This window comes from Trichosurus vulpecula, chromosome 8 (genome assembly GCF_011100635.1).
Source record: "Trichosurus vulpecula isolate mTriVul1 chromosome 8, mTriVul1.pri, whole genome shotgun sequence".
Lineage (NCBI taxonomy): Eukaryota > Metazoa > Chordata > Mammalia > Diprotodontia > Phalangeridae > Trichosurus > Trichosurus vulpecula.
Window position 1 is genome coordinate 229293754 of NC_050580.1, and position 128397 is coordinate 229422150.

At 37.4% G+C, this 128397-nt stretch overlaps 3 protein-coding genes across 6 annotated transcripts; 1 reads left to right on the top strand and 2 right to left on the bottom strand.

Annotated features, from left to right (window-relative positions):
• The first annotated feature begins 12908 nt into the window (after nucleotides 1–12908).
• LOC118828376 (cyclin-dependent kinase inhibitor 3-like) lies at nucleotides 12909–25100 on the top strand. The gene is given in 9 exon segments (XM_036734959.1): nucleotides 12909–12986; nucleotides 16551–16606; nucleotides 19340–19384; nucleotides 20291–20338; nucleotides 20341–20512; nucleotide 22050; nucleotides 23155–23185; nucleotides 23890–23990; nucleotides 24931–25100. Coding segments are annotated over 9 exon segments (615 nt in total). The 5' UTR covers nucleotides 12909–12912; the 3' UTR covers nucleotides 25018–25100.
• A 5954-nt stretch (nucleotides 25101–31054) lies between these two features.
• On the bottom strand, nucleotides 31055–74314 carry LOC118829872 (protein cornichon homolog 1). The gene is made up of 6 exons (XM_036736716.1): nucleotides 74128–74314; nucleotides 49903–49971; nucleotides 44796–44908; nucleotides 44090–44233; nucleotides 31224–31275; nucleotides 31055–31111 (listed from the first exon to the last, which is right to left on the bottom strand). Exons 1-6 carry the CDS (start codon nucleotides 74206–74208, stop codon nucleotides 31055–31057), a joined length of 516 nt encoding a protein of 171 aa, XP_036592611.1. The 5' UTR covers nucleotides 74209–74314.
• Nucleotides 74315–78747: 4433 nt separating this feature from the next.
• GMFB (glia maturation factor beta) lies at nucleotides 78748–111809 on the bottom strand. 4 transcript variants are annotated; one of them, XM_036735119.1, is made up of 9 exons: nucleotides 111722–111787; nucleotides 111300–111518; nucleotides 95903–95997; nucleotides 94800–94896; nucleotides 93141–93190; nucleotides 92124–92173; nucleotides 91728–91810; nucleotides 83982–84055; nucleotides 78748–82865 (listed from the first exon to the last, which is right to left on the bottom strand). In XM_036735119.1, exons 3-9 carry the CDS (start codon nucleotides 95945–95947, stop codon nucleotides 82794–82796), a joined length of 471 nt encoding a protein of 156 aa, XP_036591014.1. In that variant the 5' UTR covers nucleotides 95948–95997; nucleotides 111300–111518; nucleotides 111722–111787; the 3' UTR covers nucleotides 78748–82793. The 4 variants fall into 4 exon arrangements, with proteins under 4 accessions (XP_036591014.1, XP_036591017.1, XP_036591016.1 ...); XM_036735122.1 differs by lacking the exon at nucleotides 95903–95997; XM_036735120.1 differs by lacking the exon at nucleotides 111300–111518 and having other exon boundaries at nucleotides 82649–82865; nucleotides 111722–111757.
• Between the last annotated feature and the right edge of the window lie 16588 nt (nucleotides 111810–128397).

A 128397-nucleotide genomic window follows, 5' to 3' on the forward strand; every position in this document is an offset into this window, starting at 1 on the left:
TTTCTTGAACAAGATAATCCATCTCCTGATTATGCATTTTCACTGGCATGAATGAAATGAAAATTCTAGTCCATGCCTAGAATGCTTCCTTCAAATCCCAGCTAAAAATCTCACTTTCTATAAAAAACCTTTCCTGACCCCCCATTAATCTAGGTCCTTTCTTCTGATGATTATTTCAAATTTATCCTGCATATATCTTGTTTATATATACTGTTTGCATGCTATCTCCCCTATTAGATTGTAAGCTTCTTGAGAGCTGGGGTTGTCTTTTGCCTCTCTTTTCATCCTTAGTGCTGATTGCAGTGTCTGATATAGTAGGTAAGTAATAAATGCTTCCTCATTGACTGTTTATTGATTGAACATTTAGCTAGTCCTTCTCTGCTCCAAAACTATCCTCTTAAATTGCAAATAAATTAAAACTCTCATAACAAGCAAAGTGAAGCAAATGCCTATTTTGCATGAGGACAACATATAGATTTTTTTGCATTGTCACGATTTGTCATGACTATGCAAAACTAATCCACACATTGGTTATATCTGAAAATATATGTCTCATTCTGTACCTTTAGACTATCACCTCTGTCAGGAGGTGGGTAGTGTAGCCTGGGCATGGAATAGAACCCCATTCTTGCTCTCTGGGATGATTTATTCACTTCATCTTGAACTCATGCTGGCAAGCCTGAGGTTAATAGAAGGGAAGCACTATGTGGTTATGATTTACAACCCTCTCAGGGTCTTAGGGTTACGCTAGAGTAGGGGAGATACCCTCCTACTACTTGCCTCTATAGCTCCTAAGCCCCTAACAGCATGGCTCCCATTTACACAAATCAATTGCATGACACCATTAACATTTAAACATAAGACATTTACTAAGTAAGAAAGCAAAAACTATAACTATAGCACTTATTCAATAGAAAACAAAAACAGTAATAATATTCAGATTTATTTAATAGAAGACAAAACCAGGAATAATTAAAACATCATGGTTCACCCATATATCTAAGTCACACTTTCCCACCAATGTATTCAGTGTCAATGTGGAAGGATGAGCACTCTTATGGAAACATAGAAGGGAGGCACATACACCCAGGGCAACTCTGGATTGTGGTTCTTAATGTCATTGATTTTTATCAGGAACATTCTGCACCACGCAAAGGTACTTCTTTGCTAGTTGTTCCTCTTTTAGTGAAAGGTGATAGCTCTCCTAGTGAACAAAGCCATTTACTCTTCTTTCAAGCTGAAGAGTCAGTAACAAGCTTTCTTCGTTCATATCTACCCTTAATGATATAATGAGAAAAAATGTTATTCTCTTTCAGTGACAAGCAATTCCTAGAGAACTTAAGCCAGAAAACTGCCAAGCTCCTTAAATATGCAAATGGTAGTGGTTTCTGTTCTGTCCAATCAGTTCCAATCTTCTCCTTTCCATTAGCTATAATGCCAACTCTTGGTTTTAAATATATGCTATTTACCATGTTAAGGAAGGTCTATTTATTCCCATGAGGGTTTTTTTTGTATTTTTAAAAGAAATCAGTGTTCTACTTCATCAGACATTTTTCTACATCTAACAACATAATCATGCACTGTTTTAAGAAATATGATCTATTATCTTTATAGTTTTCCTAATATTGAATCAAACTTGCTCTCCTGGTATAAATCTAACCTGATCATGGTGCACAATCTTTTTGATATGTTGCTGTTGTCTTTTTTGCTAAAAATTTCTTTAACATTTTGTGTTAATGTTCATTAGAGATATTGCTCTATAGCTTTCTTTATTTTTTCCTCCCTAGTTTAGATTTTAAGACCATATTTATATCATAGATTAAATTTAAATCATACTAGCTAATGGTTTATCTGTTCTTCCTTCCCACCTAAAAAAAATAGCTCTTTGTTTTTTTGATCAATTCAATTTTTTTTGCTTTCAGTTTTGTTAATCTATGATTTCCAGAATCTCTATTTTATCATTTGTTTGAGGGGGATGTGTTAATTTTCTAGTTTTTCCCAATTCATAAATATTTCTTTTTCTTCCTTTGGATGAAACTCTTTGGAGATATAAATTTTCTTCTAGGAATTAAGTTGACATCATCCCAAAAGTTTTGATATCTTGTCTCATCATAATTTTCTTTAGTGAAATCTATATCATTTATACAATTTTTTTCTTTGACCTACTAATTCTTTAGGATTAAGTTAGTCTGTAATTAATTTTTAAAATAATTTATTACGAACTCATCTCCAATTAAATTTAATTCTTTTTTAAAAATGTCATTTATTGAATATAAATTTTATTGCATGGTAGTCAGCAGAGTTTGTTTAATAGGTCTTGTTTTCTGTATTTATTTTTGAAGTTTTTATGCCCCAATATGATCAGTGTTTGTAAAGTTGCCAAGTACCACTAAAAAATAAGTATACTTCTTATTGACATTCAATAATTACCAGATAGTCTAAATCGAATAATTGATAATCAAGACCTTAATGTTTTTCTTCTTTTTATCTTTTTGTTAGATTTGTCTACTTATGTGGATGTCTCTAATTGTTATAGTTTTGCTGTCTATTTCTCTGTGTAAATCACTTTGACTTTTCCTTTAATTTTTTAGATGCTATGCCATTTGGTGCATATAGTTAAAATACTAATATTAGTTTATTTTCTGTGATGCCCTTCTGAATAGTATAATTTTTCTATTTATCTTTTAATTATGTCTGTTTTTACCATTGCCTTATCTGAGACCATGTTAGCTACCCCTGCCATTTTGAGTTAACTAGAAGGATAACAGATTTTTTTCCAGCCCCTTATTTTAGCTTTTCATGAATCTTTATGTATCAAGTGTGTTTCTTGTAAACAACAATTAATCCAGTCTGCAACCATCTTCCATTTTATGAGTGAGTTTATCCCATTCACATTCATGGTTATAAATGATTGTGTATCCCACCATCTTACACATTTTCCTCTCTTTGTCATTCTTCCCCATTTCATTCTTTACAAATAAGATGGTGGCAAGTAAGGAGTTTGCTAAACCCTTTTGCTCAGTTGTTTTTCAGTTGTATCATGATCTATAATTGATACAATCTATATCTGCTTCCTTGTTCAGCTTTTCTACCACTCACTTAGTTCCCAGGCACATCATATTTTTTCTTTTGTTCTTTTTAATCTCTCCATTCACCTTACAAAGTTGGAGTTTGTTTTCCTTAACTACTACCTCCCTGAATCTACTCTCCTTTTTAATCATCTTTAATCCCCCCATTCCTATGTTGAGTTTAACGTATTTCTATACCAAACTCTTTGTGTATGTGTTCAATCATTTTTGTTCAGTTCAGATGAAAGTGAGGTTCATGAGACCTGCTGTCCAACTCCTTCCTTCTTGTTCATAGTCTTCTTGTATACCCCCATTGTGTAAGATAGTAAATTCCATTTCCTTCCTTTTTCTTTCCTTCCTATATAATTTAAAATGGAAAAAAATCACCCCTATGTTCTTTATTTTATTCAATTACCTCTATGATTCTTGATAAGAACATTAGGGTTGGAGGGCAGAGGAATGATTTTTTTCCCCTAACCCTATTATATATAAACACTTCATCATCCTATGGCACCTTCTCTAATTGTTCAAATGTATTTACCTTTCTATGTAAAGTCCCTTCTGGTTCTTTTCTAAATCTATGATTTAATCTGTGTTGGTACTCTCTTCAAAGAAGATATTAACCTCTTATCATCCTTTGTGATTCTTGTCCACCTTAAAATGCTTAAGGCTTCCTTTGAATTCTTTTAATATTTTAACGGTACTAATGTGGCACTTTAGCCTGTCCTGCTTATTCCCATTCTTAGTAAATGAACTACTCACTTCCTTTTTTTGGTCATACACATATCATATCACAGTGGTATGGTACAATGGAAAGAGCACTAAATTTGGAGTCAGAAAAGAAGGGTTTGACTCTGTCCCAAAGCTGCCACTTAATAGCAAGACCCTGACCTTCCCCCACCTCAGTTTTCTCATTGGTAAATTGAAGGGGTTCTTGGAATACAGAAACTTTAAGGTCCCTTTGAGATTTAAATTCTCTGATCTTATGTCTTTTATGCCATATCTCACAGGAAAGTCATTGTGTTTAATAGGTCTTGTTTTCTGTATTTATTTGTGAAGTTTTTTGCCCCAATACATGATCAGTGCTTGTAAAGTTGCCAAGTACCAAGATGACTGTCTTAATGTCATCCATTGCCCAGCCTCCCCCACCAAAAAAAAAAAAAGAAAAGAAATTTGACTCTGGACTCATATAGAACCTGGACTCATCTTAGGATAGCCTGACCTTTTAGTGGAGTCAAGATTTTCAAACATTTTATGGGTTATTATACCCCCATACTGGAGTACTAGGGAAAAATTTTAAAGTTTAAGTATGACTCATGTCTCGGGTATCCCCAAAAGAGACTAACAGGGTCCCTTTCTAAAAAGGTACTCAATGTACAAAGTCAATATCTGGTATAAAACAGCTATTTGATTTTTCCACCACAAAACAAATGATTAAAACAGAAAAAGCTCATAAATACTTTAACAAATACTTAAAATATAAAACATTAACCTGTCATACCTATTATATTTTACCAGGAGGCAAGGTGGACTTTGTGAGACTGCTGAACTGGTGTTTTGGCTTTATTCTATTAATGTTTAGTACAACACAAAACAGTTTAAAAACATCATAACAAATCAGACACATAATTAACTCATGATAATATGCACAAGGCACAATTCAAGTAATTGTTAAAATAATGAAGTGCAATAGATTATTGTTGGTTTTGAAATGCATAAATATACAATAATGATGCAAAAATACAGACAAAAACAGGTTTTAAAATTATCTGATAGAAAGGGCAAACAATTGCTTCTCATGACCTGTTATCATATGTGTTACATATGTGTATATTGTTTAATCCTTGTATTATCTCACCCTGTGATATGCTCTATATATCTTTGTTCACCTAATAATGTCCTGCACCATAAGTTTATGAGTTTTCTCATAAGCTGGCAGTACCTTGACAGAGTGGCCTAACCTTTAACTTAGAAATACAGATTCACTACCAGGTTCTTAACCATATAAGCCTTCAGAATTAATGTATCTTTGCATACTCCATACCCCTCTTATTCTAGATGCTTGGACACTTTGATATTTTGAACTTTTGCCAGCTCTGACAGTTTCAAACACTAAATATCGTTTCTCAAAAGTCAAGTCAATGACTGACTGTCCTGTTCTAGCAATTTAAAATCACACAAAATGGCTAGAGTTCCTTCTTCAATCCTGGAACTGTTAGGTTCACCTGAACCTCAGTGGTCTTTGACCTCCTAAGAGTTTTCACCAGTCTAGTTAAAATGTCATCAAACTGTTGGGTGATGACACTGCTTAGGTGATAGTTACAGTAGCCTAAGATACAAAGAGACATTTCATTCATTGCCCTGCTCTGATGAAAGTTCTTGACAATTAAGCCAAATTTTCTCATGCTATTTAGAGGGAAGCAGTCCAATATGACTCTGTGAATAAAATACTAACCAGCAAAACAGGTAAAGTATTCCTCCCTCGTTAAAAAAAGGCTTGAGGCTGAAGCCATAAAGATTGCTCTGGTCTGATTTGTCACCCAGCTGTTGCTTCTAATACAGAAGGTTAAGTAGTTGTTCTGCCCCTCAAGAGCCAATAGGCATTCCTTTAGCATAGGACTAAAACCTAGCTGATTGGACACTCAAATTAAAATTGTTTGGAGGGCCATGCCTATGTGTTCAACTTAGATTCATACTGTCTGCTCACCTCACAAAGTCCAGATCTTCTGGCCAATGAGGCTTGCTCCTTTATTCCCTTCACTTTCAGGATGATCCTGTCAGTGGTCATCTTCTTCTCCAAGAAAGTGAAATTACAAGAAACAACTCCTCTAGGGCAGCTGGAACTCTCACAGGAACTCTGGTTCTGATTTCTCTTGGTTATCCTCCTACCTGTGAGATATCTTCTTTTCAGTCTCATTTGCTGATTTAAGTTCTACTTCATGGTCCTCAAATGTAGGCATATCCGCAAGGCTCTATACTAGGTCCTCTATTCATTTCTACTCTCTGCCACTTTCTTAGTGACTTCTTCAGCTTCCATAGATTTAATTATCTCTCTTTGCAGATAATTCCCAAATTTATCTATACAGCCCTACTTTATCTCCTATGTTCCAGTCATTCATTTCCTGCTGCCCAGTGGCCATTGTAAACCGAATGGCCTGTAGGCATCTCAATAGCAACATGTCCAAAATGGAACTTACTATTTTTCCTCCTGATCCACCCCTACTTCTGAAATTCCTAATTTATATTGAGGACACTGCCATTCTTCCAATCAACCAGGTCTGCAATCTGAGTGTTATCTTTGACACCTCACTTTCCTCACACTAACTCAGGGCCTTACCAACTATTACCTAAGCAATTGCAATATCCTATAGGGGAAAGAGTATTCAGGAGAAGAGGGCGATTAATAACACCATCAAATACTGCAGAAAGATCAAGAAGAATGAGGATTGAAAAAAGGACATCAGATTTGGCAATTATGATATCATTGGTAAATGACTATCAAATAAACAGCTGAACAAACTGTGGCACACCACTGTCATGGAATATTATAATGACTACAGAAGAACATTGAAAGACATAATTAAGTAAAATAAAGCAAAATTAAGTAAATAGAGCCATGAAAACAATACAGGATGACTGCAACAATGTAAATGGAAAGAACAACTATTGAAAATGAATGTTGTAATATTATAAAAAAACAAGCTGGGCTCCAAAGAAGAGATGAGAGAAGACATTTCCCCTCACTCTTTTACAGAGGTGGGAAGGGGTCTGTGGTTATGGAATATTACATATGTAGTCATATTTTTCCTAATATATTGATTAGTTTTGCTGGTTTTTCTTTTCTCTTTCCTTCCTTCCTCCCTCCCTCCCTTGCTCTTCTTTCTTTCTTTCTTTCTTTTTTGTTTTTTGGCAGGGCAATTGGGGTTAAGTGACTTGCCCAATGTCACACAGCTAGTATCTGTGTCAAGTGTCTGAGGCCAAATTTGAACTCAGGTCCTCCTGACTCCAAGGCCAGTGCTCTACTCACTGCGTCACCTAGCTGCCCCACTTTCTTTCTTTCTTTTCTTTTTTCTTTTCTTTTCTTTTTTCTTTCTTTCTTTTCTTTTTTTTTTTCTTTTTTTTTTTTTTTTTTTTTTTTTTTCTTTTTTTCTTTTCTTTTCTTTCCTCCAGGAAGGGGGAAGATGAGACATACAAGGGAATGTTGAGGCAATGCAAAAATAAAATATCAATAAACACTTATTTTAATAAACAAGCAAAAAGACATCCTTGGTAACTTTGGAAACAACTGTTTCAGTTAAGTGATGAGGTTGGAACACAGTTAGCAAAAGGTTGAGGGTTGAGGAGTGAGTAATAGATAAAATGGTGGCAGTGGGTATAGAAACCTTTTATTTTAAAGAAATTTGACTAATATAGGGAGGAAAGGTATAAGATGGGACATCAAGGAAGGAGCCTGTTGATAAGGATACATTGAAGAATAGAGAGGAGGGAAATCTTTTTTTAAATTTATTTTTTATTTTAGTTTACAACACTCAGTTCTACAAGTTTCTGAGTTCCAAATTTTCTCCCCTCTCTCTCCTTCCCCCTCCCCCCAAGACAGCATGTAATCAATATAGGTTCTACATATACCTTCACATTAAACTTATTTCCACAATAGTCAAGTTGTAAAGAGGAATTATAACCAATAGAATGAATCATGAGAAAGAAGAGACAAAACCAAAAAAGAAGGAAAAAAAAGAGCAAGTGGTTTGTCTCAATCTGCATTCAGACTCCATAATTCTGTCTCTGGATGTGGATAGCTTTTTCCATCATGAGTCTTTTGGAAATGTCTTAGAACCTTGTGTGTGGGATGAAAAACCCTCACAATTAAAAGTTAATAAGGAGCCATCTCAGGATGGGAACAGAAATAAATTTTATTCAATTCTCGAGAACTGGGCATCCTCTGCTAGCACAGAGCAGAACCAGCAAAGGAGGCACTTTACAAAAGGCAAAGCACCAATAATTATACCTAACACAAGAGAATTCCCGCCCACCTGTGACCCTTCTCACCATTGGCTGGGAGGCGGGTGTACAATCTGAGCACGAAAGTTAGACAAAGAACTGGGAAATTGAGGCATAGAAACTCCAATTCCCATTCCCTTAGTTAATGATTACATCTGAGGTGACATCTATAAATCTAAAGAAGGATAGGATAAGGAGGGGAGACCCTCTCCATTCTTATAGTACTTTTACAGTAAAGAAAAACAGGTCACAGTGACCCTATTCTTTTTTTTTTTCTCGGTGTGAGGAAAGCTTTTTTTTATTTAATATTTAGTTTTCAGCATTGATTTTCACAAGAGTTTGAATTAAAAATTTTCTCCCCATTTCTACCTCCCCTCACTCCAAGATGGCATATATTCTGGTTGCCCTGTTCCCCAGTCAGCCCTCCCCTCTATTATCCCACTTCCCTCCCATCCCCTTTTCCCTTCCTTTCTTGTAGGGCAAGATAAATTTCTATGCCCCATTGCCTGTGTATCTTATTTTCTAGTTGCATGCAAAAACTTTTTTTTTTTTTTTGAACATCTATTTTTAAAACTTTGAGTTCCAAATTCTCTCCCCTCTTCCCTTCCCACCCACCCTCGATAAGAAGTCAAGCAATTCAACATAGGCCACATGCGTATCATTATGTATAACCCTTCCACAATACTCATGTTGTGAAAGACTCACTATATTTTGCTCCTTCCTAACCTATCCCCCTTTATCAAATTTTCTCCCTTGACCCTGTCCCCTTTCAAAAGTGTTTGTTTTTGATTACCTCCACCCCCATCTGCCCTCCCTTCTATCATCCCCCCCTTTTTTTAATCTTCTTCTTCCTCCTTTTTTCCTGTGGGGTAAGTTACTCAATTGGTTATGTATGGTATTCCCTCCTCAGGTCAAATCTGATGAGAGCAAGATTCACTCATTCCCCCTCACCTGACTTCTCTTCCCTTCCTACAGAACTGCTTTTTTGCCACTTTTATGTGAGATAATTGACCCCATTCTATCTCTTCCTATCTCCCTCTCTCAATATATTCCTCTCTCATCCCTTAATTTTATTTTATTTCTTTTAGATATCTTCCCTTCATCTTCAGCTTACCCTGTGCCCGCTCTCTCTCTCTCTCTCTCTCTCTCTCTCCACATACATATATACATACATACACACTCACATATACATATATATACATAAACATATATATATATTATGAATATTCCCTTCAGCTACCCTAATACTGAGGTCTCATGAATCATACACATCATCTTTCCATGTAGGAATGTAAACAAAACAGTTCAACTTTAGTAAGAATGACCCTGTTCTTACTGAGCAAATCTTTAAACCAGAACCAGAAGAAAGAACAAAAAGTTTCAGGGTAAACTTTCCCAGAGGCTGAGCCATCAGACCCTCACAGCCTCAGAATTTTTTTTTCACTTCCCTATTTCCCTATTTCTTGATTTTTAAACATTTCTTAGTGTGTGTGTGTGTGTGTGTGTGTATACACACATATCTTCTCTGTGAAGTCTTCATATTTTATTACCTCACACACTTGTATTGCTGAGAAGAGCCAAATCTATCAAAGTTAGTGATCACTGTGTTTGTAATCGTGTATAATGTTCTCCTGGTTCTGCTCCCCTCACTCAGCATCAGATCATGTAAGTTCTTCCAGGTTACTATGAAGTCTGTCTGCTCCTCATTTTTATAGCACAGTAGTATCCCATTACATTCATATACCACAACTTGTTTGGCCATTCCCCAACTGATGGGCATCCCTTGGTTTCCAATTTTTTTGCCACCACAAAAAGAGCTGCTATAAATATTTTTGTACATACAGGTCCCTTTCCCACTTGTATGATCTCTTTGGGATACGGCCCTAGAAGTGATATTGCTGGGTCAAAGGGTATGAACATCTTTATAGCCCTTTGGGCATAGTTCCAAATTGCTCTCCAGAATGGTTGGATCACAACTCCACCAACAATGCATAAGTGTTCCAATTTTCCCACATCCTCTCCAGTATTTATGATTTTCCTGTTTTGTCATGTTGGCCAGTCTGACAGGAGAGATATGGTACCTAAGGGCTGTTTTGATTTGCATTTCTCTAATCAATAGTGATTTAGAGAATTTTTTCATATGCCTATAGATATCTTTAATTTCTTCCTCTGAAAACTGCCTGTTCATATCCTTTGACCATTTCTCAATTGGGGAATGACTTGTATTCCTACAAATTTGGCTCAGTTCCCTGTATATTTTAGATATGAAGCCTTTATCAGAGACATTGGTTGTAAAAATTCTTTCCCAAGAGGGCAATCTTTGGAAAACACAATAGAAGATTGGATGAAGGTATAAGTAGAATGGCTGGCCATGGTGAGAAAGTGAGGGGATGGTGTCAAGGGTTTTTTAGGTTGGAGAGAAGGAAATAATGATGGCTATTTTCTCATTTAAATATGAATCAAAGTCCTTGACCATGAGGAGAGGGAGTGAGGCTTGAGGAGAGAAGGTTTGGTACACCCTTTGTAAAGAATGACGTAGAAAATCAATTAGGAAGAAGTAACCATGTCTTGCTGAGTAGAAGATTCAGTGGACATTAGATTTCATACATTCATAGTGAACCCAATCGGCTTGCCTGAATGAATTCCTCCAGTTTCATTCAGCAGCATGTGATTAGACACAGAAGCAGCAGATACTGCCTCACTAGGTTTTGGGTTTGGCAAGAGGTGAGTGGTGGTAATAGGACAAGGCAGCAGAAGATTAGAAAGCAGAGGATAGTGTGGAGTTGGATTGGTTGAGATTGAAAATGGAGTGTATGTAGCTAGTGTAGGGATAAATACAGTATAGGGGAAAAGTACAGAGAGGTGGGTAGATTGAAGGTCACCCTGAGAAGTATGAAATAGGTTTGGGAGGAGTAAGGAATAGGGAACAGATGGAAAAAATAGGAGAATGTGATTGCAGAAAGAAATGTCAGATTCTTTAATCATGGAAACAGAGCACTTGTGGATCATGGCAAAATCAAGGGTGTGACCACCCTTGTGTACAGCCGAGGTCGAGTGGAAGGCAGGAGAGTTGAGGAGACAGAGGAATTAGAAGATTAGTTAGAGTGACTGAAGGGCTTCAACATGTATAATAAACTCCTCAAGTATTAAGGCAGAAATTGATCTGTAGAAGAAGACTGGGAGGCAGGTATTAAAATTTCTGGGCAAAGGAGACTCTCTGTGTGGGGGGTGGGTGTGGGTAGAGGGAGGTTGATAGATAATTGCTAATACGAACTTGATTGGGTAATTAATTTAAATGCAGGGAATCTCAAAGGAATAGCGTTTGCTAAGTGGTTGGTGGTGGAAGTCTGGAAGTGGCAGTGAGGCACAAGCATTGTATCTATGTGTTGGTTGAGGTTGAGGGCGGAAACAGTAATGAAATTACTGGGGAGAGTGGCAAGGGATGCAATGTTACAGAGAACAGATTTCTGTGAATGAGGATAGATAGAAGGGAAATTTGGTAACCATGCAATGTAAGTAGCACAGTGGAAGGAGCAGGCTGGACTGGAGTGGGACTTGGCGGAACGAGATACGATGTGAATAGCTTTGAGGAAAAGGTAGGGGGTTAGGTTGGCTCCCAGTCTGCCAGCTATTTGCAAAACAGAGATTGAAGAAGGGTTATACTGTTGGATTTAGAGCGTGAGGGTAAACGAAATTGCTTTCGATCTATCGCGTGGGGCACAAGAAAAGACCCCAAACTCCAATAGGGACTTTGGCCCTCCACCAGCATTTCATGCCTAGCCAATTGGCACTCAGGGAGCAGCTACTCCCGCGCGTCTTTCAAAGGCCGAGGGGGAACCAATGAGCAGTTGGAGGCAGAGCCTGATGTGAGAGCGGGGAGGTAAAATAAAGCAGGGGCGTCTGATTGGCTACCGGGACGTGCCCTTTCCCCGCCTCACAGAAGGACGCTACCAATGAGCTCTTGGAAAGCGGGAGGAGGACCCTCCAAGGGTAAGGGGCTGAAGCTAAGTGCCTGAGGTCGGGCTCCCGGCAGCCTCGCTGCGAAGGTGATGAAGGTGGTGAGTCTGGCCGCTGCGGGGCGGGATGCGGAGACGAAGCTGCACGGCTTGGTTGATTGGCCGTCCGTGGACCTAATTGTAGCGGCTCCACTCTTTCCCTCACCCCCGAGGACTCGGGTTAGGCAGGGGAGGGCCCTTGGCCCGCCGCTCTCCCTACGGTTTCACATTGGTTAACTTTCAGCTCCTCCCGCAGGCAACTGGGCAGAGCATACCCCGGGCCCTCGGGGAGACTAGTCCCTGGAGTAGAGAGCCAGGGCTAGGAGTGGGGCGGGGCTCCCGAGGTGGGTAGGGAGTGAGGCAACCGCAGCACGAGGGGCGGGGCCCAGGGAGAGGGGGAAACAGCTCCTTCAGCTTGGACCATCGAAGCTTTGCCTTATTGCGCTCGAGTTATCTGTCTCACTAAAGCCTTTAAGTTACCTTTGAGAAATCCTACCCCGGAGACCATTTGCATAGCTGAACTTGTTCAGCGGCTAATGACAAGGTGCAGAGGTCCAAGCAGCTGTTGTCTCTGTGTGAATCTTGAGGGCTCAGTTAACAGCCATTTGTGATACCTGGGGTGTGATGATGCCCTATCAGCATCCCTGGAGACGTCCAGCTAGTTTCCTAAGTCCGTGCTCAGAGTACAGTTGCCTTCTTTTCAGCTTGTTACTTTTAAGGACATCTGAACAATAACATCTAAGCAATAATTTTTAGGTCGGAAGCAAGCTTTTGCTACAGTGTGGTCCTTTTTGTAAGCGTTATACACTTACCACTTTTGGCATGACTGTGTTTTTTTGAAGCCCAGTACAATGCAGGCCAGTGAGTTTGACTCATCAGATGAAGAGCCAGTTGAAAACGAACAGACTCCATTTCAGGTATCATGGTAAGTTGTTATACTTGATTAAAGATTTTTTGTATTCTGTTGAGAACGTGCTGTTAAAGATTTTGGTATGTGACTAAGCATGTAGTAGAAAGAATGGGGGACTTGGAGTCAGGAGAGACCTGGTTTAAATCCTGCGCCTGACCATGGGCAAAAATCATTTAATCTCTTTTAGCTTCATTTCTTTATCCAAAAATTTCACAATACATGTGATACTTAACTCTCAGGATACTTCTGAGGGCCAAATGAGAATGTGTAAAATACTTTGTAATCCTTAAAAATGCTAGCTAAATTATTATTATTAACAACACTTTAGAAGTGTAAGGTAATTTGCAACCACTGATTATACGCACTGCTCATGAGAAAAAAACCTTTCATTTCCCTTCTATTTTATAATTTAGAAAAAACAAAGTAGAAGCACATAGCAGCAAATAAGCATAGGTGAAACTCTAATTATCCTTATCTAGTATATGTTTTGATTAGTCAGCCATGAAAGATTTTGGCTGAAATAGAGGAACTGGAAATTTACCAATTTATCATTACAATCCACCCTATTCTGACGCTTTATTCTGGGATAGAAGCCTGGGTTTTTCCAGAGTTTTCCCAGTTGAAATAAATTCTAGCAGGTCCCAAACCATGCTGGAAAATTCAAGCATAAGCCCAACAAAAGACTGAGCTATTACTGTTTTCTGAAATGTCCCACAGCACCCTAAGACCAGCTACATGGACAGAGCTTGTTCTCTGCTGGGAGAAAAGTATATATTTGACATCTCCTATGTATTACTCATAACCATAGTCAGGACTAGTGCTTGGCAAGGGTAAGAGCCATCAGAAAATTCTGCTTTCTATGGCATATAGGTATTTATTTTTGTGATAGGTCCATTATGTAAAGTCTCTAGTGATAGCATCACGTAAGGAGGCTGCCGAATGGAACTGGAGGAAAACTCATAGTTGTACTAATTGTGTATGATGTATTACAAATTTATGTTATCCAATTTTAACTGAGCCCTCAATATAGTAAGGGTGATCTTTTATTTCATCCTGATTCCTCATTTTCTCCACATAGTACCTTCTCTTCCCTCTTCAAACCTTTTATATCTTCCTGTCTCCCCACTCTTTGCTTTGAAGAACTCTATTTTTTGAAACAATTGAGGCTATTCTCTTCATTTCAAAACCACTTGACACCAACCCCCACTTTCTCCTTTTTTCTAATATCTCACAAAAAAGTACCCTTCTTGCCAAGGCTCACACATGTATTTGAATCCATTACCTTCTGTAGCATTTTCCAGCCTCTTTCAGCCCTTTTCTTTCTCTAAACTTCAACCTTTCCCTTTCTATTGGTTCCTTCCCTGATACATTCAGACATACTCTAAGGCTCCCCAATCCTTAAAAACCTTCACTAGGCCCTCATGCTATCATCCTATATCTCTTTTCTCTTTATCAGCTAAACTTTTTGAAAAGGCTGTCAGTACTTACTGCTTTCATTTCCTCTTCTCTCCTCTGCCCTCAACATTTTGCAGCCCAGCTTCTAATCTCATCATTCCACTGAAACTTCTCACCAAAGTTCCCAGTAATCTCTCAATTGCCAAGGCTAATGGTCTTTTCTTCAGTCCTGATTCTTCTTGACTTTTCTGTTGCATTGGACACTGTTGACCATCCTTTGTTTTAACCTGGATATCCTCTTTTCCCTGGGGTTTCATACTACCATACTACTCTACAGTTTCTCCTGTTTGTTTGAAAGTTCCTTCTTAGTCTCCTTTGCTGACTCATTGGTATCATCACATCTCCTTACTGTTTACATATCACCCTGTTTGCTCTCTACATCCTCTCATGAGCTCCCCTTTTCTATATCTCTGTAGATGAGTCATTATTCTTCCTCCCATATCCACCCCTCTTATAACTTTCTATTTCTGCTGAAGGCACAAACATTCTTCTAGTCTCCCAGGCTCTTGTCCATGGTATTATCCTAGACTCTCATTCTCCCTCATATCACATATCCAATCAGTTGCCAAATCTTGCTATTTTCTCCACAACATTTCTTGGAATCAACGCTTTGTCTGTATCTTTGTCTCTATTTATTAAGCTTTCACTTTATTTCAGGCCCTCTCACTGACTCCTAATTGGACTCCCTGTCTAAATTATCTTCTCCACTGCTGCCAAAATAATTTTTCTTAAGGTTCCCTGTTGTCTGTACGGTAAAATATAAACTACGCTGTTTAGCTTTTAAAGACCTTCATAATCCATCCCTAATTTGTCTTTTTCAGCCTCATTGGACATTTCTCCTGACCAAACCGGATGCCTTTCTGGTTTCTTAGACATAACACTTCATCTTCTATGTATCTCTGTACTTTTTCACTGACTGCCCCTATGCCTGGGATTTACTCTCTCTTCAGCTCCCCAGAGCCTAACAAAATGCTAACATATAACAAGTGCTTAATAAATGTTTTTTGATTGAACATAATTTTCAAACTATGCCTAAGGAGCATAAATGCCTTGTATTGGTTCTCCTTAGGATCTGTTAGAAATAAGCTAACATAGATTTTTATGGTATATGTAAAGCCTTTGTAGGACAGCTAGTTGGCACAGTGAATAAAGTGCTGAGCCTGGAGTCTGGAAGACCCAAGGCTCTTAGTAGCTTAGTAGCTGTGCAAGTCACTTAACCCTTTTACCTCAGTTTCCTCATCTGTTAAATGAGCTGGAGAAGGAAATGGCAAACCACTCTATCATCTTTGCCAAGAGAACCCCAAAAAATGGTCACAAAGAGTTGGATAGAATTGAAACCAACAACAAAGCCTTTGTAGACCATGTTACAGGTAAAAACCCATTTACAGCAAATACAGCAAAGAAAGGATCCTATATTAAAACCTACATATATGCAAATTTTACTAATAGTGCTTTGATACTGTTACAGCTGGTTCTCTACAACCATCAGTCCTGTCAAACAAATGTTTTCTTTAGTCCCTTTCCACAGTCCCCACTTTACTTGTGAAAGCACCATGGCAGTGTGGTATGCTTTTGACTTTGTAGATAAAGTTAAAAAAGTTGATCTTCTTTTGACTTACTCTCAAGTAGCAATTAACTTTCAGTTCAAATGGCATCTTCAAATGTTCTAACCATCTAAAAGAAACTACTCCCAATTCCTAATATAGCCACAAAACCCAGGAGCTAAGAAGAGATAGGTACGTTACATTTCCCATTTTCCCCCTTGGTCTTTAGGTTTTTTTGCTAGTTTGCTCTGGACAGGCTGTATATTAGTTGCTAATGATAATTATATGCTTAGGCCCTACACACTAAGGAGAGCAGAATTTTCAGGTATTAAAAATAAATAAATTGATATGTACTTGCTGTACGTTTAAATGTTTTATGCTGGTTGTAAATGGTATAAGTTATTAAAGTCATAAGACTAATTTTTTAAAAAATGCTTTAAAAAGTATAAAGTGCTTAATCACTCTAGACTTTGGAGATGATTAACACATGGATTATTTTACCATCTGGATGTGCTGACATATAAGTTTAAATTTTTAATATTTCTAACAATAACAGCCAACACTTTTTATTTCTTTTTAGGCTACCCTTATCTCTTGTGAATTGTTCTCAGTTTCTAGGTTTATGTTCTCTTCCAGGTGGGTAACACTGCAGCTAGAGTTTTACTGATACCATTAAAGCAGTTTTCCATTATTAGTTAATCTCTATTGGTTATTCACCATATCAAACGCTAGAGGAATTCTTTTTATTACAACTTTGCTGTTATGTAGAGAGCCATATAAGTATGTTTACTTTGGGGAATCATAGTGATGGAGGATGATGAGGGACTATATACATACATCTATTCCTCAGACCCTTCCAGTTCCAGAGTTACAGCTCTATAAAGCCCTGCAGATGTTGATTAAAAAAAAAACAAAACTAAAAGGCAGGAAGATGTGGTCTTGACTGAGTCAGAACCACATTGTACCCCAAAGGACACAGGAATAGGAAGCTGATATTTTTTCCAGGCTGGGATGAGGGCCCTGAGCAGCCATTTGTGGTGCTTAGAATTTGGAGCTATATTTGTCTTGTCCTCAAGGAATTTATGGAATAGTAGAGAACTCAGACAAAGCTTATGGAAATTGCCATTTGTAAGGATTATTAGAAAATTCTTGGAACTTTACAGGTTACAATAGATCATTTCAACCCTGAAAAATATGTTGAAAAAATATGATATAAGCTGGGTTTTAAAAAGATGCTCTTGGATTTTTTTTTTAACTCAAGCTACATGGAATTAAAAGAACTGTAATTTTTAGAAAGCCTATGACCAATGTGTAGGGTAAATCACTTCGATAGAGCTGTATCATATGAAATGATAGTTCAACTGTAAACCAAAATATGAGTCTTTCCCTTCTACTGGTTTCCTCTAAGCTATCTTCACCCCTTCTAGCACAGCCTCCTCTGGTATAACACACAGAAGAACTCTGGATTTGGAGTTAGAGGAGATTTGGATTAGAATTAGAATCCTAGATCAGCTACTTCCTGCTTATGTAACCATGGGCAAATCACAGCCTCTTACAGCTTTAGTTTCTTTTTCTGTTAAGTGTTGGACTAGATGATTTTTAAGGTTCCTCTGAGCTCTGAAACCTATGATCATTACTTTCCATGCCTCTTACTACCTCAGTTGTGCCTCTTCCTTACTTGTTTTGATTCCCTTTGGGCTTAAATCACTCAATCCACTTTCCCTTTCATCTAAACCAGTGATCTCTAAACTTTGGGGCACATAATCCTATTAAAAAAATTTTTAAGCATGAATACTAAATGTATATGCAATTCCACACATGTTACAATAATATACGTAATTGTGTACTTTAGAAAATATAAAATATCTACTTTAATAGGATGATATAAAGATGAAATAATGTTTTGAAAATATTGGTCCAAAAATGTTTTGCTTTCCCTAAAATATTATTAAATGGTATTTTTGATGAAAGCAATTGTGATTGAATAGGCTTTCTTATTTTTGAAAATTCTGGTTTAAAAGAACAAGAAGTGCTTATTATTGCCAGACACTGTGCTAAGCCCAGGAGATGAAAGATAAGGTGTCTTGGATCTCCTTAGGATCTGTTGGCAATAATGTGACATAGATCTTTATGGTAAATGTAAAGCCTTTGTAGGGCAGCTAGGTTCTAGGAGCTCACATTCTAATGGTAGGACAATATGCAAATAACTATGTACATTTGATATACACAGGGAAAACTGGAAGTAATCTCAGAGGGAAGGCATTATTAGCATTGAAGGGAACCATGAAAAGCCTCTTTCAGAAGGTGGGATTTAAGACTTGAAGAGAGCAATTAAGGAGGACAACTAGTGAAAAGGTTGGGATATGGAATATCATGTTTGAGGAACAGCAGCAATCTACTGGATTGTAGAGTATTAAGGAAGGGAGAGTGTGGTGTAAAAGACTGGAAAGGTAGGAAGGGGCCTGGTAAGACAAACAAGATTTTATATTTGATCCTGGAAGTAATAGCCACTGGAGTTTATTGAGTTGGAGTGGGGGAGTAAAGAATGACATGGTCAGTCTTATGCTTTAAAAAATAATTTTATGAGCTGAGAGGAAGATGGAATGAGAAGCATGTGAAGATGCTAGAGTGAAAGGAGATTTTTCTAGTGCTTCAGGTACCCAGGTCAAAGTCTATCACATATAGAAGGGGAAGCATTAGGAGTGAAGTTAGGTGATTTGCATAACAGGTAAAGGGGGAGGCAGTATCTTTGTGCTTTAGGTAAACCCTGAGATTAGATATTATAAGGAGCATGTAATATATCTCAGTTTTGCCATGCTCAATTGGTTAGCCCTTGGATTATACCATTGCTGTTGTGGAGTAATCAGTTTCTGGCTCAGATTCATTACCCAATACTCACAGATCCAAGGTCAATACCCTCACCACTATCCTAGACTTCCTACTATATCTATATCTATATATCTATATCAGTCGATCTAGTAGTATCATATTGTCTTGCCCCAAATTCTCCCATGTCTTTTCTTTGGCCCATCATAATCTGATCCCACCTTATCTGCCTATTTTGAACCATCCACATAAGCCAGTCTCATTCCATTCCCAAATGCCTTAAATTATTTTTGAAAAAGTGCTATTTAAAGCCCAAAGCTATGCAGTTATTTAGAGGGATGTGACATGGGTCAGACCTGTTGAAAGTAATTCTTTAGGTGTTATTCCCCATCATTAACTTTTCATATATATATAACCTTTTAAAATGAGCAATGCTAAATAGTTAATATTTTACTTGTCAATTTAAGTCTTGTTTTTTAAACCAAGACTGTCTATTATCACTGTAACTCACTTTTCTCCATTTGCCTTCTTAACCTACTGTAGGTTGCAAATTTAAAGATGTTAGGAGAAATCTCCAAAAGGACATGGGTAAGTGTTATCTGACATATTGTTCCATTCCACATGCAGAATATTTATAAGTGAAGAGGAAAAATATATTGTTGTAGTGTTTCTCTTATCTTTACATAAAAAAATACCTCATAGCATTTTCTTTAACGGCAGCTGTTAAGATTTTTATGAGGAATCAAACAATTGACTTTTAGGGAAGGAGGTATCAAAGCCGCAGAAATTAAAAATACATCAAAGATTTAACATTGTGCACACACCCAGGCATAGTTTCTTTTCTTTGATGTGGCACTTATTTTATTAAATTATAAAACTACTTTTCATGGTAAAATGTACTAAAACGGAATAATGAAAAACTGTACTCTCCATTATTTTGAACATGAACACTTTTTTTATAGACATTGTAGAAGCAGAAATGAAGCAGTAAAAGTGAAACACAGACTATCTGTCTAAAGTCAGAAGTGTAGTCGGAAGTGTTCAGAGGTGGCCAGCTGGGAAGCCAGTCAGCAAACATTATGAAGCACTTACTATATGCGAAGCATAGTACTGGGAGTACAAACACCTGTTACCCTCCACTTAAATCTGGTCTATTTGCTGTTCTTTGTAAACAGCACTCCATCTCCTTTCTTTGTACTTTTTCATTGGCTATCTCATATCTCTAATGCTCTCCTTTCTTATATTCACCTCTTTGCTTTTCAAGATGAAATTCAAAACCTAACTTCTGCAGAAGGCCTTTCCTGAGATTATCTTCCATGTCTTCCCTATATATCTTGCATATGCCTAGTTACTTACATATTATTTTTGCCATTAGAATGTGAATTGAGAAGAATTGTGTTTGCCTTTCCTGCTTTTAATTATTTGGAATTTGTCTTGCCCATCTTCCCTATGTTACATTTAATATAGTCTTCTGTGTTTCTGGTCTACTGGCAGAAGAACTAAAGAACTATGGTATACAAGATATATTTGTGTTCTGTACCAGAGAGAGCTGTCAAAATACCGAGTACCAAACCTTTTAGATTTCTATCAGCAGCATGGAATCATCATTCACCACCATCCTATCCCAGATGGGGATACCCCTGACATAGACCGATGTTGTGGAATCCTACAGGAGCTTGCAGTATGTCTTGAAAATAACCGGAAAACCTTAATACAGTATGTTCTACTTTTTTTTTAGCATTTATTTTGTAAATGGTTCTGATCAAAATATATTTCCTGTAGGTCAGTCAGTAAGCATTTATTAAGTGCCTACTATGTGCCAGGCACTGTGTTAAGTGCTAGGGATACAAAGAAAGGCAAAAGACAGTCCCTGAGAGAGACAACATTCAACAACTGTGTTCAGACAAGCTGTATACAGGATTAATTGGAAAAAAAAATCAACAGAAGAAGGTACTAGAATTAAGAGGGTTAGGAAAGGCTTCCTGTAGGTGTTTTTAGCTAGAACTGAGACATGAAGGAAACCAGGGAAGTTAGTAGGTGGAGTTGAAGAGGGAGAGGATTCTAAGCATGGGGGACAAAGAAAATGTCCATGCCCAGAGCTGAGAAGTGGAGTATCATGTTCAAGGTAGAGCAAAGAGTCCCATGTCATTGGATTGAGGAACACATGGAGTGAGAAGGGTAATGTAAGGTATGAGAGACTGGAAAGGAGATAGAGAGGAGGTTTTGAAGGATTTTGAAAGTATTTCATATTGGAGGAGATAGGGAGCCACTAGAGTTTATTAAGTTGGAGGGGTGATATGCTTAGACCTATGCTAGGTTACAACTCAACCATTCCTAGTTTCCAAATGGTTAGATTGGGAAAGTTATAGAATTTGTTTGCTCTTTCTTTAGTCCTTCCCTCGCTTTTGAGCTTTAGTGAAACTTAAGAATGTGACAAAGGATAGGGTATCCCTTATCTTTTATTCAGTAAAAGCTCACTTGTCCAGCTGGACTCTTTCCATCGTCATGTATTTGCATTTGTAAATGTCAAACTTGTAAGTTAAAAACAAAACAAGCATCTCTGGCATCAAGAGAATAACACCCAGGTAATCAGTGATGACAGTAGAGGAAACGAAGCTGCACACATCATGATGACTGGTTGTAATGCTCTCATTGTTTGGCAATGGCTTATTCAGGTGAAACTGCTATTGTAAGAGCCAAGAAGGCTGGGAGCTAGAACAGGGAAAGAAATAAAGGAAAAAAGGAAGGGGGTATATGTGGGGGGAAATCAGCAAAGATAATGGGCAGCAGAAGCTGTGGTGCTTAAGCAATAGAAGTGGCAACAGAACAGAAATTGAGTGCCCCCATCTCAGAATAGCATTACTGTGTCACACGAAATAAACTGCAGTCATCGTGCAGTTCTTGACAGCATAGTGGCAAGCTACATGTTAATCCTATTTTTGGCCCAATGCTACTTGAAAAGGCCGCAGTACTGCATTGAGAGTCAGAACTAGGTTCTGGTCTAGTCCATACCAACTAGCTGTGCATCCTTGGGCATGCTTGTTAACTAAGTCTGTATCTGTTTGTTAATCTGCAAAATGAGAAGATGGGGACTCCTCTCTAAAATCTTTTCCATTGCTGACATTTCTGTTATTCCGTAAGTAAGTCACCAACATTTATTAAACATGTACCATGTGCTAGGCACTCAGGATACAAAATCATTTAGCTGGGCCGCCTTATACATCACCAAGTCAATGCAGTTGACCTGCCCAAGTGTTATAATGTGGTGATGGAGTATTGGATTCCTCACAAACTGTAAAACAAAAAATTTGTAAAATAATTGTACTTTCTTCATTCCACCTTCATGAGGAACGGGCAGATACAAAACAAATTAAGAGATTTATTCAAGAAATCAAGTTCTAGGTATCTTTTCCTCTGCTCCACGCCATCAGTCATCTACTGCTACAACTAGAGTATAAGTAATTTGTGTTCATAATGATATGTAGTGTTCTGCATACATCTCATTTGATTCTCACAACCCTGTGATACTAGAGGTATTATCCTTATTTTGCAGAGGAACTGAGACTTAAAACTGTTCAATGTTTTGCCTACAATTTGGAGCTAGTAAGCATCAGGCCAGAATTGATCCTAGGTTCCTTCCTAACACCAGGTCTACTGTTAATTTTACTCCATACTGCTTCTTTTAACCCATGCCATGAAAGTCTGAAGAAGGCAGGAAAATATTATATTTAGAAAGATTTCTACCAAAAAGTTAAACATTCTGGTGTGCTTTTAAAGTATTAAATGAATTTTTCCTAGAATGTTCATACTTGGAATAGCTTATTTTCTTACAATATTACCTAAGTCCATTATTGCTGTGTATTAATAAGTTTGCATTTATTCCACATCTACTAAAGTAGGTTTAGATAGTTTTATGTTATCAAAGAAAATACTGAAATGTAGTCTGTGTCTACCTGTCCTACAGAATTTCAAAATGTTTCATTCCTAGGAAGTAGACCTTTAGAAGGCTAATAAATAAAACTCCTTTGTCCTACAACCTCTAGAGATACTTAGGACTTCTACAGTTTTTCCATCTTGGACGTAATTTATTGTGGAAAGGGCTAGTTTAGAAATTAAAAGATCTGGATCTGTTACTAGTGATGTAACTTTGGGCAAGATACATCATCTTTGGGATTTCTAAAAGAAGGGTTTACGCTAAGTTCCTTTTCTGAAATTGTGTAAGCTGATAATTAAGTGTTTGCTGTTATAAAAAAATGCTAAAAAGACAAAAAAAAAACCCAACCTCCTCAATGTCTTACTTCTGGTACAACTAAAGATCACTCACAACTGGTACAACCCAAATTCTATTTCCTTTTCAGTTGTTAGGAGGACTTGGGAGATCTTGTCTTGGTAAGGAAAAATTTTTTCTATCCACATTAAATAAATGTTTACATTAAGTAGTCAAATTACTGTTTCTAAGCTGTTTGATACTACACCAACAATAAAACCAAAATTTAGTGTAAGTCTGAAAAAACATACTTAAGTCTTGAATTTTTAACACCATGCTTTTAAGCTGGGAGAGTCCATGTTTATACTACATGCTTACTATTATCCTTACATATATATTTAAATCTATGTACACAGGGGTTGGCTGCTGAATTGCGTGATAGACTTCAAGTCAGGATGAATAGATGAAAATTCTACCTTTAGCAGTATGGCCCTTAGCAAGACTTGGCACTTCACTACTAAGTCATAGGTGGGTGGTGAGCTACCAGTAGAATCCCACATTGGGAAATAAGGAATTCATGTATCTTTCAGGTATTCTTAAATATATAATACACTACTCCCATCCTCCTATATATCAGTATGTAGGCTTATTATATAAAAGATATACTAAGCCGTAAGAATTCATTTGTCAAAATGGCTGTCTAGGTGTTTTAAAAATAATTTCGTATTTTCTAAATGGCTTCAGTATTGGTAAATAGTAGAAACAAAATAGCAAATAAACTTATCCCTATTTTAACAAGATGGTGTTATGTAAAATAATCTAAATGCTTCTTCTGTACATCCAGTAACACTATTGTTCAAATTTTTGTACTATTTTAAAATAGTAGCAGCTTGCCTCCTACTGTACTTATCTGATACAGTATCACCACAGCAGGCAATTGACAGCCTTCGAGATTTAAGAGGATCTGGGGCTATACAGACCATAAAGGTAATTATAATTTGCTTTTTGAATAGTTAGGAAGGGCAAGATGAGAGTATTAAATATATAATGAAGGCCTAATAAGAACAGTACTTTCAAAACAACATATTTAAAGTTAAATTTATATTTAAACATAGCATTGTTACACGCAATCATAAAATTTTCCATAAAAAGCTAAAAGTATCAACTTTTTGGTTCTTATGCTCTTCCTCAACTCCTCCCATTCTAGGAATGGATCGTCTCACCTTTTAGACTGTTGTAAACTACTATAAGGCCTTTAAAAACTTGGAGCAGAGAAATATTTTGTTTTGGTTAAAATGTCTTTTCTAGCTCCTGATGAACTAAAGATCCTGTTTATGTCACCAAGTTTGGTATATAGAGACTTTATCAATATTTAGAAGTAATAATGATAATCAGTTACTCTGGGTCTTCTACTCTCTACATTTTTTCTCATCATGCAATATAATAGCCTGTACTAGGCATTATTCATTTTGAAGAGGAACATGTCACATTTTATTGGTGATGAGAGTTGCTTATACTCTTTTCTTTAGCCAGTTTGCTTGAGGTGGTTGGTAAGGGGCAATATTTTTATTTTTGTTTTTTGAGGGCAGTTGGGGGTTAAGTGACTTGCCCAAGGTCACACAGCTAGTAAATGTGTCAGGTGTCTGGGGCCAAATTTGAACTCAGGTCCTCCTGACTCCAGGGCCAGTGCTCACTGTGCCACCTAGCTACACTGTGAGGGGCAATATTTGATCCCAAAAGAGCTACTAGGCTGGGATTTTTTAAAAGTATTATTTAGTCTTCTGCCACCCTTGCCTCAGGGATCGGGGCGGGGGAGATTGAAGCTGCCTTTTACACAAAGTTATCTTGATTCTTTCTAGCAGTGTAAATATTTTATTTAACTGGCTTTATGCAAGGTATTTCAAAATAGTAATTCTAATTTTTCCAGCAATATAATTATCTCCATGATTTTCGAGACAAACTGGCTGCACATCTGTCAACAAGAGACTCAGTATCAAGATCAGTATCTAGATAAAGAACAACTATCAATTTAGTATACATCTTTTCTGTAATTTTATAGTTACCAGAAACTGTTACTACTGTAACCAATTCAAATGAAAATATGCCTATACAGATATATCTCTAAGTTTTTTTTCTTCTTAGTTTTCATTTTGTGTTCTTATTTGGGGATATTAGATGCATAAAAATATCCTTTCTGTAAATGGCCCCCTTTTCTGTTTTATATGGGTACTGATTTATATGGGTATGATTGCATTCAACATAATTTAGATATTTGTCATGATCCCTGTGTCATGCTAATTAGTAATCAGTAAGTATATAGTAAGTAATTAGTAAGAATAGAAACCACCCTGGGTCCTTGACATCACTATGTACTGCTTGACTATGAGAAGACTGGACATTCCTTGGGTACCTTGTTCTTGATTTTCATTGATCCTGGTTGACTTGTTTCTAATGGTCTGCATGCTGTTACATAATTGTCTGTTTTTTTCTATGTAGTACCCAGCTGAATCTTTTCACTTACTTTTCTATTTTTAACCTTTAAAATTACGTGGATATCAATTTTCTTTAATGGTCTTAATTCTAATTGCTCATTGTTGATTTTAACCACCCTAGATTGAATCACAGCACTAAGACTCAACTAAATTAAGGAAATCTAACCTAATTTAACATCCCTTCTCAAACCAATTTAATAAAGAGGTATCCTGTTTTAAATTGTGCTCCTGAAAATACCCAAGACTCTCACGTGAACTTTTGCCAGGGAAGACAATATTCAAGATCACTTATTTAGCTATAGGCAGTGATACCATACTCTATAGGGTGCTGATGTGTTTCCAAAGTATAATTAGTTTCCACTGTTCTTTAACACCTACAAACTCCAAAGGAAATCTTTTTCTATCAAATAGTCCAGCAACTAAAGCACATTTTGCTATTGGAATATTGCAGTATTTCAAAGAAGTGCCTTCAAATGATTATCAGTGTTTTCAAGAACTATAAATCACAGAACCTGTACTGACACAAAACTCATTATGTTAATTTCTATTTTAGTTAATTAGAAAGTAACTATAGTAGTACTAAGAAATATATAAAAAATTACGTATCCCATTAATATCCAAGTGAAAGTCCTAAGAACTTAAATTACTATCTCAAACCACACATACTAAAAGCACGGGCATTTTTGATCATTAAAAGTTCAGGAGTAATGAAATAGCAGAGATTTCATGAGAAATCGCATTCTGTAATTTTAATAAAGTACAACCTAAACAAACTTTCTAACATCAAACAGTTCTGAATCTTGATTTTGCTTTCACGTATTAGAAATTATACTGCCAACTCAGGATAATTGAGGAAGGTAATGCAATTGGTTAACTAAGCTCAGCTAAATACTCATGTTATATCTAAGTTTCCATTTTTAAATGCCATTTTAATACTAACATATAGAATCCATTTCACCACTAAATTATTTTAAACAGCTACTATAATTTTCTGTCTAACAGAAAGACAAAAGAAACTCCCTGCTCGAAGACTGCAAGGAATATAGTTAGTGTATGGCATGATAGTTGGAGGAAATATTTTCTGTGCCCTGATCTTGGGTGAAGGAGCTCATTATGAAAGACACAGCCAAAACGAGGGTGGAGAGAAAATAGAAAATAATTCTAGAAGAGTTTAATACCCACAAATCAAATAAGAAGTAATTGCATTGAAAAATTAGTAGCTTAATGTGCCACAAAGGATGCCATTAACATAAATAACACAAACCACAAATACTTTGTGACAGTTTTTATTAAATATACAAATGCAGAATAAATCCACTGAGCTAGAAGGACCAATTTTAAGTGCATTTTCTTTGGTCACATATAAAACCTTGTAAGGTTCAAACTTGATAATTTGAAGAAAACAAGCAAAATGCTAAAATAAACTATATTTTGTTTGTCTTGTCGCCTTAATGTCCACAGTTATCTCTTGTTCCAGTATACTAGTGAATTGCACCATTACTTCCAGAACAATTAGACAAGAAATTGTAACCCAGGAAAAGTAGATTTTTACACACACACACACACACCCACACACCACACAACACAAAAACGTGCGCGCACACATGTGACATTTTAAGCTTAAAATCTGAAATGCCAATTCTGAAACAAATCAAGATGCTCTCTTTATGTAGTTACACAATGAGCACTACTAAAACACTAGTGCTTCTGAAGTGACACTATTACTACATTGTAGCAGCACGACATAGTTAATAGTGTTTTCCAAATCCCAGAGCTAAAATCTGGTGATTAAAGCTATATCCTTAGTCTAATTAAAACAGTGTCTTTTATGAGTAGTCACCTGAAACAGTAATAGCTATAAAAGTAGAACCCTGCTTTTTCCTCAATACAAGCTATTATGTACTGATTCGTTGAGATTTATTAATACGAAAATATTCTTTGCACGTTAGTAAACAAGTATAATATTAAAGAGCTTGTTTCTAGTAAAATAACTTATAGCTTGTTTCACTTTTTACAACTGGTGTAAAAAGTTGCAAAAAATTTAAGAATGAATCTACTTACATGGTGGTACAATTATCAAGATTTTCTTTCCACATAAAATGATTATTGCTATGTCAAAATATAGTTGTTGTTCATCAATGCTTCTGAATGACTTGCAGTTTTACTGTACAATTTCTTGTCAGATGCACAATGTTTATAAGATCAGAGATGCCAAATAAATGGATTTGCAATTTTGTTAAATTTCTTGGTACAATATCCAAACCAACTGAAAATCTGCTGTTGTGTATAGGATTTTTTAGGTACACTCTAATGTTAATTTACATAAAAACTGATGCTCAACAATATTGCATTCGCAGACAAGCCAAGGTAAAGGGATGCTATTTTGTTTATACCAAACCAGTAGCACGTCACAAGAGGATATATTTCTGTATCTGTATTTCAACTTAATTGTATTTTATTGAAACATTAAAAATTTTACGTTTTACAAAATGTTGTTGATTTTGGGATGGTTGGGGTGGGGAAGCCAATAGTAAAGAAATTTTTTCTATAGGAACTGCAAAACCATTAAAAAGTTCCAAACTGAGGGCAGCTAGGTGGTGCAGTGGATTGGCACAGAGCGCTGGCCCTGGAGACAGAACCTGAGTTCAAATCTGATCTCAGATACCTGACTCTGTGTGACTGGACAAGTCACTTAACCCCAATTGCCTTGCCAACCCCGCCCCCCCCCAAAAAAAAACCCCTGCCCTAAACTGTAGACAAATGGCTAACACAATGAAAGGACTCTGCATGTAAGTTTCAGATAAACCATGCCACTGCTGGGTTATGGCTTCTTTATGAATCTGCGACTTAAAATGAAGGCCATGTTCTCTGCACCACAGTTTAGAAAATGTTTAACAAATAGCCCTTTACGCACAAATCTAACCACCTAGATCTAACTCAAGATTTCCTGGACACCTGATACATGACACATGTTAAAAGCTGTATTGTATGGAAGTCTTCACATTTCCTTCTCCTTCAAAGTGTTCACACTATTTGACAGGAACTTTGGTGCTTTAACTATAGCCACAAAGAATCCTTTATCCATCTCACCTCTCACTCCATCTGCCCACATAAAAACAGAATACTCCCCAAGTCATAAACATGGGAGAGTGGGAGGAAATCCTATTTGGTGTGTAAATTTCTTAGCATTTGTACAGATACACTTCCCAAAAGGACACTTTCAACAATGGACATGATGGCTAAACAGTCAAGGACTTGACTGGCCAAACGTGTTATTACAAGACTATCTAGTTCAACATAATTTGTTATATCTGCATCGAAAAAAGTATTATTATTGCCTATTGGACAGAGATTGAAAATAACATCAATATAAGATGTCCCAAAATTCTTAGTGCAGGTTCAAGCTATTTAAGTTACTAAAGCTTAAAATTGCACTACAGCCAAGACTTTTGGGGCATAGTATTTGTATACCAAAGTATGATGATATTCTTATTTAAGAAAAGGATCTACCTATATTAGGAAAAACCCTTCAAATTTTTTTAGGTTAAGTAATATTCAAATATAAAAACACTTTATGAAACAGTTTAGATGGCGCAGTGGATAAAGCACCAGCCCTAGAGTCAGGAAGACCTGAGTTTAAATCGGGCCTCAAACACTTTACACTTTTACTGGCTGTGTGACCTTAGGCAGTCACTTAACCCCAACTGTCTCACCAGAAAAAAAAGTTTTTAAGTATCTTATAAAATTTCAATCTGTTAAATAAGGTAACACATTTGAATATTGGAGATGAACCAAACAATAATAGAAAAGCTCCTGAAGTACTTTAAACTCCAGGAAGCAGCAACAAGAAAATTCTTTACATTGTAGAATCCAACATATCTTCCTGTAGCTTGGAAAATTATTATTTATTTTTTATTGGAAGAGATGGGAGTTGGCAGGGGCGGGTGGGGGAGAGAAAGACATACCAAAACTATGGAAGATACGAAAGAAAGAGTAGGGTCACATATTTTATATCTCAAAATGTTATTTCTGCACATAGACAACGCCCAGTATTGTAACCACTCTATCCAACTGGGGATGGTGGAGGGTTTAAAACATTTCACTTTTAACTATATAGGGAAACAGCATCTGCTTTAAGAAACTTTATACAAAATTTTTTACCAATTGACACAAAAAATCCACTTCCTTTATGCAAAAGTAAAGTTGCATTTATTTAATGTATTCAAATAACTTAGGTTATTTAAAACTCTAAGAAGTCATTCTATATACACCTGCCTCAATTTTCTGATGCCAGTTAAATCACATGGATATTTATTAAACTTGAAATGACTATGACTTGTAAAAACCACTACAGATGAGAAGGCAGCAGTCTAGATAAAAGAATTTTTTTTTACCAGAAATCAGTTTATTAAAAAAATCATTAAAAAATTTTAAAAAGTGCCATTTTAACCCTCAAACATGGGAAAAAACATCAATTTCATGAATCTGTCATATAAAACATAAACCACTACAATATCAAAGGAAAATCAAGAATTGGTGTGCCTAGAAATTTAAATGTCCCTTCAGAGTCAAGAATGAAATTTAAAAACAAAAACAAACATAATGCTAGTTAAAAATATAACTAATATGCATTATTGTAGTAGTAGATTAAGCAATTTTAAGTGGCTACCTGTAATCTTTAAAACATGCAATGAAAAGAAGTCTTAAATTTCAGACTTTTATTGTATTGCACTAAGGAATAGCAGGGTAGTTACACAATGTTCTCTCTCATTTTCTGTTCTGAACATCTAAGGTATAACTTGCAAGTCCTTAAGAATATCTTTTACCACTAGATTGTAACAATAATTAGAATACCGAATTCCTTACTAAGTGACTGATAATGAAAACATTTAAAATAACTTTAAATGCATTCCAAGATAATTTAGTATATATTCTCAATAGATTCACTTATGCTTAAGAATTAAAGTATATGAATTTTATGGAACTATTATGGGAAATCCCTAGGTCATGCAATATATAGGGCTGATATTTAAATGTTAAGGGAAAAAAAATCCCACCATCTTATATCTGCAAATATATCCCATGTAATCTTCTACGTGATATATGAGGAAACCTATGAGGCTTCCCACAAGGTCACATATACAAAGTTTTTCAGTCCTTCAAAAGCACTTGATCCCTACAGCTAGTTTATAATCAGTCAGTATTTCAATAAAACCAAAATAAGCTTACTACAAGCTCCTGTAAACAAAAACTTTTAACTGACTAAAGGACAGTCAGTAATTAATACAATTATTCAGAAATTATGGCTGTTCCTAGGGAATACAAGTTCAAACCTGTCAATACCACAGGTAATCATTTTATACTCATTTACACGTAATTCCATTTAATTTCTTTGTGTAAGCATAACATATGAAAACAGTCTTTCCACAAATCAAAACGTGGAAACATTTTAAAAATAAGTAGTCTTTTTTTAAAGTAACTGATCATATTCCATAAGCTAATCCTGAAAAGAGGTTCTTGTTGGATAGAATCCTTTCACTTTGTGGCTTTTGCATGCACTTAACTGGACTGAGTCTGTTGTATATCCTCTAAGAGCTCACCAAAACATACATCATGCTGAAAAGAAGAAGAAAAACAGTGTAACTTAAAGCAATTTATTCCCAATCATGAACATTAATGGCAACAAACAGTATTCCTCATTGTACAGCAAACCAAGCAGGGTAAGTACCTCTACTGTAGTGGTCTCTATTTCTTTCAAATGTTCAACCATTGTAACAGCACTTAAGGAAAACACATGGGCTTAAATACCAGTCTGAAAACTCAAGAACTCTCATATGTAATCTAAAAAGGGAATTCTTCATGACAGAACATATAGTACTCCTGAAAAGCTACTAGGCAACAGCTAGGCTAAAGGGACCAAAGAGAAAAGGGAATTTTCTGCCCAGGTAAAGTCACTGGAGGCATTCAAGCAGAGGTTAGATATCAGGGAAGTTGTGAAATGATTTCTGACCTCTAATTCCTTTCTAGTTCTAAGATTCTCTAAGTCTCATGTGTGAATTTACCTTAAGTATGATGTAAAAGGGGGGACTCAAACTGTTCCAAATTTACAATGAAATTCAAATGCAATTCACAAAATCTTTGCAGGAAACATATCTATACAGTGAAGAACCCCTTGTTATTTACTGAAAACTATATTCACTTTTATAATGCTAAAAACTGGCACTTTTCTTTCAGATGTTAGTCTGCTATGTTCTTCATGCATACAATTATGGGGTGCTATATTTTGTGAAGAGAAGCATGATCTAGCCTCAAGGTATACCTTTTTTTTTAAAGGAATAAAGAGAAATGGCACTGGAAGAGCATATTGCAAGAATAAATAGTTATGTGAAATCTATTAAGCTGAGAAGCAAAACATAGTGTAAAACATTTGGGCAAGTATAATTAAAGGGATTAAACACATAGCTGAATGGAAAAAAGAGATGAGTTAATAGCCATAAAGCTGGAATGAGGGAGAGAGAGAGCTTTGTTAGGACAATTCAGTATCCAGATATCTACTTTAGGTCTTATTCTGATAAAAGCAGTGAATGATTAATTGACCTTGCTGGTAATTTCAACTTTTACAAAGGTGGTAGAAGTGCTATTACTGATCAAATTCTAACCAATAAGGAAGAACTCATAGCTCAAGTTGAAATGACAGATGATATACTGTTTACTAACATTTAAATGTATATGCTGTGTATATTATGTGTGCGTGTACAGAGAGAAAGAAGCCGGGGGGGGGGGGGGGTGAGGGACAGTGGGGGAGGGAGAGAGTGCAAGCGCCCAAGAGCATAGTTACTATAGCCAAGTACTGTGCTAAGTACCAAGGAGACAGATTTTTAAAAGAGATAGATCCTGCCCTCAAAAAATTTATACATTCTAATGGAGATAACAGATATGGAAGTGGTAGCCAGTGAAGGGTGTTTTGATCTGGTAAAATCAAAGGACTATCAGGCAAAATGTATACTTGAGACTTCTTGGGAGTGTATTTCAAAAGAATGCAAAGAAACGCTCCCATTGGCTTAAGACTAAAAGGGAAGTTGGCTCAAGAAGGATGGAAGACTTGCAAGAATGAAAAAATCTTGTCATGACAGACTGGGTATTAAGTTAAGTACATAATAATTTTTTTTTTGGTTTTGTATCTCAAGGGCCTAGCTTGGTGCTTTGCACATAAAAAGTACTTTATAAATGATGAGTTTATGGCTTTATGTATGATCCTTTATTCAAATGTCTATTTTGTTAATGAATATTAAAAGTTCAGGAAAATTTCTACACCCAACTCCCAAATAAGTTTGAAATGAAGGAAATAAAAAAGATTACCGTGGCTGTATGAGAAATTCATTAATAACCATAGAGTTTTGAAAGCCATGTATAAGAGACAGAAGAGTCACAGAGGATGGGCAGGCCTGGATAGTTGTGATTTGCATCAATGAAAGAAACATCAATACAGACTAGATCATATATCCCAAGTACCTGATGATTTAGATGACTGTGCTTTTCTTTTATTTGTACTTTTTGTATTCACTTCCATCTTTCACACATGGCTTTTAAAAATCTGAACTTGTCAGAGACACTAGTTGTAAAGATTTTCTCCCAGTTTTCTGCTTCCCTCCAAATCTTTGTTGCATTGGCTTTTTTATACAAACACTTTTCAATTTAACATAATTAAAATTATCCATTTTGCATTTTGTAATGCTATCTCTTTCATGAATTCTTTCCTTCCCATAAATCTGATAGGTAAACCATTCCTTGTTTTCCACAAACTGCTTATAGTATCAGCCTGTATTCCTAAATCATGAACCCATTTTGACTTATTTGGTATATGGTGTAAGATAATGGTCTAGGCCCAGTTTCTGCCCTACCATTTTCTAATTTTCCCAGCAGTTTTGTGCAATAGTGAATTTGTAGCCCAGAAGCTGATTCTTTGCGTTTGTCAAAGAGTAGATTGCTGTAGTTGTTGACTACTGCATCTTGTGTATCTAACCTATTCATTGATCCATGACTCTGTTTCTTAGCCAATACCAGGTAGTTTTGATGACTGCTTCTTACAGTACAGTTAAATATCTGGTATGGCTGGGCCACCTTCCCTAGCATTTCTTTTCATTAATTCCCTAGATATCCTAGACCTTCTTCCAGATGAATTTTGTTATTATTTTATCCAGCTCTGTAAAATAATTTTTTGGTAGTTCGATTGGTATGGCACTGAATAAATAAATAAATTTAGGTAAGACTGTCATTTTACTATATCAGCTTGGCCTAACCATGAGCAATTGATATTTTTCCATTTATTTAGATCTGACTTTATTTCTGTTTTGAAAAGTGTTTCATAATTATGTTCGTATAGGCCCTGGGTCTGTCTTGGCAGACAGACTCACCGATATTTTATAGTGTCTACAGTAACTTTAAATGGAATTTCTCTTTCTATCTCTTGCTGTTGGGCTTTGTTAGTAACGTATAGGAATGCTAAGGATTTATGTGGGTTTATTTTATATCCTGCAACTTTGCTAAAGTTGTTTATTACTTCAAGTAGTTTTTTACTTGATTCTCTAGGATTCTCTAAGTAAATCATCATATCATCTGCAAAAAGTGATAATTTAGTTTCTTCTTTGCCTATTCTAATTCCTTCAATTTCTTTTTCTTCTCTTATTGCTACAGTTAATATTTCTAGTACCAAACTGATAATAAGGGTGATGATGGACATCCTTGTTTCACCCTGGATCTTACTGGGAATGCATCTAGCTTATCCCATTACAAATAATGCTTATTGATGGTTTTAGGTAGATGTTATTTATAATTTTAAGGAAAGCTCATTTATTTCTACGTTTTCTAGTGTTTTTAATAGGAATGGGTGTTGTATTTTGTCAAAGGCTTTTTCTGCATCTATTGAGATGATCATATGGTTTCTGCTAGTTTTGTTGTTGATATGATCAATTATGGAGACAGTTTTCCTAGTATTTATAGCGGCTATTTTTGTAGTAGCAAAGAATTGGAAATCAAGGGGATGCCCATCAATTCGGGAATGGCTGAACAAGTTGTGGTACATGAATGTAATGGAATACTATTGTGCTATAAGAACTGGGGAAGATATGGACTTCATAATAACCTGGAAAAACCTACATGACATAATGCTGACTGAATGGAGCATAACTAGGAGAACATTATACACAACCACAGATATATGGATCCTGTGGATGACTAACTTTGATAGAGTTGGCTCTTCTCAGCAATACAAGGTTCAAAGACAATTCCAAAAGATGCATGATGAAGAGAGCTATCTACATGCCGAGAAAGAACTACAGAGTCTGAATGCAGACTGAGGCAAACTATTTGCTCTCCTTTTTTTGGTTGTTTTTTTCTCGTTTTTGTTTTTATGGTTTTGTTTCTTCTTCCTCATGATTCACTCCATTAGTCATAATTCTTCTTTACAATTTAACTATTCTGTAACTATTGTGTATTGTATATGTAGAAGATGGAGGGGGAGGGAAGAAAACCTGGAACTCAAAATCATGCAGAACTGAGTGTTGTAAACTAAAATAAAAAATCTTAATTAAAAAAAAATCTGAACTTGTAAACGCCTAAGAAAGTGACTAAAAGCATATCTTTGGATCTAGAGATTCCAGTGCTAGGCAAAGGAGGCCAATGACAAAAAGTTTCATAAATCAAAATATTGATAGCAACATTTTTTTGTAGTAGCAAAAAACTGGAAACAATGATGTGAATGGCTCTCTGGGGAAAGGAGATAGTAGATATATTCTGAAATGTAGGTGATGTAAAAACATAAGATAACAAAATAATTTAAAAATCAAATCAAATCTGAGCTTCTTAATATGCTTCCTGTGCAGCCATTCTATTTTTTCTTCGTCTCTCAAGAAGACTAAATAAAACCCAGTGTGAATTGAGGCTTTAAATAAATACTACAGACAAAAAATACCCGTTAAACTTAGAATTGCAAAGGATCTCAGACGTCATTTAGTCCAACATCCTTATTTTATAAATAAGGAAACTAAGGCCCAGCAAGGTTAACTGATTTGCTCATTGTACAAGTAGTATGGCTAGGATTTTGAACCCAGGGCCTTCTAACTCCAAATTTAGTGGACTTTCTGTTATTCATCATGTTGCATCAATACCTTAGATCAGAACAGAAAGATGGTGAGAAAGGTCTTGCCAAGCCACGGAGGCTTCCTGACAAATGGTAACTTTTAGATGTATGGCTCAGAGGTTCTGGGTGATCCTATTCTCTGGAAGGAGGGACATCTGTCATGGCCTTAAAGGATACAGACAAACTAGGAATCTTGGCTTTGATATGGCAGTAGTTTTTTCTTTCTCAGCCCAGGAATTTTTCATGTTTGACTGAGGGAGCAGAGGACAGGGATTATCAAGGACCAAGAGGGGTACAACCTCCAAAGTTTAATACACTGTTCTTGTATGGAAAGGAGGTAGGGCGGAGCCAAGATGACAACTAGAAAACAGGGACTTGCTTAAGCTCTTTCCCAAATCCCTCCAAACACCTGTAAAAAAGGACTCTAAACAAACTCTAGAGCTACAGAACTCACAAAACAACAGAGGGAAGCAAGTCTCCTGCCCAAGACAGCCTGGATGGATGCTTGCTGGGAAGAGACTATTGCACCATGCTGGGAGTAGAGCACAGCCCAACATGGGCCGTGCCAGGACAGACCACGCCAGGATTAGATCGGGTGGAGCAGGCCTCAGGGCCCTGAATCAATGAGCTGTGGTATTACTAGACTTCTCAACCCAGAAACGCCAAAGACAATGGAGCAGGTCAGTGGGAAAATTTCTGGATCTGGGTGACAGAAGTACACGGTCTGGCACCAGGCCCGGGGGCAGTTGGCGGTAGCACCAGGAAGCTCCAGCAGCTGCTTCCAGAGCCCCTGGCCAACACGGTGGGAGCACTCAAGCGGTGGACCAGAGTGGGAGTGCAGGGACTGCTTTGCTGGCAGAGGCAGGGTTCTCTTGCTTTGCCTTGCTTGGATCTGGGTTGTGGTACTGGTTGGCGGTTCTTGGGGGAAGAGGAGTGCTGGTATGGCAGAGCTTGCAGTGACTGTGGAATAGAAGTACCTCTGAAAATAGCAGTGCAAAACCCCTGAAGCATGGGACAAAGCACTCTTCGCTCTGAAAGCAATCAAACCCTGACAAAAAGCTCAAGTAATTGGCTGGGAAGATAAGCAAGCAGCATAAAAGGACTCAGACTCCAGAATCTTTTCTTGGTGACAAAGAAGATCAAAACATACCGCCAGAAGAAATCAACAAAGTCAAAGAGCCTACATCAAAAGCCTCCAAGAAAAATATGAATTGGCCTCAGGCCACAGAAGACCAGAAAAAGGATTTGGAAAAGCAAGTAAGAGAAGTAGAGGAAAAATTGGAAGAGAAATGAGAGTGATGCAAGAAAATCATGAAAAACAAGTCAATTACTTGCTAAAGGAGACCCAAAAAAATACTGAAGAAAATATCAACTTAAAAAATAGACTAATTCAAATTGCAAAAGAGCTCCAAAAAGCCAATGAGAAGAATGCCTTGAAAGGCAGAATTACCCAAATGGAAAAGGAGGTCCAAAAGACCACTGAAGAAAATATTACCTTAAAAATTAGATTGGAGCAAGTGGAAGCCAGCGACTTTATGAGAAATCAAGATATTATAAAACACAACCAAAGGAATGAAAAAGTGGAAGAAAATGTGAATATCTCACTGGAAAAACCACTGACCTGAAAAAAAGATGCAGGAGAGATAATTTAAAAAGTTATTGGACTACCTGAAAGCCATGATCAAAAAAAGGGTCTAGACATCTTCTTTCAAAAAATTATTAAGGAAAATTGCCCTGATATTCTAGAGTCAGAGGGTAAAATAGAAATGGAAAGAATCCACCAATCGCCTCCTGAGAAAGATCCCAAAAAGGAAACTCCTAGGAATATTGTCGCCAAATTCCAGAGTTTCCAGGTCAAGGAGAAAATACTACAAGCAGCCAGAAAGAAACAATTTGAGTATTGTGGAAACACAATCAGAATAACACAAGATCTAGCAGGCTCTACATTAAGGGATCAAAGGGTTTGGAATATGATATTCCAGAGGTCAAAGGAGTTAGGATTAAACCAAGAACCACCTACCCAGCAAAACTGAGTACAATGCTCCAAGTAAAATATGGATTTTCAATAAAATGGAGGACTTTCAAGCTTTCTCAGTGAAAAGACCAGAGCTGAATAGAAAATTTGACTTTCAAACACAAGAATCAAGAGAAGCACGAAAAGTTAAACAAGAAAGAGAAATGATAAGGAACTTACTAAAGTGGAACTGTTTTGTTTACATTCCTACATGGAAAGATGATGTGTGTAATTCATGAGACCTTTCTTAGTATTAGGGTAGCTGAAGGGAATATACATATATATAGTCAGCAGACACAGGGTGAGTTGAATATGAAGGGATGGTATCTAAAAAAATAAATAAAATAAAGGGATGAGAGAGGAATATATTGAGAGAGGGAGAAAGGAGAGATAGAATGGGGTAAATTATCTCACATAAAAGTGGCAAGAAAAAGCAATTCTGTTGGAAGGGAAGAGGGGACAAGTGAGGTGAATGAGTGAATCTTGCTCTCATGGGATCTGACTTGAGGAGGGAATAACATACAAAGTCAATTGGGTATCTTACCCCACAGGAAAGTGGGGGAAGGGGATAAGAAAGGGGGGATGATAGAAGGGAGGGAAGATGGGAAAGAAGTAATCAAAAGCAAACACTTTTGAAAAGGGACAGGGTCAAGGAGAAAACTGAATAAAATGGGACAGGATAGGATGGAGGGAAATGTAGCTAGTCTTTCACAATGTGAGTATTGTGGAAGTGTTTTACATAATGATACATATGTGACCTATGTTGAATTGCTTGCTTTCTTTGGGAGGGTGGGTGGGAAAGGAAGAGGGAAGAGAATTTGGACCTCAAAGTTTTAAAGTCAGATGCTCAAAAGAAAAAGTTGTTTTTGCATGCAACTGAGAAATAAGATATATAAGGAATGGGGCAGAGAATCTATCCTGCCCTACAAGAAAGTAAGGAGAAAGGGGATAGTAGGGTGACAGAAGGGAGGGCTGACTGGGGAATGGGGCAATCAGAATATATGCCATCTTGGAGTGGGGGGGGGAGGGTAGAAATGGGGAGAAAATTTGTAACTCAAAATCTTCTGGAAATCAATGTTGAAAACCAAAATATTAAGCAAACAAAAAAACATTAATAAAAACCCAAATAGTTCAAAGTCAAGAAACAGGCTAGAAAAATGAGCAAACACTAAAAACTGAACTTGACCTTAAAAAGCTACTATATTGGCAGAGAAGAAATAAAATCAGAAGACGACAACAACATAAGGACAGCTACAAGGAAAGCCTCAAAGGAAAATGCTAATTGAACATTAAGCCCAATAAGAATTCCTGAAGGAATTAAAGAAATAGGTAAGAATGGTAGAGGGAAAATTAGGGGAAAAAATGAGAGTGATGAAAGAAAGTTATGAAAAGATTATTAACAGCTTGGTAGAAGAGGCGCCCCCCCCCCCAAAAAAAACCTGAAGAAAATAACGCCTTAAAAACTAGAAGTGGCCCAATGGTAAAAGAGGCACAAAAATTTTTCGGAGAAAAGAACTCTTTTTTAAAAAACAGAATTGGCCAAATGGAAAAAGAGATACAAAAACACAATAAAGAAAATAATTCCTTAAAAATCAGAACTAGGCAACTGGAAGCTAATGACTCCAGAAGACATCAAAAAATAATAGAACAAAGTCGAAAGAATGAAAAAATAGAAGAAAATGTGAAACATTTCATTGGAAAAACAATTAACCTAGAAAATAGACCAGGAGAGATTGTTTAAGAATTACTGGACTAAAGCAAGGAATAGTTTACTTATCAGATTTATAGAAAAGTAAAGAATTCTTGACCCAACAAGAAACAGAGAGCATTACAAAATGCAAAATGGATAATTTTGATTATGTTAAATTGAAAGGTTTTTGTACAAAAAAAGCCAATGCAACAAGAATTAGGAGGGAAGCAGAAAATTGGGAGAAAATCTTTGCAACTAGTCTCTCTGGTAAAGGCCTCATTTCTAAAATATACAGGGAACTGAGCCAAATATATAGGAATACAAGCCACTCCCCAATTGAGAAATGGTCAAAGGATATGAACAGGCAGTTTTCAGAGGAAGAAATTAAAGCTATCTATAGGCATATGAAAAAATGCTCTGGATCACTACTGATTAGAGAAATGCAAATCAAAACAACTCTCAGATACCACATCTCTCCTGTCAGATTGGCTAAAATAACAAAACAGGAGGATGACAAATGCTGGAGAGGATGTGGGAAAATTGGAACACTGTTACATTGCTGGTGGAGTTGTGAGCTGATCCAGCCATTTTGGAGAGCAATTTGGAACTATGCCCAAAGGGCTATAAAAATGTTCATACCCTTTGACCCAGCAATACCACTTCTAGGGTTGTATCCCAAAGAAATCACACAAGCGGGAAAGGACCCATATGTACAAGGATATTTATAGCGGCTCTTTTTGTGGTAGCCAAGAAATGGAAATCAAAGGGATGCCCATCAATCGGGGAATGGCTGAACAAGCTGTGGTATATGAAGGTAATGGAATACTATTGTGCCATAAGAAATGGGGAAGATATGGACTTCGTAACAATCTGGAAAAACCTCCACGATATAATGCTGGGTGAGCGGAGCAGAGCCAGGAGAACATTGTACACAACCACAGATATATGGATTCTGTGAGGACCAACCCTGACATACTTCGCTCTTCTCAGAAACGTAAGGTGCAAGGACAACTCCAGGGGACTCACGATGGAGAATGCTATCTCCATCCAGAGAAAGAACTGTGAAGTTTGAATGCAGATTGAGGCACACTTCATGCTCGCCTTTTTTCTTCTATTTTGTTTTTGGGTTTTTTTTTTTTTGGTTCTGTCTCTTCTTTCTCATGATTCACCCCATTGGTCATAATTCTTCTCCACAACTTGACTAGTGTATAAATTAATTCAATGCGAAGTTATACATGGTAGTTATATGACATTCCATGCCGTCTTGGGGAGAGAGGGGGAGGGAGGGGAGAAAATCTGGATCTCAAAATTATGTAGAACCGTGTGTTGTAAACTAAAAATAAAAAAAAAATTAAAAAAAAAAAGAATTACTGGACTACCAGATGATTAAAAAAAGAGCTTAGACATCATAGTTCAAGAGACTGTAATGGAAAATTGCCCTGATATCTTATATCCAGAGGGTAAAATGGAAATTGAAAGACTCCACTGATCACCTCCTGAAAGAGGGTACCAAAGTGAAAACTTCCAGGAATATTATAGCTAAACTGCAGAGTTCCCAAGTCAAGGAGAAAATATTGCAAGCAGCCAGAAAGAAACAATTCAAATATCATGGAGGGTCATAGAAGATTTAGTGGCTTCTACATTAAAGGAGCAGAGGGCTTAGAATATGATATTCCAGGAAGGCAAAGGAGCTAACCTACTCAGCAAAACTGAGTGTAATCCTACAGGGAGAAAAATGGATATTTAATAAAAATAGAGGACTTTCAAGCATTCCTGATGAAAAGACCAGAGATGAATAGAAAATATGACATTCAAACACAAGACTTAAAAGAAGCACAAAAAAGTGAACATGACAGAGAAATTATAAGGGACTCAATAAAGTTAAATTGTTTTTATTCCCATATGGGAAGATGGCTCATGTAACTCCTTAGAACTTTATCATTATTAAGGTAGTTAAAAGTAGTTTATATAGATACAGTCTATTATGTTGGGGATGATTTTAAACGAACTAGAAAGGGGAAAATTTTCTCACATTTTAAAAGAGGTACACAAGGAAGAGCTTTTACGATGGAGGAAAAAGATGGGTGGTAGGCAACCCTTGAACCTCATTCTCATTAGAACTGGTTCAAAGAGAGAAAGATACATACATGCACACACAGGCACTCTCTCTCTATCAATTGGGTACAGAAACCTATTTTATGCAATAGGGAAACAGGAGTAGAAAGAGATGAAGGAGGAAGGGATTGATAAAAGAGAGGGCTGATTGATGGCTGATTAAGGGAGGCACTGGTTAGAAGCAAGACTTTTGAGAAGGAACAAGATAAAAAAAAAGAGAAAAGAAATGGAAGAAAATGGGATAGAGGAAAATACAAAATAATCATAACTGTGAATGGGATTGGGATGACCTCATAAAAAGGAAGCAGACAGAACAGATAAGAAACCAGGATCCTGCAATATATTATTTATAAGAGACACACTTGAAACAAAGAGACACACAGAGAGTTAAAATTAAGACTTAAAGCAGAATCTAATAGCTCAAGTAAAAAAGGCAGGGGTAGCAATCATGATCTCAGAACAAAGCAAAAACACAAACAGACCTAATTAAAAGAAATAATCAGGAAACCTGCATTTTGATTAAAAGGTACCTTAGACAATGAAGTTATATAAAAATATTTTTGTTGTAAGTTTCTCTGATAAAGGCCTCCTTTCTGAAATACATAGAGAACTGAGTCAAAATCATAAAAATCAAAGCCATTTCCCAACTGATAGGTGGTCATAGCATATGAACAGGCAGTTTTCAGAAGAAATCAAAGCTACCTATAATCATATAAAAATGTTCTAAATCATTTAGAGAAACAAATTAAAACAACTCTGAGGTACTTCTTTACATCTATCAGAAATGTCAAATGCTGAAGGAGATAAACTTCATAACTTTTGACCCAGCAATACTATTACTAGTTATATATCCCAAAGAGATCCAAGAAAAAGTACCTATAGATACAAAAATATTCATATCAGCTCTTTTCGCGGTGGCAAAGAATTGGAAATCGAGTTGATACTTATCAAGTGGGGAAACAGCTCAATAAGTTACGGCATATGATTGTGACAGAGCACTACTGAGGCTTTCATGAACTGATGCAAAGTGAAGTAACAGCAACGCTGTATTGATGATCAACTGTGAGGACTTTTTTTTCCCTTGATCCAAAGTACTCATGATGAAAAAAGTACTTATCCACTAACAGAGAGAGAAATGATGAACGGAGTGTAAACTGAAGTATAATTTTCTCTTTTTTGGGGGGAGGTAGGAAGGCCGTATGACTAACAGGGAAGTATGCTTTGCATGATTTCACACATATAATTGATAGCATATTGCCTGCCTTCTTAGTGGGTGGGGGAGGCATAGGAGGGAAGGAGAGAATTTGGAACTCAAAATTTTAAAAGGTTAAAGATAAACAAATAAAAAGAAGAAGAGGGAAGAGTTTGGGGGGAAAGTAATGAGCTTGGTTTTGGACATGTTGAATTTAAGATGTCTACAGGACATCCAGTTCTAGTTGCCCAAGAGGCAGTTCTAGATGTGAGGCTGGAGGACAGAAGAGAGTTTAGGGTTCAACAAATAGATCTAAGAATCATCTGCACAAAAATGGTAGTTGAATTGATGGGAACTGATGTAATCACTAAGTGAAGGAGCACAGATGAAGAAGGAAAGATGGCCCAGGATAGACATGGACAGTAGGCATCACAGATAGTGGGCATGAAATGGATAAAGATCCAGCAAAAGGGACAGGGAAAGAGCAGTCAGAAGAAAAACCAGAAGAGTGCAATATTATGAAAAGTGGGAAGCACATCATGAAAAAAAAGAAATAAGCATTTAAGTGTCTATTATGTCAAGTTCCTTGACCCCACCATAGTAAAGTCATTTTGGTCCTCTTTAGAGAAGGACAACAACCAACCAAGTATGTACCAAGCACTGTACAAAGTATTTTACAACTATCTCAAGAAGGGAAGGGTAGCAAGGAGAGGAAGGTGATTTACAGTGTCAAAGAGATCATAAATACATTTGGAGAGTTGCTTAAAAAAAGAGAAATGTATGTATTTTTATTTTATTCATTTAAAAACATATTTGAGGAATCCACAGGCTGTATCAGACTTGCAAAGGGGTCCCCAATACAAAAAAGGTTAAGAATCCTTGCTCTAATGGAAAGAAAATATAAATCTATATGTCTAATGTAAATAAGGGTGAAAAAGGCAGGAGAAGCCAACAACTTCTCAAACTTGCAAAACGTGACAATTTTTTCTTTCACAGTATAAATCAGTATGAAGAAAACAGCACACAAACCTTATAGATAATGATCGTTAGGGACGTAAGACTACTCTCAGTCTCTGCAGGGTTATACAGGAGTCAAACATTTTTTTCCCTCTAACACCCAACAACACCCTTTCATTACCATCAATTAGCCGTGGAAAGCAAGGGTCATCCTCCATGGACTAAACTAATACATGTGAAAAATCAAGGTATCTTTCAGAGTTACCCAATATCTTTTCTAATTTCAAGCTAGTTCACCTCCCAGGTATTATATGTGTGTATATATTTATGTACATACACATACACACATGTACACATACATGGTTTTTATGTTCATGCCCATTACACATTGTGATTCAGGCACTCTTGGTTATATTTATGTGCTAAAAGTTAAAGTGGTAAGCTTAATGACTTGGCTACTCATTTCCCATTCTATTTTTCCAACTTACCCATACAAGTAGTAAAAAAATGATAGGAGGTAAAAGGCTAATTTGCACCATCCTTCTTTCTGACAGTACGCTAGAATATCTGCATTCATGATGGTTGTGGGATCATAGAGTCCTGGTCCACTCATCACTGGTCTACTCATATACCTGGAATGAATATATTATTAGCCACTCAGAAAAGAAGGTAAACCTTTATATGGGGGTTTTCTTCCTCTCAAAATCAAGAAAGATGAGGCAGGAAATCACATGCTTCTAATTCCACATCACAATTAAATAATGAAAAATCCATAACAATTTCAGTAACAAAACTGAACCCTAAAACATAGTCAATGTAAACCACGTAAAGGGTTGAGCAAATCATCTTTAGTGCCAAATGCTTTCAGAAATCCAATAAAAAGGTGAATAATTAACTGGAGACAGCAATATCATTTTAATGTGTCCAGATAAAGCTATGAAAAATTATACTAATTAGAACTGCTCTTGCATATCTCAGTTCTGATTATCGCAATAAAATATTGAGTGGCCAGGTAGCTATCCTTTTGTCATCAGTTTCTAAAAAAACCATTTTCAGTTTTAAATGCTACAAAGTATGCGTAAAGTTATATGCCCACCTGCTTAATTATTAAAATGAGCATTAATTTATGTTTTAAATTTGGGCTCATGTAATTATAAATGAAAAAGGAATATTAGAAGTTTATCTAAATATTACCTCCAAATATGATATGCCAAGAGTGGCATATTGAGACCCAGTGTAAGCCACTCTGCTGCACAGAGAAACATGACACAGAAGAAAGCGTGGATGAGATATTCTGGAAGTACAAGCTGGAGGAAAAATAATAATCTGTTATCAAAGCAGCCTAGCTGGAAGGTTAATGTTAACATTAAACAAAATTAATTATGAATAAGGTGAGAAACAAAGTTCATTCAATTAAGAGCTATTTTTCAGAATCAAGAATGAAGGGGGCTAATTCAGGATTTTATATCTATAGACCTTTCCACCAACAGCAGGCTTTCTATGTACACAGACTGAAGACAGCCTGCACTACTCTGAGGAAGACACCTAGACATTTCACAACTCACAAGGCACTCAGATTTCAGCTGTTACAAGTTGTTTGGCATGTGACTTCATTTGCTCAGGGAGCACCTGGAGAGGAACTTCCTCTCCCAATGCTGATCAGCCCCTTCTCTGCCACTTACAATCCTAGAAAAGTACAAAGACTTGGATGGACCCAGGCCTTCCTGACTAGGACAGTTCTCTATCCATTACATTATGCTGCCTCTCCTCACACACAATGTATATAATTATTCAGTACGGAGAGGACAAGTTCATTGGTACATGGAACTCTTGGGTTTGAGGAAACCCTTTCTACCAATGTTGATTGGAGAACTGTCTAGAGCACTGAGACGTTAAGGGACTTGTCCAGGATCACAGGGCCAGCATGTGTCAGAGACCAGAGCTGACCCCAGAGTTTCTTGGCTTCAAGGCTAGCCTTCTGTCCACAACTCTACATTGTACCTCTATTACAATATAATGATGTTCAGGGGTGGGGGAAGGGACTCATAATTCTAATGAGATGGTAGTAAAAGTGACCACCCAAAATTTTTAGATTTTTACATTACTTAAAAACCAATTAATATATACTTTATTTTCCATAACTATACATGACATAAAATAGAAAAATGAGATATTTGACCACATGCAACATGAAAGAAGATATTTCACAAAACCAAAGCTTCCCTGAATAGTTTGCATGTTAGAATTTTTAAGCTTTTAATTAAAATTTTAAAATGCTAAGTTTACAAACCACAAAACCACCACAAAATTGTATTTTCTATGCAATGATCAGCCAACAATTTCTGCACAATGTTAAAGATGTCAATATGAACAAATGCAAACAAGCTTTCTGCAATGTAGGAGGGAAATTATATCAACACAGTGAAATTAATTACATTTTTTGGTCTTGCTAACAAGCTAATTTTTTAGGTACCACCTGCGAAGTTGCAGATAATTTCAGATTAATGAAAGTGAAGCACACAAGGACAAAGTTCATCAATAAAATTTCATTAGAATAATTAATACAAATTAATATAAAATTTTACTTGGCACATCAGGAAAATGTGAATGATGTAAATCTTAAAAGTAGTACAGAAAATATAAGCATGTATAAGTGACCTATGTAAATACTAGAATGAGCTCAAAACATGATGGTACTTTTATTCATTAAATTTTTTAGTCATACAAATGATTTTAAATTAAAATATTTTAAAAATGGATCAAGACACATTAATTTTTAGGGGTTTAACTAGGCTACTTCTCTACTCTAAACTTGAGTGTTCTCTAACACCTTTAGTATAAAATATAAATTCCTTTCTTTGGTGTTCAAAGCTTGACCTAGCTTTTATACACACACAGACAATTAGACAATTAACCTTCTGACGGTCCAGCCAAATTAGTCTTCACAGTTCACACAAACTGTTCTTCAAGCAGACCACCCCCCCTCTGTCTTTTTTTTTTTTTAAACTGGATGCCCCCTATGCCTGGAAGGTAATCCTTTCTAATTTCTGTCTTATAAAATTCCTCACTTCTTTAAGACTTAGTTCAAGGACTACCTTCTATAGGAAGCCTTTCTTAGTTCCAACTGTCAGTGCCCTCCCTCCCTATGCAGCCTTTATTCTGAATATACTTATATATGAATATATTATCTTCCATGATAAATGGTAAACTTCTGGAGCCCAGAGATTATTTTATTTTTTGTCTTTACAGCCTCATCCCCTAGTATATAGTAGGCAATTAATATGCTTAATGATGACTGAGTATATTAAAACTCTCCTTATAAAAGTTCTTAGCTATAAAAATATTTTAAGATTGTACTACATCTAAGACAGTGTTATAAGACCTCAAAACGTTTACCTTTATTCCTCTAACTCAAAACAGAAAGTATTTTATTAACAATAAAAACCAGCTAATAGGTTGTTATCCTGCTACACACACACACACATGTGTATATATATATATATATATATATATATATATATATATATATATATATATATATATATATATATATATATATATATATATATAAAAATATATTCTTTCCTTGATTCAATTAAGGTTACTCTGCAGATAACAGCACACTCCTTAAATAAACGTAAACTAATTAAACAGATATCTTCAAGTTAACACCTGTGGACGATACACAAATAATATTTTTAAACCTGACATCTAAAAATATGAATAGCCAAACATTTTCATAGAACTGCTCCTTTAATAAAACAAGTGTTTCTACACAATAATTTTATTTCAAATTCAAAATATATACCTATATATCTCATAAAGCCATATTAGTGATACTAGTTAAAACTGAATTATAACAAGCCCATTTAAAGATTCAGTTAGAAAAAAAGATCAAGAATTCTTACCCTAGAGGGTTAGAACACTATAAAAATACTGTCCCAAATGTTTTAAGACTTATATTTAGTTAAAAGTATAATACATATAAACTGGGAATTGTGATTCTAGCATGAAACCCAATTCTCCCCCATAAAAGTCTAAAATGTATTTTTATAGATCTGTCTTGGAAAACTGTACTTTTGAATCAGTCTTTGTGATATTCCTTTAGGAACTACAGTTAACAGAAAGTTAGTACTCTTCAAAATTATTTCATGCAAACATGATTTAAAATGATAGATCTAATTTAAACATGCATATTAAATTGTCCTTTGTTAAAGATTACACAAAGGCAAAAAAAAGGTATCATTTCCTTCCCCCATACTTTGCCATAAGTAACTCTCAAAACAAATTTTAAATAGGGAAAACTGTCAGATGCATAGCTATTATGTCAAGAATCACTATAATCTCCCATCCAAAATAAAGTGCGTGCATCAAAATAATGCTTCTTCCACTTCCGCACTGCAACATTAGTATGTCCCAAGCATCCTTTTTTTAAACCTGAAAATTTTTCTTCCTATTAAAAAAATGGAAAAAAATAAGACATTCTATCTAAACAGAATGTTACTATTTGAATATCAAGCAAGAAGGTGTCATGTAAATATTTTTTTTAAAAGATGACATATGTAAGAAAGGACAGACTCTACAGAATTAAATTGCTATTGTCAAAACATTGAAATTTCTTATTTTTCTGATAGGAGGTACTTTAACAATTTCATAGTCTAGACTCTAAGCGTTTTCTAGTGAGCAGGCCAAACCTCTTGTTTTAAATTCTATTTGTTGGATCCAGTCAAAAGATTGATCATTTAAATAATGCCTACTGTAAGATAAGAGTGTCTAGGGGCAGCTAGGTGGCGAAGTGAGTAGAGCACCAACCCTGGAGTCAGGAGGACCTGAGTTCAAATCTGGCTTCAGACACTTGACACACTAGCTGTGTGACCTTAGGCAAGTCACTTAACCCCAATTGCCCTGCCTTCCTCCTCCCCCCCCAAAATATGTATGTATGTATGTATGTATGTATACACACACACACACACACACACACAAAATACAAATTATTACCAGAAGAGAAATAATAAAGTAAAACTGAAAAAAAAAAAAAAAAGAGCACCAGCCCTGGAGTCAGGAGGACCTGAGTACCAGCTGTGTGACCTTGGGCAAGTCACTTAACCCCAACTGCCCTGCCTCCCCCCAAAATAAATAAATAAATGGACAAATAAATAAATAGATGAATAAATAAATAAATAAGGTGCAGGTGGCTAAAAATTAAATGGAACTTCATAACAAAGTACTTACCTTAAATTACTTGGTAATAAGTACTTTTTAGAGTACTCCTCCCTGGAAAGCCTATGCACTGTGTTTTTTTGCATGGCTCTGAGATATCATTTCTATTAAATATCTTCTTAGTTCTTAATCAAATAAATGTAATCAAGCCTGCTACAGACTAACACATCTAAAGGAGTAATAAATCCAGTACTCCTAAGCACTGACAAACTTCCATTTAAGGTACATCTGTTTAGGAAGCACAACAGAGGATTTATGTATCAGGAATAACAAAAGAAATTCCCATTACATTTATGATGTTTGTGGTGTTACAAGCATAGGCCCTGAGAACGGTGTAAGATTCCAGGATATTCATAAGTGGAGGAAGGTGACGTTCAAAGGTATAATAGGTTAATTTTACATTGCAGATTCTGTTGTATATGATAGCACACTTACAAGAGGCCATGATCTCAGACTATTATGACAGACTATTACTAGTGAGGTTACTTTATTTTAATCAAAATCTCTAGAATTCCCCAAATCAAAAACTAAAGAAATTTGTTGTAAAATAACCTAAATATTGTTGCAGTCACAGTACAGAAAAATTATGTGCATAAGCATGTAACAGTTTTCCCCACTTGATCAGCAAGCAAACATTTGCACAAAATATGAAAAATTTTGAAATTACAAACCTGAACAGGCATGAGAGAACACATGAAACAAAACATTTACATAAATACAATGTTCCTAACCCTTCCCCCAAAATGAAGGTGGCATTAAAACATTAAACTAAAAAGCAGTACACACCTTTAATGCAATTTTGACTCTTTTAATCTTTTTGACCTTTTCAACTGTCTTTGTGCCGACAATGTAAAAAGCAGATTGGGAGAACGTTAGTATGACAGCTGACAAGATCACCAGCAGATTAATGTCAGAATATTCAAGCATAAAAGGAAAAAAAATAATTTTCAAAAGTCTACCTGTTTTAAAAAAAACACACAGGTACTACTTAGATTAATAATGGCCATTTATAATTATATCAACATAAAAGCAAAAGACTTCAAAAGAATAATTTGAAATACTTTGTTATATTGTAACTTACAGGATTGAGTGTATTACACTGGTCTATAGGATTCTTGTAATCAGTCTTCAGTTCATCAAATGCTATAATCTAAAATAAAATTAAAGCAATTAGGAATTTTTTTCAGTGAAAACCTACTTACAACTACAAATAATAAGGCAGTAACTAAAATACATCAACTTTATACCAATAAGTACTTGGTAAACAACTTAATTGTACAATTTTTGAATTATACTGAGATCAGAGATTTAAAGATGAAAAGGAACCTCAGAGGCCCTCTACTCTTGGTTTTATAGATGAGGAAACTGAACTGGGAGATTAAGTGACTTATCCAAGTTCATATAGCTAGTAAATGTCAGAAACAGAATTTAAACACAGGTCTTCCTGACTCCAAGTCCAGCACTCTATCCTCTTCACCATAATGCCTCTAAAAATAACTTAGACAAGGTTTACCAGATTATAAAGACTTCTTTTAAGTTATCATTACCAGTGTTTCAGCATTATACTGACATTTATTATTATTGTTATTGACATTGCTTCATGATCTCAATTTGTTCCTTATTTCAATCAAGCAAGCATTTATTATGTGCCACATATTGTATTAAGAACTAGAAATACAAAGAAAGGAAAAAATACAAAAACTGTCCCTGCTCTCAGGTAATTTATCTATTAATGTGGAAGACTACATGTTAACCAATAAGCATATATAAGACATATAGAGTAGAAGGAAGGCAACTTTAGACAGGGAGGTTCAATTGCATAAGGTGAAATGGAAAGGTCTCCTGCAAAAAGTGACATTTGATTTAAGCCTTGAAGGATACAATGGATGTCAGAAAGTAGAGGAAAGGAAGAGCATTTTTGGTAGGGAGGACATACAAGAAATATTATGAAGGAAAGAACAACAAGCCTTAGCAATGGACTGGACACGTTGCATTTGTTACCTGTGTAACTGGGAGAATGGTGATGCCCTCTATGATAACAGAGAAGTACAGAATCAGGGAGCAGGGGTGAGGGGGAAAGAGAGAATAATGAATTGTTCTGCATGTTGAATTTTGAGATGTCTGTGTACCATCCAGTTCAAAACGTCCAACAGGCAGTTGGAGCTCAGAAGGCAAGCTAGGGTTGGGATCTGAGAATAACACGTATAGAAATGACAGTAAACTCACGGGAGTTGATATGATCACTAAATACGAATGTAGAAGGAAAAAAGAAGAGGGTTCAGAACAGATCCCTGTTGGACAGCCACAGTTAGGAGGTATGACATTGATGAAGATCCAACAAAGGCAACTAATGGTCAAACAAGGTATGGGGAAAACCAAGAAAGAGCAGCTACATGAAAACCCAAGAGAAGAGGGTAACTAAGAGGAGAAAGTAATTAATCCGCAGAGTCAAATGCTGCAGAAACATCAATGAGGATAAGGACTGAGGAAGAAAATGTTAGATTTGTCAATTAACAGATCACTGGTAACTTTGGAGAGAATCGTTTCAGTTGAATGATGTCTGAAACCAAAATGTAGAAGTTTAGAAAAGAATGAGAAAAGAGGTAAGTCGAGGCATCAAGTATAGGTGTCTTTATCAAGGAACATGGCAGACAAAGGAAGGACAGATATAGGACAATCACTTGGGGGATATAAGATCAAGTGGAGGTTTATTTACATTTTTGGTTACATATACTAATTATGTTTCATTGCAAGTTACATCTGTTTCAAAATAGGACAGAAATGAAGATGAAATCATAGTAGGGGCTAAATGTTTACTGACTAACATTAATTAGCTCAACATCAAACGATCTGTACCTTTACCTGGTCCCACTCGTAACCAAAAACATACATTATTAGACAGACAAACGTAGTTTTATTGTTCAGATTCTGGCCATGGAACATAGTGAAGTAAACTGATCCATATAGGACTACAGTAACTAGCTTCATGAACAATATGATTACCGTTAACAACTATATGTATTGACACAACAAACAAACCAATTAAAGAACAAATAAATTAACTCAGATGTCACCTTTTTATAACTTGAATGCTGTAATTTCAATGTCGTAATACTCCCTCCAACCTAGATCACAACTCCATCCACAGGTCTCCTCATCCCAAGTATTTCTTGTTTATTTATATCCTCCCATTACTTCCTTCACAGGGTTCCCACCTAACACTCTGGGGGTTTTCCTCTATGTTTCTAATTATTACCTACCCTCTTCTCCTCCATATGGCAAGACACCACTTATCATAGCTGCATCATCTTCGTGGCAATGGAACTGGACCTATGAATTCACTGGTACAAGTCCAAAAAAGAAACTGGAACCTCCTCTACAATGTAAATTTTTTTTTAAAAATCTTTTTTAATATTTTATTTTTTCCAATTACATGTAATAACAATTTTAACATTCTTTTTTTTTCTAATTCTGAGTTTCAAATTTTCTTCCTCCCCCCTCTCCCCCATTGAGAAGGCAAGCATTTTGACATAGGTTATACATGTGTAAGTCATGCAAAACACATCTCCACGTAAGTAATTCTGTGAATAAAAGCACACCATACACACACACACCCCCCCCAAGAAAAATAAAAAAAGTGTCTTTGTTCTACATTAAAGTTCTACAAGTTCAGTCCTAAAGAACTGTCTTAGATCACTGTGTTCCTGAAAATAGCTAAGTTATTCATAGTAGATCATCATACAATACTGCTGTTAGGGAGTACAGCGTTCTCCTGGTTCTGCTCATTTAACTTCATATCAGTTCATGTAAATCTTTCCATGTTTCTCTGAGAGCATCCAAATCATCATACAACGTAAAATCTAAGAGGTGCTTGGGACACTGAGAGGTTAAGTGATTTGCCTTTAGTCACAAAGCTAGAATTTGTTGGAACAAGGGCTTGAAACTAGGTCTTCTTGATGCCAAGGCAGGCTTTCTAGAGACTTACCACAACTTCCTGGTTTAAATCCTGACCATGCCACATGTTACATGTTTGACTTTAAGCAAATCACAACTCTTTCCCTGGTAAGCCTCATATGTAAAATGAGAACACTGGTCTATAATCTCTACAATCACTTTTAGCTCTAAATTTATGATCCTATGTTTATCTGATGTGATCAGGATTGTTATCAACCTCCTTTTTCATGGAGCTGACAATAGAATAGAGTTGTAAATGGAATAACAAAATTAACTCATTACTTGTGAACATTAGCCAGCTGGCCACTCTGCATTCTAGAAATACAATACTTGAAAACAAAGTTGTTAAGTTCTACACTCATGTTGGCCTAGAGGAGATAATAGGTTATCAAACGCTATGTGGGTGGACAGCAAGTTCTGGACAATTCTGGCGGGCTAGACCTAACTCTGGCTGGTTTGGTGATTCGGGCTCAGGAATGGAATGAAGTAAGCCATTAGTAGATCATCTAGGAGTTAACAAAGTTACATGAAAAGGACAGTTGGCAAAAAGAAACAGTGCTGGATGAGGTAGAAGCAAACTTCCCTCATTCCCCGCCTTTCTCTGGATGAAAACAAGTCTTATCAGAAGGCTGAGCTGATTCATATAACAGAGGAACACCACTCAAATCTGAAAGGCACTGACTTCTCAAGGTCTGGCTTTTTTAAAATAACCTAGGTGACAGTGAAGGCATGTCAACAGCATAAACCTTAGCCCACTGGCCAAATCAAACCCCAAAGGGCAGCTTTCCTACCTTTTAGGGAAAAACTAGCCCCAACTATGTAGAGAACTCTTTAGAGAAATAAGCTGAAACCACAGGGCTTTAAGAATACTGTTCCTACCATACTTCCCCCCCCTTGGTGGCAATATACTAAAGGATGACTTCAAGGATTCAATAAGCCTAGGAGAAGCAGCAATTGTAAGAGAAATTTAGTACAGATAAAAGCAAAAAAAAAAAAAAAAACCACACCAGAAAAACAGGAGGAGAAAAGAGCAATTAGCATAATGGTCCCCAGGAGATGTAAAGTAGCAAGGTGACAATATAAAAAGTAACAAAGAATCAAATCTGTCATGTGAGAGGTGATGTTTTGGACAGTCTCCAATTAATGTCCTGATATAAATCTGTGACAAGTAGAAGGACTATACAGCGTCACAGTACAGATGACACTTCTGGTACAATCAATGCTCTACATTACAGGTGGGGGATAATCTGTAATAAAGCAGCCCAGAGGACATTACCCTCTTACATGAAGCCTGTCCCAGAATGAAGATTCATACTTTGACTTGAGGTATAATCTCAATGCTTTCCATCCTACCATCCAGGACATTTTTCCCTATGGTAGTTGCCCAAGCTCTTTCTGGGAAAGAGATGTCTTAGTTATTTAAGGAGAAATAAGACATGCCAATTGCACAGGACCCAATCCATTTCCTGACCCCTCTTTAGGGCACAGCCTAGGTGATTCTGTGCCAGAGACTGAATAAGGGCCAGAGAGTCAACCAGAACTATGTCAAGAAGCTGCCAGTCCTTATAGATTAATTAAGTCTTCCTGGATGCTGGATCTAAGAAACCTTGCACAAGACAGGCCTTCTGCTTCCTCCTTCCTAAGGTGGCACTGATCTGTCACAGACAAGACTTCTGAACATCTGACTCCAATAGTCAGGGGCAAGCTATTACCTAGAAAAGGCAAACCTCACTCTGAGATGGGGAAAAAGAAAATTTACCAGTTAAGGAACATGGGCACTCTAAAAGGGATTTGGAACTTAATAGGCAAAAATAGCAACTTTGTCCTTTCTTAAGGAGCTCTTATGTTCCTGTGCCCAAAACAACATAGCACCATGGTACTCCTGTCTAGATTGGCAATGGTACTACTTTCCCAGCCTCTGCCATGCTAATAATGGCATCTGTGGAGAGCATGTGACTCCTGATGGGTACTGACAGACTCCACAAACAACTTAATGTGGTGGGAAGAACAAAATTCCTTCATTGGCTCTGATTACAAAAATGAGATCTTTCACCTTTAATCATTCAGCTCCTGTCCCGGCTCTATACCATTTGGCCTGATCATGACTAACACCAAGTAATCACTGTAGAATTAGATCTTACAATTTATCCCTCAAGACTCACAGGCCCTTTACAGAAAAAGCATGGGTCCCACAGAGTCATAAATTCCAGGGAGGAGGGACTACTATACAGCCTACTTTATATCTTTTGGGGCTGTAACCTATTCTTGGTTCCACTTGAAAGAGACAAATTTGTGGGCGACTTGGTAAAATGAGGGGCATCAGAATACTCAGGTGGGGAATATGGGTTCTTCAAAACCTAGAGTCTGAATTTCCTTTTTTTAGAAATAAGTTTTTATTGATGCCTTTTTTTTTTATATCACCTCATTTTGTCCAGTACCTTTCCCCCTCCCTCTCCCAAAGACCCAGTTTATAAAAACAAAAAAGAGAAAAAAAAGTCAACGTAAGTCATCGATACAGTAAGTCTGAAAAAATGTGCGATGTACACTTGTGAACCTCCTGTTTCTTCAAAGAGATATGGCAGGAATATCTTTTCTTATCTCTTCTTTCAAGCCTTTGAGTGTTATTTATAATTTTGCAAAATTCACTGGACATTTTTTGGGGGATTCTTTCTGCTTATATTGTTGTAGTCTTTGTGCATATGGTATTGTTTTCTTGGCTCTGCTTGCTTAATGCAGATCTTTCCATGTTTCTATGTATTCATCACTTAAAGCAGTGATGTGTGTACTACAATTTATTTATATCCATTCCCCAATATACTGTTTCCATTTTTTTGCTATCACAAAAAGTGCTTGCTATGAATACTCTGGTGCATATGGTAACTTTCTTCTTATATTAAGTTTTTAAAAAAATTTTAAATTTTTTAAAATTAAAAAAAAATTTATACTCCTTTGGGGTATAAACTCAATAGGTATTCTGGGTCAAGGACATTTTTATTCACTTTGTTTCCAAACTGCTTTCCAAAAGGGTTGTACTGATTCACAGCTCCACCAACAATGCACTAGTGTGCTGATCTTTTCACAAACCCTCAAACATTAACTATTCCCATCTTTCTTCATCTTTGTCAACTTAAAAAATATGAGGTAAAACCCCAGGGATGTTTTGATTGGCACTTCTCTTATTATGGGTGATCTGGAGCATTCTTTCTTGTGACTGTTAGTAGTGTGCAATTTTTTGAGAACTGTTTAATCATATCTTTTGCCCACTTTATCTACTGGGGAATGGCTTTTGATCTTAAAGAATCAGTTAAATATTGATACACCTTGGATACTAAACCATTGCCAGAGAAATTTGATACAAAGATTTTTTTTCCCCATTTGACAACATCCTTTCTAATCCTAGCTGTATTAATTTTGTCTGTGCAGAAGTTTTTCATTTTCACATAATCAAAGTTATCTACAGGCCTACCTCTGAGATATTGTGGATTTGGTTCCAGAACACTGCAAGAAAGCAAATATTGCAATAAAATGAGTCACATGAACTTTTTTGGTTTCCCAGTGCATATAAAAGTTTGTTATTCAGTTGTTTTCAGTCATATTCAACTCTTCATGACCCCATTTCAGGTTTTCTTGGCGAGGACACTGGAGTGGTTTCCATTTCCTTCTCTGGCTCATTTTACAAGGGAGGAAGCTGAGGCAAAGAGGGTTAAAAAGTGACTTGCCTAGGATCCTTGTCTAAGGCTACATCTGAATTCAGGAAGGCGAATCTTCCTGATTTCAGGCCCAGCACGCTATCCACTGCACCACCTAGCTACCCTGGATAAAAGTTATGATTATACCACACTGTTATGTTTTAAAAAAATCTATGCGCCTTAATTAAAATACTTTATTGCTTAAAAATGCTAACCATCATCTAAGAGCTTTCAGCAAGTTGTAATCTTTTGGCTGGTGAAGGGTCTTGTCTCAATACTGATGGATGCTGACTGATCAGGGTGGTAGCTGCTGAAGGATGGGGTGGCTGTAGCAATTTCCTTTTTTTGTTTCCAAAAAGACATGATTACAATTCATATGCACTGATTCAGAGTGAAGTGAGCAGAACCAGAACAATATGTGCTAGAATATCAGCATAAAAAATGAACAATTCTGAGGATTTTTGTAAACTGATGAAGAATGAAATTGTGCAGAACCAGGAGAACAATTCACACAATAACAACAACATTGTAGAGACAAACCACCTTGAAATATATAAGAACTCTATGACCATCCATGACTAGGCAGAGATACTTGAGTGGTTTACCATCTCTTTCTTTTTATACTCCCCATCTTGTTATTTTTATAGGTGAGGAAACAAATACAAACTGGGTTAAGTGTTTTGCCCCAGGTCACACAGCTGCTAGATATCTGAGGCCAGACTTAAAATCAGGAAAATAAGTCTTCCTGACTCCAGGCAGGGCACTTTTATCCAGTGTCACCTAGCTGCCCTATAGCAGCCTGGCACATAGTAGGTACTTGACAAATGTTTATTATATTTTTTGAAAAAATACAGGTATAAAATATTACAACAGTGTAATTATTCACTTCAGAACTTTCTGATTAAATAAATAGCAATAATAAAACATGGCAGGTAACACAAATTTAAAGTCAATATAAGTATATATGGTCAATATATAGCTCTACATAACAGGAGCAACAAACAATACAAATATTTACAATAACCCTACATAAGGGAATCTATTACTCATTTCTCAGATTAAGAAAAACTAAAAATAATATGCCTTGCTAAAATAAAAGACTCCTCAGCTTTAATATATATTCATTTTGCATACTATCATGCCAGTAATACGCTTGATGTGTATATCTTTGCTCCACCTGACTGAGCCTCCCACTATTGGTTTTCCCATAAGATTTGAATAAGTCTGATACTACAACTACTTAACTACATACCATGCTAAGGAAAGTCTCCCATATCTCTCTTTCACTCTCATTTTTAGAAAAAATATATATTTATTTTTAATTTACAACATTCAGTTCCACAAGCTTTTGTATTTAAAATTTTCTCCCCCTTCTTCTCTTCCACCCTCCCCAAGATGGTATGAAACCTGGTATAGGCTCTACATATACATTCATATTAAGCATGTTTTCCCATTAGTCATGTTGTAAAGAATTATAACCAATAGAAAGAAATATGAGAAAGAAAAAACAAAACAAAAAAGAGAGTAAATAGTATGCTTCGATCTGCATTCAGACTCCATAGTTCTTTTTCTGGGTGTGGATAGCATTTTCCATCATGAGCTTTTTGGAGTTGTCTTAGAACCTTGCATTGCTGATTAGAGCCAAGTCTATCAAAGTCAGTCATTGCACAATGTGGCTGTAACTGTGAACAATGTTCTCCTGGTTCTGCTCCCCTCACTCAGCATCAGTCCATATTAAGTCTTTCCAGTTTTTCTGAAGTCTGCCTGCTCATTATTTCTTATAGCACAATAGTATTCCATTATATTTATATACCACAACCTGTTCAGCCACTCCCCAATTGATGAGCATCCCTTCAATTTCTAATTCTTTGCCACCACAAAAAAATCCAAAAAACAAAAACTACTATAAATATTTTCGTACATGTCGGTCCTTTTCCCATTTGTATGATCTCTTTGGGATACTGGTATTGCCGGGTCAAAGGGTATGCACATTTTTGTAGCCCTGTGTGAATAGTTCTAAATTTCTCTCCAAAATGGTTGCATCAGTTCACAACTGGCGATTTCTTAAAATAAGACAATAATGAAGTTTTCCACATCAACCGACACTTCCTTTCATTAAAGATTTCTCTGTAGCATTCGATACCATTTGATAGAATTTTACCCACAGCAGAACTTTCAAAATTGGAGTCAATCCTCTCAAACCCAGACATTCCTTTATAAACTAAGTTTATATAATATTCTCCAATATTGTTGTGTCTCAGGGAATAGGGAGGCCTGAGGAGCGGGAGGGAGAGAAATGGGGGACTGGCTTGGTTGGTGGAACAGTCAGAATACATACAACATTTACCAATTAATTTCACTGTCTCATATGGACATAGCTCATGGTGCCCCAAAACAATTACAACAGTAACATGTGATCACTGATCACAGATATAATAATAATGGAAAAGTTTGAAATACTGCAAACTTTACCAAAATGTGATAGAGACACAATGTGAGCACATACTGTTGGAAAAATGGTGCCAATAGACTTGCTTGATGTGGGTTGCCACAAACCTTCAATTTACAAAAAAACAAACAAAAAACCATAATATCTGTGAAGTGCAATAAAGTAAAGTACAATAAAATGAAGTAGGCCTGTATTTTGTCTTTTGTAATTGACTCTATCCTTGTTTGGTTAAGAATATATCTCTTACCCATCCCTACGTGTGAGAGATATAAGAGCTCTTCTAATTTTTTTTGTGGCATGATCTTTAATATTAAGGCCACATCAATTTTGAATTTACTATGAAGTGGGGTGTTAGGTGTTGATCTAACTTCTGCCAGCCTGCTTTCCACTTTTGTCAGCACTTTTCATCAAACAGGAATTTCTTTAGTAAGTAGTTTACTCACATTTATTGACTACCAGGTCATTGAGTTTGATTGTTTCTGAGTCTCCTTTTTCCCAAACTGTTCCACTGATCTACTTCTCTATTTTTTGACCAATATCAGATGGTTTTGATGACTGTTACTTTATAATACAGTTTGAGATCTTGAAGTGTTATTCCTTACTTGTTCCTACCTCTTTTCATTATTTTGCTTGATATTCTAGATCCTTTTTAAAAAAATTATTTTAAAAATAAATTTACTTATTTTTAATATTCTTATTCTTTAATATTATTTTCTTTTCTATTACTTAAATATATTATATTCTTTTAATATTCTTTTCTTTTTATATTTTGAATTCCATATTCTCCCACCCCTCCCCATCTGAGAAATTATATCAATTATACATGTGAAATCATACAAAGCATATTTCCATTATGTGCCATATTAAAGAAAAAAAGGCCAAAAAAGTAAAGAAAATTATACTACAGAGTTCATCAGTTCTCCTCTCTGGAAGGGGACAGCATTTTTTCATCATTAGTCCTTTTGAATTCTCTTAGACCATTGTATTGATCAGAGTAGCCAAGTCTTTCAGAGTTAATCATCATTAAAACATTGGGGTTACTATGTTCAATGATTTCCTGGTTCTTTTCAAGTCACTTTGAATCAGTTCATAGAGGTCTTACCATATTTTTTCCCCTGAAACCACCACCTTCATCATTTCCCATTGCACACTAATACTCTATCACAACTATAAATGACAACTTGTTCACCCATTCCCCAGTTGATGAATATCTCTTCAATTTCCAATTCTTTGCCATCACAGAAAGAGATGTTATAGATATTCCTGTACAAGTCCTTTTTCTTTGATCTCTCTGGGGTACAGACCAAGTAGTAGTATTGCTGGGTCAAAGGGTATACACAGTTTTATAGTCCTTTGGGCATAGTTCCAAATTGTTTTCCAGAATAATTAGACCAACAATTTATCGGTCTACCTCTTTTCCCTCATCTTCTCCAGCATTTGTCTTTTCTGCCAGATGTGAGGTGGTACCTGAGAGTTGCTTAAATTTGCACTTCTCTAATCAATAGTAATTTAGAACATTGTCATATGACTATAAATAGCTTTGACTTCTTCTTCTGAAAGCTGCCTGTTCATATCCTATGAAAATTTGTCAACTGGGGAATGGCTCTTATTTTTTGACTAAGTTCCCTAGATGTTCGAGAACTGCAGCCTTTATCATAGAAACTTGCTGTAATATAATATATATATATAATATATATATATAATATAATATAATATATAATATAATATATATATTATATATATATATAATATAAAACTTGTTTTATATCACTACATTGTCTATAGCATATTTGTTTTACAGTAAAATGGAGTTTGCCTAAATTATCTCTTTTAATTAGGTCTATTTTTGTTTTTGCTTTGTCTGAGATCATGATTGCTACACCTGCCTTTATTTCAGCTGATGGATAATAGATTGTAGCCCTTTAAGATGTTGTAAACATACTTGTTTGATTGCACAATCAAATGTTGTAAACAACATATTGTTGGATCCTGGTTTCTAATCCATTCTGCTAATCTACTTCTGTTTTATGGGTGAGCTTTCCCATTCACATTCATGATTATTGTGTATTTCCTTCCAACCTATTTTCTTCTGTTTATCCTTCTCTTCATTCTTTTTTTCTTGTCCTTCTTCCAAAGTCTACTTTGCCTCCTATTATCTCCTCTCCTCTCTCCACAGGGGTATTATGCCCTTACCTTTCCATGCTCTGCCCAAAGGAAGGTAAATTTTGATGGCTACACATAGCTAGGTATTTTGGGGTTTACAGGCTAGATTTCTTTCTTAAAGACCATACATTAAACCCAACTCACTCTGGCTTTCATTGATTTGCCAACAATAGGTCTCTGCCCAAGCACCACTTAGTGGTTATTGTTTGGGCCCCAGATTGGCTTGGTGTGAATATAAATAGCAATTGTTTCTCTTCTGGCCAGGAACCCTGAGGGTTTTCCTTTTGGATTCCTTGGCTCACTTCTTAAACAGCCTTAATCATTGAATGGGTGTTGCCTCAGTCAATTTGAGAACTCAAAAAGGTATAGCTTAAAAAGGCCAAGGTCTCCCACTGCATCGAGGCCATATCCAGTTGTCCTGATCTTGCCACTGGACCCAGATGGCTCTGGAGGAGAAAGTGAGGCTGGTGACTTTGTATAGCCCTTGCTCACTTAAATCCAATTCATTTGCAAGTCATGGCATCATCTTCCTGATGTCATGGTCCTTTTCAAGAATGTAGTGTTGTGTCCTGCTCCCCACCCCAGTTTCTCCATCTTGCCCCAGCTCACCCCACTGTTTGTGTTTCCCTTCTCCACGGAAATAATCCTGCCCCAGTTTATCCCACTGTTTGTGTTCCCATCTCCACTTAAATCAGTTTGTGTTCTTTCCCTTTAAGTACCCTAACCCTACCTCTGCTTGGGGCTGTTTGATTTGAGTCTTTACTCCGAACAGTCTCCAGCTTGAGTAAATTCACATCAAAATTTACATATGGGTCTTGCTCGCTTTTTTCAGCACAACATTTCGACAAACAACAACTGCCTCCCTTAATCCACCCTCCCTTTTATCATCTTCCCTTTCTCTCATCCCTTCTTCCCCTATTTCCTTATTAGGGAAGACAGATTTCTATACCCAACTGAATGTGTATGTATAGTCTTTCCTCTTAGAATCAATTCTGATGAGTGAGGTTCGAGCATTGCCTACTTCCCTCCTGTGTAAATCTCTTTTTTGCCTGTCTCTTTTATGTGTCAAAAATTTCGCCACTCCACCTCTCCCTTTCCCAATGTATCCCTCTTTCTCCATTTTTTTGGGGGAGATCATCCCTACATAATCTCCTCACACCCATGTCTACATAAACTCCTTTTAACTCCCCTAATAATGCTAAAGTTCTTAGGAATTACATGTATCATCTTCCCACATAGGAACACAAACCGTTTAAGTCCCTTACGATTACTATTTCATGTTTAGCTTTTTATGCTTCTCTTGAGTCTTGTGTTGGAATGTCAAATTTTCTCTGTCTCTGGTCTTTTAATTAGGAATACTGAAAAGTCCTCTATTTCATTAAATATCCATTTTTGCCCCTGAAATATTATTGTCAGTTTTACTGCATAGTTTATTCTTGGTTGTAATCCAGAGCTTGTTGTGAGGAAGCGCTTGGACCCCAGTTTTAAGATCCCAGCCCAAAGACCTTATCTGTGGCAATAGCTCATGAGTGGGCCCCAGTAGTATGCTCTCCCTCCCTGGTATAGTAACAAGCTGATCCTATAAGAATTTCCCTTGTACAAGAAGGATGATCTTGTACTGTCTCTTGAGAGATCTTGTACCAATGGGACTATCTTGTCCTGACTCCCTCAGTTACCATATATGTTCCAGATGTTAAGATATATATCCATTCCCCAATCTATCTTGCCAAACAGGACACTGACTGGTAACAGACAGTATGGTCCTGACAGTTAGTTGATTTAGTGACCTTGCAGACCTAAAACCACACCCCTCAGCAGCAGCTGTGTCCCTATCCTGCTTCTCATAGTGTATTCTGGGTAAAATGCCTGCACAGTAGATATGAGAAGTTGCATGTTTCTTTAAGAACTGACCACTCCCTAATCCTTCCCCAAACCACCTAATTAGCATACTTGGCACACAATTCACTGAATTTTTCCTATATAAACTTTAGCAGCACCCCTGTTAGGTTGCAGGTTCCCTAAGAACTTTGCCCACTCTTACAGTGTTACAGTAAAAACTTTGCTGCTTGACTTAAAGACTTTGAGTCTGCAAGTTCTTTCCAGACAACTCTGCCCTGTTACCTTGATATTTTGGGGTTCCTGCACCCCTAAACCACATCAGTTTCTTTCTGCAACATCATGTTCCAAGCCCTGTTCCTTTAATGTGGAAGCCACTAAATCTTCTGTGATCCTAACTGTGGCTCCATGATACTTGAATTGTTTCTTTCTGGCTGCTTGCAATATTTTCTCCTTGACTTGGGAGCTCTGGAATTTGGCTGTAATATTTCCGAAATTTTCACTTTGGGATCTCTTTCAGGAGTGGATTTTTTCCATTTCTATTTTACCCCCTGGTTCTAGAATATCGGGGCAGTTTGCCTTTATAATCTCTTGAACTATGTCTAAGCTCTTTTTGGGGTCATAGCTTTCTGGTAGGCCCATAATTCTTAAATGATCCCTCTGTGATCTACTTTCCAGGTTAATTGTTCTTCCAATGAGATGTTTCACATTTTCTTCTACTTTTTCATTCTTTTGACTTTGTTCTATTGTTTCTTGGTGTCTCATGGAGTCATTAGCCTTTAGTTGCCCAATTCTAATTTTAAAGGAATTATTTCTTCATTGAGTTTTTGTATCTCTTTTTCCATTTAGCCAATTCTGCTTTTTTAAAAAGAAGTTTTTTCCTTTGGTGAATTTTTGTGCCTCTTTTACCATTAGGCCAGTTCTAGTTTTTTTAACGTGTTATTTTCTTTGAGTTTTTTTTTTTTGGTGCCTCTTTTACCAAGCTGTTAATTCTCTTTTCATATTTTTCTTGCACCACTCTCATTTCTCTTCCCAAGTTTCCCTCTACCACTCGTATCTCTTTCTTTAACTATTTCAGGAATTCTTGTTGGGCTTAATATCCAATTAGCATTTTTTTTTTGAGGCTTTGCTTACAGTTTTCACTTTGTTGCCTTCTTCTGAGTTTATGTCTTGGTCTTCTCAGCCAACATAGTAGCTTTTTATGGTCAAGTTCATTTTTTGTTGTTTGCTCATTTTTCCAGCCTATTTCTTGAGTTTAAACTTTATGTTAAAATTGGCTCTGCTCACATGGGTATGGGGAAGCACTACCCCAAGTTTCAGGCTTTTCTGTGCTATTTTCAGAGATACAGGGTGGGAGTAGGGGTGTCTACAAGTTTTTCAGTGTTTCCAAGGTGATGTAATCCGAAGAGAGATGTCTGGTCTGGTCTTTTCCCAGGAACTATTCCCCTGAAGCTTCTAGTAGTCCTCTTCACCCTGGAACTGTAACCAAATCCCCTGCTCTTCTGTAGCCACAAGTGCTAGTGCTCCTCTCAGCCTTGAAATTGAAACCTGGGCCCCTCCTGCCTTGCAACAGACTTCAAGCTTGCCTCTTCAAACTGGAACTATGACCCAGAACTGATTATGGGTAATAATGCCCATAAAGCCAATCAGCTCTAGCAACACTCGTTGCTAGCAAAGGGTCCCTTTATGATCTCTTTCTGATCAGCTATCTGACCCTATCCCATCTCTGGTCTGAGAGCTCCTCAAGCTGCTGTTCTACTACTGCTAGAACCTTTGTTTTTACAAATAGAATCTGTTATTATTTTATCGAGCTCCATAAAGTGTCCTTTTTATAATTTGCTAGGTAGAGAATTAAAAGCATATGTAAATTAACTTTGGTAGTATTGTCACTTATTACTATATTGGCATTGTCTAGTTATGACCTATATTCCTCCAGCTATTAAGCTGTCCTTTATCTCTTTTAAGAATTACTGTGTAATTGAATCTATACAAGTTTTTTGTTTGTGTTGATACATTAATCCCCATACTTTGTGCATTTTGTAATTATTTGGAATGGGATTTAGCATTCTACTACTGCCTCTTAAATTTTGTAATTATTCTATATAAATATGCTGTAGATTTGGAAGGCTTATTTTATAGCCTGCAACTTTGTTGAAGCTATTGTCTCAATTAGTACCTTTACTGATTCTCCAGGATTTTCTATTTCTTTATCTTTTTGCTTTTAATTTTTTCTATCGTCTTATTGCTATTTCTACCATTTTCAGAACTATATCAAATTATAGTGGGAAGAGTTTTTTGCTTCACTACTGTATTTAATGGGTATCTCCATTGCATATGATCCTTGCTTTTGGTTTCAGACAGTTTTTGTGTGTGTGTGATATTACAGAAAGTTCCTCTATGTTTATCCTCTGTAGACTTTTTGGCATGAAGAAATGTATTTTGTCAAAGCCTTTTTCTCTATTGAGATAATTATGTGATTAAAAAAAACCCCTTTTTTTACTTTTAATGCCTCATTATTTAATTTTTTTTATTGAATTGTTCTTGCATCTTGACCAACTTGGTCATAGTCACAATGAATGACTTCTTGAATAGCTGTACTCTGACATGGTATTATTTACAATTTTTAAATTGATATTCATTAATAATATTGGTATACCTTCTTTTCTGCTTTCTCCTTCCTTGGTTTAGTCATTAGCATTATATCTGTCTTATCAAGGAATGTGATAAAATGATTTCTTTACCAATTTTTGAGAAAAATTTGTGTAGTATCTTTACTAATCATTGTTTAAAAGTCTGAGAAACTTCTCCCATGACTCCATCAGGGCCAAGCCTTCCCCAGCACCCCGCGCCCTACCCCCTCCATTTCTGTAGTACCATACAGCTAGTTAGTTCTACCTAATTTTTGAGCATGCATTACAATTATTAATATAATGGTGGGTATCTGGTGATATGAGGCTGAGTTTAGGAACTAAACGGTTCCTGACTAGACAGCCATAGGAATAGAAAGGCAATGGACTAACAACCTATACTCTCACGAGGGGCCTAGACTGTCTGGTGATGCGGTGACAGTGGGAGTCAGATGGAGTCATAGTGACAGGGTCAGAAACAAGTTCAGCAATTAGGATAACAATTATATTCACTTTCATGTAGTCCACTGTAATCAGTCAGCTTCTTCAGCCTTCCTGGGATCTAGGATTATTTGGTGTTAATTACATGGGATGGCCTGGGCATCTCCAAGTGTTTCTATTTAATCCAACCCATAGTAATTAGCATAGAGGATAGTATAAGTTTCCATATAGGAATCCTTTCCCTCAGAGCTCTTTCCCCCAAAACCTCCCATGAAAATCAATGTGCCCCAAATGACCGTGTCTTGGGTCTGGGTGGGACTGAAGAGACCTTAATGATCCAGTATTACAAATCATGGTACAGTTTTACTCACATCCCCAAAGCTTGGCCAGAGATTATATCTCCTTATCAACACGTTTCAGGAGCCATACCCAAAACATCTTCTGAAAGTGGGCAAAATCTGCCCACTCAACAGGATGACCATGTTTCTTCCTGCCGTATCCTGAGTACTTATTTGCTTTAACAATCGTATCTGTCCTGATGGCCACTACAGTCTTGATCTGCCACTTGAATTTCACCAGTTGATCTGACCATACCTGTACAGTAGTTCTGAGGTGAAAGCCTACTGATCAAGCTTCACTTGGGGATGGGGAAGAATAGCCTTAGGGGCATTCTATGGCAGTAGAGAAAGGAGGGAAGCAAAGTAGGACTAGGAAATAGATACAGTGTGCCAAATCCATCTCTTGTTTCACTCCCTCCTTTGCAGGCTTCCATTGAGGAACCAAATTCAAAAAATCTTTATAAATCCAGGCCTGAGCAACGCCTCAGCTTAGGCACCTATAATTATAGAGACAAAGGCCCTCTCTAGGGACTCTTAATGATTTAACTAAATTCTTGAAAGCAAAAGTACACAACCATGTGTGATAACAAAGTATGTTGACCAGTACAGCACATGACTATGATGAAGCACCCTTGCAACTGTCTTGGGAATTTACTTACTTGCAAAAGCCACAAAATGAGTGATAATGAAGAAAAGAAAAAAGGCAGAAACACAGGTGTGTTCTGACAGTCAATTGAGGAAGAATTCTAAAGCAGAAAGAAGAAAGAATAGAACTTCAAAAACAAAAACATCAAACCCAAAGCTTATGAACCAATAGTGCCCAATAAAAGAATCCTTTGGACTACCCAGAAAGCATGGAAAGGATGCACAGAGATAATAAATTAAGAATTATAGGTCTTCCAGAAAAACATGACAAATCAATAACCACCTATCAAAATGCAAAAAGCAACATAAGAATCTCATCCAGAATTTTTGATAGTAAATAATAAAACATAATAAAAGATGAACCAAGAGAATATGTAAATCACCAGTCAAAAAAACTCCTGCTTCAAATTCAACCCATTCTTTTCCTCAAAACCCTCTTCTCTTCTAAATTTCCCTATAACTATCAAGGATACTATCATCCTCTCAGCCACCCAGACTGGCAACAAAGGTGTCATCCTTCACTCCTGACTCTTTTTCTCATCACCCCTATATCCAATCTATTACCAAATCCTACCTATTCTACCCTCACAACATATCTTGTATATACTTCCTTCTCTTCTCTGTCACTGTGAAGCAGACCCTCATTACCTCATGTCAAAATAGCTGTAGAGGCCTGCTGGTTGTTCTCCTTGTGTCAAGTTCTTCCAACTCCAGTCCATTCCACTCAACTCTCAAATGAATCTTCCATAAGTATAGATCTGAACACATTACTCCCTATTCAATAAACTCCAGTGGCTCCCTATGCTCTCCAAGATAGAATATAAAATCATGTTTGATATGCAAAGTCCTTCATAACCTGGTCTCCACATAGCTTCTTATACTCATCCCCATATAATCTGGAACCTGAAGACAATGACCTCTTTGCTGTTCCCCCCAAAAGATAATCCATCTCCAACTCTGTAAATTTTGCATTGGCTGTCCCCTATGCCTTGAATTTTATCCCTCCTCATCTTTGCTTCCTGGCTTCCCTGGCTTTCTTCAAGGTCTAGCTTAAACTCAATCTTCTACAAGAACCTTTTCTCAATCTCCCTTATTATTAGTTCCTTCTCTCAGTTGACTATGTCCAATTTATTATATCTGGACCGTGTATGTAAATAGGAGTTTGCATGTTGTCTCCCTCATTATATTCTGACACTCTCTGAGAGCAGGGACTGTCTTTTACCTTTATATTCCTAGAGCTTGGCACAGTGCCTGGCCCAGAGGACTGTAGGTACTTAATGTTGGGGGGTGTTGGGGGATAGAGCCAAGATGGCAGAGAAAAGCAGGGACTCAAGCTGTCCCCAAAACCACTCCAAATACCTGTAAAAAATGACTCAAAACAAATCCTAGAGCAGCAGAACCCACAAAAAGACAGAGAAAAACAAATTTCCAGCCCAAGACAACCTGGATGGTTGACAGGAAAGGTCTGTTGTGCCAGGTTGGGAGAGGAGCGCAGTCCAGCATGAGCTGAGCTGGCAAAGACCAGGCCCCAGGGGACTGAATCACTGGCAGTTGAGGAAGTTTCCAGCATTCTCAACCCATAAAATAAGGTGGGGGCAGAGCCAAAATGGCGGCTGGAAAGCAGGGACTTGCTTAAGTCTATCGCATGGTGCTGGGAGCGGAGCGCAGTCCAGCATCAGCACAGACCAGACCCCGAGGCAGCTAGCCAGAACTGGCCTTGGGGCCATGAATCAGTGAGCTATGGCAGTTACCAAACTTCTCAAACCACAAACTGTACCAGCAGTGGCAAAAATACACGATGAAGTAATGAACACAAAAAGACAAAGACATGGGGCTAGGCGAGTCGTATAGTCATGCTATAGACTGATTTTAATGGAGTTACTGACAGTATTTTATACAGGTTAATTACTGAGTCATCCTGACTTCAAAGAAAAGTACAGTAAAGCATTAAGTTTTTAATCTCTTTGTTCCTAGGAGTGAGACACTATTTTTACTCGAGGCTAACCAAATTGAAACATTTATGTTCTGTGGCATAACCAGACTGAAACTTTTCTGTCATCACCCATGTGGGCAATCAGCTACAAAGGCAGGTTTTCTTTGCCAAGTCTTCTCATCCTAAAACTGGCCTTGCCGTGCACAGGCCCATTTTCAATTGACCCTGCCCTGCAGAGGTCTAAGAGGCCTAAACAGGACATAGCTGGCTCCCCACAACAAATGGCAAAGAGTGGGATAGAGGGAAACTGTGGGATCGAGTTCAGAGCAGTCCGATCACCAGTCCTAGGGGTGGCGGAGGTAGTTGGGCAGTGGCGGCAGCAGGAAACTCCTGAGGCTGCTTACAGAGCTCCAGCATCAGCTGCTTCCTGAGTCCCTGGCTCACACGGTGGAAGGGATCTAGCAGCGGATCAGAGCAGGAGTGCAAGGACCACTTTGTGGGCATAAAGGCAGATTCTCTTGCTGTGCCCTGCTTGGATGTGTATTGTGGTCCTAGTTGGCAGCTCCTGGGGGAGGAGGAGTACTGCGGTGACAGAGCCTGGGGTGACAGTGGAGTAGAAGTAGCTCTGAAAACAGCAGGGCTTGGACCTTAAAGCTTGGAACAAAGTACTCTCCACTCCACATGCAGTCATACACTGACAAAAAGCTCAAGGGTCAAGTAGTTGGCTGGGAACATGAAAAGGCAGTGAAAACGAACTCAGACTCAAACACAGACTCAAACTCAAGCTCTAGATTCCTTTTTTGGTGGCAAAAAAGATCTAAACATACACCCAGAAGAAGTCAACAAAGTCAAAGAGCCTACATTAAAAGCTTCCAAGAAAAATATGAATTGGTCTCAGGCCATGGAAGGCCTCAAAAAGGATTGGGAAAAGCAAGTTAGAGAAGTAGAGGAAAAATTGGGAAGAGAAATGAGAGTGATCCAAGAAAACCATGAAAAATAAGTCAATGACTTGCTAAAGGAGACCCAAAAAATACTGAAGAAAATAACACCTTAAAAAATAGACTAACTCAAATGGCAAAAGAGCTCCAAAAAGCCAATGAGGAGAACAATGCCTTGAAAGGCAGAATTAGCCAAATGGAAAAGGAGGTCCAAAAGACCACTGAAGAAAATACTACCTTAAAAATTACATTGGAGCAAGCGGAAGCTAGTGACTTTATGAGAAATCAAGAGATTATAAAACAGAACCAAAGGAATGAAAAAAATGGAAGACAATGTGAAATATTTCACTGGAAAAACCACTGACCTGGAGAATAGTTCCAGGAGAGATAATTTTAAAATTACTGGACTACCTGAAAGCCATGATCAAAAAAAGAGCCTAGATACGATCTTTCAGGAAATTATCAAGGAAAACTGCCCTGATATTCTAGAATCAGAGGGCAAAATACAAATTGAAAGAATCTACCAATCGCCTCTTGAAAAAGATCCACAAAAGAAAACTCCTAGGGATATTGTTGCCAAATTCCAGAATTTCCAGGTCAAGGAGAAAATACTGCAAGCAGCCAGGAAGAAACAATTTGAATATTGTGGAAACACAATCAGAATAACACAAGATCTAGCAGCTTCTACATTAAGGGATCAAAGGGCTTGGAATATGATTTTCTGGTGGTCAAAGGATCTAGGATTAAAACCAAGAATCACCTACCCAGAAAAACTGAGTATAATGCTCCAAGGCAAAATACGGACTTTCAAGCTTTCTCACTGAAAAGAAATAGAATAGAATATTTGACTTTCAAATACAAGAATCAAGAGAAGCATGAAAAGGTAAGCAAAAGAGAGAATTCATAAGGGACTTACTATAAGTTGAACCGTTATGTTTACATTCCTACATGGAAAGATGATGTGTGTAATTCACAAGACCTTTCTCAGGGAATGAGGGAACCTTACTTTCAAATCGGGTTTGGCTTAAGGAGAGAATAACACACACTCAATTGAGTATGGAAATCTATTTTACCCTACAGGGGAAGTGGTTGGGGGGGGGAGGGGAAGGTAATAGAAGGGAGAATAGATTGCGGGGGAAGGGGTAGTCAGAAGCAAACACTTTTGAGGAGGGACAGGGTGAAAGGAAAGAATAGAATAAGGAGGTGGAGGATAGGATGGAAGGAAATATAGTCTTTCACAACATGATTATCATGGAAGTATTTTGCATGACTACACATGTACAGCCTATTGCTTGCCCTCTCAATGAGGGTAGGTGGAGAGGAAGGAAGGGAGAGAACTTGGAACTCAAAAGTTTAAAAAAAAATGAATGTTAAAAATTGTTTTACATGCAACTGGGAAATAAAGATATAGGGAATGGGGTATAGAAATCTATCTTACCCTACAGGAAAATAGAAGGGGAAAGGGATAATAGAAGGGGGGGGGGGGTGGTGATAGAAGGGAGGGCAGATTTGGGGAAGGGGTAATCAGAATGCATGCCATCCTGGGGTAGGAAGAGGGCAGAAATGGGGAGAAAATTTGGAACTCAAAATCTTGTGGAAGTGAGTGCTGAAAACTAAAATAAATAAATTGAAAAGTGAAAAAAAAATACTTGTTGATTTGACTTGAGAGAATCAGGCAGAAGATGGTTCTTGTGCTGCTTCTTAAAGAAGAAAGAGACTGTCAGGGCGAGGAAAGAAGGTTGTCTAGTTAGGTGGGAGGATCAATGAAAAAGGTTGGACTCAAGAGATACAGGGTCCTCAAGTGAGGAAAAAGATAAGGCCATTTGCATAAAGCCCAACCTAGGAGAGGGAGTTAATACCCACTGAATGCTAAGCGCTCTGGATGGTAGCAGAGAACTATAAACATGTTCGTAATTCCCCTCAAAAACAACACAAAACAAAAAAACCTCTCATTGATGAGAGGCTGGCACAAAGTGGGCATTTAATAAATGCTTGTTGACTATCTGAATGTAATTAATGATGAATATAAGAAACTCAGAGAAACATGGCACAATATGCATTAACTGATTAAGGTAAAATGAAACAACATCAGTGAAAAGTAAACTGAAGTTCCAGGGAGTAATGAAGCACAACTTCATCTTCACAAGAGGCAGGAGACCACTAAAGCAGATTGTTATATTATGCTCTTAACAGATGGTTTTACCGTTTGGTTATTAATAAGCACATTTATTTAAAAAAGATAAATCTACAAAAAAGCTTTGGAGGATGGCCCCAATATGCCAAGAACATAAATTAAACTGAGAGGACAAAGGATTGTCAGAAAATAAGACACATTTTCAACATTTCTATAAGAATGTATTTTCATAATCAGGGACAAAGAAACCAGTTTCTGTAGTGTACATGTGAAAAAGCACACTTGAGATTACAGAGTTAGGAAGAGGGGTTGGATCAGACCAATCATATAGCAAAGGAAAACTGCCGAAAGTGACAATCCTCAAAGTAGGAAGTGACCCAATTCAAAGAGTTGAAAGTATACCAAAAGAAGGAGGGGGTTGGGGTGATAAGGGGTGGAGGTGGGAAATCACGGACAACACTAAAAAGACTATCATGAAAACACCACTAAACTACTGATCTATATGTCCACTTCTCATTTTTGTAAGATCTTCATGATTATGGCTTTTTTCTTTATCCTTTATTAAAATATGAGAAGGGAGCAGGTAGGCCTTCACAAATTATTTTCTACAGCAAACCACACCTTTATAGTCATACGACTGACATAATGGCACCTAAATTACAAGATTCTACTATGTGCTGGTTTTTTATTTAAAAAAAAAAACAACAAAAAACAAACAAACAAAAAAACTTGGTAGGGCAAATCATAGAATTAACAGCTCTCCTCCAGCAAGGAGTTTATCAGGCATATGTGAGTCCTGGATAAATTCAACCAGAGAGATGCATAAAAAAGTAGGGAGATGTATGCTGCCAAAGGCATTTTAGAGAAATCACCTGCTTCTGTATAAGGATGAGATTATACAGACTGCATCAGGCCTCAATATTATAGGGCATTCTTGAATCAAAAGATAATAATGAACCTAACAAGCTACAGTGGAAAAACTAAATGGATGATATATGTTTATTGCTAAGCTAGAACACGCAACTGGATGGCCAGTTAACTGAGTTACATCTGCAAAAGAAGGTGGGTCAATCATGTAAGTGGATCAGAGGAAAATAGCTGGACAACCTGAACTGGCTCATTATTGAGAACCATAAAGAGTATCAAAATTAAAGGAAAGTCTGCAGCACCCTGGGTGGATCTTCGGTGGAGGTTCTATAACAAGAATAAGAATGATAACGATAGAAGAAAGCATGGATGGTATGCCAGTATTAATGGATCCCCTAAATATCCCCTGGAATACCTTCTAGAAACACTTTTTAAAAAAGGTTCAGAAGTAAGTTGTAGCAAATACCAATATGCACCAGAGTTGTAAAATTAAGTGGCAATTATATATTAATTTTACTTTAAATGCACACAAGCAAGTACTTGAAATTCATTCACATATTTCTTATGAACCCACAGCGCAAGGTATTTGGAAGTTAAGACAAAAAACCAAAACTACAAAAACAAAATTAGCCACGCCCCTCAAAGGCGCTTATATTCTCTGGGGGGAGTGGGGAGATGGAGATCTCCCAGTACTAAGGTAACTAAATAACAAGGGTGGGAGGAAGCATTACTCAGGGTACTTATGGACCACCAGAGCAGGCCTGGAAACTCATAGAACTAATAAAAACCCATAAAAGGTCCAAAGTGTAAGTTGCTGCACCTCCTTCTGGCCTTCCAAAAGAAAGGGCTGCCAACGGGCAAAATACGAACCCGAGAAACGTGCCCCTCGCTTCCTCATCCTACGGGGACACAGCCTTCCTAGGGATCAGCGGTCAAAAAGCCCCCGAGAACAAGTCGGAAGAGAAAGGGTTAATAAAAAGGCAAACTCCAGGAGAGGGCGGTTCTGACCATAGCCGTTAAGCCCCTGGGCTAGACACTGGGGGGAAGGGGAGGATGGCCGCTACTAGGGTGTGCAGGGGTTTGGCTAGGTCGGAGGGCCGGCGAGAAGGGTACGGAGGCTCGAAGTTCACTACGCCAGTGGTGGCTCCTCCCTCGCCGTGCCGGCGTTCCCCTCGTGCCAATCTCCCGAGGAGAACGCGTGCCTTATCCCTAATGGCGGGCCGGAAGAAGGTAAAGCTGTCGCCGCCGCCGCTTTTCTCTCTCCCTCCCTCTGCACCCCGTTAGCTACTCACGTGCCAGATGGCGAAGAAGATGAGCGCGGCGGTGAGCAGCAGCGCCAGCATGTAGCAGAAGGCAGCGAACGTGAACGCCATGGCCCAGCGGAAAGAGGAAAACGGCCGCGGCTGCTGCGACCGAGGAAAGGGCAGACGCAGGGCCCGCTGGGTAAAACCATTCACTTCCCCCCGGGCCTCCACCTCCGCCGCTGCCCTCCGCGCTGCACTGCGGCTGCGTACAACCGAATGCGGTCCTTAGAGTGTTCTCGTGCACTGCCGTCGCCCTCTGGCGGCAAGAGTTTGCGCAGCTCCTGAGCCCTGAAAGTTCCCATCTCCTAACACGTGTTATATATATATTGCGTAGGACTGTTGCATGTCTACCCTTTTTCATACTAAGCCATGTAGAAGAAAAAGAAAACAGAGTACTTCACAGGAATCTGGCCTTCTCTTTCTCTCCTCACCTCCTCTTAAACTGACTTGCCCAGGTCACACCTATATGTGTTAGAGGCACGAGGCACATATCCTGCATTACCTCTTCCATCACCAACTACTGCCATTTCACTCCAGGTAATAAAGCAACAAAGTATATAGAACTTTTTCCCCCTCCAAATTAAATATATCACCCCTCCCTCAGGTCTACCTAAGCCCCATTTTTTCAAAGAAACTCTGAGGGAGAGCAACACAATGTCCCAAACCTGAACAAATAAACGCCTCCTTATTTGCTGGATCCTCCTCCAGATTACACTCTCTAACCACATATGTCCAATCTATGGGTTCTGTTGTGGACCCTCTCCTCTTCTCCTTTCATGCTACACTTGGTAATCTTATCAGCTCCCATGGGGATGCTATTGCCTCTTTAAGTACCATCTCTATGCTGATGATTCTCAAGATTACTTTTCCTGTACCAATCTCTTTGCTGACCGTCCTTCTCACATCTCAATTGCCTTTCAGACATCTCAAACTGGATATTCAGTAGACATTTAAAATTCAGTAACTTTAAAACAGAACTCATTATCTTTCCCCCCAACCCACCTTCCCTATTATTGTAGAGGATTCTTATCATTTATGCTTACAACCTAGGAGTGATTTTGGTTCCTCATTATGTCTCAGCCTTCCTATATCCAAAGCTATTGCCAAGCTTATCGATTTCACCTTTGCAACATCTCTCAAATAAGTTCCTTTCTCTCTGACACTGACACCACTGTAGTAGTACAAGCCCTCATCACTTTACACCAGGACTACTACTGCAAAGCCTGCTGGTAGGTCTGCTTTCTTCAAGTCTCTCCCCACTCCAATTCACTCTCTATTCCACCACCAAAGTGATTTTCCTAAAGCACAAGTCCAACCCTGTCACTTCCCTATTCAATAACTTCAGTGGCTCCCTTCCAGGAGGAATAGTCATGTTTATGTTAACCTAGTATGAGGGCAGGAATTGAGGAAGAGAGAAAAATTATGAGCTGTGTACCAAACTCATTAAGGAAGGGGAATGACCTGGAGGTCTGTAGACAACAGATTGAGGATAGAGATGAAATGCATGAACCTAAGAGGAGAGATTACTGAATGATGGAGGTAGGCAGAAAACCTGGAAGTGGCAATGGGAAATGAGTACTCCAACTTCTCTGCCTTGACTATTTAGCTAAGAGGAACGAATGAAGGTACAGTCAGTGTTGGAAAGGGTAGCCAGAGAAGCTGTCACCAGGGAGATGTCAGGTTTCAGTAATAGCTAGGAGATGGAAGAAGGAAAAGATTCAGGACAAAGAGAAGTTTGTTGCCTATGGAACAGGCACTCCAAAGGGCAGTAGAAGGGGTGGGTAGTATTTGGTTGGAACTTTGGGACAGGAGTAAGGAATTGGGTAGTGCAGAGATGGGAGAATGGGATTTGGATGATGCAGGGTTCAGAATCACTGGGATATATAGGGTGTGACCAAGTGTGAGAATATATATCATTGAATAGAAGGCAACATTCCTTTTCCCAAAGTAGGCTGGAGACTGGGCTGGCAACCAGTAAAGGATGATATGCAAAGCACACAATCACTTGGTTGGATGAAAGGCCCAGCTTCACTACTCCTTTTCTCTCAGAAGGTTGGAGATTAGGCAGGAAAAAGCACAGCAGGAGGTGGAAATTAAATCTGCATAGCAGAAGGAAGTCCCACTCCCCACTGACTTTCCTTTTCCTCTTTCCCTTCCCTAAAGAGAATGGCACAGGAGATGCAAGGCCTGAGGTCAAAGAAAAGGTAGTTCCTCTTGCACCCAAATATGCCTATTACTGTGAAAAGGTACCCTAAGCAATGATTTCATTAAAAAAAAGTTTTCATTTAGTTGGATCTTATTGAAGTTACGTATAACACAGAGATAGAAAATCCACTTGGGGTTCTAACTTCATGTAAATGACAGAATGAATTGAACTTGTCAGTGAAGTTATCATTATTTTCACTGCTACAGAAATTAAAGAACAGAGAAGGATAGCCACTAATTTTATTGAGGGTAAGAAAATTTGGGACAATGCTGTTTTATTCATTCAGTCCCTGATTCAGTAATTTATTTTAGAGAAATATCCACGCCACATTGTACATACTGCATTCCCCTTTTGAGAAAGAGGCAAATGAGAAGATTGCAGCAGATTTAGTCCACCATCTATATCTATGGAAATGACTTACAAGTTTTTGCCTTTAGATTACCTAAGACTCTTCATTCTCCAAATGTGTTATTCAAATTTGAAAATTTATTTAAAGCTTTTAAAATATTAAAAAGCAATAAACACTTTTTATGGGGCAATAAGAGGCTGTAATTTTCATACATACACACACACATATACACTTCACAATAATCAAAGAAAGTGCTGGCATTTGGTTATACATGACAGAAAAAATATTAAGAATCGCATTTTTATATCTCTATATACATACATACATATGTAAAATATACCCCCTTACATACATACATACACACACACACACACATCCATGTTTATGCAGGGAGAGAGAGAAGTAAGTAGCATAGGAATAATGGATAGGAAGCTGGCCTTGGAGTCAGGAAGACCTCTGTTCAAAATTATTCCTCTAACTCTTGTTTTGTGACCTTTGACAAATCTCAAAGTCTACAATTGTATAACAGTTGAAGAGCAGCATTGGTTCTGTAAAAGTAGATTTTCAAGAACTGAATGATCTGTTAGAATGAATATAACTTCATTTTGTTCCGTATTGCTATTAACTGTCTACTGTTTTAACATGTTACTACAATATCAGCTTATAATTAGGCTGGCTTCCTTTCTAATGCAACAAAAGGTTTTTGATGGTCCAAGGAAGTCTGATCCTTTTATCTTGGTCTCCCAAGAGCTGTTTGGTCCCCTTTCATCTAGTGTAAATGGCTAAACAAGGACACATTCCTGTTTTGGTAACAAATGATAAGCATCCTCTTTTGTGGTAAATCAGTCTATTTGACCAAGATGCTTGGTAACTAGCATACTCTTCACTTCACATAACAAATGGTCATGTGAATGGTAGAATGGTATAGATATTACTAGCCAAATTATGAGACACACATATCCATCAGCTGCTGGTGGAATGTCTCACTCTGAGTGAATAATTGCAATATTCTTCTCTGTTTCATGTGCAAGGTTTCTGGTAGTAGCTAGTCAAGAAATTTTAAGGAAAGCTCATGCAACAGTTGTATGTTTCCATGTCTATTTATATGAATAGACATAGATATATACATATATTGCACATAAATATATGTATATTAGAAGAAAGTTAAACCACCATATTTATATTACTGAAACTGACATGTTAACTTGTTTCAAATACTATGCAATGGGGAAATAAAATCCAAATCCTATAAAGTGCAATAGTACAGGGTATAGCATGTTAATTTTATTAGCTGTCATGACTTAAGTTACAATCTTTAGTTGAAAAATATTTTTAGACTTTTCCCCCTGAATTTAATATACAAGCTGCATATAAGATTTCAAATAGAACCCCCCCAATGCTCCAAATAATGACAAGTACTATAGTCAAAATAATTCTGTGGTGGTGACATAATCTGGGAAACTTGGAGATTTACATTTGGAAAAATGAGATTTTCCCTACATTTTCCTGTTTAGATATGTAGGAATGAAATGGTAGAACAATAGGAATGAGGTAGAAAGCAGATCCATACTCTAGCTAATCCACTTACAAAATATTGTCTTCAAATCAAGAAAGGTCCTTCTACTTGTTAAAACTGTTTGTTCAATACTTTGTATAATATTGGCCCTCAAAAAAATGACAACTAAATTCACTAGATAATTCTGGATTTTTTTCTGGTGTATTCAGTGCTTTTTGACTCCTTTACAACAAAAGGTCAATCCCTTGACCAATATTCTATTCTGCTTCTATTTATAGAGAAAAATTAATGCCTAAGCTAGTAGTTTCTAAATAGTATGTTTGGTAAATGAACCATTTTGACATCAGAGGAAATAAACCTCTTTACAACTTAAAAAAATAAAATAAATTTTTTCACCCTCCCCTTACTCTGCACTGAATTCCCCTTTTCACTTCAAGTGTTCTAGTTACAAAAGAATCTGCAGAATCCAAACACAATATTCCTAGCTAGGTAGCCAAAGAATATAAGTAGTGGGGAGAAAAAAGATGAAACATTAAGTTCTTTCATGTTAACATTTTATTTAAACCAATACACTCATCATGCTTAGCTAGAGACCATTTAAAATAAACATGCAGAATGAAATAGCGAAGACTGACACAATGTAAGGAGGTTAAACAACTACATGAAACTGTTAGATGAGACTGAGCTTAATAGTTCAAGTTTCCTTAATAAAATAAAGTTGTATTAGAACATTTCTATCACTGGAAGCTTGTCCTGGCATATCAGAGTTCTCAAAATGTTCAAGTAATCTTTGTGGCTATAGAAATTGGCAGTTTCAATTTAAACTTAATTCAGTCCTTTAAATCTAAATATTGCAGGTATCTAATTATTTTTATGTGTAGGAAGGTATAAGAGGAAACAACCTAAAGTTCTCCTTAAATACATTTCACAAGGGACCCTTTGTTACCATATTAAAAAAGGTCAATTTTGCCTCCTCAAATATAAATAAATGTGACCAATAAAGTTTGAGATTCACCTTTACATGATAAGTTGTGATGGCTCAAATACCAGCTTCCAGTACAATCCACCTATCTACTGAATTAACAAAAACATGAATTATTCTCTATTTCCACCAAATACTAGCATTTAAACTTTTATGAAAATATCCAAAATCATTAGCCCAATTTTATGGTTAATGATTTACAGTTATGCTTATGTCTGAAAATTAATCAAGCAATTTTTAATTAGTAGAGCTTAAAAACAAACCCACAAACTTTATTTACTCAATGAATTTTTAAGTAGCAAAACCAAACTTGGTAATAATCTTCCAATACCAGAGATTTTATTCAGGTTCAGACCTGAGCACAAAACTTTTTATGGCTGTTTGACTCCTCACAATAGGAGTTTTTATTAGGGGAAAAAGTGTTGTGAGACCTTTTGCTACAAAGGCTATTATTAATAGTACTATAAAAATATTTGGAATAGCATCAACACTTGCTTAAATATAAGAGGGTACTTAACTGTATTAGGCATGTAGTAGACATTTCCAGAAACAATAAGACAAAACTGATGTCTTAAAAAAAACCCTAAAATTGAGTATAATAAATTGGTAAGAGACTCTTTCCTAGGTTTGCTCTAATACCAGAAAAAGAAGAATGCTATACAATGCTTGGAGGATATTTTGGCATTACAATACATTAATCAATCATCCACCAATCATTTATTAAGCACCTACTATGTGCTAGGCACTGTATAATCTTCAAATGTAGGTGACTTTACCATATAAAATAAATATAGGAGGGGATAATTAATTTGTCCTATCTTGACCAAGTATACTCTTACTGTAATAATGCAAAAATTAAGTAAGGCCAACTATTTTAAAATAAATGCTAACTTAGATGACAAGTAATTAAATCATGCCTGTGAGGCAGTTATTTCTTGAAGTGTGATCCGTAATCTTCCCAATGGTCTCAAGGTCTGAAAGTGCTACCAGATGAGGGAAGGATTAAGAACTATTAAGTTTAAAAATTAGATTATGAACCAGAGGGGTGCAGTTTATATTTGGAAGGTGGGAAATATTTTAAAATGGAATTCTATGGTAACTCTTTGAGGAAGAAAAAAGAGGAATAAAGATACAACTGTCACAATGGAAATTTAGTAATCATATGATAATAGCTAAGATTTACATAAGAGCCTTAAGGTTTGCTAAGTTTTTCATACACATCTCATTTGATCCTCTCAACAAACCTGTGAAGGTGCTATGAAAATCATTTTAAAAGAAACCCAAAATGTATTGGCACTAAAAAATGCTTTCATTTTCAAATTTTGAGAATAATTTGTCTAGTATTGGTATTAATTGTTCCTTAAAAGTTTGATGGACTTCCCCTGTAAATCCATGAGGACCATGGCTTTTTTCTTGTTAGTTCCTTTACAGCTCATTCTATTTCTGGAAAAAAGAACCATAAAATAATGAAGTAACAAAGGGGAATCTGGCCAAAAGTTTGAGAACATTTTAGCTCAGGTGTCTCTAGTGAAGCACTGTGTTAAGGAGACTAAGGTTGCAGGTTTAATGACCGGTTATTAAAGTTAATTTCATAGAAGACAAAAATATCATTTCCATTGAACTTACAATTAGCTGCCTTTAAATGTATGTATGCCATGGGTCATAAAGGGAAAAATCAGGCTAAAGAATCTGGATTACTTATCACAACCCAGTGCCACAATTAGAAAACAATGAAAGAAATGGTCAATAAGTATAAAGGATCTTAGTATAAAAGACAAACATTTCCTATATTTTAAGATCACAGCATCATTTCCTTTTATTGCTGTGACCTGAGACAATAGAGTATTACTTCTTTAATCAAAAATATGCCTACACTAATTAATATTAGCATAGAGGTTTTAACCCTCCTGATTCCAGAATTCCATGATCATGGTGTGACTTCAGTCACTGACTTCTCTCAGCTTCAGGTTACTCATCTATAAAATGAAGAGGTTGGACAAGATGGCCTCTGAAATCCCATCATCTCTAGATCCATGATCCTATGATTTAAGTGACACTTCATTTCTGAAGAGTCCCAAAAAGCAAAAATTGTGTATTTAAATAAACATTTATAAAATTTTAATTTTGTGGAAGTATTATTTTATCTGGAAGAAAGAAGGAATCCTTACTACTCTTTAACAACAACAGAAAAACAAAAATTTTTCCTCTCTTTTTTCCATCTGTCTTATTTCCTCTTTCCTTTAATTTCCTGCTTTCCTATTAAGGATGACACATGATAAATTATTTAGGTCACAAAAGATTCTCATTCAGTAATATTAGAAAATCTTAACACCTCTAAATTTAGTTGCACATACATTTGAAAGACAGAAATTATGAATTAAATAGAATCCATTGCAAAAGGGCTTTCTGCTCATTTTTTAAAGAAAATGATGGAGATATAAGAAAATCATTTTACTTGGTTGTCATATTACGGATTGAGGATGTGTTGGCAAGTCTTTGTAAAATGTCTACTTTTAAATGTTTTAAAGTAAACATTTTAAAAAGACATTTTAAAATACCCTTCATAATAGGATTTATGCTAATGACCTATATGAAGAATAACTTAACTATTCAAGTACTCATTTAGCTTGGAATGCCATTCCGATAACCCAAGTGTTATAGCATCAAGATGAATTTGACTGACATTATTTTTGCTGACTACGACCAAGATCAATACTTCTTTCCTATGATACAAATCTAAATCACAGACACATACAAAGTCCTAACTTTCAACTGCCAGGTATTCACTAATGCAGGAAAATGGCTGGAATTTACAGAAATGAAGTTGGTTTTATTAGAAATATCAGTTATAGAATTAGACACTACAAAACATTTACATGGACCTTTACAAAAGTATTCATTTCACCAAGTCTGGATTACTGGCAGTGTAAAACTCTCAAGAATAATTTTAAAGCTAACAAATCAAAGGCACAGTATTAACAGGTTTAAAATGACTAACACTCAAATGACATCAGGAAATACTCAAGTTTATAACGCAATAGGACTTAATATTGGTTGATAATTACGGATATTTGAGGTTATGAAAGGAATATGTAGCAAACTAAGTAAGTTCCAGAATTAACGAAAAAGGACTTAGAATACATGATACTCTAAAGTCATATTTATAGGCTCAAATTTGGGTCATTCAAGCCTTTAAATGTGTTTCACATATCTGACAAGTAACACTATGCTAATATCCAGTATTTGTCAAAAGGAGGCAACCTTTGCTTATCACAAGCAAAATACCCACTTTCCAATGGTGTCTGAAAATAGTAACAAATTCTGAACCAAAAGTAATAGAAGTTAGTCACAAGAGTGCAAAAATTCCCTGCAAAAGTATTCCACTAAACAATTACAAATATGAGGAAACACTTTTAAAATTTTCATTACTATAAGAAGAATCTCCTCTTTTGTACACACTTTGTACAACTGAGATTTTTATTTGCTGCAGGAAATAAAATTGTAAATAACAGTGCATTTTTAGGCATAAAAAAGTATTTATGTCTGGTTCCAGTATAGTCAGGTTAGTACATAAATACTTAAGAGTAATAGGACATTCACTTTAGTGGAAAAATCCAAGTTTCTCACATAACCATTCTTCAGTTAGGTCTTCCGTATTTCTTATTTCGAATACCTTAAAAGACAAAAGCTTAAGTTAAGATGTTATCAAATTTAGTTTCATCTTCCTAATCTGACCTCTGTGAACAGCAAATTGGGCCCCTTTCGGAATGTTCAATTACTGATACTTTATGTTTGGGAGAATTAAAGTATTGACCAAGGCTTGACAGGACTGGAAGAGGTATAAGTCAGGTAAAAATACATATACTGAACTTGAGAACTCAAATATTTCCAAAGAATATATCTGAAAACTATAGCCCAGGGCACTCGAGTTTCAGTTGACTTTAAAAGGACTGGAGGTAGCCAATGGAAGTTACTGGGGTGTGGTATACTTTGATAGAGTAGACTAGAACACTGTTCACCCCCACCAAACCATCACAACTCTCAAAGTTTATATGTTCCAAGAAATATTCCTCAGAATGTAGAACAAATGGTCCTCCTACTTTTCCTAGTTCTGGCAGACTAGAACCATTTCAGATTTGGGTAAATTAGCCACGGTCCACTAGCTGAGTCCACTCCACCCTTGATCAAAAAATCCCTCAGCATGTGAGATGCTGCTTCAGGGTAAAAGGTAGAGAAAAAACTGCCATAAATTACATTCATACAGATACAGGCTGATGGATGGAAAGCAATGATGGTAAGCCTTAAAACAAAGCAGGGAGATGGGAGGGAACTGAAAAAGAGGAAGAGGTGGGAAAGATCATTGATACTATATTAAAAAATAAGCTAAATTTTTTGATTAATCTATTTTTATTGATATAACATGTGGAATAAAATAAACCTATCAACTAAAAATTGGTACAGGAAACTTAAATGAACTTGAGAAACAAGTAAATATTTTATTTTAGTCTTCAGCAGGACCACAAAACAGTAAGTAGTTATTAAATCTTATATCAATCTCCTAATATAAGGAAAATGGTATATTCTTTAAAAATCATTAATAATCTCAGGTATTCCAAGAATGTTAATCTTGGATTCTAAGAAACCATCTAGTTTTGGGTACAGTTAACTGCATAGTAAGTAGCTTACCCACTAAGTAAGCTGGATTCATTCAAATAAATGATTTCCTAATCTTCTGTAATGACTTTGCTAAGCATATTCTCAACAAACAAGTCATATATTAAAATAATACCTTGGTTAGTTCAGCTGTTTGAACTAGCTTATTCTTACTCCCAGCATACATCATCTGTTGCTCAGGCTTACACCCTGTAGTTTAGAAAAGAAGGAAAGCAGGAAATATGAGAATTTGAGAAACGGAAGTGAAAAACTGCTTTCTTCACTTACATTTAATATAGTTACATCAATTTAGAATTTCTTTTGATATGGAGAAAAATACAATTAAATTCACATGTCCCATATTTTGAAGTACTCATTTAAGTACATACATGAGATGATATCAAAGATACATATGGCTGTAAAGTGAGAATGAGGAATAACAGAAAGTCAGGCTTGTATCACTGGTACTCCTAAAGTGCCAAGAGACAAGTGCTGACATTATTTTTAGTGCTAAGGTTTATAAAGCCCTTTACCACCATCTTCATTTGATCCTTACAGCCCTGTGAGGTTAGGTACTATATACATTATTACCCCATCTTACAGATAAGGAAACTGAAACTCAGAGGGTGAGTGACTTCTCTAAGGTCAAAATGCATGTTAAGTGTCAGAGGTAGGATCCAAACTTAGGTCTTTTCTGACTCCAAGTTAAATGCTCTTTCCATTACACAATGCTACAAAGATCTTCTAATGCCAAGTGGATAACCTGGTAGATAATTTATGGGACAATATAAATTGACAAGAGTCAAACAGGACTCCTTTTTTTTTCTCCTCTTGAAATTCCTGGTTTAGGACTGGGGAGCCAAGATAGTGGCTGGAAAGCAGGGATTTGCATGAGCTCCCCACCAGGTCCCTCCAAACACCTACAAAAATGGCCCTGAACAAATTCCAGAACTGCAGAACCCATGAAATAGCAGAGGCAAGCAGGGCTCCAACCCAGGACAGCCTGGAGGGTCGCTGGTTAAGGTCTATCCCACGGAACTGGGAGCGGAGCGAAGTAGAGCCCAGTGTGAGCTGCGCCTGGACCAACCAGACCGGGAGCCAGGTGGAACAGGCCCTAGAGCCCTGAATCAGTGAGCTGTGGCAGTTACCAGACTTCTCAACCCACAAACACCAAAGATAACAGAGAAGGTTAGTGGGAAAAGTTGCAGGGGGACAGAGTGAAAGGAGTTCACAGTTAGGCCACAACCCCAGGGGCAGCGGAGGTGATGCAGCTCTGAGGCTGCTTCCAGAGCTACAGCTGCAGTTGCTTCTGGCCCCATGCCCACCTGGTGGGAGGAATTAAGTGGCAGATCTGAGTGGGAGTGCAGAGCCAGCTTAGATCTGAGTCCTGTCCAGGTTGGCGGTTCTTGGGGGAGGTGGAGCACTGGTGTGGCAGAGCTTGCTGTGTAACTGAAAACAACAGCATAGCCCCTCAAGCTTGGGACAAAGTACTCTATACTCTACAAACAGTCATACCCCAACGAAAATCTCAAGGGTCAAGTAAGTTGGCTGGGAACATGGCTAGGCAGCAAAAACGGACTCAGGTTCAGAATCTTTGGAATCTTTTTTTGGTGACAAAAAAGACCAAAACATACAGCCAGAAGAAGTCAACAAAGTCAAAGAGCCTACATCAAAAGCCTCCAAGAAAAAAATGAACGAGTCTCAGGCCATGAAATTCCTGGTTTAATATTATTTTTTTTTGATTCTGAAGGGAAAAAGTTCTAAAATGCAGGCTGCTTCACATGAATAACTCACAATATCAACTTTTTTGGTGGGTAGGGTAGTGAGGCAATTGGGGTTAAGTTACTTGGCCAGGGTCACACAGCTAGTAAGTGTCAAGTGTCTGAAGCCAGATTGGTACTCAGGTCTTCCTGATTCCAGGGCTGGTGCTCTATCCACTGCATTACCTAGCTACCCCACAATTGTCAACTTTAGAAAACAAAGTCTGTTTAAAAGAAATATAAGTAGGTAAGACACAACACTGGAGAATATCCATGTCAATGAGATCCACTGAAATACTGGAGAACCAGACTACACATGAGCATGCAAAAGATGGAATTAACTTATATTTAACAACATTCAAAGTAAACATAAGTAAAGCAGTCAAGTTTCAGACAATTGTTGCTATGATACAAAATCCTAGTTAACAAAAACACAACACGTCTCTGTATTCTGGCTTATGCATTATGAACAGCTGGACTTCCAGCAACTATCTAAATTTGACTGATTGGACTATCCAGATGGATTGTAATGGAACCTTATAATTTGCAAGGTGCTACTAGGCACTGTAGGAGATAAAAAAAAAAAGTATAAAAGTCTTCTCTCCACAAGCCAGTTGGGGAAATGATTCATTCTTTTAGAGATTTAACATGCATATAAACATATACGTAATATAGAGATAGAGATTAGACTTCTGATTGCATTGGTATAGAGAACACCAAAATAAGTAAAGTCTGTCTACTGATGCACGTTGGCACATCCTCTGCAATTTAGTCATAGAGAGTTAACTACAGCAGCAAAAGGTTAAATCACTTGCCAATGGTCAAACTGCCAACAGGGTTTGAACTTCTGGCTCTAAGGCCAGTTTTCTATACCCTATTCCATGCTTCCTCTACATACGCCTTAGGCTTTGGGAAGACAGATTTCAAAGAGTACCAAAGGATAGACAGGATCCCATGGACTAAAATTCTATGGAGGAAGTCAACCTAGTAGGGAAAAGTGGCTCTGAAGAATGAAATTCTGAAGACACTGAAACAATTCTGATGAGGAAGAAAAAGAGATTGATATGGGTACACAGGAAATTCATTGGCTGAATTAGACTGTTAAAAGACATACTGGTAACAGAGGATGAATATAAACGCATTGTAGAATACTGGTGTGCTGAATGAGGTCAGGGCGGCAGGGAAAGCTAAGGACAATAAAAAGAGGTTTTGTTTTGTATTTTTAAAAGCTATCCTGGGGTAAAGAAGATGACAATCACTATTCAGGGCAGATGGGCTATTGTGAACTGACTACAGAGAGAAAGCAAATATGTTCATTCTTATTTTGCTTCGGCTATCTCTGCCTAGGAGAATGACCTGTGGCCTGCAAAGAACAGAACAATGGCTAACAAGCAGCTGATACTGGCTGATACTGGGCCTAAGTAAGGAGGTCGCCCACTGATCACCCATCTGCTCTTGATGAATTCAAAATGTCACCAATGACCCATTTCAGTAGTAATGATGTGCCAGATAAGCAACTGTCAGCGACACTGATGTGTCAGTTGTGTCAGTGTTGGCTTAAAAATTATGGAGAATTGTAGATACCACAGAACTGCAGAAAGATAAATATCTTAATTTTGAGAAAAAAAAGAGAAAGAGAACATGATCTGGAAACTTTTTATAAGGTTATACACGTTTGATCATGTTAAACATATAAAGGGAAAAGCCATGGAAAAAAAAAGTGAAAATAGCATGCTTCAATTTGCATTCAGACTCCATAGTTCTTTCTCTGGATGTGGACAGCAGGAAAATCATTTCTGAAGGGCTTACTATTTGCCAAGCACTGGGGATAGAAACAGAAAAGTGAGGCAGTTCCTGCTTTCAAGAAGCTCACATTCTAGTTGAGGGAAACACCATGTATAGGAAGCTTCAGGAGCAGGAAAGATTGATGCTAAACCCTGCTCTATTTAACATTTTTGCCAGTAACTTGGATAAGGCATAGAGCACACGCATCAAATTTGTGAAAAACAGAATGTTGGGATGTACTGCTAGTGCAATGGATAAAAGGATGTTAGGCTAGACTACTGGACCAAATCTAATAAAAATTAAATTTAATGGTAATGTACACTGCAAAAAATTAGTTTCACAATGTACAAGATGGGAAAGACATAATTAGCCAGCCATTTTTCTTGAAAAAGATCTAGGGGTTCCCATGAACTGTAAGGTTGAATCTAAGTCAACACTGTGATATGATAGCCAAAAGGGAAATCGATCACAAGTTGAATTAAGAGAAACATAACTTCCAGTAATAACATGAAAGTTCCTCTGTATTCTTCTTTCATCAGATTACAATGAGAGGGCTGTGTTGTTTTGGATACTGCATTTTAGAAAGATAACTGATAATCTGAAGAACTAGGAGGAAGCTGGAATAGTAAAGAACCTTAAGTTCCTGCCAAGAGGATGATGTGAAGGAAGTGGGGCAGTTTAGCCTAGAGATGAGAAAACTCAAGAGGGGCAAAGAGATGTCTTCAAATATCAGAAGGGCTATCATGTAAAAGAGAAATAGGACTAATTCTGTTTGGTTCGAGAGGTTAGGAACTAGGAGCAGTGGGTAGAAGATGTAAAGATGGGGCAGCTAGGTGGTGTAGTGAGTAGAGCACCAGCCCTGGAGGCAGGAGGACCTGCATTCAAATCCAGCCTCAGACACTTGACATACTTATAAGCTGTGTGACCTTGGGTAAATCACTTAACCCCAATCGCCCTGCCTTCCTCCCTCCAAATAAAAAAAAAAAAAAAGATGTAAAGATACCAATTAAGGTTTGACACTGAGAAAAATATCCTAACAATTTGAAGTATCCAAAAGTGACATGGCTGCATGTCAGGTATTGGATTCCTCTTCACTGGAAGTCTTTTAGTTAATAGCTAGATGGCCACCTGGCAAGCATGATTTTCTTTTCTGTAATTTTTTTATTCATTTTAAACTTAAATACAAAATGAGAAAAGAGGGGGGAAACATTTCCATGTATGCAGGAGAATATAGGAGAGGATTCAATATAAGGCAATAAATTTCCATTTAAAGAAATCCTACATAGTAAATACTACACATTGTACACATTGTTTTCAAAGCTACCTAGCTTTTCTTTGCTTCCTTCTAGGTTTTCTTTTGTTCTCTGCTGTGTACTTTTTACTTTATTTTCCTCTTTCTCCCCCAAAGAAGGCTACAATTAAACTTGGATACATATACAAAGTTATCGATAAACACACAAATCTATACTCATATACATATATGTAAAACCATACTATGCATATTTCCACTTGTAATCTCCTTCTCTGGAGTTGGATAGCAACTTCCTTCATTGGTCTGAATCTTTCCAGGTTTTCCTAAATCAACTAGCTCATTACTTCTTATACCACAGAAGTATTCCAACACAATCACATCCTATCTGAGAGACTATGAAAGTTTCTTCCCAATTTTCTGTATTCCTTCTATTCTTGGCTACATTGGTTTTATTTATACAAAAATCTTTGAATTTAAAATAATCAAAATTATCCATTTTATACTTTGACAATGCTCTCACCTTATAATATAGTTTAAGGTCTGATACTGATGAATCTCCTTCCTTTATATCTTTTTTCCCCCTGGTTTCTTTGACATTCCTGACCTTTTTTCTTCCAAATGAACTTTATTATTTTTTCTAACTCAGTAAGATAATTTTTTAGTAATTTAATTGGGATGACATTGGATAAATAGATTAGTTAGGTAAAACTGACATTTAAAAAAATTATGACTTTATCTACACATGAACAATAAATATTACTAAAGTCATATTATTAAATCTGACTTTATTTGTATAAAAAGTATTTTATGTTTATGTAGTTTCTGTGTCTGTTTTGGCAGGTATGTGCACAGGTGTTTTATACTATCTAGTTTATGGTCTAAAACAATATTGAATAATATTGGTGACACGTATAATTTCCCTATTTTCCTTTTTAAATTAAATATATTTTAACTTTAACTTTGTCTAAGATCATGATTACTATCCCTGTTTTTTTTACATAATTCTACTCCAGCCCTTTATTTTATCTTTGTGCATATCTCTCATTTTTACTGTGTTTCCTAAAAGCAACACATTGTTGAACTCAAATTTTTAGTCTGCTGTTTCCATTTTATGGGTAAATTCATCTCATTCACATTCTAAGCTACAATTACTTGTCCTTCCTATGTTTCCTAACCATCTTTCTCTCACCTCATTTACCCTATCCCTTCTCACTGCTCAGCTTTACTTCTACTTGATACCTTGCCCTCCTATTCCTTAACCTACCCACTCCTCTAAGAGTCCCTCCCTTTTTTGCTTTTTGGAGTACACACACACACACACACACACACACACACACATCCTGCATTTACATTGAACAGCGAGCACAATTCCTAGTACAAGGTAGGAACTTTCTAAACTGGATGCTGAGGTCCCCATTACTTCTCTTCTGGATTACTTGCAACAGCCTCTTTACTCATCTGCCAGTTACAGTTTCTCCCCTCTGCAGTCAATCTTTTACAAAGCTGCCAAATGAATACTCCTATGACAGGCCTAACATTATTTCTCTGCTAAAAATCTTCATGCCCCACTCTCCACCACGGTGACCCTTAGGAAACCTAGCCCTTAATATGCAGCCAAGGTGCTATTTTTCCTACTAAGTTCTTTCTAATCTACCTAGTTGCTATTGTTTTCTCCCTCCTCCAATTACCTTGTATTCGCTTTACTTTTGTATATGTATCTGCCGTGTAAAATGTAGGTCCTCGAGACAGGGACTTTTTCAGTTTTTGTCTCTATATTCCTAATGTCTAATATAGGAATTCCCAAACTAGGATATAAGAAGCTTGTCAAAGGAGTATGGGGAATATTTTGTAAGTAACTATTATTCTACTGAAGTATTCCCCCAATAGCAGAATTAGTAGAAAAATGTTATGAGTTGTCCTAATCGTTAGGTAAGGGAAAAGAAAGGGTCCAAGAAAAAAATATAATAACAGAATAACTGAAATGTAAACTAACCAAATTAACAGGAAATAAACGACAAAAGAAAATCTTTAGCTCTTTGTATTACTAATTTGCGAGTGTATTTTGTGAAATTTATTTTAAATCACAGACTCATATAATTTTAAATTGAACTGCAAAGGAAAAAATAAAATCTAGAATCTGCTTTAAATAAAAATAAATATTTCACTTTAGTAAAAATTGTTTCATTTTTAAAGTCTCAAAAGTAATTAAATGTAACATCTGAACTGTATTTATATAGTATACATACTTCCCTTAAAAAAGCACCTTATTTAGTAGCACAAATGAAATACTTTTAAAAACTAAGAATATATGAATTTGAAGAACATAAATGTTTTCATCAAATTTCAATTTGCTGTATATAATACACTTAAAAAAACTTTCACAATAATGTTTCTATAACTGTTACATCTATAAATTACAATAAATGGCCAGATTTCTCAGGATTTCAGGTTGAGGAGGAAAAAAAACTAATTCAGTTTTTGAAAGGTGATGCCTACAATATATTTGTCCATTATTTACTCCCTCTAGCCCTAGAGATCAAAAATTATTCTGAACTCAAGTAGGCCACTATATGAAAGAACACATTTGCAGATGGATTGGCCAATCTATGAATTAGCAGATGAAATTTACTATGTACAGAGAAAAATCCTGAGAAATTAGTTTTGATTATCTCATTTAAAAAAAAAAAAGCCCCCTGAATCTGAGAACAAATTTAAAATTTATAGTAACTTATCTTGAACTCAAGAGAAAACTTCACAACTCAAATAATTTTAACAATTAAAAAAATAAAAGTGGAGTTTAATCTACAGTATGTGGCTCATCTAGCACTCATGCTGTTCACAGAGTCTATGCCATGGGACTACTTCATGATATTTTTCATTAATAAGTCCCTTGGGTGAAGTTCAATATAGGCTGTGACCTTAAAGAAAACTGTTATACAGGGATACTCATCTTTATATCACATACACAACATGACAAATTAAAGAAATTTAGCATGTTTCATCTTCTAGTACATCACTCAACATAATCCACCTTTACTAGGATGTATTTATTTACATACACAGATTATATGAGAATCATACTTACCAACAGGACTAGAGAAAATAAAACACAGAGGGTATGAAACTCTTCCATCATCATGTTGATATTTATAACTATAAACAATGAAGGTTTTTCTCAAGTTAAGGAAACAGAAAAGACTATTTTAGTACTTGAATAGAGGCAACTAGATTAGAAAAATTGGATTTCTCTTTAATCAATTCAAACTAGGCCCCTACATCATTTTATATTCTTCCACAATATCAAAAATAACAAAAAAAATTGAATATTATGAAATAAAATATAATACAACATAAATGTACAACAGTATATTTTAAAAGCACAGAATAAGTGAAAATATATGTATATATGTATACATATAATAATTTTTTGCTCCCTGGGGAAAAATTATATGATTTTAAAAAGCAAAAATAAAAAGGATATCGAGGTTGTCGTTCAGGCAGTTCATCTTTAAGCTCATCAGGTGAAATACCCTGGCAATTTAACAAAAAGTAATGTTCAAGAGTGTTCTTAGACATAAGTAATTAGCAGAATAAAATGCAACAGTATTACAGCATAATAGACTTATAACCTTTATGAGTAAAGCTAAACTTGACTAAAGTGACCACCTACAGTAGGAACTAATAATTTCTAGGTTAGCAAAGAAATCTATTTTAATCTCATCTATTCCAATCTAACCAACTATCTAGCCAACCATCTATTCTAACAGTAATATAAACTCTGCTAGGTCTTCAACTTCAAGGATGCCATTGCTGAATGAATGAATAAGCATCCATTCTTCTCCAAATAAGTTTCATTTGTTTCTTCTGGAGGAAAAAAAAAGTTAATTTATTTTCACTTCACTAATTTAAAAAAAAAAAAAGCCAAATCAGAATGAAGCTTTAATTCATCTGCTAAACTAAGTTCATAAAAGGGTAATGAAGTTTGGCCTTGGAGACAGGAAGACCCAACTGAGTTTAATCTGGCATCTGACAAATTCTAGCTTTGTAACCCTGTCACTTAACCTGAATGCTCTAGGCAACTCTCTAAGATGCTAAATTGCTGAGTAGAAGGTGACTTGAATTGGTAGAGAGAGTTTCCTATACCAACAAAATCCCAGGCACAATCCGTATCTGTAACTTACAGAAAGTCAATTTATACTGGCTGAGAAAGAGCTCAGCAAAAACTTATCTTAAGGGCTTGTCACACCTCATTTGGTAAAAGGAATTCTTAGATGATTATGTTTATCAGATGGGATTTCCTTAACACTTAAAGAAAGAAAATTTACTTTACTTAGCAAGACAATGTAATTGTTACAGATTTTTTTCACTTAGTGACCACACAATGGAAAGAGATAACTTAAATTTTACATGGGAAATTACATAGAGCAAAGATGGCATTTTTCATATGATAACATGATTGAACTATAATGAAAGATTATCTTTAGGTGATTTGACAAACCTCATGCTCTTCATCCAGTACTACCAGCCGTTTATCCTTGTCAATCTTCACTATGATGAAAAGACAATATATATGAATTTGTGCACATCTGTGAATTTAACATTCCCATCCCTTGGACTTATTTTTTTTAGTTTCTAAAATGGAAACTGATCAAGAAACATGGGTCAAACTCACTGACGACTTATTAACCTAATATTTGTTCCTTGGGATAGTTATATTTTTATTTAGTCAACCCTTGAAAGCATGATTCTCACAGATGATCAAGTTTGTTGACAGTACCTGTAGTGGGTTTATTTTATGAAGCAGCAGTATTTAATCTGCTTATTTAGAATACTGCTGTCTCAGCTACCTTATATGTTTTACAAAGAAGTCTTTTAAAGTCCAAATATTTAATTTCCTACTCTAATCCCGGGAAGATCTGAAAGGGCCAAACTTTGCACCACTCAGAATGCTCTATATCCAGCATGGAATGAATTAGCTGCAGACAAAAGTTGACCAATATAGAAAGAAAATTGGACAATATGAAAAGAATGCCTTACTAGGTCTTCCTGGGTCAGGACATTAATGACACCTCTTTATCTCATTTGAAGTGAATTTCCCCAAGCATCAGATATCTACGTTCAAATACTGGGGCCAACTTACATTCCAAAGTCAAATACACAAGATTTTAAAAATACCCCGTTCACCTCTTTTGGTGCAAGCATTAAGGTTTTTCTTACGTTAAAGAAACAAGGGTAAAACTTACTACTTTATTTGAACAAGTGGCATTATGTCATGCTTTTATCTGAAGTAAATTGTTTGCTAATGTTACAGCAAACATTCAAACAGATATTACGGATAAAAAAGATTTAGAATAGCCTCCCTTCTGGGGTAAAAACTGAAATCATTATAGCAATAAAATGTGTGGTTTAATTTTTCACAAATGTGTGCTTAGACTGGTTTGGACTTTTAATTTGTAGCATAAGTATAGCTGCAGAATTATCACTATTAATTTGCTTTAGTTTGCCACATGCATTTTAGTTAAGCAGTACAGACTACAGAATTTAAATTGCCCTCCCTCCTCGACTTCACCTTTTTTATCGCTACCAAATAGTACAATTTCAGACTCTCATATTGCCCATAAAGAAGAGTCTTGAAAGTCAAATTCATTGTTGATGAGAAATGGGGGAGGCAAGCCACAAACTACTCTTCCTATCTTTTGGCAGATACAGGAAAAAGTGATACTTATTAAATAGTGGCTAACTACTTCCAAAAAAAGGTGGACATGTTCAATACTTAAAGAGCTTCCAAATATTACTATATTTAAATAAAGCTAGACATCTTCTTTACCCTCGGAGAAAAAACATTTAAAAGTTATTTAAGATACATATATATATTTTTAATATTATAACATTTAAGCCTCAAGGAGAAGGGTAGCCAAAAACTACTTGGAATTAAGACAAACTAGTTTTTACTAGAAGTTGCCACAATTGTGGGGTATTGTTCTTCCCTTTTAGTGACTTTTAGTTGTTGTATTTGTGTGAAAAGTAAAATGAAAAGAAAAAAATTGAGGAAGGGAAATTACTTTAAAAAAATTTCCTACATGACCTGTGGCTAAAATTTTAGTGAAGTATTAAACAAGAATAAGACTATAACTTTGCTGACAACAGTTGAGCTTACTTATAATAGCAGCATTGTTAGTTTCTTTGCGAAAACGAAACTTTCTCAGTTTCTCCACTAGATCTTCAGCAACATCACAAACCACCAGAGATTCACTCTGGGAAAAAAAAAACACACACATACACAAATGAAATAGTTTCAATGTGTAATTTTAAAAAATCATGCATGTAAATAAGCAATCTATACAAGGCTAGACATTAGCAGTAAATGAATACAAATGCCCAATATACAGAAGTGAAATAACTGAAGAGTAGTTTTTACCTTTTAATACTTTTAACTATTTCACTAACTTGTTCATGCAAACTTTTTTTTTTCCTACCTGACATGGTAAATAAACTGCATGGAGATGGATGGGATTATTTAATTCTCCTTGCCCTGATCAAGGCAGATGACATATATTGGATATTTTCCGTAGGGAGGAAAAATTCCATAAACATAATACTATACAACTTCTTTAGAAGGTTTCCTTACAGCAAAAAGATAAGGTGAAAGGTCTAAGAGGGGTGACAACATTTGGGAGAAAAAAGTACATTTCAGAATATGTACAAAAGCACAGAATATGTAGGCACAAAAATGATTTCTAGCTATAATTAGCATCAGTAATGTCTTTGTTCAAATTTAGGTACACAACTGAGACATGCAAACAATTCCAAAAGGGTCTATGAAAAGAGTGATGACTCTTTGTTGAACGTTTGGAAAATGGACCACATTAGAGAAGACTAAAGAGAGTTAATATAGCCTGAGGAGGGGGGAACATTTGAAGCTACTACATGTTCATAGATTTAGAGTTGGAAGTGAATCTTGGAAATGAGTTTAAATCCCTGGTTTTGCAAAGGAGGAAACTGAGACCCAGAGAAATTAAGTGATTTGTACAAGTTCACCCAAATAGTAAAGAGAAGAGCCAGGATTAGAATACAGGATTAGAATTAAAATACAGGTCCCCTAGGTCCAAAGCTAATGCTCTGGATTTCCAATGTACCAGAATACCTCTTACATATTACGAAAGCTAAAGAACTACTCAGTGCAGTGAAGGAAAAAAAGGGGGGAAAAGAGTATTAAAATTAAAATTGAAGGGATTGAATTAGATATCATAAAGAACTTACTTCATGACTATAACTACAGCAAAAATAATTATCAAGGAAGGTCATGGAATTTTCTTCTCCAGAGATTTTTGAAGAAGTTGTCAACAGCAATCATGCTGGAATAGTTGAAAAGCAGATCTCCAGTGAGTGGAATACTGAAATAGCAAAGTCCCCCCCCCAGCATGTGTAACCAGAACGGCCTTTGTTTTCTCTGAGTGACTCAATTTATCTCAGTGAGCTTTACTAGGAGGTGCTAAGCCCTGGGCCCAAACCCCATTAGGCGTTAATGTAATCCATGTGGATGTGAACCTCCCAGGGTCCTAAGGGGAGGGGCCAACTCAAGAACCTATCACCAGAGCCTGAGCTCTGGTGATTCAGATGATGTTTGATGATGTCTGAAGCCCTACAAGAAGGGAGGACAGAGCCATTTGTGCGAGGCTCTGGAGATGGTGTTCATGAGGAGACTCCAGGCAGCTGTAGCTAAGGAGCCCTCCAGCTTGTAAAACCGGATGCTGAAACTTTGTTGAACTCTGGTAACTCTGTGTTGGGATTTGAATCAAAGTCTGTCTGTTGATGTTTGTAATTTGTTTGCATTTTGTTTTGAAGTTCAGGTTGCTGGTTTTTTCCCCTGAACTAACTGAATGATATTTGAATTAAAAGTAAGCTTGTCAACCCCTTCACCTTGGTTTCCTTAATTAAGCAGATCGAAAGAACCTGTGCTGTTGGCAGCTTTCTGGGTGCTGGCTGTGGGTGGATCTTTTACCCCCACAGAAGCTGCTAGCCAGATTGTTAAAACAGCATGGGAAAAGACCTTGTCTCTCCTACCATCCACCCCACCCCCACCCTGCACCCCTTCTATGTTTTTAGAAATTGGTCTGCTGAAAAAGTAGAGATAAGAAATTACATCAGGGGACAGACACCTGCAAGGTCCTGTTTCATCTAGCTTTTACTTCCTTCTCCCTATTCTCTGTTGCTGGGAAAAGATTCCACGTTTAGAATGTGAGCTCCAAATCCAGTCAATGGGAAGAGGAGCCAGTAGAGGGTGGGGGAACTCCGCGTTAGCGTCTATATAACTTGCTTTGAGCCACGTGCCACACACGCACATGTGCTGGCATCATCTTGGGCCATCCTGGGGTGTGTCCTTTCTCATGAGAAAGTAATAAACTCCTTTTTGCTTTTTCTCAAGAACGGTCTCTGTATATTTTTAAACACATCCAGTTTTATGATAGAACCAGTAAAGGAAAACATTTTTAAACTATTAGGAAAACTAAAAGGGACAATTTACTCTAGATTAAAGGGAAATATTTATTGCCTTTTGGTTCTCCTCAAGATGCTTCACTGAGGTGTGAAGATGACTCTGAAAGGCTCTACCAGTAGAATGTAAGCCCTGGCTAGTTCTACTATGCTGGAAAGGCTCCAATTCTGGTCTTAGTAACAGACTAATGAGCATGGGTGGGTTAATTACCAGTAGACCTACCAGTCATTAGATGATGAATTCTATGGCCATGGCAATTAACAAAAAAAATTACAAATGGCTCAGTCCTATATGGCAATAATAATAGCACTTCTATAGCACCTAAGGTTTGCAAAGCATTTTACAAATATTATTTAATTTTATCCTCAACCCAACTATATGAAATAAGTCTTCTTATCTTTATTTTACAGATGAAGGAAGTGAAGCAGACAAAAGTTTTGTGACCTTCCCAAGGTCACACGGTTAGCATGTGTCTTAAGGCTGGATTTAAACTTAAGTCTTCCTGGATGCTGCCTATTCTTCTTCTTCCTGAGGTTACAGGAGCAGAGTTAAGGAAAGGGGGCAGAAAAAAAAAAAGAAAAGGGGGCAGATAATGCTAACTAGTTTTTAGACTATCTGTAAACATTAATTTAATATTAAATATGAAATCCTTGTCTAGGGACCAATTAACTGATTTATTATGAATCTGGAATGAATCTTAAGAATATTGATACTCACTATAAATGAAACTGGAAGATAAAAGGAAGTTGCAGCTAAATGAAAAGTTGAATAAGGTTCCACAAATAATGGACTAGGCAGAGTTTATTTTGCATCCAAAAGAAAACAAGAGACATCATTTTAGACAACACTTGGGCATCTTGTATTGTGGTGCATTTGCAAAAAGACCACAAAGAAAAACCCCACTGTAATTTGTGTACCAAATTCTAATGAAGAAGATAAAATAGAGTCTAAAAGGAATCCACAAAGACCTTCCAAATTAAATTGAAATATACTTTAACACTTGCTAAACTTCAATGCACAGGCACAAATGAGAAAAAAACACCAAAATAAGCAAATAAAAAATGGAAAATGTGATTCATGATTAAGAAATGTACCCAAATGTTTTACACATTTACATGAATACTCTTTCAAAGGACAGACTCAAGACATAACAAATACCAAATAACATCACAAAAAATGAAATTAAATCACAGAAAACCATTATATAAAAATGTGGGAATCATTTTTGAATCAGCTATGTGCTGCATGACCATCTGCTTGTTAGAATGAAGATTAAAATCAATAACAAAATTAGAAAATATTGTTTATAGTTAAAATAGCTCTAACTTGCCATATTTATATAAGCTATTGATGGTAAAAACGGGAAGTGGATAAAAGACAAACACTGATACACACTATTATCATTTCCTAAGGAAATGATAAGCCAATTACTACAATGAAATGGCTGAGAGCCTAAAAACTACCTCAGCAAGAAGATACTGATTGCTTTGCCAAGGGGAAAGATACTACAGTCAAAGGCAATTCTGTTTTAGACTATAAGTTACTAAAAAAAAATTTTTCTTAGAAGCATGATGAAACATTACATACAATATCATTCCATAAAATAATAGTGAAAGAAAAAAAAATAAGTCTTCAGAAAATGTGATGAGATATCCCATTAAGACTAGTCATCTTGGGGGCAGAGTCAAGATGGCAGCTGGAAAGCAGGGACTTGCATGGGCTCCCCCCTCCCAGGTCCATCCAAAAACCTATAAAAAAATGGTTCTGAACAAATTCTAGAGTTGCAGAACTCACGAAATAGCAGAGTGTATTGGCAACCAAAAATGGGCTCCTTAGCACTTAGTCAACAAGTGCCCTTGACTAGTTTGGCTTTTTCCCCTGAACTGAATGCTGTTTGTATCTTGGACTGGAGTAAGCTTGTCGGCCCCTTCGCCTTGCTTCCCTTGCTTAAGCTGATGGAGGGGGCCTGTGCTTTTCTGGTCGACCCCTTCGCCTTGCTTGGGCAGATTGGGGGGGGGCCTGTGCTTTCCCCGGCGTGCCTTGCACCCCCACAGAAGCTGGATGGTTAAAAGCAGCTCCCGTTGGAGCCAGAGGCAGTTACAGCTACAGTTACAGCTACAGTTACGGCTACAGTTACAGTTACAGTTACAGCTACAGTTGCAGTCACAGCCACAGCCACAGCCACAGCTGAAGCAGGAGCTGGCAGTAGCAGAGCTGACCTACGGGAGGAAGCTGAACAAAGACTTCAGGCCAGTGGGTAATCTTATTACCATAGAGGGGGAAGCATGATTTTGCTTTACGCAATCATGCTTCTCTGTAGCCTCCTGGTTACTCTTTCAAGGCGTACTTATTGGGCCTGGAAGCCTTTGATCAATATATCAAAATGGGGTTGCTGGTTCATGGGTTGGTTACTGTGGAGCCTAAATATATGTTTTGATTCTTTTGCCTTCTACTTTGAGAGTTTCTTATATCCGGCGGTTCCGAACGTTTCAGACATGTTTATGATCCTCTTTGAGATTATAAACTCTGCCCTCCTAATACACAGAGGGAAGCAGGGCTCCAGCCCAGGACAGCCTGGATGGTCTCTGGGTAAGGTTTATCTCACGGAACTGGGAGCAGAGGGGAGCAGAGCCCAGCATGGGCTGCGCCAGGACCAACCAGACTGCGAGCCACGTGGAACAGGCCCTAGAGCCCTGAAACAGTGAGCTGTAACAGTTACCAGACTTCTCAACCCACAAACACCAAAGACAACAGAGAAGGTTAGTGGGAAAAGCTGCGGGGAGGGGACAGAATGAAAGGAGTTCACAGTTAGGCCACAGCCCCAGGGGCGGCCACAGTGGTGCAACTCTGAGGACTACAGCTGCAGTTGCTTCTGGCCCCAGGCCCACTTGGTGGGAGGAATTAAGTGGCAGATCTGAGTGGGAGTGCAGAGCCAGCCTAGATCTGAGTCGCAGTCCAGATTGGCGGTTCTTGCGGGAGAAGAAGCACTGGCGTGGCAGAGCTTGCTGTGTAGAAATAGCCCTGAAAACAACAGTGCAACCCCCCAAGCTTGGGACAAAGTACTCTATACTCTACAAGCAGTCATACTCCAATGAAAAACTCAAGGGTCAAGTAAGTTGGCTGGGAACATGGCCAGGCAGCAAAAATGGACTCAGATTCAGTCTCAGACTTTGGAATCTTTCTTTGGTGACAAAGAAGACCAAAACATACAGACAGAAAAAGTCAACAAACTCAAAGAGCCTACATCAAAAGCTTTCAAGAAAAACATGAAACTGGTCTCAGGCCATGGAAGACCTCAAAAAGGATTTGGAAAAGCAAGTTAGAGAAGTAGAGGAAAAATTGGGAAGAGAAATGAGAGTGATGTGAGAAAAACATGAAAAACAAGTCAATGACTTGCTAAAGGAGACCCAAAAAATACTGAAGAAAATAACACCTTAAAAAATAGACTAACTCAAATGGCAAAAGAGCTTCAAAAAGCCAATGAGGAGAAGAATGCCTTGAAAGGCAGAATTAGCCAAAAGGAAAAGGAGGTCCAAAACACCACTGAAGAAAATACTACCTTAAAAATTAGAGTGGAGCAAATGGAAGCTAGTGACTTGACGAGAAATCAAGATATTATAAAACAGAACCAAAGGAATGAAAAAATGGAAGACAAGGTGAAATATCTCATTGGAAAAACCACTGTCCTGGAAAACAGATCCAGGAGAGACAATTTAAAAATTACTGGACTACCTGAAAGCCATGATCAAAAAAAGAGCCTAGATATCATCTTTCAAGAAATTATCAAGGAGAACTGTCCTGATATTCTAGAGCTAGAAGGAAAAATAGAAACTGAAAGAATCCACAGATCGCCTCCTCAAAAAGAAAACTCCTAGGAATATTGTCACCAAATTCCAGAGCTCCCAGATCAAGGAGAAAATACTGCAAGCAGCCAGAAAGAAACAATTTGAATATTGTGGAAACACAATCAGAATAACACAAGATCTAGCAGATTCTACATTAAGGGATCGAAGGGCTTGGAATATGATATTCTGGAGGTCAATGAAGCTAGGATTAAAACCAAGAATCACTTACCCAGCAAAACTGAGTATCATGCTCCAAGATAAAATATGGATTTTCAATAAAATAGAGAACTTTCAAGGTTTCTCAGTGAAAAGACCAGAGCTGAATAGAAAATTTGACTTTCCAACACAAGAATCAAGAGAAGCATGAAAAGGTAATCAAGAAAGAAAATTCACAAGGGACTTACTAAAGTTGAACTGTTTTGTTTACATTCCTACATGGAGAGATGATGTGTATAATTCATGAGACCTCAGTATTAGGGTAGCTAAAAGGAATATACATATACAGTGTGTGTGTGTGTGTGTGTGTGTGTGTGTGTGTGTATACACATATATATATGTATAGACAGAGGGCACGGGGTGAGTTGAATATGAAGGGATGATATCTAAAAAAAAATCAAATTAAGGTATGAGAGAGGAATATATTGAGAGAGGGAGAAAGGGAAAGATAGAATGGGGTAAATTATCTTGCATAAAAGTGGCAAGAAAAAGCAGTTCTGTTGGGAGAGATGAGGAGGCAGGTGAGGGGGAATGAGTGAATCTTGCTCTCATCAGATTTGACCTGAAGAGGGAATACCATACACACTCAATTGGGTATCTTACCACACAGGAAAGAAAGAGGAAGATAAAAAAGGGGGACGATAGAAGGGAGGGCAGATGGGGGAGGAGGTAATCAAAAGCAAACACTTGAAAAGGGACAGTGTCAAGGGAGAAAATTCAATAAAGGGGGATACGTTAGGAAGGACCAAAATACAGTAAGTCTTTCACAACATGAGTATTGTGGAAGAGTTTTGCATAATGATACACATGTGGCCTATGTTGAATTGCTTGCCTTTCTAAGGAGGGTGGGTGGGGAGGGAAGAGGGGAGGGAATTTGGAACTTAGTTTTAAAAGCAGATGTTCAAAAAAAAAAACTTTTTACATGCAACTAGTAAATAAAGTATACAGGCAATGGGGCATAAAAATCTATCTTGCCCTACAAGAAAGGAAGGGAAAAGGAGAGGGGGAGGAGTGGGGTGACAGAAGGGAGGGCTGACTGGGGAATGGGGCAATCAGAATATATGCCATCTGGAGGGGGGGGTAGAAATGCGGAGAAAATCTGTAATTCAAACTCTTGTGAAAATTAATGCTGAAAACTAAAAATATTAAATAAATATGTTTTTAAAAAAGAGACTAGTCATCTTGAGAAATTAAGAATGAAATTCTAAGAATTACCCCCCCCAAAAGATGAAAAATGGAAAAGATTTCTATAACAAAATTTTTTTCTTGATCTATGACATGGATGGCTCTATAGCTACCATTATTTGGACTGTTATAGTTTCTATTGTGCTGTAAGTGGAAGTAGTAGTAGTATTAAGAAAAACAAATAAGAGTAAGAGCAGCTGGACTAGACCAAGTATAAAAGAGGAGATTTGTGCAGGCTGTGACACAATTTTGAGAGCATTGAGTTGTTGAGCTATATGAATGATGGGATGATACTAACACTTGGAGAAAACTACAGATAATTATTACCTTTCTTTTTTAAAACAAAACCAATCAAGGAATGTCAGTAGCTATCAACTCATGTGCCCACCACTCCAGCTGTAGAAAATCTTTAGGAGAAAAATCTACACCTACCTAGAGTACCTTTTAGGAAGGTATAAAAAAGAACTAGGCCTTCCCAAATTATATTCTACAACAGACCTAATCTTTAGTCATGTAACATACTGAAACATGCAGAGAATACACACATTGTACTTATTTTTTGCTGACCACAAACAAGGATCTGACTTGATAGAGCTCAATGCCTTAAAAACTTAAAGAAAATCTAAGGGGACTCTTATGCTTGTGTTAAAATCACACAAGAGTCCTTGAAAAACGCAAGAGATAAACTTTGTTTGAATACCCTCTGATTATGAATATTAATCACAATATAAAAGGTATTCTCACCAAAGATGTTTTTATGGAAGATGTTCTATGTAGAGTTCAAATGAGAGATTACCTTTCACAGAATCATAAAGAATGTCAGAATTTCAAGGTAAAAAGGCACCCCAGAGGTGAACCAACTCAACATATACCTAGAAAAAAGATGATGAGGTCCTTTATATACTCTTCTTTGCAGATCAAATTGGAGAACTGGGAGACTGTCAAGTCTCCTAAATATGACTTATAATCACTCTAAAGAGTGATTAATTATCCACAAAGGAAAAGAAACAAGTGAATAAAGAAAATCTCTTGTCTAGCACGGAGGTCTCCAATCTTTCTTAATCATAAAGATTTTGATCTGGGGCGGCTAGGTGGCACAGTGCATACAGCACTAGCCCTGGAGTCAGGAGGACCTGAGTTCAAATTTGAACTCAGACACCTGACACATGTACTAGCTGTATGACCTTGAGCAAGTCACTTAACCCCAACTGCCCTGCCCCCCCCCCCCAAATTTTGATCTTTTTTCCTGATCAATAAGAAATTTTTGAACACCACCCAACCCAATATATTATTTATAAATTATATATATACACCACTTCAATATATTATGTATATAATAAAACACATAAAAAGTAGAAATTTTAAGATAATTTTATTTCTAAGTGGTACAAAAGTCTTAAAATATTTTACTAATATAATAGTTTATAAGATCAATGTGATTGAATATGCTTCATTATTTTTGAAAACTTTGCCTTAACATTTTGTGACACAAAGATTTCACCTAATTGTAAGTTCAGTTTATCTCAAAAACTGGTTTTAATCATTGTCGTGGCTGTAAAAGACAGCTGATGTAGCTCCACAATGAATGCATTATTATCTATGCTGATTAAACACATTTTTCAAATAAACTTTTTGCTAATTTCATTTTTTTTGAGGTGGGGAGCTTATCAGATCTGATGTGGCTGACAAAGAATTAGAGTAGCCATTTTTTGGATCATTTGTTTGTGTTATTAGTAGTGTCTTCAAACCAAGGTTTCTTTGTAGGAATCTTTTTTAAACCACATGTTAGTTTTGTGTGGGTTGGTTAAAACTATATAATTCATAAATCCAGTTAACTGAGCACATATATGACAACAGCAAATAAAAAAAGATAACACTGTCAACCCCTTCAGGTTATGCAACTGCCATTTTACCCTCAGTTTCTCCCTGAAACTCCCCTCTTCTTTGATACCAATAGTCTTCCAAGGATGACAGATGGCTAGGAGTTATGGAATACTCCGTCTCTAAAGAATTAAAGCTAAACATACTACTAGTGGGTGAATACCTCAAGTCAAGACAAAAGGAAATAATGGTAGCAAAAAACTGAAAACAAAGTAGGTATACATTAATTGGGAAATGAATGGCTGAACAAATTGCATTATAAGAATATTTTCTAACACTATACTGGAAGAAATGGCAAATGAACTGATACAGACCACAATAATGTAAAGAAATATAACATTAAAAGACATCAGAATTCAGATCAATGAAATGACCAATCTTAAGTCTAAAGAGTAGAAAATAAATTATCTCCCTCCTTTCTGGAATAGTCTACAGATGTGTCATAATCTGGCAGACATCAGTCTGTTTCACTTAACTTCTTGGTTACAAGGGAGAATAGTTATTGGGAAATAACAGATTTGTGCATGTGTTGTACACACATGTATATACATTCTGAAGCACTAAGAAAATATATTTTAAGTCACAGGTCAGTCATAGGGCAGTGACACACCTGGTAGATATAAATAGCAGCACATATCATCAAATAGATAAATGACCAGAAAATAAGGTGAGCTAGTCAAGTGGAAAGAACAAAGACTAAGTGATGGATAGTATAGTTACTTAAGAGATAACCCATATACTTGTCAGGAAATCAAGGTTAGTTGGGCTCTGCAAGATTTATGGGAGAACATGGATAAAAGACACAAAATGAGTATGTGAGGAGAGGATGTGTAATTTGTACCACCAGAGAAGGTAACCATGCAGATAATTTAAGTATTAAAGAACTATCCCTAAAGTTTATTATTTTTTCTACAATAGTTTTAGATATCATCATATGTCTTTATTTCAAATCCAAACCTATAAATCTCTCAACTTTCAAAAGAACTCTTAATATGCACTCCCAACCTGGATTGTGCTCTGAAACTCAATCGACGAATGAATCAAAATGTTTTGAAGGATACAAATATTAGCCAAATGAAGGAATCATATTCTGAGTTTTGGAAGCTTAAACCTAAAAGAACTTAATCATTAACATAATTAGCCCTATCAATTTAAATCTAGAGGTAGAAGGGACCTCAAAGGCCAAACAATCTACACCCTCATTTTACAAAAGAAGAAACTAATGTCCGGGGAGGTAAGTGCCTCGTACCAGGTCACGCAAGTACTAAGTATGCTTTGATTGTAGGTCCTGTGATTCCAGAATCACTACTATTCTAAAAGCTGAATTCAAATGTTTAAAATGCTCGATTATTTTAATATACTTAACTTATAGACTTAATAATTTCCAAAATAAAACATGACCTCTTAGTCTCCAAAGAATGCACTGAACATTAATAATTATATTAGAAAATATGCTACCATATTAAAGTTTACTTTCATATTTGTGATGTACAAACTCGTCTCAATAACCTGTTCAGTTCAGTAATTTTTTTTTTGAAGGGGGAAGGCAGGACAATTGAGGTTAAGTGACTTGCCCAAGCTCATTCAGCTAGTAAGTGTATCAAGTGTCTGAAGCAGGATTTGAACTCAGGTCCTCCTGAGTGCTGGTGCTCTACTCACTGCCCCCAGTTCAGTAATTTTCAATAGGTATTATAAAATACTCGTGAAATTCTACTTTACCATCTAAAATGGCTTAGTATTTATGCCAAAGTACCTAAAAACCCCCCTTTTTTAAAGAGATATTTGTAGATAACCACCCATTAAAAAAATTAAAAGATATTTTAGGTAGGAGTTTGTGATAGTCTCTACCAGGGTCACTGACTGCTTGGCCACATGGCTTAGAGGGCAGCTTCTCTGTGAAAGGTGACAAGGCTGTCCTAGGCCTTGATTGGCCCAGGGAGCTAAGGCTCAAGGTGTGTCTTCAATGATAGCTTTCTGATTACCTAAAGGCATAAAAAAGGCTTACATATTTAGGGTCAGGGCTCATTGGACTTGGTGGATGTTCCCAAACTGCATGTTTCTGTATTGGGAGTAGGGATGGTGTGGTGGGGAGGGCCAAGGCAAGTTTGTTGAATACCCTTCCTATTAATGATGGATAATGATGATCATTTAATATCATTTTTATAACTTTAATAAGGGCCAGAGCCTGAACTGAATAACCAGAGGAAGAGACTGAACTGATTAACCAGCTGCACCTAAGCTTCTTTGTTCTCTGAGTAAACTCAGAAAATGCCTCTTCCTATGTCAACAAGGCCAGATTGGGCTGACTTAAGAGCGTTCCTTCCTCCTCTGTCTAAGGCCATTAAGGATGAGACCCTTAAACTGAGAAAACTCTCCTGAATAACGTGACTTTTTCTTAATATTTTATGGGCATATACTATGTTATGGAATGTTAATGGTAAATTAAACACGAAACGCTAGGTTGTAATTCCAGTTGACACTTTGTCAACTCTCCTAACTTATTGTATTTACAACCTATTTCATTAAGGAAAATCCTTGTCTTGTATCATGGTTAAACATACATGGGGATCACAAAAGTGAAGTAATGCAGGCATGCTGAGTTGGGAGTGAAAATGTATTTAAGCTTTCTCATTTCTTTGTTCAGGCAGTCAGACTTTGTCTGGCTTCATACATGTATGTATCCGCTGGTTTTAAGGGAATAAATGAATAAGTAATATAAATTTTTCTATCACCTAGCTTGTTCGCCTTCTTTAACCAAACTTTCAGGTTGACACTAAGTAAACCTCATTTTTGTTCACTGCTGAATGACAACCTAGGACTGCCTCATTTCATTTCAACATCAAACCTAAACCAAAGGCTTATTTGAGGGCTACTCCTAACTGAACTGTTGCTTGCTTCCTGTGCTAATTATCATGTACTCTCTGTATACATTTAATCAGTTATATAAACAAATATACAAAATGTACCTCCCATGAAGTGCTGTCACTACTGAAGGCTCAATTGAACGGCAATAATATTTTAAAAATTGATTAGAGATAGGAAAGCATATTAGAAAAAGACATAATGAAAAAGGTAGGAGATAATAATTCATTTTGAAAAACCAAAAATACTATTAAGAAACGGGCTAGAATAAATAACATAGAATTTAGAGGTTTTAAAATGGGGGGCAGCTCAGGGGCAGCTAGGTGGCACAGTGAGTAGAGCACCAGCCCTGGAGTCAAGAGGCCCTGAGTTCAAATAAGGCTTCAGACACTTGACACACTTACTAGCTGTGAGACTTTGGGCAAGTCACTTAACCCCAACTGCCCTGCCTTCCCTCCTCAAAAAAAAAGTTATTCTCCTATCTATGTAACAGCAACACTTAAGGTCAGCCTATGTACTTTCTGGAATTACTAAGTTAGTACTTCCAACCCTGTCAGTATTGTTCCTTAATTTTAGTTGCAACATTTGGGGGGCGGGGGAGGGTCAACTTGTGATTTTATTAGTATCAGGATATTTTTGGTAAGGAAACCCCCTCTATCAATGTAAACTCAACTGCTCTACAACTTACTGTCTTACAAAGTCAAAAGACAGCATGTGTTTTATGTGTCAAATACTTGAAATCAGGTCTTTCTGTTTGGCAGGCAGATACTCTATCCACATGCTACATTTACTTCCTACCCACCAAATGCCTAGCTACCAAGATGGGGAACTATAAAGGGAATGTTTTGACCCTTTCATCTTCGGAATGCTGGGGCATAGATATTTTAAGTCTTAACTATCCCTTCTAGCCAACTATCTCAGGCAGGCCTGAGGGCCATTTCATTTAATGCCCCACTCCAAGGCTATCTCCTCATCACATGCTTTGCCTCAGTACAGATATCCTCCTTACCCTACCTCTACTTCTCCAGTTCTGAAATGGTGATCAGATCAACTTTCCCATTACTTCTGTCAGGGGTATGTCAAGCTGTTTCCCTATGGTCCCACTCACTTTCCCAGTAACTTTTAGGACCAAAATGCTCCTTCCTATACATAATTCACTCCTCAATTCATGTTGCCTCCCCCTATTACAATGTAAACTCCTTATAGACAGAGGAAATCTTTGCTTTTGCATTTGTATACTCAGTGCTTAGCATATAGTAAGTATTTAATAAATGCTTTTTCATTCACATTTTGCCTCCCCATCATACAGATATTTCTAAGATCCTAAAAGCATGTTTTATTTTTAAGGTGCTTCTCAATATTGCTATGCCTGGTTTTTTAAAAATTTAATATACATATATATTTATAGCAAGTCATCAGTATTCTCTATGCAGCTGAACAGGCTTTGATGATTTTAAAATGGGCATTTTAAAATAGCACCTACCTCTCAGGATTGTGAGCATCAAATGCAATAATATTTGTAAAGCACTTAGCACACTATCTGGAACACAGTAGGTGCTATATAATGTTAGCAATTGTTATCATTTCATCCCCTACTCCATCCTACGTCAGTGGCAGACCCAGGCCCCACTGCCCAACCTAATCCCTATCTTCACCTCCAATGTTAAACAAAAATTTAAAAGTCATAACTTTTGATATTTAAGGTTGTTATTCTGTCAAGTCAGCCTATTTATAAGGTGATATACTATACCAGCTACCAGCACTGAAGAATCAATACTTACCATTTAATGGGTATTATGTATCATTTAAGAGGTTAGATAACTTCACTTTGCTTCTGTGATGGAAGCAGAGAGATCTTAAGAAGTCATGTCAATTCCTGAAACTTATACTAACTCATTTTCCACTTCCCTCCAACTTTAATTCCTTTTCTTTCACAGACATTGTGTGTGTGTGTGTGTGGGGGCGGTGGTGTTTGAAAACTGGAGATTAGGTCATTATTTCTTCCTTCCTGAGATGATAACCATTATTATAGTTTTAATAATAAATTCACTGGAGAGCTAATTAAAATGAAAGTACTATATCTGGGCTAAAATAACTTTAGAGATTATATAACCTTTCAAAACTAGATTGGGTACAATAGGTATTCAAGGAAAACCAAGAATAATGTTTTAATTTCTCTTTCGCACAATTAAAAAATACAACAATGTGATTTAATTTGTATGCCTTCCTTTCTAATCCTCTTCTCCTTTCTAAATGCCATACGGGAATTGTAATAACTACAGCAATCTGTAGTTAGGGACAGATAGGGACCCAAGCTGTAGTTTCACTGGCTCAGAGGTCAACTTTGAAATCACTGAACCACACTGTCTCTAAGAGTAAAATAAAAACATTCAAATATCTTGTGTGTAAAGATTTGGAGGGAGAGGTGTGATTAAAAAGCATTGGCTCCAGAGTTAGAGAAGTCTGGTTAAAATCCCACTTCTGTCCCCTACTACCTGTGATGTTGCTGATCAGTTGTGAGGGACTCTTCCTGACCCTATTTGGGTTATTCGGTAAAGATACTGGAGTGCTTGGCCACTTCCTTCACCAGCTTATTTAACAGATGACGAAACTAAGGCAAACAGAATTAAGTGACTTGCCCAGGGTCACACAGTCACTAATGTCTGAGACCAAATTTGAACTCAGCTCTTCCTGATTCTAGGCCCAGCACTCTTTCCACTGCCGCACCAAGCTGCCCTTACTACCAGTGCAACCTCAAGGAAATGACTTACAATCCCTGGGCCTTAGTGGCTTCAACTGCAAAAGAAGGAGAGCCTCTGAGGTCCCTTTTAGCTCTAAAGCTAAGATCTTATGATGTGACCCATGTCTCAACTGACCATCTTAAGCATGTAGTCTGAAACAGGCAGCTAGGTTGGTGGGGCAGTGGATAAACAACTGTATCTGGTGTTCAGACCTGAGTTCAAATCCAGCCTGAGACACTAGCCCTACGACCACTAGGCAAGTCACTTAACCTCTGTCTCAGTTTCCTCATCTGCAGAACGGGCCTAAATATGGCTGCTGTGAAGACAAAAATAAGAAAACATTGGTAAAGTGCTTTAATGCTATAGAAATACTAGCTACTAATAAATTACTCTTTTCAAAATTTCTAAAATGACCTCCAAACCAGAAAGAAAACCTAAAAGAAGTGGAGTCAATGCAATTCCATGGATAATCTGAACCAAAATATCCAGATTGTTTGTCCTTCGGTTTCAAAGAGGACCATGACATCAGGGAAATGATGATAGGACTTGCAGTTAACTTTGATTTGAGTGAAAGAGGCCTGTGCGAGGTCACCAGCCTCACTTTCTCCTCCAGAGTCATCTGGGTCCAGGGGCCAGATATTCACCAGGACGACTGGAGATGGCCCAGGATGCAATGGGTGGCCCTTTTAGGCTAGGGCCTTTTCAGGTTCTCACTTGAGTGAGGTAAATCCTATTCAGTGAAATAGGCCTGTTTAAGGAGTGAGTCAAGGGATGGCCCCTTTAATTAGAAAAAAAAATCAAATTGGGAGGGGAAGACCCTCAGGGTTGCTGGTCAAAAAACTACGGACATTCGCTCTGAGCCAAGAGGTCCCAAAATACAGCCATTAAGTGGAGCTTGGTCAGGGAACTATTGTGGTCCAATCTATGAGCTCCAGAGTGAAATGGGTTGAAGGTTTGGTCTTTGAGAAGGAAAGATGGATGGACAGAAGGAAGAAAGGAAGGGAGGGAGGGATCTAGCCAGTAAACTCCAAGTTAACTGAGCAGCTTCCGGCCATCAAAGTTTACCTTCCTCAGGAGAGGGAGGGGGAGAGAGAAAGGGAGTGGAACAAGCTGAGTTACCTAACTGGCTGAGTCCCCATTCAGGCAACTGGGTCTACTCAATCAAAACTGTCAAGATGACGTCTCAAATCTACACTTTCTTTTTTGGGGAAAGACGTGCATAAGGAACACGAAGCCGAAGCCACTAGACGCCAAGAGGCAGTTTTTGCCACCAATTCGGGGCACCTCCTCGGGCTTCAGGCTCCCCAGCTCAGAGAATGAAAGGGAGGTTCCTGGCATAACCTCTAAGGGCAGGAGAAACCCGTAGGAGGGTGGGCGGAGGCCCCGCGGGGGAAGGGAGGGCTGGGAGAAGCCCAAGAACCAGAGCACCAGACCTGGTCTCAGGGGCTCCGCGCCCTCCTCTTCCGCGTGCTCCGCGACGTCCACCCCGCCCCAGCTCCAGGTTCTTCTCTGCATCTCCACCCCACGGAGGCGCCCAGGAGCTCACGGCTGGTCGTGGACCGGGGAAGGTCTCACTAGAAGCCACATCTCTCAGAAGCCGGGAAGCCAAGGCCCTCGGGGCCCACCCTCTGGCAAGAGTGAGGCTGCGGCAGCTGTTAGGCAAGGAGGAAGGACAAGGGCACACTGGAGCTGAGCCAAGGCCTAGCGAGGCGGAGGCGATCCCCCCCCCCCCCCACCTCGCCCCCCGAGATCTTGGGGCAGCCCTACACGTCAGTCGGACCCGCAGGGCTGAGAAAGCCTAATCTGGTCAGTCCAGTCCTCCGCCCACACCCACATCTCCCAGGCGGCAACTCACCATTTTCCTTCCGGCCGGCCACCACCCCTGCAGAGCCTTTCCTAGCGCCCTTTCAAGAACGGAATCACTACCGCCTTCCTTCCGGCGAGCCGGTACAGACGCTCCCATCCAATCAGCGAGCTGGGGCTGGGCGGAGTCTGCGACGGATGACGGCGTGCGGTACTGCTCAAAGTTAACTGATGCGCGATTTCCAAGTGCAGTTACTGGTTTTCTTTTGTTTATTTTTTTTTTCCTCTAAAGCCGTTATCTCCATTTTTTTTTATCCTGAGCATGCTCAATAGGAAATTTTGGGGCGCATCCCCTCATTCATCTTTATAGTTTATATGTACTTACATATAAACTATAAAGATGAATGTATTTTGTAAAACTAGAGGCACATGGCATAGTGGACAGAGAAGCCAGAAAGACCTGAGGTCAAGTTTCGCCTCCTACACTAAGTGAGAGACTCTGGGCTACACACTTAACCTCTCGGTGCTTAAGGCGACTGTGAAGCCCGTAAATTACGGAAAAGGCCAACCTGCTTTGATAGAGGGAGTTTTCCTCACAGCGAGTTCTCCAATAATAATGAAATTCCAGGCCCAGGCCTTGTCCCTATCATACTAATAGTTATGTCCGTTTATAGATCTTTTAAAAATAGACATTGAAAAGAGGATTAGATAAGTTTGAAGATTAGATAAGAATGAAATATTTCGTTTTGGAGTCAATAGGAAGCCAATGAAGTTTATTAAGGTAGGAAGAAATAAAGTCAGATCGGACCTTAAGGAAAATCACTTTGGCAGCACTGTGTAGGATGTTGTAAAGTAGTGAAAGGCTTGAGAAAGACCAGTGAAGACTATTGCAAGCAATACAAGCAAAGGATAAGGGCCTGAATTAAGGTGGGAATTCTATGAGTAGCCAGAAGGAGTCTGAGGCAAGAGATGTTTTAGAGACAGTAAGATTTGACCAGTGATGGGATATACCCAGTGAAATAGAGTGGAGACTCAAAGATAACTTGGAGTTTACCAATTTGGGAGCCTGGAAAGATAGTGGTTCCTTTGACAGAAATAGTGACATGTGGAAGAGGGAAGGGTTTTGGGGAAAATAGAATGAGTTCAGCTTTAGACATGTTGAGTTTGAGTTGTCACCAAGATATCCTATTTAAAATGTCCAATAGGCAATTGATGATGTGGGACCAAAGCTCAGGAGAGAGAAAGTAATGGATATATAGATCTGTAAGTCATCTATATAGAAATAGTTAAACCAGTGGGAACCAACAAGATTACCAGGAGAGAGAGTATGTTGAGAAAAATGAGAAGAGGGTCTTTTTGTTACAACTATTAGGGGGTGGATGATGAGTTAGCAATGGAAACTAAGATGAAATGATCAGACTGGTAGTAGAAGACCCAGGAGAGAGTCATATTACAAAAACCCAGAGAAGAAAGTAGTATTTAGAATGAGAGGGTGGTCAACAGTATCAAATGAGGAAGATAGTTTGAAGACTGAATTTAATATGGCAATTAAGAATTTGTTGGTAACAAATTAAGTGATAAGACTGGAAGCCAGATTACAAAGAACTGAGAAATAAGTGAGATGAGAAGAAATGGAGGAGGCAATTGTGGATAGCTTTTTCAAGAAAAGGGAGAAATTATATAAAATAGCAGCTTAAGGAAATGATAGACTCTAGGATAGAATTTTAAGGATAGAGAGACATGACATGTTTTGTGGAAATTAATTTAGATCTCTGTTTTATTTCAGCCTCTGGTTAGTATTATTCAGTTAAATTTGATTCCACAAGGACAGTGATTATTATTATTATTATGGTATTTGTCTAGTGATACACAGTTAGTCAATCTAGTAAACCCACTTGCTTAACCAATGATGAGTAAATGACCAAGTCCAGTGTGGTGGAGGGGACTCAAAGGCATGGAAAGCCTCTGCAGCTATTTTTGATTATACCTCCACCCTTTTTATCCCTTCACTAGGGAAATGGCTAGATGGCACTTGGCTAACAGGTCCTATGAATACTTGACCAATGGGTGACCATATTTTCACATTTAAGGAGCTGCCTGAGAAATCCATCCCTCAATCAACATGGGACCAGTGAAAGACCATAAACTCTGCTCGTATTTGGATATCCTCTGCCAGCTAATCTATGGCAAGCTTGAGCTGAAGGTTCTCCTGAGAGGTCAAGATATAGGTATATGAAACAATGAGACTATGTATTTTACTTTGCCTCTTCTGTATCATCTGGGTAGTAAGCACTACAGAACTAAGACTTTAAGAAAGGGGATATCTCAGATCATGAGGAAAATCTGAGATCTCCTTCATTAGAAGGGGCCATGGACCCTTTAATAAAGTGCTATTGGCTCAGAGCTCTGTCTCGGTTTCTTTTATTGTAGATTGAACAAGATTGGACCCCTGAAGTTTGAAGGAAGTATAGAAGGAGCCAGTAGATAAGGAGATGTTGAAGAGCTCATTTGATGGTTGTTTGGGGGTGGGGAGGAGAGTGGTTAGATCTCAAAGCATTTCCTTTTACTTCTGGTCAATTCACCACTCTGCCCTAAATGACCTTGGAAGTAGAGGGAGGGACAGAACTGGCCCCAGTTGGATGCTGGGAATCAAATGAGAGGGAGTCGGAAAGTGAGCAATAGGGATGTTCAGGTGGATGCTGCCCCAGTTACTCAGAGGAAATAATGAAAAAAGTCAAAAATTACCAAAGATCTCAGGAGAGGTCTGTTATTTGGGTAAGGATTTCTACCTCCTGTGCTTTTAAAAATTTTTTGCTACATTTTAAGTTTTGAACTATCTCTGTCCCTCCCCCTTCACACCCCGTACCAGAGAAGGCCACCATCTGACACATTTATAAATATATGTAAAACCATACTATGCATACTTCTTTATTATTTCTTTCTTTGCAGGTGGATAGCATCTTCCTTCACCAGTCCTTTGTAGTTGATTTGAGTATTTATAATACTCAGAATAACTTGGTTGTTCACAGTTATTCTTCAAACAATATTGCTGTTACTGTATGCATTGTTCTCTTGGTTCTACTCATTTAACTTTTCATTATTTCATGCAAGTTTTTCCATGTTTTTCCAAAAATCAATCAGCTCATCATTTCTTACAGCACAATAATATTCCTTTACAATTATATACCACACTTGTTTAGGCATCCCCAATTGATGGGCATTTGATCAATTTCTAGTTCTTAACCTTCACAAAGAGAACTGCTATAAATATTTTGAACGTATAGGTTATTTTCCCTTTTTTCTGATCATTTTGGGAAACAGACTTAATAGTGGTATTGCTGGGTCAAAGGGTATACACAGTTTTATAATTCTTTGGACATAATTCCAGATTGATTTCCAAAATGGTTGGATCAGTTCAAAATTCTACCAACAGTCTATTAATGTCCCAATTTTTCAACATTCTCTCCAGTGTTCTTCGTTTCCTCTTCTATAATTTTAGTCAGTCTGATAGATGTGAGATGATATCTCAAGTTTTTTAGTTTGCAATTCTCTAATCAGTAATGATTTAGAGTATTTTTTCATATGACTATATATATATGTATATATATTATATATAATATATATACATATATATATATATAGTTTTGATTTCTTCATCAAAAACTCCCTGATCATATCTTTTGACCATTTATCAATTGGAGAATGACTCATATTCTTATAAATTTGACAAAGTTCTTTATATATTTGAGATATGAACCTTTATTTGAGAAACTGTCTAAAATTTTCCCCCCAACTTTCTCCTTTCCTACTAATTTGATTTGTTGGTTTTATTTGTACAAAAAATTTTTAACTTGTTTTTTTAATTAATTAATTAAATTTTAGTTTTCACCATTCATTTCCACAAGATTTTGAGTTACAAAAATTCACTCCATCTCTACCCTCCCCCCACCCCAAGACAGCATGTATTCTAATTGTCCATTTCCCAATCTGCCTTCCCTTCAAGTATCACCACCCCTTATCCACTTTCCCCTTACTTTCTTGTAGGGCAAGATAGATTTCTATACCCCATTGCCTATATATCTTATTTCCAGGTTGCATGTAAAACAATTTTTAACATTTGTTTTTAGGACTTTGAGTTCCAAATTCTCTCCCTTCTTCCGTCCCCACCCACCCTCCTTGAGAAGGCAAGCAATACAATATAAGTTATACATGTATCATTATGCAAAACACTTCCATAATAGTCATGCTGTGAAAGATTAACAATATTTCCTTTTATCCTATCCTGTCCCCTATTTATTCAATTTTCTCCTTTGACCTTGTCCCTTTTCAAAAGTGTTTGCTTTTCACTACCTCCTCCCCCAGTCTGCCCTCACTTCTATCATCTGCTCCCCCCCATCCCTTTCCCCTTACTTTCTTGTAGGGTAAGATACCCAATTGAGTGTGTATGTTATTCCCTCCTTAAGCCAAATCCAATGAGAGTAAGGTTCATTCATTCCCTTTCTCCTACCCCCTCTTCCCTTCCATTATGACTGCTTTTTCTTGCCTCTTTTATGTGAGATAATTTACCCCACTCTATCTCTCCCTTTCTCCTTCTCCCAATATATACTTCTCTCATGCCTTAATTTTATTTTTTTCAGATATCGTCCCTTCATATTCAACTCACCCTGTGCCCTCTGTCTCTCTCTGTCTCTGTCTGTCTGTCTGTCTGTCTGTCTCTCTCTCTCTCTATATATATATATATGTGCATATATATACATATACATATATATATGTCTCATGAGTTACAAATATCATCTTTCCATGTAGGAATGTAAACAGTTTAAGAAGTTCCTTATTATTTCTCTTTCCTGTTTACCTTTTCATGCTTCTCTTGATTCTTGTATTTGAAAGTCAAATTTCTATTCAGCTCTGGTCTTTTCATCAAGAATGCTTGAAAGTCCTTTATTTCATTGAAAGTCTATTTTTTTGCCCGGAAGTTTTACTGGGTAGGTGATTCTTGGTTTTAATCCTAGCTCCTTTGACCTCTGGAATATCATGTTCTAAGCCTTCCAAACCCTTAATGTAGAAGCTGCTAGATCTTCTGTTATTCTGATTGTGTTTCCACAATACTTGAATTGTTTCTTTCTAGCTGCTTGCAATATTTTCTTCTTGACCTGGGAACTCTGGAATTTGACTACAATATTCCTAGGAGTTTTCTTTTTGGGATCTTTTTCAAGAGGCAATTGGTGGATTCTTTCAATTTCTATTTTACCCCCTGGTTCTAGAATATCAAGGCAGTTTTCTTGAAATTTCTTGAAAGATGATGTCTAGCTCTTTTTTTTGATCATGGCTTTCAGGTAGTCAATATTTTTAAATTGTCTCTCCTGGATCTGTTTTCCAGGTTGGTGGTTTTTCCAAGGAGATATTTCACATTGTCTTCTATTTTTTTTCATTCTATTGGTTCTGTTTTATAATTTCTTGATTTCTTATAAAGTCATTAGCTTCCATTTGCTCCATTCTAGTTTTTAAGGACTTATTTTCTTCAATGATTTTTTGGCCAATTCTGCTTCTCATTCTTCTTTTTATCATTGGCTTTTGGACCTCTTTTGCCATTGGGTTGTCTATTTTTTAAGATGTTATTTCTTCAGTATTTCCTTGGGTCTCCTTTAGCAAGTTGTTGACTTGTTTTTCATGATTTTCTTGCATTACTCTCATTCTCTTCCCAATTTTTCCTCTACTTCTCTTACTTGATTGTCCAAATCCTTTTGAGCTCTTCCATGGCCTGAGACCAATTCATATTTTCTTGGAGGCTTTTGATGTAGGATCTTTGACTTTGTTGTCTTCTGGTTGTATGTTTTGATCTTTGTCACCAAAGTAAATTCTATAGTGTGAGGTGTTTTACTCTGTCTGCTCATTTTCCCAGCCACTTACTTGACTTTTGAGCTCTTTGCCAAGGTAGAACTCTGCTTCCAGAGTAGAGAGTGCTCTGTCCCAAGCTTCAGGGGTTTTGTGCTGCTGTTTTCAGAGCTATTTCTAGGCACCTGTAAATTTTCAGTTCTTCTGAGGGGTATGATCAAAGGAGAGGTGTTTACTCCTCTCCTGGCCTGTGCTCTAGTCTATGAGTGATCTCAAGCACTCTTTTCTGCCATATAACTACCAGGAGGACTCCCTTTCCACAGCCATCACAAGCTCTGCTGCACCAGCTCTCCTCCTCACCCCAGGACCACCAACCAGGACTGTGACCCAGATCCAAGAAGGGCAAAGCAAGATAATCTTGCCTCAGTGCCAGCAAAGAGATCCCTGCACTCCCACTCTGATCAGCAGCTTGATTCCTCCCACCATCTGTGGGTCTGGAGCTCCAGAAAGCAGCCGCCGCTGCTGCTGCTGCTGCTGCTACCTCTACTGCCCCAAGGCAGTGCCTTTTTCTCACCCAGGTCCAAGAGTTTTCCCACTGACCTGCTAAGTTGTCTTTGGCGTTTGTGAGTTGAGAAGTCTGGAAACTGCAACAGCTCAGTGATTCAGGGCCCTGAGGCCTGCTCCCACCTGGTCTGTCTTGGTGCAGCCCATGCTGGGCTGTGCTCTGCTTGCAGCATGGGGCGATAGACCCTTCCCTGCACCATCTAGGCAGTCTTGGGCTGGAAACTTGTTTCACTCTGTCATTTTGTGTGTTCTGTAGCTCTAGAATTTGTTTAGAGTCATTTTTTACAGGTTTCAAGTCTATTACCTGTATTAGTTTTACTGGCAGTCACCATCTCCCAATGCCCTCGGTTTTCTGGCCATCTTTTGTTCAGTCTTGGGCTATATGAATGTATTTGCTGTTGTTTTTCTTTGGATTTAAAAAATTATTTCATCTGTTGTCCTTTTTAGATCTTTCCTTGAGTATAGGTAGACGTGGGCTTTTCTATAAACTTTCTCATTACATCTTAACCAGAAACATTAATTTTTAATGCTTTATATTACATATCTGGAAGTTATTCAAAATCACATATTATATCATATTATTAAATGTTTTCCTGTTTATTCTACATTATACATACTTGAAAATCCCATTTCATTTCATTTCCTTAGTTCTCTTTCATGATTCTATACTAGTATGCTGTCCTAGACCTTTTTTCTTCTCTTTTAATTTTATTATCTTTTACAAAGGCAGATTTACTTCAAAGATTAGCAATAACAAAGATACAAACATTTCTCTTCAACACCTTGGGTGCATATACCATCCTATACCACTACAGGTTCTAGAGAGAGTAGGCTGATTCAGCACAATTTCTGTATAGCATTAGTCCTACCAATTCATGCCCAAATTGCTTTGATGAGTTCTCATCTTAGCTGCAACTAAGTTGTGACCCAAGGCATTGATGCTAGACTGGTTGCAAAATCCATAATGGATTCCTACTCCTAGACACTCAGACTTGGATTCCTGGAGGCCTGCTCTCCTGACCTTTGAAACTCACCATCTTTTCTTTTTATGGCATCTCTCTAGGTGGATTCGGCTGTCAACTATGCAGATGTATCAGTAAGGCAAGATTCATGACCTTGAGGATGATTATGAACATGCCTGTATGGTTAGGAATCACAAGTATGAAAAACTCTCTAGGTAGAAGGCAGAGGAAGTATAACATTTATTTAGGCTCCGGAGGGTAAAATCCCAAGACCAATAACCCCAATTCAATATAGCAGTAATTATAGTCCAAAACCAGTAAGCCCACTTCAATGTAGCAACAGGGAAATTATAACACAGTATTATAGCAAGGAACCAAGTCATCCTGTACCTTCCAGCCTGCTGGGGCCTTGCTGTAAACAATCACTCATGAATCCTAACTCTCCACTCAGCACTCTCTTCTGCAGCTGTGAATGCTGGCTCTCTCAATGTCTGCTCTTCAGTGCCCTCTTGATGTCTGCTGCCTCAATGTCTTCTCATTTCTGTTGCTCTCATGTCTGCTTCTCTCAGTTCTGCTGCTCTCAGTTCTGTCCCTCTTCAATTCTACTTCTCTTACACTCTAGGCTCTCCTTATATACAGGCTCAGAGGGCAACCTCCTCCTCTGTCTCCAGCACCCCCTCCCACCTTCCCCCATCCTGCACAGATCTGACCAGTTGCCTGAGGTCTATTGAATGTATGGGGAAGATCTTTGATCACATTAATACTACAGCAGATAATTCCCAATTTATAGATATAACCCCAATCTTTCACTTGAATTACAATCCTGCATCATAAGTGCCTATGGGATCTCTTAACTGGTTGCCACATAGGCATCTCAGACTTACAAGTGTAAAATAGAACTTATCATTTCTCTAATACCCTACTTCCCTACCATTGTTGAGAGCACCACCATCCTTCCAGCTACCCAGGTTCCCCAACTTAATGTCATCCTGGACTTTTTCCTCCCCTGACCCATCTCCCTCCTCTTCCCCGTATCTCATCAGTTTCCAAGCCTTGTGCATTCTATCTCCGTAACGTCTCTTGCATCTCTTCCCTTCTCTCCACTCATGTGACCACTAGCTTAATTCTGGCCCTTGTCACTCACTTCTGGACTACTGTAATAACCTTTGGTTTCTTTGCCTCTGGCCTCTCCCCTCTCCAGTCAGTTTTCCACAAAGCTGCCAATTCATATTCCCAAAGCATAGGTCTGCCTGTCACTACCCTGTTCAAGAAGCTCTAATGGCCCTCTCTTGCCTTTAGGATGAAAGATAAAAATACTGTCTTGGCAACTAGAGCATTTTATAGAGTTATAGATCCAGACTACATTCTCCAGCTTATTGCGTATTGCTCTTTCATAAACTCCAAGTTTCAGCCAACCTGACCTCCTTGTTCTTCTCTGTATACAACATTCTATTTTCCATCTCTATGCCTTTGCACAGATTGCCCTGTGACAAGCACAGAAGGGTCATTGCTGGCAAGATTCTTGCCAGAGTCTTATTTAATAGACTGATCCTTTACTTGGAAAATGGTCATCTACCCAAGAGCCAGTGTGGCTTCAGAAGGGGCTGAGGAATGGTTGATATGGTTGTTTACTGCGAGTGTTAATCAGTAGTTATATCAGCTTCATGATGGCATGCTTGCTGGGGTGCTAGATAAGGGATGATCCTCTTGTGCTTTCCCAGTCACCAATAAACTGTGTTATGTGCTTCCTCCCATGTTTTGATGTTTCCAGCAATATTGTCAGACAACTTCAACAAGGATGGAAATGGCATTAAGGGCAGCTACTGCACTTCTGGTAAATTATTTAACTTGACAAGGTTACAAACCAAGACTAAAGTGGAGGGAGAGTTGACTTTTTGTTCCCAGATGATTGTGCACTCCATGCAGCCTCTGAAGCTGAGATGCAACAATTCTCTGCTGCTTGTGCTAATTTTGGCCTCACAATAAACACCAAGAAAACAGCTAGCACCACACCAACTATACATGGAAACACGGGTTATAGCAAATGGAGAAATTTTGAATGCTGTGGAAAAGTTCACTTACCCTGGTAGTATAACTTTCCAGGGACATACACATAGGTAATGAGATCGATGTAACATATTGATAGAGCTAGCTCAGTATTTGGAAGGTCAGACAAAGTGTGGGAGAGAGGTATTAGACTACCTCCAAGCTAAAGGTCTACAGAGCCGTTGTGCTTACCTCATTGTTATATGTCTTTAAAACCTGGACAGTATACTATCACCATTCTAGGAAATGGAATCACTTCCATTTGAATTGTCTTAGGAAGATTCTGAACATTATCTGGCAAGATAAGGTACCAGGACACTGAGGTCCTCTCTTGACCTGTACTGCCAAGCATTCAATTCTGTTGCAGAGAGCAGAACTCAGGTGCGCTGGCCACATTATTTGAATATCAAATGTACGTTTGCCTAAAAGATTACTTTGCAGAGAACTCATACAAGGTAAGCACTCATGTGGAGGTCAGAAGAAGCAATAAAAGGTCTCCTTGAAGATTTTGGAATGAATTATTTCACATGGAAGACACGGGCAAAGGATTACCCAGCATGGTGGCCCATATCAAAGAAGGTGCTATACTATGAGCAAAGCAGAATTGCAAGTAGCCCAAAGGAAGTGTGCAATGTGCAAATTTAGAGACATCTCCTTTCAAATGTTCATATGGACTATTTGTGCCTGACCTGTGATAGAGCCTTCCAAGCTCCTATTGGTCTGTTCAGCCACAGTCAAACTCATTATACCTTGACCACAACATAGTGATGTCATTTTTGTCCTTTTTGAGAACAAAGGTTAACAACAACCAACCAGTAAGTATTGGTAGAGCAAGTTTCCCATTAGAAGTTCTTATGGTATTGAAATCACAGGTCATAATTCACACACACACACACACCAACACACAACCACACACACACACACAGAGTAATGGAAGAGGAGATTTCAATTGCAAGTGGTTTGAATATAAAATCTTGTAGTACCATCTAGCATTGGGTTAATTGAAGGTCAAGTCAGTTCAATAGACTATAAGCACCTTGAGGGCATGTTTTCATTTTTGGTTTTGTATCCTGTTGCTTAGCAAAGTCATAATATGTTCTAAATAAACTACTGATTTAAATTGATTTGATTTGTAAAATAGCTATCTTTTAGCATAATATATATTTTTATGTACAGCATAAGATTTGGGATAACTTTCCCAAATCCCACAAGTTAGGATTCCCAAGGGCTACTAATCATTCCTAAGTTGATACAAAACATTCATCAAAGGTCTGTGGCACACTTTCCACCAGTTTATATAGAATCCAGGGGAAACAGGCTCAGACTTAGGGAGTACATCTAACAAAGAGGTAACCTACAACTTTGGTTGCTACTTCTCCTCATGAAGTTCCCCTTAGGCATAGTGCAACTTTTTGCTGGTCTTCTCGTATTGTCATGAAGCTACCTTCTTAATATTCCTTATTTATCCTTAGCTATAGACACCGTAGGCAGATAGGTGGAAAGTTGATAGAATGCTGGGCCTGGAGTTCAGAGGACTCATCTACCTGAATTCAAATTTGGCCTCAGATACTTATTAGCTGTGTTACCTTGGGCAAGTCAGTTAACCCTGTTTGCCTCAGTTTTCCTTATCTGTAAATGAGCTAGACTAGGAAGTGGCAAACCACTCCAGTATCTTTGCAAGAAAACTTGCAAATAGGGTCATGAAGACTGAAATGACTAGACAACAATGCAGATAGTACTGGTAGTCCCTGTTCTTCCAGGGGTGCTGTTTGTACTCTGATGGAAAAGTCCAAATCATGTGGCTCTCCAACAGACACAAAGGCTTCCTCTGGTCAGGAGAGAGAAGCCAAGGTACTTTTCTCCTTTGTCCTCTTACAACCAAACAATTTCTTCTCAGGAACTTGGCTAGAACAGCTTCTATAACTAAACTGCCAGCTACTAAATTTTCAGTTTGAAATGGACTTGCTGGTTTTATACAATCTCCATTCATTCCCTTTCTTCATGCTTTTCAGGACCTCTACATTAATTACTAATGTTCCTACTCTAAAGCTTCTGAGTGATAGATAGATATTTGCTTAATTCAATTAAGATATATTCTCAGATAATTACAGATTTATTGACTTAGGTGAAAGTGTTCTCACCTGATAAAAGCAAAATCTAGGGTTGGTTGATTGATTGAGCTGACAACCCCTACCTGCCCCAGTCTTAAAATAAAAATACTTCTGTAGCACAGATTCAATTCCTGGGAGTAGAGGAACCTAAGAAAGCCCACTACAAGGTAATTTCTCTTCCCACCTCTATTTCCTTTTGTCCTCAGCTTTGGGCTCATGGTCCTTCTGCTTATCACCTTGGACTGGCTGAAGACTATGAAGCATCAGCTTCCCAACTGGTGGGAAGTGCCTGGGGCAGGATTTAGCTGCCTTCTCATTTTCCTTGCTATATACTGGATGCTAGATGAATCTACAACTTTATTCTATTCTATTCAACTGTGACAACTCTTCTCTCCCATTTCTATAGTTCCCAATAACAATTAAAACATAGGTTAGTGCTAGTTAGAGAAAAAAGTACTGACCAGCATCATTCACTGAAGATACAACAGCACAAAACTAATCTGTTGACAGCAAGGGCAGGAAATGATTTTCTTACTTAAATTCTGGAGTATAACAGTTAAGTATGGGAATTGTGAGTGGGTGTGGGGGGAAAGGAAAATATCTCTAAAGGGCAGCCTCACCATTCTAAGTCCATTCAAACTGGAATGGCTCATTGTTTTTACAACCAGAGAACAGTGGCAATGGGCTCATCTTTGTCACAGGCTCTTGAATGAAAGATCTGAGGCAAATCTGGGTCCCAATTCTCCCATTCTCAAAATAAAGGACCCTTACCTAACCTCAAATGCCTTTCCCCTCAGCCTTTCATCATCTCTCCCCCAGCCAAACTAATCACAGTAACCTTCACACACAGCCTTCAGGATTTTGTTCCACACATTTATTTCTGCGCATTTTGTGCCTAATAAGATGCAGCTACACCTACTTTGTGATTCTTGTGTAATTCAGGCTGATCTGGGTATACCCAGGTTGATCTCAGCACACTCTTGAAGGGCCTTTGGAGCATGCCTATGTTTCATTGATATATTAATATAAAATAAGTATAAGCAGTAATATTAGCATCATCAGAGTTAAGCAGGTTTAATCATTGTAACAGCAATGCTACTTGCAGCTGCCGTGGAGGTCTAAGACCAATTAGCACACAGGAGGGCTGCTAGCACAGGTTCTTTGATCTGCTTTTCTAAAGGAAAGCAACTTTAAAGGGGTCAACAATCTTACTTTAATTAAACATATATATATTCACTTAGTTCAGGGGAAAAGTCAGCACCCTGAACTTCAGAGAAATACAAACAGAATTACAAGCAGAGAAAATAGAAACCAACAGAAGGGTTTCTAACTGTGAGAAATTAGCACAGATCAACAGACAGATCACAAAGCAGATCAGTATACAAGAATCCTAGGTATACTAAGTCCTCATTCCTTTCCAGGCTGCATTCCAGACTTCCTCCACCATGGCCCAGATCTTCATCCTGAAGCCTCATTTCAGTGCTATAATTCACATTATCTTCTGCCCCTGCAACCTCTCTTTCTGACTGGATGGCTTCTCTCAGAATCTTCTTTTAAAGAGGGCACTTAGTTTTCTTTCACAACATGACTATTATGAATATGTTTTGCATGACTACACATGTACAACCTATATGGAATTGCTTCCCTTCTCAATGGGGGTAAGGTCAGGGGAGGGAGGAAGGGAGAGAATTTGGAACTCCAAGTTTTAAAAATAAGGTTAAAAATTGTTTTTACATGTAACTGGAGAAAAAGAAAATACTATATAAAAGCTTAAAAAGAGAGTTAAATAAATAAAGAGGGCACCTATGCCACCCAAGTCTCTCATTAAATGTTAGTTGACTGACTGTTTACATTGTCCAAGAGTTTTAAATCCAATATTAATGATACTCATACATGCACCACAGGGTCTTACAGTCTCCTGGTCACTTAGGTCCACTGAATCACCTTTACATCTATCCCCCAAAAATCTGATTGCTTTAAGGAGGAATAAAAAAAACTTACAGATTATTTGCAAATGACTTTTAAAGATTTTAGAAGTAGATTAAAGTATGATGTGTTACAGAAAGGAGTGATTTTTCTATTTCCTATATGTGATTGAATTATTCAACCAGTGTTTCTCCTATGTATTAAAGAAATATGATGAATTCCAGGAAAATTATAATGAGAAAAGTGAGTTTATTTCTCTCTTAATGAGATTCATAGAAAAACAAAATGATCTTAAATTTGGGGGAAAAGTCACTATGGGCTTATTCTGAAAGAATATGAACTAGTAGTATCTGTACAGAAAAAAGTATTTTTCAAATGTAGAAATATAAAATTATCTGAGCCTTATTGAAAAACCTAACAAACCTGTGAACTGTTAAACAGAGGAAACACTGGTCCAAAAAGGGGGACCTGGATTGAGTCAGAATCTGATCACAATTTACATGGATTGTAAATGCATTTATTGCCTGAGAAAAACCTTGCAGGCTGGAACAGTGAGTCAGTGTTCTCACTTATTCAAAGAGGAGTTGGAAAGAGTAATGCATTTATACTTTTTTAAAGAACAGAAGAGAAGAAAAGGGTGGAATATAGGCAGATCCTAGGCTGGAAGCCCCATTCCCAAGGGGAGGGGAAAACCAGGAAACAAAGGGAATGAGGAATCCCAGGTGTTAGAACTGTGGCCCTTTGATAGACAAATCAGAAGGCATTCTTGGTGGTAATCGGTCCTGGCAGTTTAAGGCTTGAGCACAGACAGTAAGATAAGAGGATGTCTCCAAAACCATAAAATAGGATACATCCAAGAGTCCATTAACCAACAATTAGGGAGTTTCTGAAGAGGATATCACTTGAAGGTCTATAAGCCATCAAATGGCTCAGGGTCTGCTTCAAAGCTAGCATGAGCTTAATTGGCTTCAGAGTTGTGGATTTTCTGTACTTCCACCTCAGTTTACTCTTGGTCACTGCAAAGGATTGTTGATATGTCTTAGATAATAATTTAGCCCAGTCCTCATACGGCCCTTCTCAGTTACTTGAATAATTGGAGGCTCAAGCAAATCAAGGTATCCATTTTCACAATCTGTGACTTTATAACTATGGAGTAACTAGTCAATTTACATATTTGTAGATAGAAAAGCAAAAGCAGCTGAACATAGTGATTCTGGAACTCATTTTGGATAGTGTTTCATAGTCTGGTGAAGATATCCATTTCTGCTTTGTGTGAAATGTTATTTAGACATTTACATAACTATGAAAATAATTTTCTTTCCTTTCATTTTTTCCTACATATCCTATATACATATCTCTGAGACAGATGGACTGTAAGTTAGAAAACCAATCAGGTATTTATTTGGCAGTCTGGCACAGATATTAAAAGTCAAATCTTTTCTAAATATTCAGGAGGAAAAAGGAGAAAAGAAATCCTGCAAGGTTATTATCATGAGACTAGATCTTCTTTATAATTATCTCTTGAAAAGATTATGTAATTCAATCAAAAATACAGTTAAGTCTTGAATGGAATAAGAATGACTACGTTCTGGAGGGCTTGATAAAATTTGAAAAATCAACATTAAAGGTAACTTAGTTACCAATACAGAGCTTCTGAAAGCCATTCTAGATTCCTATTAGGTTCTCACTAATAATTTCTCTGGTTCATTTTTCTTTACCCAGCTTTTAAAAAGTCTTATTTATCCTTTTTTAACATCATTTCACAATAATATAACCTCTTCCTTTTCTATCATATTACTATATTAATTAATTTGCTACATTAATGGTCAATTATTAAATTAGGATTCAGGTTTTCCTTTCTCTTCTCATTTAGGGACCAGTCCTTGTATGTTGTTCAGTCAGGGATATTGCTAATAGATGAGATTGCCCAAATCCTTGGGGTACATGCTCTTAGATTTTAGAAAGGATCCCAACCACCTAGAAGAACTTCCTTCTGTTTAAAGTGTAAACAGAATCCAGTCTAGGCGAGTTTTGCCCCAAGGAAATGAGCCCTGTGTTATACCAAGAGCTAGTGAGACACACCACAGAGTATAAGTTTTTAAATGGAGAATTTATTAGCCGGCGGCCATTCGGGGTTCAACCCAAAATCAAAATGACCAAGAGTTTGGGGTGGAGAAGTCAAATTTGTACAATAGATCAAGGAGCAGTAGTTAATTATCTCTTGAAACTTGCATATGTTATTTAGCAGGCCTGGCAAGCCTTTTCCACTTTTGTGATCATGATACATAAAGAGGAACCTCCTAAACAGACTGCAGGTACAGCATATCATACAGCTGACAAGTGTCAACTGAATTACAACCCAGGATCTCTGTCCAATTTGCATTTACATCCCACAACATAAGATAAGAATAAGGAATTCAAGAGAATGTCTGGGGCTGAGGCCTTCATCTTCAAGGCCATAGGCAGACCAAGGGATTCTCCAGCTGGGTTTGTTGACACAAGATAGAGACGTTTCTCAGCCTGCTCAGGAAAGAAACAGAGATTGCTGAGCATCAGGCCCTTCCCTTGGCCATACTCCATACTCCCAGAACAGTCATGGGTGTGGGGGGGGGTGCCAAGGACACCCGCTGAATGCCAAATGGCAAGTACTAAGTCTGTTTTTCTTATGCAAACTGGGGTTTTTTAGTTAGGGTCTGGGGCAGGGTTTTTTTTAGCAATAGCTGGCTGCTCAGGTATCACATTTCCCACTTCTTTATGGAGTCATTCAAATCTTTGAAGGAGGAACGACTTGATCCAAAGCACCTGAGGTTTGGGCCACTAAGACAGGGACAGAAGTTACATGAGAACGAATTAGGTTTGAGGTGTGAGAAAGTAATCAGGGACCTATAGTTACGTCCAGAATCAATAAAATGAGGGGGCCAGCCAAAGCACTAGCAGGGTGGTGAGCCAGGGGGTACATTGGTCCCCTGCAAATCACTCAATGTCAGCTTAGGCTGGTCCCAGGTGCATAGGTAGTAACAATAGAGGGCAAGGCTCAGGTAGAGATTCAGAAGCTTCTTCAATTAGAGTGGCTGTAGCAGCCATGGAGTCTAATTGTTTTGAAAGCAGGCAACTGGCTTGGGGTCAGGTCCTAAGGACTGGGTTAGGACTCCCAAAGCCTGTGCTCTCCTTTCATCAACATACCAAGTGAAAGGTTTGTAAAGACAAGAGTGTTGACAAAGGTCAGTTAAGGTATACACAGTAAAATATTAAGCGAGGTGCTCCTCTCAGGATTAGGGTCTCAT

Excerpts from the sequence above, each read along its gene's own strand:
- GMFB (XM_036735119.1), bottom strand. The coding sequence starts at position 95,947 with ATGACCTTCCTTGATAATTATTTTTGCTGTAGTTATAGTCATGAA. Across the intron at positions 94,897-95,902 it reads GCTGTAGTTATAGTCATGAA|AGTGAATCTCTGGTGGTTTG; the intron begins GTAAGTTCTTTA and ends TTTTTTTCCCAG. Across the intron at positions 92,174-93,140 it reads TACTGGATGAAGAGCATGAG|GGTATTTCACCTGATGAGCT; the intron begins GTTTGTCAAATC and ends TTAAATTGCCAG.
- LOC118829872 (XM_036736716.1), bottom strand. The coding sequence starts at position 74,208 with ATGGCGTTCACGTTCGCTGCCTTCTGCTACATGCTGGCGCTGCTGCTC. Across the intron at positions 49,972-74,127 it reads TCTTCTTCGCCATCTGGCAC|ATTATAGCATTTGATGAACT; the intron begins GTGAGTAGCTAA and ends ATTTTATTTTAG. Across the intron at positions 44,909-49,902 it reads AGTGTAATACACTCAATCCT|CTTGTACTTCCAGAATATCT; the intron begins GTAAGTTACAAT and ends TTTTTCCTCCAG.